Source organism: Cryptotermes secundus, unplaced genomic scaffold (genome assembly GCF_002891405.2).
Source record: "Cryptotermes secundus unplaced genomic scaffold, Csec_1.0 scaffold696, whole genome shotgun sequence".
Lineage (NCBI taxonomy): Eukaryota > Metazoa > Arthropoda > Insecta > Blattodea > Kalotermitidae > Cryptotermes > Cryptotermes secundus.
Window position 1 is genome coordinate 3321 of NW_019734322.1, and position 125235 is coordinate 128555.

Sequence of the window (125235 nt, forward strand, 5' to 3'; positions counted from 1 at the left end):
CCCTCCTCCTTTACCCTACCTCCTAACTTCTTTCCATTTCATTTTTCACAAAAATCCTACTGGTTTTGAACCAGGGACCTTCTGAACACTAAGCTGATGTCTTACCCCTAAGCCACCAGCGCCACTGAAAGTTATTTTCTTTTATCTTCCTCTTAAGCTACATCTTCGACTATAATTCCAGAAAAATCAATTAACTTACTTTCTAAATCACAAAACTATACTTGGTTTCGAACCTTCCAACTCTTGTTCACTACGCCGGTGTTTTACCAATATGCCACCGATGCCGCGGAAATTTTTGATCTTTAATCTTCCTCTTATGTTACATGTCGCTATATAATTCCATAAAAATCTCATTACAAAAATACTTCTGTATTCGAACCACTAACCTTGTATTTACGACGCCGGTGCCTTACCACTAGACCACCAGACCATGTATGGTGTACCTGTCTGCGATCGTCCTTATATTATACGACTTGGTTTATAGCTGCACGTAACTTCTGAAACACACATCAGTGCCCCAATGCCTTACCAAAGGCCCACTATGGTTATGGCAAATATTAGCCTTCGTCTTCCAGATATCCTACCGCCTCGTTTCTACAAAATTCCTCTATACTTCTTGCTTGGTTTCAAAGTCATTTTACGACTGACGGTTTGCCAGTCACTTTCTCTTAATTTAGAGCCTATTCAGACGCTCATGACCACATCTTAGTCTTCAAGCAAGCTTCACTGTTTGGCCTTTAATCTTTAACGTCCGAAGTGACCCGTTCGGGCCGGTGATGAGTAAGGGAATCGCGCGCACACGCCGCTAGTAGAAGAGCATGCAGTCCTAAATATTTATTTTTAAATCTAGTAATTACCAGACCGACTTTGGTAAAACCCTAATCGATAAATTAAAATGATACCTAAGTGAACAAAAAGAGTATACGTATGAGTTATGCCCAAACTCATCCACGAGCCAGTACTTTTATTGCAGATTCTGCAGATTAATTTGTTAAAAATATATAGTAAAATTCGATGTACATAACAAAGTTGTTATCTGCTGGTGTATATATAGGCTGAAATGAAACTACGGTATTCGATTTCACTATGAACGCACAGAAAACAAATCGCTCTCTGTATCTCAGCCACGATGCAGCTGTCTGTTCACGCCCATAGAAAAGGCAATAATCTCTTGCAGCTATAACGGAAGGTCTTAGCACTGAAGAAGGGACCCCTCTAGCCATTTCTTGAATAGCCATGCTGTCATTCCTCAGTCATTTAGTCAAAAGATTTGAAAATCTGAAGAGTGCAACAAAGATGTTAGGTTTTCCAGCAGAGAACCAAATGATTTTATTGCTTCCATCTGTTTTATGGCACCAGGGACTAGTAAAATTTGTCAAGTGTTACAAACGGAAACGAATTTATAATGCAGAATAACTCTGTGAAGAACTAGCAAAATTAAAAGAAAAAAAATTGAAAATAGGGTATAACTTTTTGTATAAAATTTTTCAAATCTTCCATTGTAATATGCGACACTATGGTCTTTGCTGATACAAAGTTAATTCCATCCATTTATCATAAAAATTGTGTTAGACGCAGCATTTTTAAACAGAATGCTCAAAATTGTTTAAGCGCCCTAACAGGAACGGACACTTAAACGGGCTTCAGCAGCAGTCATTTAAATAAACTCCGGCCAGCTCAAGCTTACCACCATTTCAAAAGCCTGGCGTTTAAAGGTTAATATGCCTGAAATTATGTTATTTAAATTTCTGACAGTTTTATTTTTGTGTGCAGTATGAACTCTGAGTCATATTGTAAACTAAATTAGACCTTGTACTGCCATTGTCATATCACTAAGCAATCTAATGTTTTATATTAAGTGGTAACTTGTCATGTTTAAATATATGAATAATCTCGACATTTTAATGTACTTTGTTGATGAATACATATCTAACATGTGAATCATTCATTTAAAATTTATGTAAATACCATAAATTGACAGCATTGTATTAATGTGGATGTATTTTTGAATAGCCTCATGTGTAACCAGTTTTCTCTTGTGTGAAAACTTCAGACATACTGTACACATGTTTTTGTATTTATATGACATACTCCACGTCCTAGTCATTCTGACTAACTTTAGATCCAGGGAATGCAATGTAATGTAACATAATTTTGCCTGTTTCTATATGGGTGTGAAACTTGGTCTCTGACATTAAGGGAGGAACAAAGATTGAGGGTGTTTCAGAACAGGGTGCTAAGGAAAATAATTGGACTGAGGATGGATGGGGTGACTGGAGGTTGGAGAAAACTGAACAATGAGGGGCTTCATAACTTTTACATTTTGCCAAGTATAATTAGTGACCAAGTCAAGGAGGATGAGATGGACAGGGCTTGTAGCACATATGGGGGAGAAGAGGAATATATATAGGATATTGATGGGAAAGCCTGAAGGAAAGAGACCACTAGGAAGATCAAGATGTAGGTGGATGGATGATGTTAAATGAATAATTGCGTGAGGTGGTATGGGTTGAACTGATCTGGGTCAGGATAGGGACTAGTGAAGGGCTCTTGTAAACACAGTAATGAACTTTCGGGTTCCATAAAATGTGGTGAAGTTCTTGTGTAGCTGTACAATTGGCTGCTACTCAAGCTGGGCCTAACTCCACAAACTTATTTAATTATTCTCTCTTCATTACACTTAGCAGGATGTACTTGAAACAAATTAAGGTGCTGATTGCCATCTATCCTTAGTTTAATAGTTGTATGTACTTTTCTTTGTTTAAAAAAATGCACATTGGTCATATTTTCAATAAAGGCAAATGATAGTACACTATCATGGCATGTGATCTATGCTATGTAGATCAGTACCGCATCGGGTTACACAGCAGGGTTACTGAAATAACATGAAATGAAAATTAAGCTTTCAAACTATAAAAAATTGATGGCATGAGTGAGGTCACATTATGCCAAACTTGAGCCTTATGCATGCCAGTTTTATTATATAGGCAGTTTTATCAACATTAGGTGTGTAGAATACGCAGCTGTCACAATATACTGAACTCTAAGTATTGCTTAATCATTCAGAAATAAATACAATTATTGAAATGTACAAAATAATGCCCATTATTTTTATATGCATACACATTTATTATGAGCAGACAGATTAGGATTAACAATCTCTAACATTCACAGAAACAAATATAATAAAAATAACAATAAAATGAAAGCATTTCCAATGTGACTGGTTTTTCAGTCTACAAGTTGCACTGGACTAGGGCCAGTCCTCTTATTTTTCAGAGCATGCTAATGCACAGCAAGGCAAGGTTAAGGTCAACCTCTTACAGTAAGGATACAAATCAAAACACACCATACTGTAATTAATTACTTTACTATCATAATACTGTATTACATACAAGAAATGCACTTATATGGAAACCTACAGAAGAGTTGGCTACTTCCTCAACTCCCAGGAAGGTTAATCTATCACGTGCACAAGGGTCGCACTATAATATGTATACATTACTCTGTCATGGTCAAAAAACCAACAGCAGCAACTGCTGATTTTACATGCTTCCCATACAACATGGTATCCAAAAGTACAGTGAGTATAGACAAATGTAAACACTTGCACAATCTAACAGACTGCACTCTCTCAAACATTTTGCTCGTCTTCCAATGAGAAAGGTTGGCGGAGAAAGACTTCCCCAGTTCACTGTGAACCATTCACTCTCTCTCATACTTCACTAACGCTGTTACCTAGTTTAGGTCCACCTTGTGTAACAGAAATCATAACATGAGCAAGGTAAAACAAATCACAAGGCATCAATGTAATTTGGTACAAAAAAAAGTCCATACAAAACACTTTGTTGAAGATCTAGGGCTTCAACTAATTAGTTTTGTAAAATCTTAAGATAGAAGTGATTTAAAATATATCCCTTTCTGAATTATCAGTCTTTGAGGAAAATATCACATACTATATGAACTACACTTAAAAAAGATTATGTTCCCTTATCAAAATACTGCTGTGCATCGTTGTTGTGTGTGGTTCAACCGACCTTTCTCTTGGACTTGCAGCTTAAGTTTAAAATTATCTGCTACATCTTACATATCACAGTACAAAGTGTAATTGAGTTATAAACCACAATCAGTGGCTTAACTTACATATAATTTATACAATATTTGAACTCTTCAGACTACTATGTACACGACCCTTGAGGGTGGACAGATCTTGAGGGGGTTAAGGAACATTTACATCTGACAACCAACCTTTCACTGAAAAGTCAGAACACAAAAATCAACAAAGACAAAGCATCAACACACACGTTTTACGGCATCTTACCGCAAATAAATATCGTTACTCATCCATATCATTTCAGATGCTTTGACAGGAAGTTATAATAAATAATGATATTGGCACCGGAAAGAACGCAGAGCACTTGATCTGATACGCATACAAGAGAACTTTACTACGAAGGACTGCATAGATCCATCGCACTATCTGACAACGTAGATAAATATCTGCCATATTTAGACTCTTATATACAATGTTTATACACTATCTGTGCTCTTTGCCAGAACCATGACATGGCCTATTATTACATAAAATGAAATACTTTCCCCTAACCCACCCCCCTTCTGAATGTTTCGTGCATCTCCACAGCATACAGAAATATTATGGAACGCTACAGTTACAGTGACAGAAAACAAAATGAAGTGGAATGTGACCATTCAATTTTCTCAAAACAGCAAATACTGAAATAAAAAGGAAATTTATTTCCCACACACCAATAATATTAAGATTAAATATTTAAGATAACTGGAATCCTTGCTACAGTGAAAGATATTAAACAAAACAAAAAAGTTATTTATGCACCTCAAACAGCGAATAATGAATATAAACCAAGCAAGATCACCCTAGGTAGATGGGTTAGGGGCTTATTGTTGTACAGCAGCTGGTTGCCCATAGCTGTATGCATACGGCATGGGTTGATACTGACTGAATGCATTTGCAGCCATGCTCTGGTAGGCACAGGCATTAGCCTGGGGAGGTGGGCGTGTTGACTGGAAGAACTTGTTGCTCAGAATGCTCTGCATATTGGCATCAGTGCTACTGGGCAGCATGAAAGGGGGAGGCACTGTGTACATCCCTTGGTGAGGTGAGGAGGCTGATGCCTGGGCTCCATTATAATTTTGAGTACGATTACTGAACCTTTGGCCCTGATATCCTCCTCGTGGACCCTGGCCACCATATGAGCGTGCACCTGAACATCCATTCTGTTGACTGTAACCATTCTGTTGACTGTAACCATTCTGTTGTCCATATCCATTCTGCTGGTTAAATCCATTCTGCTGTGAGTAACTGTTCTGCTGGCCATATCCATTCTGTTGCGGGCTGTACCCATTACTCCTGTAGCTATCAGATCCATTCCTTGTACTGCTGCTATTGCCACTCAAAAACCTGGATGATCCTGACTGACGGTATTCCTGAGTGCTGGAATTCTGAGAACGTTCATGGCTCCAAATAGATCCAGTGTTGCGTACAGCATTCTGGTTTGACACAGAGTTACCATTCTCCTTGTTACGGTTGTTCCAGCGGTTCCGACCTGGTAACAATGCAATATTATCATACTATGCACAACAGAGAAGTTGCACAAAAGCCTTCACACTAAGGACACCTACATCCTTCATTCACACTGTGAACTCCCTTAACAAGAGGACAGAATAGTCCCAAATGAACATCACTGAGACTGATTCATGAAGGTTGACTATATGGTTTGTCAATTAACTATAATGTAGACTAAGCTAAATATACACTGTACCAAACACAGTAATAAAATTGCGTGCAACTACCTTTACCTCCAAAAGTGGACCTCGCAATGTTAGCTAATTCAGCCAACTTTGGGTTGATGGTTTGGTTCGCCTCTTCCAAGACAGCTATTAGTTCCTTTGCTTGGCGTGCATTGTTCGGAGTGAAAAATGCATATGCAGTACCACTCAAGTTGCAGCGCCCTGTGCGCCCAATGCGATGTATGTAATCTTCTGATGTGTTGGGATAATCAAAATTTATGACATACTTCACATCTTCGACATCTGTAACAATAAATGATCTTCAGCACGCAGCAGCCTGATGCACAATGAAACATTACCTCCTATCTAAAACATAACCTCAGAAGTGATGACAGACTGAGTTTTACTGGATGGTATAATAGACAAAGACCAGAATTTTTTCAATTTCCAGCAGGGGCTCATGCAAACAATATGGTTCCAGCTACAGTTCAATGCATCTTGTACTTACCCAGCCCACGAGCAGCCACATCTGTTGCAACCAAAATTGGTGACTTTCCATTGCGGAACTCAGTTAAGACATAATCTCTCTCTGGCTGCGACTTGTCACCATGAATACTGATAGCAGGCCAGCTGAAAAACAAAAACCCTCACTTCAGATAGCAATATTACACACTGTTTTCAACAATATTTTAAATCTTTACTGTACAATAGTACTTAATACTATAGATCCTAGACGCTGTCATGTGACTACAGGGGTTTGGATTTGTAACTGGATTTACAGTGCCATCCCTAAACTGCACACCTTACAAATCACTAGAGCACACGTTAAGTCTTCTCAGTCTGCTTTCACTAGTCATTTCCTAGTAATGAATGGAGATTCTTCAGCTTCTGTGCTCAAATTGTTGGCCACTGGCTAATACTCCACAACTGACTACTTGCTCCAGTTGTCCTGCTTATAACATCTTGGCAATGACCACACAGAGAACACAATTCCTAACAGTTCCTCCACTGTTGCACGTGGATTCATTGCCATGGGAACATGTTTGTTTGTGAAGGTGTTACTCATAAACGGCTGTGTATATTTGCCTATTAAGAATCTACTGCCTAGCAGCTGGCGTTATTTCAAGTCATTACCTAGCAACAGGTCTCTACATTATACAATATAAAATAGGTAATAGTGCATACATCACTGTTGTAGTGATTATTATTCTCCAGACAGCTCGAGTCTTTGAGATGATTGACTGAAAAATTCTGGAATGATCGTTGCCTGTCGATATGTGGAGTGGCTGATAGTTACAACCATAATCTGTATATAGCAAATTGTCAATGAAAATCCATCGAGTGTAACAATGTTTTTAGGTCACTTATTTATCTCACTTGCCTTACATGTTTCGGTTCAAGAGAAACCATCATTAGAGGCACGTATTACAAACACTTGAAAACACTGTCGTTGTCTGATGTCCACAGTATGTAAGCTGCGTGTACGCTGTTACAGGTGTCGAAGTGTAAAAGCACAACACTTTCTAGTAGCATTGAATGCACGTACTACTCTTGCATTCCATCTGAAAATTGCCCTCAAATTGAGCCGTCAATGTTAGTAGTACGTGCATTCAATGCTACTAGAAAGTGTTGTGCTTTTACACTTCGACACCTGTAACAGCGTACACGCAGCTTACATACTGTGTACATCAAACAACGCCAGTGTTTTCAAGTGTTTGTAATACGTGCCTCTGATGATGGTTTCTCTTGAACCGAAACATGTAAGGGAAGTGAGATAAATAAGTGACCTAAAAACATTGTTACACTCGACGGATTTTCATTGACAATTTGTGATTGATAGTGTAACGGACCAAAAATGAAACAATTTAAAATACTGTATATAGCAGTTCATTCAAACAGCTCAGGTGACATTTTGAAGTATTATTACCATTTGCATAATTATGTGGTTTTGGTTTTGACAAATTATGGTGTGGCTTCTGTAAAGAAGCAAAGAACTTGTGTGAAAACTTGTGGCAGACTGAGTAAAACAACTGCTGACACCCACAGAATGTTTTGTGAAGCACTGGTGAGGGTGTGAGTGAAACAGATTGTGAACGACTCAGATGTTTCCAGAACAGAAGAATTTCAGCAGATTACAGTGAGGTTGGGCCAGCATTCAGCTTCCAGAAACGATTCTTTGATTTCAAATGAAAGGTATTATCCATACAAATCATCTACTGAATGTAAAGCAGCAGGAGACAGGAATATCCATTGGCTCATATCGCTCAATGTTAACAAGATTCAGGGATACATTATATCAGGAAAAAGCATGATGAACTTGACATTGACAATGCTTATATCTTTCTTCTCTCTTTTTACCCTCCAAAATATATCACGGCTTATCAAAAATTATATAAATGTCAAATTCACTTTTAACACAAGTACTGAGGTCCCCTATCATATTTATAGTGATAGTGAGTTGACATCAGACATTTACTGTACATACATTCAAATGCTGTTCTTTCAGTGTCAAAATTGCTTTGTTAAGCCTGTGCTTAAAATGGACTAAAACACATTCTGAGAATGATATGCATTTAATTCTTGGCAAAGCCTGTGGCAATGGTGTAGCAGCTTTAATCTGTATGCAGAGAGGTATCCTTAACACAGCCTTCCACACCCTTCACACCACTGTTCATCAGTGAGACTGGTATTGTTCACTGTATTGTAATGAAGATGGAAGTTCACAAACAGCTGATACGGAAGAGAGCATTCTCAGATGCAAAGAGGAGAATCCCGTACCAGCAATCATACATATAAACTGCTGAGACATACAGTACACACGACTATGTGGCAGATTTTCCATGACCAGCTGCTGTATCTGTACCATCTGAAACTGGTACAAGGTCTAGTCTGCTTGATTTTCATCCACACCAAGATTCTGCCAGTGGTTCCTTCAACAGTGTGGTAAATAACCCTACCTACAAAGCAGACTGCACAAGGAACAGCACACTAAATTTAAATTACAGGCACATTTCAAGTGATGTAAAAAAACATACACAAGTCAGACATCAACAGCATTTCTCAACATCTGGACTGGTACCACTGAGGATGGTTCCGCAGCCTCAACAGCACTGACTACAGACTTTTGGAACATACTTTGCCAAAGTTACTGGACACTGTTCCACTGGATATATGATGAAGCACATGGTTTACACAGTATGGTGCCCCAGCCCATTTCAATTATGCTCCCAGAAATCAACTTGAGACTGCCTACACTGGACATCAGAGAGGAAGGCCGTGAGGGACTAACATCCTGTCCAAGTCATCCTCCAGACCTGAATCCTCTTGCTTTTTCTTTTGAGGACATCAAAAGAATTTGGTGTACATTTCAGCAGTGGACATTGCAGTGCGTTCAAAATGGTCTTACCTTGGTCCACAACATTCCTGGAATTTTTCAGGTCATCCATCAATCTACACATTGGGCCAAAGCTTGTGTGGCAGTGTAAGGTCAACATTTTGAGCACCCACTGCAACCCTAACTGTTACCTGAACCCTAAGTTACTGATAACATAGTAGCCTCTGTAGTCTAGGGGTAACATTCCCACCTCATGACTCAAGGTACGCGGGTTCAAACCTGGCGGAGATCGTGGAATTTTTAAGGGCAGAAAAATTCAGGGAACAAGTCCTCCGGGAGGGACTTTAAGCCGTGGGTCCCGTGTCGTAGCTTTATGGCACGTAAAAGAACCTCATGTCTCAAGGAGACCTATGAGCCAAATTCAGGACATTTCCCGCCCAACTGCAGTCTCTAACGCCTCTGGTAGATGGGGGAAGCATCTAGGTACCGCTGAGCCAGTAGAGGCCGAACTTGCTGGCTGAGTCGGGACTGATGGCATGCACCAGTACCGGTAGGGTATACATACTGGTAGAATATCAAAGGGGGACGCACAATGGACCAATGCCTGGTCTAAGTGCATGGGGAAACCCACCCCCTCCACATAACTCACTAACTAACTACTGATAACATTTATCACTCTCATACTCACCCACTCACGGAGCTGAGCCATTCAAGCTGAAAATTGTGCAGCTACTCAAGAACTTCCCAGCATTTTATTGAACACGAAGGTTCATTACTGTGTTCACAAGAGCCCTTCAGCAGTCCTTATATGGGGCCAGATCAATCCAATCCATAGTATCCCATCTCCACGAGATCCATTTTAATATTGTCCACCCACCTATACCTTGGTCTTCCCAGTGGTCTCTTTCCTTCTGGCTTTCCCACCAATATCCTACATGCATTTCTCCTCTCCCCCATTCGCGGTACAGGCCCTGCCCATCTCATCCACTTTGACTTGATTATTCTAATTATACTCGGAGAAGCGTACAAGTTATGAAAGGTCCTCATTATGCAGCTTTCTCCAACCTCCTGTCACTTCAGCTGTCTTCGGTCCAAATATTCTCCTCAACACCCTGTTCTCAAACACCCTCAGTCTGTGTTCCTCCCTTAATGTCAGAGACCAAGGTTCACACCCATACAGAACCACAGGTAAAATTATAGTTTTGTTTATTCTAATTTTATGATTTTAGACAGCAGACAAGTAGACAAAAAACTCTGGACTGAATGGTAGCAAGCATTACCAAAGTTCAATCTCCTCTTAATTTCTTCCTGAATCAGGTTTTGATTTGTTATAGTCGTTCCCAAATATCTGGACTGTGCCACGTTTTCAAAACATCTGTTACCTATCTTTATGTCCTGATATGGTCATGCATTTTGGTGACGAGATAGCAATATATAGTATTCTCTGTGTTTACTTCTAGACCAACCACCTTACTAGGATCAATTAAACTTGGTGTGTTTCTCTTTATGGTATCTAGATTATCACCCAGGCCACACCATAGCTCAAGTGGTTAGTCGCTGGCTTCCCACCACGGCGGCCCAGGTTTGATCCTGGGTCTGGTCAAGTGGGATTTGTGGTGGATAAAGTGGCGCTGGGGCAGGTTTTGTTGAAGTACTTCGGGTCCCCCTGCCAATTTCCATTCCACCAATTGCTCCACAATCACCCTCACCTATCATCTGGGGCTGGTACAATAGGCCAGAAGTGGCCGCAGTACAAGGGACTTTGTCCCATTAATAGAAGAAAAAAATATTATCACTCAGTAGATTCACATTGTCAGCACAGACCAACAGCTGATGTGTCCCATTTAATTTTTGTCCCACCTGGTTTTCTTTGACCTTTCTAATGGCATATTCTAATCAAAGTTGAAAAGTAGTGGCCATAGAGCATCTCCTTGTTTTAGACCAGTCTTAATAGAAAAATTATGACAAATATTTACCCAAATGGACTTTACTATATGTTTTGTTTAAACACATTTTAATCAACCTACCTAGTTTCATGGATATCCCAAACTCTATCAGAATATTGTACAATACTTCCCTCCTAACTGAAGCACAGGCTTTCTTGAAGTCTATGAATAGCTGATGTACTGTCTCATTGTACTCCCATTTCTTCTCCAATATCTGACGAATGCAAAAGATCTGATTCATAGTTGATCTGTTATGTCGAAACCCACACTGATAATCCACAATAATTTCATCTATGTATGGAGAGAAGAATACTGAATAAAATTTTGAATGAAGTTGACAGCAGTGATATCCCACAATAATGACTAGTCAGTTTTATCACCCTTCTTGTGAACTGGTACAACAGACTCCTTCCACTGATCACGCAATTTTTCCTTATGCCAGATATAAGTAATTAGCTTATGGATCTTAGAATGTAATATTTGCCTCCTGCTTGAACAAGTTCTGCTCAAATCTGATCACTATCTGGAGATTTATACCTTATCAATTTTGCAATTGCAGTTTCAACCTCAAAGGGGCTGGGATCAGGTACTAACGGCTCAGTTGTATGTATTTCTAACTGCCTAACATCCCTGACCCTACGTACATTCAATAGCTGAGAGTAGTGGTTCTTCCACCGATTCAAAATAGTTCTTGTTCTTACTGTTCACTGCAATCTCATCAATCTTCTCTTTCAGACATTCCCTCTTTTTGTTCCCAAAATGCCTGCTGGTTTCATGTCTAATATGGTTCAGATTATCCCCATTCATTTCACTTGGATCCTGTAACCACTGCAATTTGGCCTGTTTCCTTTGGTCTAATATTTTTGAGCATCCTTCATCGAACCATGGCTTATGCTTCTTCAGTTCATAATAACCTAGATTCTCCTTGGCAGAAATTTTTATATTCTCCCTAATAGTTTCTCAAGTTGTATTAACAGCCACCTCAGAGTCTAAATTTTCCAAAACCACGAACATACTTGCCATTTCAACATGATACTGCTCTTTACCCTCTACCTCATTTAATTTCTTAAGATTGAACCTCTTCGTATGAACTCTGTGCATTGTTTGTTTGCTCACTGCCACACTTTCCCCAACCTTTGCTACCACCAGGTAGTGTTCAGTATCACAATCTGCTGCCCTGAATGACTGGACATCAAGTATACTTGAATGACATCTCCTATCAATCAAAATATGGTCAATTTGATTGTGTGTCTTCCCATCAGGAGATGTCCAAGTAAATTTATGGATGTTACGATGTGGGAACATTGTACTTTTGACAGTAAGATTTCCTGATGTGGCCAAGTTTACTACTCCAACTCCATTATCATTACCAATTCATGCAAACTCTCATTCCCAATTGTTTGTCTGAAAATGTCTTCCCTACCTACTTTGGCACTGAAGTCTCCTAAGAAAATTTTCACATGATACTTCGGGAACTTATAAAATACAAGTTCTAGTTCTTCATGGAAAATGTCCTTTATATCTTCAATTTTATCTTCCGTTGGGGCATGAATATTCAGAATATCATACCATCTTAGTATTATATATGACAACCTATCACTAACAAACTCTACCCTCTTAACTGCTGACACGATTCTCTTATGCACAATAAAACCTGTATCTAATTCATGATTTTCATTCATTTTTCCATAGAAAAATGTATAGTCGCCTGCTGGTGCGATGCCACCTCCATCCCATCTGACCTCCTGTACTCCCACTAAATCTAACTTATATTTTGAGATTTCTTCCGCCTCTGCCATGAGGGAACCTGCTCCGCACATAAGGGACCCGCCTAACATGGGATAACATTTATCTGACAAATATATAACCAAAGGTGTACTGCCCTACTTGCCTTTAAGCTCCTTTGCAACTGAAGTTTTCCTATTTTACTGTTCCAGACAACACTATGATAACTGTTTCATTGTTGAATGGGGTAGATGGAAGTGATAATACACAAGTGGTCATTCACAATGTCCACCCTTAATTCCAATTGCCTTCAAAAGATCGCAGCATACTGAGGTACCACTACTGAATAGCTCATTACCAAACCATTTCCACACCCATGTCTATATAAACGACGTTCATCGTTTTGGGCCATAGCATTCTCCATTTTTTGTATTTATTTCTGGGACACCTGTATACATCACTGATGCCAATTATTCAAGAATAATCAATGATGTATAAAGGACAATGGAAAGAATTAAGCATAAATCCACCTCAGCACATTCGATCTGCTTGCTGCTTAACGTGGCACGATGGACCAGTGTCCCATATGCTGCTGTCATGTCTACATGCTGTGACACTCTTACTGTTATCTGAAGCAGCCTTGCCCTTCCAGTTCTTGTGATGTTTGTACACTGCTTAATCTAGCTGCAGGCCTATCCAATCCTGCCTGTATCTGGATCTTCTAATTTGTCTTGCAGGCTTAATATGACTTTCTAGAACACTGTGGTGGACATGCACCATACTGTCAGGTGTTTACAGCAAATATACCTACACAATAATGTGATGTAGGTTAAATCTTGCAGGATGAGGTTCTCATAGTGGTGGTTTTGAACTGTTATCTTTTGGCATATGATACCATGCAGCCTGTTGACAGTTAACTGACACAAGGTACATGTTGTCTCCATCTTCAGGACTGAAGAATAAGCCAAAATGAAACCACCATGAAGCAGGTAGCAAGCATAAGCCAAAATGAAACCAGCATGAAGCAGGTAGCAAGCAGAGCTTGCACTTATGAAGCGCTCGAGTTTATATGGGAAACTGGAGGGAACTGCAGAACTCATCAGTTCCCATTGGCTCTCTCAGAGAACATAGTGAACCAACAGGAAATAAGGAAGTAACTAGTCAGCTATGAAAAGAGCCTGTTGTGCAGACCTGGGAACACAGGAAGAGAGTCATGAGGGTGTGGTGGGCAGAGGTTCACACACACCACCTCCTTAACAGGGCTCCAACTCTGCCCTCTCCAGGCATACATTAGCCCTATGCCTTTCCTTTCTTTCCCGGACTCCCTCACATGTTTTTGCTCTCTTTATACTCCACATGTCCGTGACCCATACATATAACTTCTCTCCCATCCTCCTCCATTCTGTCTACCACACCCTTATGGTTCATTTTCCCCATGTTCCCAGATCTACATAACTGGCCCTATTCAGCGCTGCTGTTACTTATCTACTGCTAACTGTTCTCTGAGAGAGCCAATAGGAACTGATCAGCTGTCTAGCAGTTCCTTCCTGTTTCCCTTACAAACCCAAGATTTCCACAAATGGGCCACTTCATCATGCTGGTTTCTTGCTTGGCTTATTCTCTGAAGATGAAGGTGATAAGACCCTGTAAATGTTGGCTGATTTTTGAGGACAACACAGCATTAAATCCCAGAAGATGTAACTCTTCAGCCTGTCCTGACTAAAATAAACATCTTAAGTTACAAGTGCCTGAAAAAAATTCTCTGGAAACTTACTCTAAGAGAACACTTACCCTTCTCGTCGAATGGCTTTCGTAATGTCATCGACCTTCTTCTTAGTTTCAACAAAGATTATCATTTTATTTCCCCTTTCCACTCCAATTTCTCGCAGCAGTTTTGATAACCTAAGTATAAAAACATAACACAATCTAAGAATTTCACAATCTTATGACAACCAGTTTCGGTCAACCATCAATATTTTTATGGGGGATAGAGAGGACTTCAACCCTTAAAAGAGTGCAGAAGTAAAACCTATCTGCCTTCCACTTAAAAACAGAGGATAACGAATCACAAATGAACATTATTATTGTCCATAATTTCCACTGCCTAACAGTTATTTGATACAATCTCAAAGTTCTACACTCCCACAATAGTAATGTAAAAGAACAAACAAAGGTTCCGAAGCTGATTCATAAATCCACTTCCTTGTAGTCCCCACAGAGCTACAGTGAAACCCTGGCAGAATGAGTAAGGCTTATATCAAGGGCTTCATTATAGTAACAAAAACAATTGAACTGTCAATTATACATATGGAAAACAAATCCAGGAGTTTTACCAGGCATGTTCACCATTAACAAGTGATTTCACAACTAGCTGCCACTGTTTCCTTTAATGTTTTATACAACTCTGTTTGCAGTTTTGCTTCTTACATACACTCTACATGCAACTACAACACACACTTTACAGTTAAGTATAATTGCTGATCCAAAACCATCACTCATGTCAAAAGGTCATATCCTCATCATGGCATTTATAACAAAATGTAATGCAGTGTACATATCAGCAAACCTTAAACTGCTCTGTGAGATGTCTATTACTCAAGCTCAATACAAGTTGATTTATTCTCACATGTATACATGTGCAGCAAATTATAGGCAGAATGTGGCTGGGAAATGTCAACAGAATATGACTGAGCTATACTTGAGGGCACACAGAAAACAGTGGGCAGACTGGCTCCAAATTAACTGTCAGTTGTGAGATATGACAGTTGCACGAGATTTCAGCTCATCTCTGGTACAATGTATTGCCTCTGTATTGTGCATTTCACAATTGTAGTAACAACAGTGAAAAGATTTTAGAAGCACAAACAGAAGAGAAAACTGAAGAAGCTGTGAATGCCCAAAATTCTGGTATCACGTTTACATCAAATTCAAGCCCATCAGGATCATCAGAAAAAATGAACATTTCAGAATCATCCGATGATTCAGGTCAGATAAGATTTTCTAAAAGCAATAATCATTCTTCCACTTAACTTCTTATGCTAAACCTACAGTGCAATTTGCAATAAGACAGCCACAGCCTGACAGAGCCTGAAAATTTTATAACATTGATCACATGATACAGAAAATCATCAATCAAATCAACCTATATGCGCAACAGCAAACTGCAGCTGCCAAAACCAGGCACAAAACATGGAACAGTGGCAGTCCATAACATGCTAATCATACGAAGTGTGTTCAGGAAATAACGGGAATTTTAAAATTTCGCGGGTTTGGAGAGTCCAATTGTCAAAATTTTTTTTTTATTATGTTGGTATACATGCCCCTGAAGTACAATAAAATTTTCAGCTGTATTCATTGCTTACTTTGTCTGTGGCAGCCGCTAAGGTTAGACGTGTTTTTATGAGCTTGGCGATTTTCGTTTGTTAAAAGAAATGGATCAAAGAATTTGTATCAAATTTTGCGTAAAAAATGAAATAAAGTGTTACAAAGTGTGTGAAATGTTAACAAAGGCCTATGGTGAGTCTGTTATGAGTAAAACAAGAGTTTACGAGTGGTATAAGCGTTTCCAAGATGGCCGTGAAGACGTTGCAGATGACGAGCGCCCCGGACGCCCCAGCACATCAACAACCGATGAAAACGTGGAAAAAGTGAAAGCAATGATTATGAATGATCGCCGAATCACAATCAGAGAAGTCGCTGATGATGTTGGCATATCGATTGGCTCATGCCATGAAATTTTTTCGAATGTTTTGGGTATGAAACGCGTGGCAGCAAAATTTGTTCCAAAATTGCTGAATTTTGAACAAAAACAGCGGCGAATGGAAGTTGCTCAGGAATCACTAAAGGAAGTCAACGATGATGCAGAATTACTGAAACGTGTTATAACAGGTGACGAAACATGGGTTTACGGATATGACGTTGAAACTAAGGCTCAATCGTCTCAGTGGAAGCATCCTGGATCGCCAAGACCGAAAAAGGCTCGACAAGTGCGTTCGAACGTGAAGGTTATGCTTACTGTGTTCTTCAATTTTAATGGCATAGTGCATCATGAATTCTTGCCTCAAGGTCAAACGGTCAATAAGGAGTACTACCTGAAAGTTCAACGCCGTTTGCGTGAGGCAATCCGAAAAAAACGCCCGGATTTGTGGAAAAACAATTCATGGCTTTTGCACCACGATAATGCACCTGCTCACACTTCGTTGCTTGTTCGTGAATTCTTGGCCAAAAACAATACTGTAACGATGCCCCAGCCTCCATATTCGCCAGACATGGCTCCGTGTGACTTTTTCCTATTTCCAAAAATAAAGAGAACCTTAAAGGGCCGTCGTTTTACAAGCATAGATGACATTAAAAGCGCATCGCTGAAAGAGCTAAAGGCTATCCCAAAAATCGAGTTTGAGAAGTGTTTCGATGATTGGAAGAAGCGCTGGCGTAAGTGCATAATATCGAATGGGGACTATTTTGAAGGCGACAACATTAATGTAGACGAATGAATAAATATTTTTTCCAAAATACGGAAATTCCCGTCATTTTTTGAACACACCTCGTATTTACCACATCAATGACTAGAACAGTATGCAACACACAAGGTCAAGAGGCGAGAGTACATTTCCCAACCACGAACATGGGAGGACCAAATTGACTCTGATGAGACAATAATCCATTTTGATTTTGAGGCAATTTCACATCCTTCAGGAATACTCTGAATTAACCACAAAGGGATTTTAAGCTCACCCAGAAGACTGCCTCAACAGGATAATAGAGAAACCACAAATTCACCACTTTCTCTCTAGCAAAGGTGATAAGTACCTGACAAGACATTCTAATGTATCAGAAAAAGCAAGAACAGAGAAACAAGATTTGTGTGCGCTCTGCATGCTGTTCCCCTGCACCCTGAAGGCTGATAAATACAGTACCCTCCCATCAAAGACTACTAACAAAAATGTATGATTGTGAAATGGGTCACTGCATGGAAAACCAACACAGCTGAAAGTAAAATTTATACCCTGCCATCTCTGATAGTGATGAAATTTTATACACATATCACTCCCATTGCCAAACACCTCAGATTTTCTTTTTTATAATTTCTGTCAAAAGGTTTTCGAAATACTGAATGTTAAAAAATAACCTTCACTGGGGTAAAAAAGACATGAGGTTTTTCTTTATTAAAACCTAAAGAAATTTTCTTTCCAACAATGTATAAATATACCTCAACTTTTAAACCTTCAGAGCTGTAGGTGGTCCAATGTTATGAACTATGGAAATTAACGGCAAAAAAGCATCTGCGATTTGTCTGAAATTTGTTATAAGTATCAGCCAGATACACGTCTAAAAATGTGTAAAAGAATAAATCTGGGACCACAACAACTTTGGAAGCTGTAATGAGTTTTGTAATAAACTGCATTATTTTTTCAGGTTCTATATTACACAGTACTGCACAAAGTTTAGCAGTGAACGCGTCAAATACAGATCCTAAGTTATGGATATCCACCTTTGTAAATGCAGGCTTAAAACTTTTCATGTATAATGTGTAAGTAGGATTACGATCTATCTCCATACCAAATTTTAAATGTCTAGTTGTTCATTAATTACTGCAGTCATAATGAATGCTAACGACAATTCTTGAATGGCCACCATATTATTTTACATTCTACAGATATATATAATAAAAGTTAGCAAACTTTTTGAAAGTTCATTAAGGACTATACCAGGACTCCATATATGTGGCACTAGTGTCGATCCCACATAACAAGTTCACAAGTTTGCCACGTTATTATTGAATAAAAAATTGAAAAGAACAGCACTGAGGTAGCCTCCAATTGCATAATGTTTATACCAAGTTTTATGACAATTTGTCAAGTGTTCAGAAATGTATGTCTACATCTGACACCTTTCAACTTCTGAACATTTGTCCAATTTTTGCAAAACTTGGTTATGAACATTGTGCCATAGGAGACTACCTCAGTGCCAAGTTCGACAAAGAATTTATAGGCATTTTTATTAACAAGTTCCATCTATTCTCCCATGCACAGCTGCAATAATTCATTACCTGCTGTTATTAAAGTCATATATAAGTGCATACCTCACCCAGATGTCATATTTTACATTTCACCATGATAAAAGATGCCTATACTTCGACTATTACATGGAATTTCGGGATCCTATGTCAAGTGGCTCTAATGTCACACCTACTGGACAAGACTACATAGCAGACTTAGTATTGCAGATAAGGCATTAAATGTAGCCAAGAGTCTCTGGTCTTTAAATGAATCAAGTTTCATGAAAACCTGTCACCTGGTCCTGAAGTTTAGGAGGGGTAGCAAACATACATTGACACAATATCATAAGCACAGAACAGCAAACCCTAATACCAGTACTGGAACGTACAGTAAACAGTTACAGTGTTTAACTTTGTATTGTCTTTCTGCTTTGTTTGTTTGTTTGGGTTATGCTTCTGACCAGTTTCATGTCCATTGTATTTTGAACTTGTGAAATATATATATAAACCTTGCCAATGAATGCCATCTCCTTTCCAATCTTCTGTGTATCCATTTCCAATAAACTCCCCTTCATCAATATTTTGTACTAATTCTCTATTTCTCCCATTCCAGCTATATGCCTATGCCTAACCCATCACAGGCTTAAGACTTTAACACACAAACAATTACAGGTGGTATTTAAATCAGAAAATTCATCCACATGCAATATCCTAAAGTATCCACTGACTTCACCCATTCTAGGTTAAAATATTTTCTCATTAATGCAAGAGTAACTGACCAACAAAATGCTCAGAGCTTGGTTGGTAAGCTTACTTCATCTCCTTCTCCTGCTCTTGACACACCTCCACAATCTGCATTATGTTGTGATTGGCAGCAAGTTGCAGTGACCCAATATTCACCTGGATATAGTCATTCAAGAAATCCTCAGCTAAAGTCTGAACTTCCTTGGGCCATGTTGCAGACCACATCAAAACTTGTCGATCAGGCTGAAAACAGTTTAACCCAAAATTCAAATGCACACTAAATATATAATGGGAATCTGACCTTGTAACATACAGAATTTACGCCTAACTTAAATGAGAAACATCACACAGATGAATGAAAGCTTAACTTACCTCATTAGAACAATTTTCCTTATGGACTGGGGTAACTGTTATCAAATTTTAAGATGATCAAGTTTTTAAATATCTTTCAACTAAGTGCCATGCATCAATGACCATTCAGATTGATTCTCAGACAATTTAATGACATTTTTCAAACAGAGCCTAATGAGATGGAAAGATTATGAATGTTAAGTATGCAAAGGCTGGAAGGTGGTGGTGAAAGTCTATTAAAGGTGCTATCATCATATTCAGTGGCAAGGACTGGGGAAAATAACAAAATATCTCAGATGTAGCTGTAACCAAGCCAAGATTCAAGTCAGACATCCAGATATCTTCCAATAATAATACATTTTAGCATCCCGTTGCATTGAGGTATTATCTTTATTAAAGTACACATCAATAATGTAACAATATAAAAGACATCAAGCATATGTCACTCACTAAAAATGTATTTTAATACTTTATGGTGTTAAAAGTCATTAAGATGTCAATAGTACACTAAAAGTATATTTTATACATTGAAAGTGATTATCAAAATTTTTTAATGTCTCTAGTTTTACAACATGCTTTGGCCTCACATGGTCCATCATCAGGTGATTTTTCTTTTTGGGGAGACCACTGCACTGCACTGCACTTGTTCACCGTGCTCCTTTCATGCACATCAATGTTTAGTTCAATCTCACGACTGGTCGCTGCACTCATTTGTGGCTATGTGTACTAGTATGACTAGTATAAACATTTTTCATATATGAAATATCAATTTTAACATCATAAAGTATTAAAATACATTTTTAGTCAGTGACATATTCTTGATGTCTTTTATACTGTTATTATTAACGTGTATTTTAATAATAAAGATAATGATCTCCCAATAAGTCTACAGTACTACCACTATACCAACCTATTTGGTCCTACCAGTTGAGGTAACCTTGTCTGTTGATCATTTAAAAAGACTGTCAGTATCACGACTAGTACCAATGATACCATTAACGAATGTGACGCAGTTGATGGAATGAGAACTGGTAGGAGAAACTGAAGCACTCAAAAGAAAATCCACGACAGTGCTGCTCTGTAAACCAAAATTCTCATAAAACCTGACCTAGAACTGAACCCATGACAGTGCAAAGCCAGTAATTAACCTCCTCAGCCACAGCATGGGCTCAAGTAACTTAAGCTACTGTAACAGCTATGTAAGTCATAAATGCTTATTTATCAGATGACAGAAAACCTAGACAATGTCCACTGAATCATGGTTTAGGTAAGGAAGCTCAATTATTACACAGTGTCAAATGGTAAAAGATTATGGATAATGAATCAGGAAGGATATTGGTGCTCATCTGTTTTAAAGTACACCACCGCCGTTAGCCTGGGACTAAGAAAACTGCAAATATACTGTCAGTATGCCCAGTACTAAGCTTAATCAATGCCAGGGAGTTTTAGAAGACATTCTCACATTATTTTCACTAACTCACCCGAATCTGTTCAATGATCTTGCGTATCTGTGGTTCAAATCCCATGTCAAGCATCCTGTCTGCCTCATCCAGGACAAGGTAAGTACAGCGTTTCAGGTTAGTAGTTCCTCTCTCCAGGAAGTCAATCAGGCGACCCGGAGTAGCAATAACAATTTCTACACCACGCTCCAAATCCCGAGCCTTGGAATTTGTAAAAAGAATTGTCTGGTAAATTTATTACACAATTAGCACAAATATTTCTATTTTATTACACTAGTTTCAAACAGCATAATGATGATCTTCGTAACTTGTATTCTTCTCCAAGCATAATCAGAATGATCAAGTCAAGGAGGATGAGGTGAGCAAGGCATGTAACATGAATGGGGAAGACGAGGAATATATAGGATATCGGTGGGAAAGCCAGAAGGAAGAGACCACTGGGCAGACCAAGGCGTACGTGAGTGGACAATATTAAAATGGATCTTAGAGAGACAGGATGGGATGGTATGGATTGCACTGATCTGGCTCAGGATAGGGACCAGTGCAGAGCTCTTGTGAACATGGTAATGAACCTTCAAGTTCCATAAAATGTTGGGAAATGCTTGAGTAGCTGCAGAATTGGCGGGTCCTCCAGAAGGGCTCAGCTCCATGAGTAAGTAAGTATGTTTCAAACAGCAGCAGTAACTTTAAAGATGGAGCCACTGCATCTTAACAGTTTCCATATTAAATTACATACATGTGTATATCAGGTTTCCCATGCTGAGGGAATGTTGCTACTATTTTTACAAACCTTACATCCTGTACCACTGGCTTTCTATAAGAACTCTCTTTTGCAGTCAAGAGGTCCTAGCTTTAAGTCACTGCTCATCAGCTACATTTTCTACTGGATCACATGAGGAAGCGGGACTGGGCAGAACTAGCAGGCAGATGGTTAACTCCTGTGTTCATATTTATGATAGAATTTGAATTAAACATGGGCAGACCAAGTACTAGAACAAAATGGTATGAGGGTTGACATAATTACTCTGTGGTCACAAAACCAATGATCCAACATCATAATTACCAGAGCCCACTATTCAAAACAATCTTGAGGAAATTATATTCACTAATCATCCTGCCAATTTATTTCCAAATTATATTCATCATAGTGAAACAGCAAAACAAGCACAGCAGTGAGCTGTATGTTCACAGTGAGGCATTTACATAAATGTCATAATGTCAGTCCCTCAAAATGTTGTGCACATCTGCATCAAGAATCTCATTATACAGCATAAAGTTTCAAGAACTGTCTTGCATGTGTATAAAATAGGCCAAGTGAAGAAAAACATACTAGATTTCATTTATCTGATATTTCTGTTTTATCACTGTCCAACAATTGTCTTGTATACGTAAGAAAAAACATCGAAGTGGACTGAAATTATTTAAGCACCATATTGCAAGAAAACAAAAATTCATGTGAAAAAAAAATGATTTTGATACTTGTCAGAACTGAGTAATTTTTCTGTTGGTACAATATTTTTCCAACATTAATTCTACTACTATGCACCTCTACTGCTCTAGTATGCATACTATACAACAACCATCAAATACCATCAATCTCCTCTACCTCATAAATGACCACTTTACAAGAGTTATTCACAATCTCCTCTACCTCATAAATGACCACTTTACAAGAGTTATTCAGAACAAAATTCTGGGTATTTTACCATACTGTTTTTCTTTCTTTGCTTAGTGGGGGGTGGAGTCCAACTGGGTCCACTTGGCACGACAGACAATGATTGGCCTATTGTAGCTTGCCCAGGTGATGATGGAGAATTTGGTAGAATGAAGATTGGCAGGGGAACTGAAGTACTCAGAGAAAACCTGCCCCAGCGCCACTTTGTCCACTACAAAACCCACCTGACCACACCCGGGCCGCCGCGGTGGAAAGCCAGCAACTGACCAGTTGAGCTATGGTGGAGGCTTTATTGTGGAAACATTGGGGAGGGGGGGATTAACTAAATTAACTGAAGGAACAAAGGAAATGTATGTGGATACTAAAATGAGAGTGAAGTGGAGAGGTAATTACATATTAGAGGGGTCTGACTCAAATATTGGCTTGAGACAGAGCTGCTCACTATCTCTGGCCTTATTCAACATAGCGACTGCAAATGTATTCAGAAAGTATTCTAGTAATGCTAAAGAAGCAGGCATCAGAATTACTGCTCTTTGCAGATGATCTGGCACTATAGCTAATACATACTTGCGAAGAACAATTACCTGTATAGAGAGATTTTTCAAAGAATGGAAGTGGAAGATAAATGTAGAAAATATAAAAATAACAGTAAAATTAAGAATGAATGAAAAATGGCGATTGGACTCGGAGACTACAAATAAAATGAAATATTTAGATGCAATTTTGAAGAGTAGAGGAAGATTAGAAAATGAGAGGAAATGTAACAATTAAGGGACAATTAGCACTGAATGGTATGGATTATAGCAAGGGCACCAAATACCGGGTGTTCCTAAAAGACTGGTGGGGTTTCATTGCCGTACATCTCCGTCAGTTTTTGGCGATGAAAAGGAAAACGTATACAGACTCATAACGCGGCTCTCAAATTTTCATTTTGTATATCACGCTCTTTCCTAGTTCCATTTCCGACAGTTAGGAGGCGTGAAATGTAAGATGGCGACCCAGCAGGAGAATGCCTATTGTGTGCTGAGATTTGAGGTGTCTAAAACCATCGTTACAGTGCGCCGTGAATTTCGTGTACGTATTCAGAAGCAGGCGCCACATGAAAATAACATTCACAGATGGTACCAGCAGTTTGTGGACAGTGGATGTCTCTGTAAAGGCAAGAGTTCTGGGCAGCCACGTGTGCCACATGCAGACGTGGAAAGAGTGTGGGAGATGTATCAGAGAAGCCCAAGAAAATCATTACAAGTGGCCAATGATTCCAATGACTACATTTTCCAACAGGACGGTGCTCCCCCACATTTCCATAGCATTGTGAGAGGTTTGCTTAATTGGGTCCTTCCGCAACGATGGATTGGACGTGTTGTAGGTGAAGATGCCCCCTTCTCCGGTGGCCACCCCAATCCCCGGACATAACTCCATGTGATTTCTTCTTGTGGGGGTACGTGAAGGACATGGTTTATGTACCCCCATTGCCCCAATCGCTCCGGGATCTCCCAAACAGAATCAATCGTGCTGTGGAGACCATCACACCTGAAATGCTGCAGTGGGCGTGGCAGGAATTCGACTATCGCATTGATGTGAGCCGGGGAACGAAAGGTGTGCACATAGAGGCACTTTGATGGATGTACATAAAATTTGGACAGTTAAGCTTCCGATTGACACATGTTATGATTGTACACGGTAAGAAATACAAAATATATACATATCTAAAACCCCACCATTCTTTTAGGAACACCCTGTACAGAACTCAAAATATTAGTATTATACACTTCATTACAGCCAAGGATGAAGACTGATGAAATATGGAGAATGAACGGATGTAGGGAAAGTGCACAAGTTATATTATAAGAGTGTAACAGGGAATTCAGTGAATAATGCTTGTGTGAAGGAAATGGGGCAAATAAACAGAAGTATGGAGTTATGACACATCACTTAAGACTGTTCAAAAAACAGATGAGATAAATCTGCTTCAGGATACACCGAAATAGTAACGAGGGTGAGACATTGGAGGACTAGATTAAACAAGAATAGGGATGGCCAGGCATAGGGGATATTTGACAGAATGGAAGAAATAGTGATAAGAAAATCTGGATAAGGGTAAGTAAAAAATATGTTGATATAGAGTAGCATTATATTAAAATTAAAATAATAGAAGTTTACTAACATTGTATAATAGTTCAAGGAACATCTGAGATCACAGGCTGTACATAGAGAATTATGTACAGGAGAAGCCAGGAGAATACCAGCATCATCAAAAATATGAGTCTGGACAGTATAAGGGATTTGCAGAAATAATAAGCAAGAGAATTAACCCACACATAACAAAAAAGTAGACTGAGCCACAAAATGAAGGACGAAGGAACAAAGATTTGGATGGATGTGATTTTGGACAGGTGGTTTAGGAATATCAATGCAGAAGCAGGAACTAAGCGGATAATATGATGCAAAAATAAAAAGCAACTTGTGTAAAATAGGAATATATATAATTAAACATAAAGAGGAATGGGGAAGGATGGTAAGAGAGCATAAGAGGTAGAAATTAGAAATAATTTCAGACTAAGAGCAATTAGTAAATGTAGTAAAGGATAAGTATAAATAAAACGACAATATATAATGAGTGAGATCCGCACTACAGCAATGATAATTTAAGCTAAAGTGTGGGACCCATGAGTCTAACTACAGCAAGGTAAAGTGTAAATAATAACACACCTAATACAGCATGCACACATGCATTCATTTATTCAGTATTTAACTTCTCTTGTAATTTTCCTTCAAGTCTTTAGCGATTTAATTCCTACTGTGAATAAGAAACCAAATTCATATATGCTGTACACCTGCCAGCAAGAGCATTAAGACACTAGTATTCCTCTACAAAGCTGACTATTAATTTGCACTAGGTAAGTTAGACCAGGCCAGTAACGGTAGCTGAGGGGTCTAAGGCATGTAGTCTTTGCTCACTCGGAAGCCAAGATCATGGGTTAGAATCTCACACAAGGCATGGATGTTTGGTATACACGTGTGTTTATTCTGTGTTTAGGTAGTGGTCTTGCGACTTGTCCAAAAAGTCCTCAAATGTGTGTAAAATGATCATGAAACTGAAAATCAGAAGCCAAGGCCCAAGGGGGTTGTAGAGCCAGTGAAGAAAAAAAAAAAAGAGTTAAGACCTGTTCATATTTAATAACTAAATAGAACGCAAAAACAAAGGACAGTCTGATAACCATACTCTACAGCTGCTTCACATTTATTTTTGATAAAAATGAAGCAATGCCTCAAATGTAATGGTACGGGGGCTATAATGCCAGCTGCCAACACTGAATCATACCTGAGGCCCCTTTGGTGCACCTCCAAATATGCAGGTATTACGAATAAGGGAAGATGTTCCGAAGTCTCTAGCAACAGTCTGGATCTGCTGTGCCAGCTCTCGTGTTGGTGCAAGAATCAGGACTATAGGACCATCGCCTCGACTGAGACGCTGTTGGTGGTTAATATGGACTGCTGCAGGCAACATATACTGTAAAGGGGCAAGTCAACATTGTTAATATTCAAACAAAGCCTATGGTATCAATAGCAAAAATATTCAAAAACAGAATAACACTCACAGCAAGAGTCTTTCCCGATCCAGTCTGTGCAATTCCAACCATGTCCCTTCCACTCAAAGCAATAGGCCATCCTTGGGCCTGTATTGCTGTAGGTTCTGCGAAACCTTGCTTCCTGCAATATATATCATACAATCATTAGGCTTGGTATGGGAGATGGAAGGGAAAGACAGTAAAATACACTGATGAAGACCTCACATACAGAATTTCCCTCATGACATAATCTGGAAAATTTCCTTCTTCAAAATACTGGCTTGGAGGTGGGACATTATTTCCTTTGACAGTGATAGCTTTGCTGTCCCTGTACTTTTTCACATCATCAAGAGACCTACAATGAAAAGATAGCAAAATATTACAAACAGAAGAAAAACCATGTTTTAACACTTACACAATCAAATATACCTAACAATTATCCCTACTCACTGACCTGTTTGCAACATCTGAATGAGGAACATAAAAATCCTTCAGAAATGGTTGCAGATTATGTAAGTCCCACTGAGGTTTCTTCAGGTTCTCACCAGGCTGCTTTCCCTTTACATTTGTCTTCTCATTTTGTCCATTTTGATTATTCTGCTGGTTTGCCCAATATCGACTCTTCAACTGCTCCCGATCTCCTCTGTACCTAGGGCACAAATTGCTAAGTGATGGCATAGGTATGAGGGAAGTGTAATTAATTAATGTTCCAAATTATAGCAACTAAGAATAACCTTAGACGATCTGGCGCCTAAAAACCAACTCACTTCAATAACCCTATCTAGAAACAGCTTCCTACTTTAAATGCGACCGTTAAAAACATATTGGGCTTTCTTTCGGTAGAACATAAAATGACGGATTTTTAAAATGGCAGAAATAAGGTCACCAAACAGAAACTGTAAAATGAATGTGCTAAAACAATCGCTATCTTAAAATAATATGCAATTCAAAGTGTTTAGTTACATACATGTTGTGATTCGAGAACCCGTTGCTGTACATGATACAGCATCAACCAACTTTCAGAACGGTCAAATGTCACTTGCCACCAATCACACCTGAAAGAAAAAACCAAATCTGTTATGTGTAGCTCAATGCGCAGAACTCAAAATCTTTAATTCACAAAGTAGTAAAACAGTTCTGTAACAATATGTTATACAACACAGCACAAGTTCCCTTCTTTACATTCTTTCAATAAACAAAGACATTTTGTCATAACACCTCACCTACCAAGCCGGCAAACAAAACGATAATGGCAGATACAAGAAAGACACAACGGACCACGGTACTTGCGCTTTCGACCAAACAGTCTATTGGATACAAAGTAACCAATAACTTGGCTCGCTTCCTAGTTGCATTGCAGCCGCCAGATGGCATTTGACGATCTTCACCACAGAATCAGCTGAGTCCATTTTTCAAAAGGGTTGAACGTCGGGATAATAATAATAATCATAATAATAATGTATTTGAATATGAGGAAGTAACATTGGGTCTTGGTGGGAACACCAGCAAAATCTAGACGTAGGTAGGAACGATATTAAGATGGATCTTAAAGAGTTATTGGATAAAGTGACACGGGCTGGATTCACCTGGCTGATAAGGGGCTAGCCCAGGGCTTTCGTCAGCACTGTAATGAACCTCGGGGGTTCCATAAAATATTTGGTAAATTCTTGGGTAGCCGAATGACTGCAACTTATCAAAGACTCAGCTCAATGTTGTTAAAGGGTAGTTTACCACAAGCTTAATAAGCGCATCCATACAGAAGTATGGGAGACTAGAGGAATGACTACATCATTCTTTACGCCGGCACTATATTGGGGTGAGTGGTCTGCTTCACACCTTGGCCACTTTACTTGTTAAAAATGTGACCACAATACCTATTGAACAGGAGGCTGGGTGGGCCCCAGAGTCCGTCTAGACTGGTCTACACACTGTGGAGGAAAGAAAAATCTCTTCATGTCAGTAATTGAACCCCAGCCATCCAGCCCATCACTATACCAACTGAGCTACCCCAGTTCTGCATCGACTTTATAACAATAATGAAAATCACTATCTTCTGGACTGTCACACCACCTAGCTTGGTTGTTTACATTTCAGAGGAATGTACCCCCAGTACTTTCGTGGTTGAAGAATAACCCCAGGAAAGAAACCCACTGTCAATTAAAGAGAGGGAAGAATTTGGATGACCAGATTTGTATCAGGGGAGACCACCTGCTTATTGCTGATTTGACTTACTCCTTGACCTAGTTGTTGGTGGACACCCAGTATAGCCACTGGCTATGGCCTGGAAGGCCATGGGGTTGGAGTCTGGTAGTGGCAAGCAGTTGAGAATACATGGATCTACACATCCACTACCCCATACACGTTCATGGTGCAGTACTTAATTACTTTAGCACAGCAAAACTTTGTCTTTACCTTTTTACCCAGATGATGTTCCACAGAAATGTCAGCAGACATCACCGAACTACATCACATTAAGCCCTGAAGAGTGCTTCACATCCACTGCCATGCAAGTGTGTGCAAGATTTAGATTATAATCATATCCACCAAGTAACAGTGAAATGGAGTGTATCGCGTGATAAACGTTACAGTCTGTACGCTTCACTTAATATTGCTGTCATTAGCTCAAGGACGTTGAGATATAATATTTGCACGGTTTGTTGAAAGAACAATAACTGCATACAAGTTTGGCAGTGGAAAATTTCAGGATATATATGGCACACACTAAAATGTGTTAAAACTCTTCCTGGTGAATCAGGCTGGAAGGTAGATAGAATTGTTAACAAGCTTCTATAATGCACAGGATGCACCTTTTAAATTTCTTGGAAGGAAAATGAACTTAGTGATGACCACCTCTATGGTCTAGTGGTCAGTGTTCCCAATTACAGATCCAGAAGTCCGGGTTTGGGTTCAATTCCCGGCATTACCAGATTTCTTCAGAGAAGTAGTGGGTCTGCAACGGGGTCCACTCAGCCTCGTGATAACAGAGAGCTATTTCAGGGAAACAGCGGCTCTGGTCTAGAACACCAAAATTAACGGCCGTGGGAATTCGTTGCGCTGACCACACAACACCCCTCTATCTGCAAAATTTGGCACTAAACTTAGCCAACAAGCGGTAGTCACTCAGTCGGTATGGTTCGCTTGCAGACTGAAATCAGATTTTTTTTTTTTTGTATGATGTTCGTCTCATCACCCAGAAGCTTGGTTACTGCACACAGGGATGTTACACAAATAAATTTTTAAGCATATATGTTACATATATATATTTTTCCATAAATGGTTTATAATACTAGTACAATACATAAGAGAATACTCGTAGATACCAGCTGTCAACATGTAATGATGGATAAATGAATGGATCTGTGTAAAATACTGATATTTGATTCTAATAAAATTAGTTCTGGAATGGCTATTCAATTATGTATAAAAAGACAAAAAACAGAAACATCCTTCTTCTTCCATCGTTTAGTACGTGGGGGGACAATGGCAGAGTCTGGCCACTGGGTTGCCTCATACTAAAACAAAACCGAACAGCGAGGAAATGAGTGAGTCAAGGTAATAATACACAACTGAAGAAACAAACATTTATTTTCAACTACAATACTGTACATCATTTTATACGGCCACCTCCTCCTGGTCAAGGAATGGTAAGGCTGGGAGAAATATGGGGGAACTTCTCTGTTATGCAAATTTTCACGTAGCAGATTCTTCACCTCTCCCCCGTGGCCGAGCTCCAGTAGCTATTGCCGATCACATATTCATCTAAAACAAGAAGCAACATGACCAAAAGTTGAAAAGTACAGATGTACACCAAAAATGCATCTACATATCACAAATTAGTGTTACACCATGCTGTGTCCCTTAGCAAGACAGAAACCTTTTCAAGTGACAACCATACCATTAGGCAGTGCTGTTAGTTGGTGGCATGACATGCTGTTCCCCCAAGGAAGACGGACATCATGGAAATTTGTAACAGGAGGAGGTGGCAGGAAAATGGCTGTGTGGATGCCTAGCAATGCCATCTGCTGAGGCAACAGTGGTTGATCATCCAACTTGCCTGATCGATCATCTCGTCGGTCTCTGGGACTTCGACTTCTTGTTCTGTCTCTGCGCCGGTCTCTGCTACGGCTTCTGCTGCGACTCCTGTCACGGCCCCCACGACTACGACTGCGTGATCGGCTCCTGCTGCGGCTATGGGAACGACTGCGACCTCCATATCCTCGCCCTCCTCGATCTCTGTCTCTGTCTCTGTCTCGATCCCTATCACGGCAACTCTCCCTGTCTCGATCTCTGCCTCTCCATCTGTTCCTCCCTGCAATCAACCATGTAGATTTTGCTTTTAAAATAATGTTACAACTGCCTAGCAATAATAGGGGATACAAATACAGACACACACACTCAAGAGAAGGATTTATGAAGTATACTGCTGAGATCAGCTGTGGTGCCATGATACACATATGAAGTTTTATGAAGACTGGTTCAAACATTCAAAAGTTTATGGGGGGGACACTCTGACACAGACAGCATGGTGATTTTGTAAGCCTAACTTTTTCTGAAAATGATATTACCAAAAAATTCTTGCAACAAATCAGCATTAAGAACAAATATATTTACGTCACCAAGAACAGTTGTTTATGGACTCTCTTGTCCAAGTTCGTCTTAATGTTAATAAAAATGTTAGACCTCAAGCCTACAAAACTTACTTAAAACTGTGATTTCGCAATTGCAAACAAATTACTAATGAACCGAAGTATTTTTTTTTTCAATGAACTGCATGCTTATAATTTAATGTGGTATTTTAGAATCTCCAACAAGTCTGTTATCAGGCCACTTTTTCGAAACCTGTGAGAAAAACTTCATGGCTGGCTGGAGGCTCTAGGTTCCACTCTGGGAAATACCAATTCCGAGGAGAGAACAAAGGACCAATACACACACATTAATACTTGCAGACACACACTAATCTGGGAGAAACAATATAATGGTTTTGTAGAAAAGACTACTTCCAAATGCATAAGGGTTGAAAATGAGAAAGGACAAGATTTCAAGAAATCTAGACACAAACATCAGAATAGATATATCCAACACTACGTTTAAAGAGGTGGACAGATTTTTTTGGAAAGGAAAAACTGATGGAAACATCAAAAGAATACCAAAGAGTCCTAAACTGCATGAAATTATGAAAGGAATATTACAGAACATACAGATCTCAAAGCAATGCAGAACAATAAGTTGTAAAGTATATTTAAACCAAGTACACCCTGCAATGCTGAAATACTGACCTTTACTATCAGAAACAAAAGGAAAATCCAAAAAATGAACACAACATTTGGAGAAAAATTATGGAAAGGAAAGAAAGGAGAGAATCGAGACTGAAGTTATAAGAGAAACATTTGAAACTGAAAGTTTGTTAATGGTCAGAAAAGTAACTACTACAATTGTATGACCATATAAAAAGGAACAGATAAATGATGATACCAACAAAATTAAAATATATTGGAAAGAGATTTAGGAGATAACACATATGATGCTTCAGCAGACTTTCAGAAGAGACTGAAGACTTCTTGTGCACTGGCCCAGTTTAAAAATGGAAACAGTGCCGAAACAATTTGTGTTAACCATACAGAGTAACACCACAATGTTCAGTTTGTGAATAAGTCTTTCCTACTAAAACTTATGTCCATAAAAATCTCTGAGATATTGATGCAATTCATTACCTCTCCCACCAAGCCCTTTAGATGTTTCTGCCATCTCATACAGCTTTGGGTTGATGACTTGGTTTGCCTCTCTAAGAACAGCCACTAGGTCTGAGGCTTGCCTGGCATTGCCAGGTGTGAAGAATGTATAAGCTGTACCAGTGCGTTGAGAGCGACCTGTACGTCCAATACGGTGCACATAATCCTCTGAACTTGATGGATAATCAAAGTTGATGACAAATTTGACATCTTCCACATCTGCAACAGTTCACCACTCAGATCAATGGAAAAATAAATGGGACCAACGTAATATTTAATTAGATAAGGCTATTGATAAAATAATCATTTTAAGGACTACCTACAAAACTAAAATTTTAATTGTCTGTATTAATGGAAAACTCAAATTTATTTCACTAAATAAAAGCATCAGCAAGAAACTTAAAAAGCCCTGTAATAGAAAATGTCAAGTTAAGTACAATCCTGACAACAGTTGGCATTACCTGACTAACACATCTAGGAACAGTCAGTGAGGCAGGTCTCAGGTGCACACTCCACGCAAACCCTGCAAATTTCCCTGCTAATGAATGAGGAATTTCCCTCCAACCCATCATCTAACTTCCAAATCGATGCCACACTCACGTTCAGAGCATGCACCTGGCCATCCCCAACACGTTCCACAGCCTTCATATGCGTGCCAATCGCCCGGCACACAGGCGGAGCACGCTACTGACCCGGTGGGCCCAAGACACGGCGGAGAACAGCCGACAGACGGGCCCCCGGGTGGGCAAGCGGTTAGGTCCAGTCGGGCCCCCACCGTCACCGCACCCGAAATCCCGACACATGTGGCTAACTCTCACCGGCCTAGCGGAGAGTAACCAACCATTCGCAGAGAGGCACAGCCTGAACGACAATGCAAACCACCTTTTGCATTATCTCGCATGTGCCTCTGTAAGAAAAAGAAAAGACCGAGCTTGTTAATGAACTTCTGCTCCAGCCACCTCCTTTCTGCCTTGACAGATTTTCTTCCTGAAACACATTTCATGCGAATCCAAGGCTAAAAGTGGTTTCCAAATTCCAAATATATGTAATAAATAAGCTGAAATTCTTATCAGCAGCAACTGAAAATGCTGGCGAGTTGGTGTTTGGTCCAGTGCGTACATAATTCAGCCATTTTGTCTCAACAGAGATTTACTTTACTGGCATGTTTTGTTACTTTCTCAAACACATGGACATAATTTATTAGAACAGAGAATCAACATTACATTGTTTTTTTTTTAATTGAAGGAAACTGTAATTGTCACAAAATGTTACAGTCAATTTAAAAGGAGGGAACAATAACAAGACTGTATGTTTCTGTATTGTTTAAGCGGTTTCAGGATGGAGAGGTTATTACAGACAATTTGGCTGCATGACAAATCCTAGAACTGCTACAAATGTGGACAAGGACTGAAATGGCAAGAAATGGTTAACTATTCAGAAGGCAGTAGAACCAAACATGAAGAAAAACTGAGAGTTTTGAAAAAGATATGAACAAGAAAAGTACGTCAAAATGGCAGTTAAGTATATCAGCAAAAAGGTAAAAAGAAATTTGCCCAGAATCTTGGCAAGACAAAAGAATGAGACCATATGAAACAATATTAGACTCATAAGGAGACATGGGGCTTCCAGCATGACCCAAAACAAAACACCATCATCAATTGAAAAATCCAGCCTTCAAGAACAAATATTCTCTTCTTTGTACCAAACTTGAGGTTAAACATTCTGATGGTGTTGACTATGAAGTAGAATCTTCTGGGATGTGACACAATGTAGTCTGCTAGAAGTTTCATCTGCTTCATACTGCCTCTATCTTCAGGGTCAAAGGGTAAGCAAAGCACACAATAAGCAATCTGCTTTCATGTTGCTTGCTCAGCTTACCCTTTGACCCTGAAAATGGAGGTGTATGTTCCTCCAAAACTTTGGGTAATATTATATAAGATTTGAGGTTTTCACGGCGGTGACTATGAACAAAGCAGTCTTCTGGGATGTGGCACCATGTAGATATGGTGTTAACCGACGTTTCGGAGGAATGTCTGCTTGTACCGGTTCTTATGGTCTCCTCGCTTGTGGATTTCTTGTTTTTCCTTCTACCCTGAAGATGGAGGCCATACATTCCTCCAAAACGTCGGTTAACACCACATCTACGCGGTGCCACATCCCAGAAGACTGCTTTCTTCATGGTAATATTAGTTTACAGAATCAGTCCAGTTATGCAGCTGTGAGAACTCATACAGTCTACTCTGAGAACAAAGGACTTCAGTTTTAATGTTATATTAAAGTACTGTTAATACTAGTAATTTGGTCAAGAACAGATTAATTTGAATCCTGCTGATGTATTACATAAAGCTTAACAGGACGGAAAAGTTCTAATTTGAAACACTGAATCTTATGTGTATTATATTTACAAGTGTAAAGCTTCAATATTTTAAGGACGGGTACTGTGTAATGATCTATTATAGGAAACTGACAGAAAATGATAGGGCTAAAAGAAAAAGACATTCAAAGAATTTGAAAAAGTAATCAATACAATGCAAGGCTACCTTCGAATGATGAATTACAAGGTTATGCTTTACATAACCACATTTTGTACACATTCTAGAAAAGCTGTCAGTCTTGGTTGGAAACACAAAGGAAGCAGTCATGACGTAATTACAGGCATTTTCCTGGAGAGACTGAGTAAAACCATTATGATTTGGGGTTATAAGCTATTATTTGTCCAAATGGTTAACAGAGTGATCAAATAGGGAGGGAGGAATGACAATTCTGTGGATGAAACCATCAAATGTTTGCAAACCACTGTTGTTAACTACTGAACAATTTACTGAACAAGGTATGAATACAAGGCTGCCTGATTCTGTCAAGATTTAAACAGCATATCAGAAAATTTTGTATTTTTCATCAAGGATAATATTACATGTCTCATCAACATTTAAGAGATTCTTCATTAATACATAACACATGGCAGAAATGATTAAGAAAAATATGGTGATATCATCAATACAACATGCTGATGTTATACCTTGGATTCACATGAACACATCAAATCACATTTGCTCAACTAAAAAGACATAAAAACACTTCTCACTCATTGAACAAATCAAATAACTTTCTTAAAAGGTCAATAAAACTGTGTGTCACAACAGAAACAGGTAATAAGCAATCTACTATCATATTTCTCATATAATGAATGCATTACAACTTCTTGTAGACATCTCAAACAGTTCCTCACTTTAAGATATTTTAAAAAAAGGGGCCACTATAGAAAAATTTGATTTCCCTTATAAACATTACAGAAAAGAAAAAATAAAGACATGTTGACTATTTTGGAATAAAAGAACTTACACTTTAACAATCTACATATCTGCATGACGTGTGAATTATTTTTCTGGACTTAACTTTCAAAAGGATCAGAAAATGAAACTGAAAAGATAACCACTTTCCCATCTCTCTATATGCCAGATTCAAACTGCAGAGCCCATGAGACCTGCTGTTACAAACATTCTTATTTTATGATATTTTCAGTTGTTATTACCCTTGTATACTTATGGGTCAAAAACTTTTTGACAAGAACACAAAGCACTGAAAAATAAATAAATACCTTTGATGAACTGTGACAACTTACATTTTCAAAAGGAATAGGAGAATGACCCACCTATGAGGCACAGATGTTTTGTATAGTTGCAAAATTGTATTCTCCAGTGGTTCATTTACAGTACAAAATTGTTCATACCAAATTCAGCTATAAAATTCTATAATTTTCATGAGCGTAGAATACAAAGAGAAAACAGCAACCCTAGCCCAGAGAAATTTCACTTCTCAGAGAATGAACTATTCAAGATTCTTGTGGCAAATTACATGGAAGAAACCTTTACTGACAAAATTATAAACATGAAGTTTATGGAAAATTAACCATAAAACCTGAAGTAATGCCTATACTATTAAGCTACATGTAACAGCTGTAACTTTTCAGTCATACTACAAAAACACTCTTAAGGCACAACATAAATCTCCTATTTTATATATATATATAAAGAAAATGTATGTAAATATCACCCATAATAAGGCAATAAGCTGAACAGAAGATGAACTCTATACTTTACTGTAAATGTACTACTTAACAGTCAAAATGCTGAATAAACCTCCCTATATCTCATCACTGTGAAATCTGAACACTGGTACCTCCTTCCCACCCCAAAAAGGCACACCTGTAAGAAACAACTCAAATTTACATGATACCTGTATCCTATTTGTTCAGTATAAGCACACATTCAACAATCTCAAATTATATGCCCCCCATTTACGGTTCTCATGTCAGTCTGGCGGTGACATGCACTGTCCCCTTCAGATGTTCACACAACTCATTATAGTTCACATATCACAAGAGTAAATACAATGTGTTAAACTGAATGACAGGTCCACAAACCTACCTAGACCACGAGCAGCAACATCTGTCGCCACAAGAATTGGTGACTTGCCAGATCGAAATTCTGCAACAACACATCGCAAATTTTTATAGCTGATGAAGCAAAACAAAGGAAGTAAAAATTGTTCCTGCTTACTCAATTCCACTGCCCATAAATATGTAACAAAATTGGAATCAGTAATTTATCATACTCTGGTTTCACCATTAGAAAAATTTAAGGGTGCAAAAGAACAATTAAACCATTTTACAACAAGGACATCAGAGTTGTGGAGTGATTACTCATAACATTCAAAGGACTACTTTCATGTAGTGAAACATCACGAGTTCTCATTCATTTGAAGTGAAGCACACGACTATATTTACACAAAATGGTAAATCTATCCCTGTAACAGACCGTGAAGGCCCATAGGGTTGTGAGACATCAAGGCTCCCACATTTTCTCTAAACTACTGGATAACAGATGGTAAGGTGCCTCAACCAACTACACTTCCGCATGCCCCATAAAGGAACCAATATTCAAGAATTATATGTACTTTTTTTTCCAATGACACTGCCCATAACTAAGACTATACAGTGTCAAATGTTTGGAGCACAGTGAATAATGAACTGCAAAGGACACATAAGGAATAGTCATGGCGTAAGTGAAGGTACTAGTCTAGTATGTCTGGCAAAATTTAGGGAAAACCATGAAAAATTTCAGTCAGTGTCCTGGCTGAAGTTTTCCTAGAGTATATAACGTCAAGTGGTGGAATGACTAGCAATGACAAACTTGAAAGGATCTGGAAGGAAGCGGTCATGGCCTAATTGAGGTACTATTCCATCATTTGCTGAAGAGGCTCAGGAAAACTATAAAATACCGTCCAGGGTAGCTACTGATTTGGCTGAGATTTGAACAGTGCACCTCCTGAATACAGGTCCCAAGTGTTACCATTATACACAGTCCACTCAGCAAGAAACAGCTAAGTCTGAATGTCAGAACTAGATATTTATATATCCTCTCCATACTGATTTTATTTAACTGATTATGGACTGGGTTGTTTTGGCTTAAATGAATGAAATTCCTGTAACTTTTCATTTACTAATCAAAGACAATGACATCTTTTGCACATATAAATAAATCATGACAAATGTATTAAACTGAAATTGGAAACTATAAATTTTATGGAAAATTCTGAAGCACAGTGGACCTTGGTCCTCAAATAAATAAGTAGCCTGACCTGCACACACAAGCTGCAAGCAAATGGGTACAGAAAACAATGCCTTAGTATTCAAATTTTCAAAGCACATGTCTCTGCAAATTGTATATGCCACACCAGATTTTGGTCCTTAATCGGTTAAAGAAACCTTATTCTGTAACCACATTTCCATCATACCCAATTAATAATTTCTATTATCAACTTTTACTGACAATGTGTTGCATTACCGAATGTGAGTGCACTGCATTTTTTCAATACAATTACTCCTAAGTCAAAATCTGTAGAAATGGGAGACTTGAAATTCCCAATCTCAGACAAACTGTCATCTTCAAAGTTTAAATTTGGCCACCTGGCCCCTAGTACTGGGTTATTTAAAATCTTCCATTCCAAAACAATAAATGTTATCAAACAAAACCATGTTCAATGTTGAGAAGGCAAATCTTTCACAAATCTTCTGAATAAATAGATCCAGCCAACAAGTGACACTGCTTCTAATGAGGACATGAAAAGTTAAACAAATTCTGTGCACAGTCTACTTCATGTATTTTTGTCCACAATATATGTAGTATTTAAATGTGAAGATTTAAAGATTAATAACTTTGGACTCACATATGATAGAAGCTAAACTGCAAATATTATATGGAAGAACAGCTCATAACATCCTTAATGGTATATGGGAAGAATAATTCATAATGCCTTAAATTCTAATGCTGTTACTGTTTCTGATGAGTATCATAATATGTCAGTGTTAAAGTCAAATGCCACAACTGCCACATTTTCCTAAGACAAAAACTTAAGATGTTTGACAACATGAAAGAGATTCTACAAAACTAGATGTCTGGTACACTCCCAAAAATAATGCAATATTGGTATTTCATTTCTTTTTTGAGAAGCAATAGTCAGTGGGGACTTCCATCTTGCAATGAAGCAGACTTTCTTTATCCCTGAACTGTAACAAACTGTTCAAAGACCTTGTTCCAGCATAGATTATGCTCCCTGCTAGAGCTAAGAATGTGCGACAATACTTGACTGGCATATCCCCACACAGACAAATCTGTAGGAGTATAAGAATTCACTAATGCATTGTCTATCAAACAATTTTTACCAGAATACTTCAGCAGGGATAGTTCTAAGGATAACCTTTTTTTCAACATTAAGACCATTACAAGGTAAAATGTGGCTACCAGTCCTATATTACAGCAACTTAAATAGCCTCTTCTCATATAATAAAGGTTAAAATATATTTTAAGAACTTGATAGAAGGGTATGAACGGAATTTATCTGAGTCTGATTAGGAAAGAGTGATGGGCCTCATAAGCATGGTAATGAACCTTTAGGTTCCACAAAAGGCAGGGAATTTTTTGACTTCTGAAGTACTAGCTTCTCAAGGACTCTACTACATGGATACAGTGATCACCATCCTCCCAAAGCATGTGGCTGCACGAAGGAATACTGTGACATACTTGGAACAATGTGTGAGACTGTTTCCAATTTCTAGTCAGCTCTGCATTTGCATATTGTTGAGACAATACTAATTATAGGTGAATACATATTGTGGCGTGCTGCCTAAAAGCCAGAATATCTGAGTCACAGCAGGCATCTATTGTTAGGCAACAGCTCAGTATCCACGGTTCTGTGTAGTCGGGGTGACAATGACACAGGTTCAAGTGACAACTCATATAAGTACATAACAGGCATTATTATGCAAGTGAAAAACCGGAACTAGTGAAGTTCCCATAGAAACGAAAAGAGCTACTGATGAACAGAACACGTGAAACGGAACCCTTGAAAAAGGTGTCTTCTAGGCTGTCCGAATGTCAGTTATAACAGACCACGAGAGGTCAGAATTGACACAGAGAACAGAGGCGAATGAAGCAGAGATGAGAGCAGAAGAAACCAGCTCAGCTAACAACCAGAAGACAGCATACTAGCCAGGATGCATCATCTGGAAGACATTATTTCAGAGTGACTGTAATTGTATTTGTAAATGACTTATCCAATAAACAGCTTTGTCTAATCCGAAACCCATCAATTTCTTATTGCGTTACCAGGATATGTGACAATATGATGTGTTAATCATTAGTACTAAAACAAATGGAAATGAAATGAACTCGGCCATCATATCATCATCACTACATTCAGAGCTGAAGGACTCTGCTGTACTGTTGTTGTTGATGATGATTATGATGGTTCCATGACTTTATCTCTCATGAAGTATTAATAAAAATCATCATCTTGTAGATTTTTTGTATGCCTGATAAAATCCTCTCACACTGAAATGATTATGTGATCCACTCACTCGTGTGTCAACATCTTAGCACCATTCATTTTAAATGTATATTTCTCTGTCATTTAGTCATTCATTTGTGGTCATATCACATTCTCACTGGTGTAATATGATGTGACGGTCAGTGTCTGTTGCTGCCTTCCCTACCCTCATCCTCTGGTCACTGGCACCACAGCTTCGAAACATTATAGTGGAAGGGTGGTGTTGAGACAAAAGTGCTCCAATTTAATGAAATCAATTATCTTGGCTACCATAATTCTGCACATTTTAAAAGAATGATAGGAATCATTATGATACCTTCACGAATTCTTATAAGTGAAGCATGCGACTGTACGAGGGACCTGTTCAATTCCACTGATCCCCTCAAAACTTCTATACCTCCCAAAACCACAGTGGCTCAACATAAAATTACTGAGTCACGCCAAGAGATGGGGGATGTATAATGCCTGGCAGCATCTTGCAGGGTAACCCTATTTCCATTAAATCTGTATCCAAATTATTACATTACGTCTGACGTAAAGCTTCTAATATAGATGAATATAACAATTTGAATATTTACCCTGCAACACCCAATCTCTTTCAGGCTGAGATTTGTCTCCATGAATGCATGCAGCTGGCCACCTGTGGAAGAAGTACATCACCCTTGAACTGGACTTTCCAGAAAGTTACACTGTAAATAATTATTTTATGTGCAATAATTTATCAAAAACACAGTCCTCAGGGTTACAATAGTACCATCCTACTCAATAGAAGAAAGAAAAATAACAAATGAGGAGGAAAGAGAACAAAGGAAAATGAAAAACAAACGATTATCATCTGCAAGTCAAGATGCAGACTCTTACCCATCTCTGCGCATCTTTCGAGTGATTTCATCAACCCTCCTTTTTGTTTCAATGAATACAATGCTCTTATTTTCTTTCTCTGCCATTATTTCTTTCAACAGTGTGCTAAGCCTGCAATCAAATGCAAACAAGGATATACTCCCAGAATTGTACAGCTAAATCCAAAAATCAAACTCTCATTAAAGGAAACTTTGTCGAGAATGATGAGGATGGGATCCACACACTGATTGAGTGAACACCGAAGGCATTATATCCACATTTTTATGTACCTCCTATAAGCATTCATGCTCCACGGATGAACACGGTAGAGGCATGCCAAGATAGGAGGAAAGAAGGAACCTTAAAACACTTGTTCCCAAAGCACAATATGCATTCACATATTAATTCATTCAAATTTTAACTAGCAGTATTTTAGCCAGTCTACCACTTCATTTTTCAACAGAAATATAATTCAAATTTACAGAAATGAGTGTTTTCTTTGATAATGGTTTTCCACCCCACTCAAATTCTATGGATGCTAATGCTATCAGACCCAACAATCAAACTCCCTGGCCTTTAGTCTGCAAGTGAACTATACCAACCAAGTAACTGCCACTTGCCTGCGAAGTTAGTGCAAACGTCTGTGGACAGAGGGTGTCGTGTGGTCAGTGCAATGGATTCTCACGGCCGTTAATCTCGGTTTTCTAGCCTGGAGCCACTACTTTTAAATTCAAGTAGCTCCTCATTTATCCTCATGAGGCTGAGTGGACCCCATTCCAGACCCACTACCTCACCGAAAATCTGGTAGAGCTGGGAGTCGAACCTGGGACCTCTGGATATGTAGCCAGGAATTCTGACCACTAGACCACAGAGGTGGTCATGCTATCAGACCCAAGTACTTTAAATTCTTTATTTAAGATGATCTGGTGTGTTATGTACTGTAGCATTTGCTTAATTTTAAACACATTCTATGTATTATTTAAGATGTAGCATTTTCCTCGATCTGTACCCCCTACAAGAATACATGGCAAAGGTAACTGCATCATTACCACAATTCTTACTACTGCATCAAAATTGTGGTTAGTGACAATTTTAATTCCCTCAGAAAATCATTACAAACTGTAATATGAATATTACTGAAAATTATTCAAGTCCTTTAGATCAAAATTTAAATAAATATTACGCTTCAGTAACAATGTTAATCGATTATCATTTCATTCATCAGTATCATGTACCTAATAATAATAAGATTCATAGCGAAGAAGTTTACATCATACACAGTGTGTCCAGGATCTGTTAGGACTGATTTATTTAAATTTTGCCCTACAATGCCGTCTGTTGGCGAGTTGTGGCATTAAGATTCTTGAAGTTTCGGCTGTGGCTGTCTATAACTTCAAAGCGCAAGCACTGCTTCATCATGTTCTGGTATTGAATGTAACAGTACTGTTCTGACGCTCATCGGAAAATGGCAGTTGGAACAGGGAGCCAACGTCAAATTTTGTTTGAAGTTAGGCAAAACAGCCGGAGAAGCGTATAAAATGATGAAAAGGGTTCACGGTAGTGACTGTTTGAGTCACTCAAACATTTTTCGATGGTATGCTGTATTTTGTGACAGCAGGGAGGACACTGAAGACGATCCACATGCATCAAAGCCGAGAATGCACAGAAGAATATGTGAAAAAAGTGACCACAATCCTTGCATCAGACAGATGTGTTTCTGCAAGACTCATTGAGGAGCTTTTGGGAATACCAGAAAATACTGTGCCTCAAATTTTGACCAAGGTCTACTGGTCAGAGCTCCTGGTACAGATCCAGAGGTCCCAGGTTCGATTTCCAGCGCTACCAGATTTTCTGAGAAGCACTGGGTCTGGAATGGGATCCACTCTGCCTCATAGGGATAACTGAGAAGCTACTTGAATGGAAAAGTAGTGGCTCCAGTATAGAAAACCGAGATTATTGACAGTGGGAATCCATTCCGCTAACCATGCGACACCCTCTATTCACAAAAATTGGCACTAATTTCACCAAAAAGCGGCGGTATAGTTCGCTTGCGGACTAAAAGCCGTGGAGTTATATACATATACACATATATATATATATATATATATTAGTGTCTGCCTGTTTCTGCTGCTGGCAAGCACTCTAACAAAGGAACTGAATTATTACAAATCCCATCCAAAACCTGAAACATGACCTCAAACATTCTGTTATCATCCATAAATGTACAAATATATTATACATTAAACATTCAGAATATACAGCACAACTGCACATAAAATTACACTCATAAACAAGCAACTTACTTCTGTTCCTTCTCGTACTCCTGACACACATCAATGATCTGAAGAATGTTGTGATTTGCAGACAGCTGTAGTGACCCCACATTGATCTGGATGTAATCCTTCAGGAATTCTTCCGCCAGGTTGCGTACCTCTTTTGGCCATGTGGCAGACCACATCAGTGTCTGTCGGTCTGGCTAAAAAGCCAAATACAACAGTACTGTATTTCTAATCCTCATAAAATATTGCACCTGCCTTCTGCCACACAGCTTTGATTTAATATAAGTATCAACACATAATTCTCATCTTTTCAAAAATTCTGCAAACACTTCTTTGTGCATTCATGTCAATAATCCAAGACAGAAAACAGTACTGTATACCTGAATCATTCATAAATGTAAAATATCTTCTCTGAAAAACTGGACATACCCTCATGTTTGTTCAAAGGCTTGTGACAATGGGACATAATTGACAGCATTATCTTGTTGCACACTGTTCAATGTCCACCATGTTTTAGAAACTGCAACCTTTCCATAAAAAGCTGTAATGCTGGCAAGGATCCCATTCAACTGAAAGCCTTACAAATCATGGAGTCAAGTGACTGAAGCACAAGAAATAATAGTTTGATGCATATTACAAAGTTCGGGACTAGTGTGGTGTGCACCAATACAATACATTTACTTTGTTTGACTGTTGTACTCAACTGGTGTGGTGGTTGCTGTGCAAGAGTTAGTCAAATGCATTCAAACATGTAACCTTTACTGTCTGAAAGGAAATATCATTTCATACTAAATGCAATTTTTAGCTGGCCTAATAGGCATACACTGCCCCATCAGGTCAAAATATTTTTTAAAAATTATTTAAATTTCCAAGAATATAACCTTTATTAAATGTGTGCCTAAAATTTGTCTTTACACCCCAGTGATTACCACTTACTTTTTTTTTTTAATTTGAATCACCCACCTTTAAGCAATTATTCTGCTTACTTCCACCTATAAATGTTGCAAATGTCTTGAAATGTTTGTAGTTCTCTCCATGCAGCTGCACTTTTTTTTTATCTTATAAAGCATCAAAATGAGACACAAACATCTAGACACTTCAGAAAATGCCTCAACTCATTCACCATATCATAAAATATACACCCCTTTTGTCGCTAATTTTCTTACTGCAAAAATATTATGAAAGTACAATGATACTGGTATTATTATTATTATTATTATTTGTATGTCTGCCAATTTCAGCATATGTCAGACAAGTCCTCAGAATTGCAATCTTGTTTAGAGCTTGAAACAAGGTCTAGCACACAACCCCACTTTGCACTGTAGATATCTGAATTTTGTCCTTGTCTCTTTATTTTTCATAGAACACAAAACATCGAATATATCCACCTTCCAAGGGCCAATGTTCACTACGCCATATATCAAATTGGGTCAGCTGACTGGTGGAAGGGGTTTCTCCACCCCATGTGATTGTCTGTGGGTCAGGCACCCTTCTCCTTTCTTGTATTTAGGCCCCTGACCAATGCAAGTCTGAAATGTCAGTGAACCACTAAAGGTGAGAATGATAAACTGAAAGGTCCAGGAAATGTAAAAATAGTTTTGGCCACTTCCACGACCATGGTCATGTGGTCAGATCTGTCTATATACAATTCATGTGCATAAAACCTTGAATTATGACTGGTTTCAGAGCATTTCTATGTTCACCACTTAAATTACCCTCTCCTGGAGAACAATGCATATTTGTCAACATACTTATGTTTTGTTTCTTTCCCTACTATAATAGCCAAGTCACCCCTAACCCTAGTCTTTATAAGACCTTGTTACATTTTTCATTTCTTTCAAAAATACCTAGACATTCACTTTCACTTTCATTTGACAGTACCACGATGCTTACCAACTTAGCAAGTAAATGTCATGTAAGTCACGGATGAGCAGAAATTTCCCTTGAAGAGCTTATGCACCACATTTTTTATCCTTGCAGTCCCTTCTATCATAATTCAATGTGTGGCTGTCACTGCAGCAGTGGCATGTTTCCTGTCTTTGCTTAACACACTCATATTTTATGTACATCCCTTAGAAGTATAGAGCTTGTAAACTTCCATCTTGAACTGTTTGTTTCTTTGGTATATATCGTGGCATGTAGACCTGCTGCTAGGCAACTACCAAGAAACAAGCAACTATACAACAGTCATTTCTAAGTAACAGCTCATCAAACAAGCATGCTTCCACAAAAACAAGACAATACAGCAATAATGGAAGATAAGTTTTCTACACAGTCCGTGCTGAGATATTACTCATATAAGTATGACCACTTAGTGGTTAAAGTTAATTACAGAACTGCTAGGTTTCACTTGTTCCGAGCTGTTGCTGTTAGAAGTTGGCAGCTGACGCCAGGGACAGTTCAGGAACCCAGAGGAAGTAGAATGTACACCATCGTAAGCCGTTACAAAGCAATGGCAGTGAAGATGTCACTGTGGACACTAGTATGTAATAGTGAACTGTAAAGTGTAGGAGTTCAATAAATCCGACTACGAAACCAAAGCCTGTCCGTAGTAACATTTATCACATTACAACTAGTGTCGGAAGTAGTATTGGATTGAAGATGCCATCGCGAAGATACAGTGTCATACCATGGATATGGAACAAATGATGAAATGCCTGTTGGCTGAAATAAGAACCAACAAAGCCAAGATAGAGGCCAATAACAAGAAGGCTGAGGTCCTCCAAGGTATTCCCGGCACCTGAATGGATATCCACCAAGCCAGGCCAGAGTCCAATCAAGAAGAAACAAAAGGTAAGGTGAACATACATGAAGAGAAGATGGAGGCCACAATACACTCCATCCGGTATGAGTGAGATGCTACCATCAAACATCACGTGGAAGATGTCCTGTTGTGTATCAACCTAAAGACGCAGGCCTCCAGAAGAAACTAAGCAAGAAGACTGATGAAAAACAGATGTACTTCCAGGACATAAATACTTCCGTCAGTATGCAAAAAAAAAAAAAGAGTCTCCTGGAAACCATAACACACACAAGGTTGCACCTTCACAAAGAGCTCAGAACCATCATTGAGGTTGAGACACATCTGACAATGACTCTAGTTGATATCATGCAGCAAGGACTTGAGGCCAAGATAGCAGAAGTTGAAGCCCGAACAAAGCAGAAGTCTTGCCAAAGAATTGGAACAGGCCCAAGCATGGCACAAACCCCCAAATTCAATGGCTCAACCTCATGTGATGTTTTGCTGTTTACTGCTCAATACTCATCATCTTATGATGAAAGCGTGAAGTCTTGCAAACCCTACAAGAGAAAACTACACTTAAAAGGGAAATTACTTGAGAACATATTGTCTTTACAATGACCCTGCATATAATGATAATATTTTTATAATTTAAAATTCTTAGAAAAGATACCTGTATTAGAAATGGCAAGGTTAACATTTCAAAAGGTTCTGCATTCAGGAGTCAAACATAACAGTGTTGAAATGAGCCATGTTTACATTCAGATAGCTCAGGAGTTGTCTGTTTCAGTTTGGTATCCCCTACCTCCTTCATGCCCCATTCCCAAGACATCCGTGTCATCGCTTGTTTACTGTTATCCGATAATTATTCCATGTACCACGTGATTTCCCTTTCCTCCCTTGTTTGAAAAGAAAGACCTTCATAGATATGGGTATTCATATGACAGCAGCCTTTGCGGTCCAGTAGTAGGGCAAATTTGGTCACTATATTCTGTTTCGGTTGGGATTCCCATGTTGTGTTCAGACTTTTCATTCCAGCTGTTGAGGGCAAGGGGCCTCATTACAAACAGCATATGTTTCTTTTTTTCATATTTGGGGATGTTATAACAAGTTTTTTTTTTGGTATTATATTATTATTTGTTTGGGCATGTTGCTGCCCCATTTAGTGCTGCTGCATTACTAGATAGTACTGTAACATTCTGTCATTATTGTTATTAACTGTTATTAAATACTTATTTTGGAGATTCAGTCTTTTCTTAATGAAGCTAAGTCTGGACACCCCATTCCATCTCGTGAGCACTGAGAACATGATCAAAGCAGGGACAAATGCAGCTGACATCCACCAAACTGTAAAGAGTGGAGGAGCTGTTAACTGGTAGCAGTGCATGATCGGTTATTTTATGACTCTTGTGTTGCCATTTAAGTTCAATGTAAATTAAAGTGGTGACTGGATTGATTTAGAACGTTTCATGGGAAAGAGAAGGCCGCTCTTACATGATGAACTTCTTCCATCATTGGACATAGCCTTCAACTCAGCTTGGCACGTTATCTGCAGTGACTCCTGCCTCCCGGTTTCTGGTTAGGAAACTGAAATATCCCCTGAGCCTTTAATGGCAACTGTATGAGCTACAGCTGCTGAAAGATTCAAATACGATTAATAAGTTTTGGGAGACTACCTTGTCTTAATTTTCCTGGGGAGTAAAGCGTGGCCTGCGCGTAAGGCTGACAACCTTACCGCCATCTTCGAGCCGACTGTCCAGATGATGTGAGACCCTCAACATCTCACAACCCTATGGGCCTCCACAGCCTCTTACTGGGATAGCTTTACTTTTTTACTTTACTTACCTTGTCTAATCTGAGAAGGCTTCTGCCAGAGTGGCAGACAGATACAACTTTCTGAGAAGGGAGGTGGAGTGTCAAGTGGGTGATTTGGTTTTGGTGAAGTTACACCCAGTGAGTTCCAAGTCATGCCAACATTCCACCAAGTTAACATTATAAATGGTCTGTACCATTCATAATACAAGGGTAAAGTCAATAAGTAAGTTACAAATGGATATAGAACTTAAACAAATAAGAGTACTGATTTGAAAAATGCTTTTATTTCTCAACATAATCTCCCTGTACATTGAGGCACTTGTCCCATCATTTCACAAGCCCCTGAAAACAAGCAGCATAAAATTCTTTGGGCTGCTGTCGGAACCAGGCATGTCCACACGCCATGGCCTACCTCATAATGCATGACAGGTTGGGTTTTCACAAAGTCTGTCCATGTTGGGTGCCGCGCATGCTGACCCCACAACACAAAATGCAAAGAAGGGGTCTGGCATTATAGCATCTCAATCGCCACCACGATGAAGGACACGATATGCTAGCCCAAATTGTCACAGGTGATGAGTCTTGGGTTCACTATTACCAGCACAAGACAAAGTGTGCATCAATGCAGTGGAAACATCCTGCGTCGCCTGCCAAAAAAAAGTTTAAGGTGACACCATCCTCCAGGAAAGTGATGCTCACAGTCTTCTGGGATCACGAAGGCATACACTCGCCGCATTCCAGCCTCAAGGACAAACCGTAAATGCCGACTCCTACTGTAACATCCTCAGGAAACTTCGTAAGGCCATTCAATGTAAGCATGCAACCTGTCATGCATTATGAGGTAGCCTATGACGTGTGAACACGCCTGGTTCCGACAACAGCCCAAAGAATTTTTATGTGCTGGTTTTCAGGGGCTTGTGAAACAATGGGACAAATGCCTCAATGTACAGGGAGATTATGTTGAGAAATGAAAGCATTTTTCAAATCAGTACTCCTATTTGTTGAAGTTCTGTATCCATTTGTAACTTACTTATTGACTTACCTATGTAGCTAAGTTTGTATCTCCTGTTATTTCCTTGTTAGCCAATCCTCATACAGGAGTGATTATAAAAAAGGTGCACGTATCTAAATTTAAGCTACACTTTCTGGCTGAATAATTATATTTCCTGGTAGGTATGTTGATGTTTAGTAACACTTGGAACCTAACTGGTTACTGAGTTGGGTTTATTTTGCTGTCCTTCCTTCTAGATATGGAGGTTTATTCTTGTCCCTCCTAGCCCATATTTTTCACTGAGTCACGTCTTGGGAAGATGTACTAGAGCCGTTAGCACTGATCTCCGAACGTCTTGTCACAACAATGCAACAGTCAACAAACCTTCTGGCTCCAGGCCAGCTGTCTGTATGGCCCCTACAAAAGACTGCATCCGAGGCTGGGAAAAATGAATTGCTGCCCAGTGCCAGGATGGACCAGTGGATTGTGTCAGTGCATGGGTGACCGTCAACTTAGTGACTAAGGAGCCACATGGATTAGTGTTACCTTGGACTCCTGCGCGGTGGTCAGAGCTCCTCATGGACTGTTATGGACAGCCTGGGAGAGATTTGCACCCAGTAGTGGTTGCAAATGTGCAGCAATGGCGGCTAGCTGCGATGCACCTTCGTGGGTGGCAAGACATGTGGAACGTCCCGTGTGGTCTGGACAATGAATGTGTAAATTACTGCATGTTGCGATGGACTTTCGCAAGTGCTCAACATTTTGTTCTTTGGCAAAAGGGGAGATACTGAGCTGTTTACATTTGGATGGCTCAGGAGTTGCTCGTTTTGGTCCAGTATCCTCCCCTCCATCATGCCCCCTCCCCGGAATCCATGTTGCCACTTGCTTACAGTTATCCCACAATTCCATATACCACATGATTTCCACTTCCTCCCATACTTAAAAAAGAAAGACCTCTGTTGGTGTGGGTAGTGATAAGACAGCAGTCTGCTTTCCAGTGGTTGGGCAAAGTTGGTCACTAAATTCTGTTTCAGTTGTGATTTCCATATTGTGTTTGGACTCTTCGCTTCAGCTGTTGAGGGCAAGGGGCCTCCTCATTGCAATAGTAAGTTGTTTTTTTGGGGGGGCATGCTGTAATGAGTTTTGTTTTGTATTATATTATTATTTGTTTGGGCTTGCTCCTGACCCATTTAGTGTTGTTTTATGACTAGACAATGGAGCAACGTTGCAATTTGGGTTGTCTCACAATGTGTAAACAGATGGCTCCATGTGGCTGCTTTATGTATACTTCTTATGAGTTTCAGTCTGGACCAACCAAGATGGTCAAGCACATAAATGTGTTTCATATGCATATCTGATGTACCAACATAATGATTCACGTTTTATTTACTATTTTGTTGTTAAGTTTGGACACCCCATTCCATCTTGGGAGCAGTGAGAACACAGTGACGGAACCAGGGACAATGAAGTGACCATCCCCTGAACTGTAGTGTGTGAATACTATTATGCTATCAAATAACACATCTCATTCATACTAAGATACAAAATACCGAATGCTGAATAAGTTGCATTAATTACAAGTTCTTGGAACAACCAATCACCTACTTTCCTTTCACTGTAATTTTTGCATCTGATACAACGAGCAGAAAGAAAACATTAGTATGTATGGGTAATGAAGTCAATATAACAACATTTGAGAGGGTTCAATGTTGGTACTGCTAATGAGAAGGATTTATGATGTACGATGTCTAGATGACCTCGGCATGACATACGTATACCAAGTATGATTTGAGGTTTTCACATGGTGAATATGAAGAATGCCGTATTCTGGGATGTGGCACTGTGTAGATAATTTGTTAAGTGACATTTTGGAGGAACCTATCGCCTCCATCTTCAGGGTATAAGAAATTCACGAGCAATAAACCAGTGTGAGCAGGTGTCTGCGGATTGAGTGCCTGTGGTGTCTCTCCTCACCAAGATGTGAATAAAGGATACTATGGATCTGCTAGGATGACATTTTGAAGAAGATATCTTGAGACTCTTCTTCCATGTCCTGACCACCTCATATTTCAGCTTCAATGGCCAGATCTATGAACAAATCAATGGTGTGGCCATGGACTTGCCACTGTCTTCGGTCATCACCAACTTCTATATGGAGAACTTCAAGGAGAGAGAGCTTGCTTGACTTGGCCCCCCACAAGTCCCTCTGCTGGTTTCGCTATGTGGACAACACCTTCAACACGGGCCCGAGAGCTTAAGGACTTCCTGAACCACCTGAACAGTATCCACCAGTACATTCAGTTCACCATGGAGACCGAAATTGAGGGCCACCTCCCCTTCCTTGACACAGATATTTACAGGAGACCCGGTAAACCTACAAATACCAACCTCTACCATAATGGTGGGTATGAGTGGTATTCCAGGGATCAAGTCAGCAGCTCAGACACTCCTGAGCTAACCTGAAGTAAAACATCCTTTGCACTGGCTGAACAAATAAAGAGAACGACGTTGGCCATGTCAAAGGAAGTGCCAAACCAAAAAACAGTGTACTATGGCAAGAAGTTTGATTGTGGTCTATGTGCTGTACCTTGCTTTGAGCTGTGGCATACCAACATGTGTGTAACATGATCTACAGCAACAAAGCAACTCAACTCTTCCAGCTGAGCGGAGTCTGTAGTTCACTTGGTCCACACGGCAATACACAAACCATAATTAGAGAGAGCTGCTGTGGAATATGAGGTGAAACTGCAAGTGTAGCTTGGATACATATTAATTGGAGGGCACACTGACATTTTTACATAAGTATTTGGTAGGAAGCTTTTTAATATCAGAATATTAACTTGGGGCAAATAAACAAGTTGGAATGCAGCTGAGAAACGATGAAAAGTTTTCAAAGTATGAAGCATTCATTCCTCTATTACACTGTTCTTGTCTAAGATACAGATGTAAACGGCAGTGATATATATTTTCTTTTCTAGTCACGTGCAATTTGAATTTAAAACTACAACTTTCAAATCCATCTAGATGTCATATGTGGGCTTAAAATGTAGGAGTTCCTGCTATACTTGCAATGTGCACCTTCTGAAAGAACCTGTCTTTTCAACATACTCACCAATGATCCATACCTCAGTATTATGCCAGTACTCTGAGCTGCTGCTTGTAGTGTACAATGCAGCACTGATTTCATGGATTAGAATGGTAAGTACACTTTGACTCTGAACTGGACAACACAGAACCCTATGAAACAGTGGCATCGCAAACCCTAAAACATTATCTGCAAAGTACTACTGGATCATAAAAGCATCCACTCCATTCACACCATGTGAATGCAAAATGACCACTGTATCTTCTGGTACCCAAGAATAAAGAAATCGTCTCACTTTCGGGTAAATACAGTATGTACCAAGTATTATAAATTACAGACAAAAAAAAAACTCACCCGAATCTGCTCAATAATTTTCCGGATCTGGGGTTCAAACCCCATGTCCAACATCCTGTCTGCCTCATCCAAAACCAAGTATGTGCATCTCTTGAGATTTGTCTTGCCACTCTCCAGGAAGTCAATCAGTCGTCCTGGTGTTGCTATGACTATTTCCACTCCCCGTTCCAGGTCCCGTGCCTGTGGAGCCTTAGGTGCTCCTCCGAACACACACGTATTCTTGATCTGAGACGAAGCACCGAAGTCATTTGCAACCTGTTGTATCTGCTGTGCCAACTCACGTGTGGGAGCAAGGATCAGAGCAATTGGACCATCTCCTCGAGCCAGGTGAGACTGGTTGTTGATATGCACAATGGCCGGAAGCGTGTACTGGAAACACACAAAATTACCAATCACAATGCACAAAACAGCCACGTGTGATATAGCTTGGGCCACAAGCTCAGTATAGCGTATAACACATACACAATGCATTTCATTATAATACTGTCATCACTGCTTGTGTAACTGCAAATTCATATAAAACATTCAATCCAAACACAAAATAATTATGCTCCCAAATGTGAAAGTACTCTATTTATTTCTTTAACAAAAAATTCCATGTCAAAGAGGTCACATGTAATTATGTGAATACTACTTTTCAGAGCACTGCAAGACTTAAAAACAGACATGGGCGTTTTCAAAGAGACACCTGAAACTTCACACGAGGTTCTACATTCCAAACTATGATATCAGACTGACCATAACAAAGGTGGAACTGCCACCGCATTTAAGAAACGCATCTCTCACATGAGTCGATGTACAGCCTCTCCTATCAGTAGAAGCAACAGGGGTCTGCATACTGATTGGAAACACTAAATCCATCCTGGTAGGTGACCTCAATGCAAAGCACCATGTTTGGAACAGTAAAGTTTCAAATCCCTCAGGCAGAAAACACTTGGAATTATATGTTAGTCCTAACTTCAATATTTCATCTCTACAATGCCCTACAGATTACACGTATGAAGGTAGAGGTGATGATATCTGTCAGGTCAATGTCACTGACATTCACAACTTAGATCACCTACCAAGGTTTAGCATTCTGGACCCTGTTAGAACGAGGGAAGCTTTAGATTCAGTGGAAAAACTGACAGACTGGGAGCTGTTTCAAAGCCTCACCTCTAAACTTACTCCAAATATCCAAACTCACCCTTCTAATGAAGCTGATAAAGCAGCACGCAACTTTGCAGCCTCTATAGGTTCAGCATACACTCTATTTACAAGAAAAACTACAACTTTAGACCGGAAGTATGGAATACCTGGCCTAGATCATTCATTAAAGCACAAAAAAAAAACTTGGAAGATCATGGCAAGAAACCAGGGATCCAGCATGCAAAACATCAGTAAACTGGATCAGTTGAAATATCAGGAGAACGGTCCAGAAAAGAGCACTTGAAAGATGGGAAACAAAGTTAATAATTTGTGACATTCCATCTCAAGCAATATGGCATATTACAAAACCCCTCACAAAAAGGGGTGATCAAAGGTACCATCTGCAATTCATTGCCCCTTAGGCCTCACATTTCATCCAATTGATAAAGCCAACATAATCACGGACTGCACAGAAAACCAGTCCAGAGCACATGACCTGTGCGACTGACCAAGGACAACACATGGAGGTTCAAGTTTAAGCCCACCTGGTTACCACTGATGAAGACATCTCTGTTAATTTCCGACCCTGTGATGTCTCAAAAGAACTACAATGCCCAACATCAGGAAAGGCCTATGGTTTTGATGGCATTCCAAACAAATGTCTCTGGCATCTTTCAAGCACAACTCTAGCACATTTAATAAATTTATTCAATCACTACCTTCAGCTTGATCACTTCCCTGCACCACAAGAGGAACTCATAACTGCGAAAACCCGGCAAAGACCCAAAATGTACGTCCAATCAGTGTCTTGTCTGCTAAAGGCAAAATATTTGAGAAGCAGATTTTAAGAACAATCCAAAAACACAACCATGAAAGAAAGAAACTACATGTAAGTCAGTTTGGCTTTCGAACAGATCACAGTACACACTTTAATGTATGAGGATGGTGGATCACATCCCCCTAATTTCTACAGTAATATGTCAACAGCTGTTGTGTTCTTGGTTATCGAGGAAACTTTTGTCACAACATGGCACTCAGACCTACTATATAAATTGTCAGAATTAGAATTTTTTACAAGTCTGATTAAGCTAATTGCATTTTTTCTGACAGAAAATTTGAAGTCTTCATAGCAGACGAATTTTCTACACCAAAAAAACAGTGGCGGAGGTTCCTCAATATTCTGTCCTTGCTCCAGTGTTATACAGTCTATATATAAATGATGTGCCCCCCTTAACAACTGCAACTCATCTTGCTGTTTGTGGATGATACCTGTATTACGTGACACAGAAATCTGAACATCATGTTCTCTGCAAACTGTAACAGGGCTTCACTGCAGTAAATTTGTGTAAGGAATGGAACACAAAGATTTATGAACATAAAACTCGGGTGATCTATTTCTCCAGAAGACTTGGAGACCATTATGACGTACTATAATTAAACAAATGAGACATCCCCTTTGTGAACAATGTAACATATTCTGCTGTCACTTTAGATATGAGGATAACATGGAGACACCACACTGAAAGGACCGCAGCCAAGGCCTTGAACAATACATAAGTACTCATTCCCTGTTCAAAAGTGAGCATTTAAGTATAAATATCAAACTTACACTTTACAAAGCTCTGATTAGGTCAGTAATGACATATGCCTGTCCTACCTGGACATATGTGATGGATGCCCACCCCTTAAAACTGCAGTGTCTGGGGAACAGAGTTCTCTGCACCACTGAACACTTTGACAGGCACAAACCAGTCCACTAATTGCACATAGCTTTCAAAATGCCTTACGTGTATGATTACACAACTAAACTTTGCAGGGTACAGGCATAAGCAATCCTAACCATGAAAAGCCAAATGTAAGTGGTATTGGACAATTAGAATCCAAGCATGGTAAGTATAAGAGGCTTAATCTTGGTGACAGTCAGGCCTATGACTGTTCAGCTAACTAATCTTAGTTTCAGAGTAGTTAAATATGTTAAGACATAACCTATTTCACAAGCCCGCATTGACAGAAATCCTCTGTACATCTTGCATAAATGTGACAGCATAGTGAAGTGACAAGGGGTGCACAGTGGCCATGGTGACCTAGACGTTTAGACAGGGCGGATATGCTCATGCTGAAACTACAGGGCACAAACGTAGTGCCTACACAGAAAGACTGATCCCTACCCTTGTTGAAGAGGAGGCCCCAGTTCTATAACATGTATATGTTTAGAAGATAATAAAGATCTTGGTCAAGGATGCCAACGAGACTGATGCCTGAAATGACCATGCTGGTGAAGGCCAGCAGCAATTTAACCGACTGCCAGAGGACACTGAAGCCCAGCATGACTGTGCTGACAAAGGACAGCAGCAATTTAAATGCCTGACCAAATGAAGCCAGTCACTTGACCATCAGTCAACGTCAGAGTTAGCAGTTTTTAGCCTCATTGTTACAAGTCTCAATCTACCAACATCTAGTGAACAAACAGAAGACTTTATATGAGCTGTAACTGTAATGTAAATCAGTGAGACCATTATACCATGAATCCTTGATTCACTGTTTTCGTCAGGGGTCCTGAAAAAAAAATAATGGATACAGAAAAACAATAAAAACGTGGGGTTACAAAAAATGAATGAAAACGGTCACACTTGCCAATATGTATTTAATAAATCAAAAAACGTACACCGATGATATTATTTTTACTGTCAAGACCAATTTTCTTAAAAAACTCATTAATCCTCATTTGTTCCTTAACACCTTTCCTTTCCAAACTGAATAATAACCTTTCAAAATTAACGATGTTCGCTCGTCTCTCTTGATGATGTCATATACCAGCCCATTGTCTGGTTGGTAAGCCGCACTCAAGGTCACATAGTGCACAGCTAAAGTTGGGAGCCAAAACTGCAACTTGCTGCACTATGTTCCAAAAACATCAACCGCTGTTACTACTACCGATGTGTACTAACATTTGTGTGCGTAGTGCTGCTCTTCTTAAAAACAATCAACCCAGGATTAACATTCTTCAGGACTAAAAATTCTGACAGATGCAGGAAATCGATAAATCAAAGAATGATTGATATGGGTTTTATGTCCATAGTTTAAATAGGAATTGTTCAGGGGCCAAAGAAACTGAATGACAGATCCTGGAAAGCAATACATGGATATTTCACTGTAGTTATTTGTAGTTACAGGTTATAAGCATTATTAAATCCAATTATCAAGCCAAACCCCATGTATAGTCACAAACACATACAAATACATACCCTAAATCTGTAATTCCAGTTCATTAATCATTTGTTAGGAGTAACCAAAAAATAACTGGATGTTTCTGCTTGTGCATGAGATTAAGCCATGTATTCACTCACCTTAACATTCCACAATCTTGCAATCGAAATGCTTGAGATCAGACAGTGCTATGCCATATTTTTTAAAGTGGGATACATCAGTGTATGGATTCCTAAGCAATAACTGGCCATTTATTCAAAACTTTAAACAAAAAACTTACAAATGTGGTGGCACTGTCGCAACAGAAAAAGTATACCTAACATTCACTGAATTGTATGCTTCAGAAGGGAGAAGCAAAAATCAGACTATGTCATAACATGGTTATAAACAACAAGTTCTGAGAAAAACTGAATGCCTACTATCCCTTCACTACATACTAAGTATTTTATGACACATACTGCACAGAGTACATTGCTTCCAACGGTTCTTCTATTGTTGCATGTGTATCTGTTGCTGCAAGAACATATTTTCTGACCCACTGCCTAGCAATGTTAGGGTGAGCAGGACAAACAGCAAGATGATCTCATTAGCCACTTTTTATTTTTTAAAATAAGGAAAGTAGGCTAAAAATAGAGAAATAAGAAGAATGTTATTATGATGAGCATACCATGCACTCACCACGTTTCTTAGGNGGGGGAGGGGAGAGGAAGATTAAGTACTGGAGAATTGAGATTAAAACCTCACCCAGCAATCAATTATAATAAATGAATGGGTTAGGCTTATCTGATCTTGGAGATCAAACCATGAGCATTCAATGCATGCACACATGAAAGCATACAAAGTGTTCTGTTATAGTGACATCTGATTTAAGATTTTGTACTTTAAAAGGGGATTTTTGGAGATCAGATCCTAAAATGAGTCAAACAAGTTTAATCAATAATATACACCAAACCTTGTTCATTTAATAAAATAAGTTTTTTTTTCATTTCTCAGAATTTGCCCCACACCAATTTTCCTTCTCCAAAAGTGAATCTATCTGTACAGATATGTTCCTTCATGACAACAGAGGTAGCACAAAACACTTTGTAATTTTGTGACACAACTGGATTCTCTTCCATCTCCTGAATAACTTTCCTTTTCTGAAACTTCTTTTCAGTGCCATGGTAATTCATTATTACAAAATCACTTCCAAAAAACAATACTCAAATGCAACACAAGAAGGAAAGTAACCACTTCAAACTGACACAGAGGATGAACGAAGAACTGATAGCCATGCTGCCTACCAAATTTACCTTACAAATCTGTGCTTGTTGCACTGCATGCCATATAAATGAGGACCTCAAACTATGCAAAGATGACCATATGAATAGGAACATGACACCCTCCCTCCAAAACATCTTTCAATGCTGAAGTGAGATCCAAAACATGAATGGGAATCAGTTTCCCGCCCCATTTGCCTTAAAGTATTGGTGTGCAAATTATGGAACAGAAATACTTCATTCAGCATCCAGCCTGTTCTATTCTAAGAAGTCTCCTGACATAAATCTCTTACTGAAATATGCCCACCAAGTTGTCTGCCTACCTTTATTAAAATGAATTTAATTTAGTTCTGACTGTACATTTTTATTTCCATACAGTTATCCAAAAATATATGTTTGAGCAATTACAGCAGGTCCCACAAAAATAATAAAAAATTAAGATGGTGATCAAGAACTGGCAGGGAGATCAAGTGAGGGAAGATACATAAAAGAAAGCATGAAAAGGTAGGCAAAGACAGAAAGGCTAATCATGAGATCTTTGCAAAACAACCATTACATTGGAAACTTCAATGGAAAAATACAGAAGACTGCTAAGCATGTCAAATATCCCCATATTCAGAGGGTAAGCAAAGGTGTAACACTCACAGATAATGTCTTTCCGGAACCAGTCTGCGCAATCCCAACCATATCCCTGCCACTGAGAGCAATTGGCCAGCCCTGTGCTTGGATTGCTGTAGGTTCCTTGAATCCCAGTTTTCTATAAACATAAACACAGTTGTGATACTATGTGACCCTTCTTCTTCTTCTTCTTCTTCTTCTATGGCGCAACAGCCCGATGTCGGGCCTTGGCCTCCCTTATAAAGCCCCTCCATTCCTCTCTATCCTGCGCTGCTCTCTTCCAGATCCTTACGCCTATTAACTTCTTTGCATCTTCTTCCACCACATCAATCCATCTAGTTCTTGGTTTCCCAGCACGTCTCCTACCACCTATTGTACTGCATAATATTTTCGTTGGGATATGCTGCTTATCCATTCTCTGTACATGCCCAGCCCATTGCAATCTTTTAAGCTTTATCATCACTTAGATCTCTGGCTCCTTATATAATTTGTATAACTCTTTATTATATCTTATTCTCCATATCCCATTCTCCTTTATTGGTCCATAAATTCGTCTTAGGATTTTCTTCTCAAAAGAATTGATGACTGATTCCTCTTACTTGTTTAGCGTCCAACCCTCACATCCATAATAAAGCACCGGTCTTATCACTGTTTTATATATTTTTGTTTTGATCACTCAGTGTATATCCTTCGATCTAAAAACTGATATTAACAAGAAATATGCATTATTCGCTAGTTTTATTCTTCTTGTTATTTCATGATTTTCCTCTCCATCTTTATGGAATTTCAATCCTAAATATATGAAGTCTTCAACTATTTCTATCCCGTCCCCTTCCATGTTAATTTCTCCAGTTTGCCTTGGATTCCTTCTAGATTGTATCAGCATTTTAGTTTTATTTACATTCATCTCTAAACCAGTTGTTTTTGCTATGGTTTTTATTTCTTTATATCTCCCCTTCATTGCTCTTAGTGATCTCAATACTATAGTAATATCATCTGCATACACCATTATTTGCGTTTGTTTATACGCTATTGTATTCCTTGTGTCTACATTACATTTCCTCACTATATATTCCAATACCAAATTAAATATATGACCCTTAACACAACAAATTCCAAATAAACAAACCAACATAACTGTATTAACATTCATTTATTATTCTGTATCTACTACACGTTTCTCTCCAGCTGGATGATTATCAGACAGTTTTCAAGACATATAACCTGTTACTGTGGTCTAATGTGGATCCATATTAGTAATTATATTAATATAAATTTTGTTACTAATTTCTGTCTCATTATAATACCGCATAGTGATACACAACAGGATGTACACAATAAAGACACATACAGTTCATCAGTATTATCCAGTGCTGTAATATGAAAGCAAGTTTTGTGGTAAAGAAATGAATATAGATTTACAATTAGCTTCTCAAGGAGGACTCCATTCCATGGAATTACAAGAGGCATGAAAAAGCAGTCTGCAAATCTGCAACTATATTAACTAACATGCATTTTATAATACTGGAATATATATATATACTTACACTAGAGTTAAGCCTTTCCCAACATCCCAACATTTCAATTCTATGTCAATGCAATGCTCCAGTTACACTATTCTATAGTACTGTCACAATTTAGGTAGGTCACTATTACAGGGTATGGACTGGTGAACTGATTTATTGAGTAGTTTATACACGCCACTTGGAATGACAAGTAATTACAGTATTATCACTAATCTGCACGCTTCACAAATCACCACAGCAATCACTAAGCCTTTTTCCAGCCTGCTGTCTTCATCAGCCATTCCTCTGCAACATCGTCTAACAGTGATTATTCTTCAGCTTTCCACACTCAGACACTATCTTAATAGCTTCTCACGCAGAATACAACTGGCTGGTTCCCCCAATTCTCATCTTTTTATAACTCCTTGGCGCAAACCACAGAGACAACACCCTGGTCCCCTCTTGCATGTGTAACAGTTCCCACAGGAACATGTTTACTGAGCTGTTACCCAGAAAGAGGTCTGATGTAACCACCCATATCAGAATCATTGCACAGTAATGGCTATACATGCTACAGAATATTCAGATTTTAATTGGCGATAAAAATCTGAACTCCATGATACAGGGTTATTTTTAACAAAATGCAAATGTCAGAAATATTAATATGGTCATGTATTATTGTACTAGGTCCACTTTGGTGAACTGTTGTGTGCAGTATGGTGATATTTTTAATAAGAACTTTATTCAAAGTAAGGTGTTCACAGTACACCTTGTTCCAAAAGCTTTGGATGCATGCGCTGGCATGTTGCAAACATAACTGAGCACAACGAAGCATGTTCACAGACATTGTCTTTAGCATCATGGATGAAATGTCAGTAATAGTGTTTGATATGGTGGTTTTCAGTTCATCCAGATTGCATGTGTTACTGCATTAGGTGGAGCAGTCCTTTCAAAGTGATGTGATCTCTGAAAAACTGGAACAGCTCACACAGTCAGTTGTGCTGGATGACATGTTGGGCTGTCCTGATGGAACCATACTCTCGCAATTTTCTCTTCAGTTAAGATGTCCAAGGAATTCACGTATCATGCCAACAGCGCTTAGATTTAATGGTGTTTTCAAGGAGAATGGGCCCAAAAACACCACGGTGACAGTGCACACCACATTCCAATCCTGACAGAGTGAAAGGGAGTTTCATGAACTGCAAAGATATCTTCTGTCGACAATATGCAAGTATTCTGTGACTTCACACAGCAATGATGATGTTTTCAATAGTCTAGTGGTAACAAGTGCTAAATAACATGCACACTGTATGGAAACAATTTCAGTGACTTTGCTGCTATGTGACTGTATGATATTCCAGTTTTTTGTATAGCTTTTCACAGTGACTTGTACAGACTTGCACTCCGTCTCTCAATATCTCTGTAACAACAGCTGATTTGTGAACATGTCTCAATATGTTCACATTTCCTGTATGCCAGAATTGTTTCACAAACTTAAATATCACTGATTTCACTCATTCTGGACATAATAAATCTGTGGCTATAGTAACTGTTTTAAAGTAATGCTTCACTAAGAACACACACTTCTCTACACTGAATGCCATGTTGTTTACTACTTGCTGTGCAATGCACATACAAGTCCTGCCAAAATGGCCCTAACCCTCTAACAAATAATGTTGTTAACATTTCTGACATTCAGTTCTCACTCAGAAAAATCACCAGGTATTTTATCTTTTGTTAGAGGAGTATCGATCTATTACAACAGCAGACAGCTTCAAATTATTTTAGTCAGATAGGTTAACAAGGCACGATAACACTGACAACACTTTGGAGAGTAAAATTAAAAGAAGTTGAGGCAAATACAGAGACTAATAAAAATACCTGATTTCCTTCATAACATAATCTGGGAAGCCAGCTTCATCAAATGTCCACACAGGATTAGGAATACTGCGTCCTTTCAGAGTAATTTCTTTTGAACTCCTGTATTCCTCAACCTCATGCTGTGGTTTGTTGGCAACATCTGGATGTGGAACATAGAAATCTTTTCTAAATGGCTGTAAGCGACTCAAATCCCAGTGTGGTTTCCTAAGACTACCACCAGGTTGCCGCCCCTTCAGACCTCGACCACTGCTACCTCCTCCCCCTCCTCTACGATCATCACGGTAATGCTCCCTGCTGCGGCTTCGGTCTCTCCTCCTGTCTCGGTCCCTGTAATTGTCTCTATCTCTGTCCCTGTCACGATCACTGAAACACATCAGAATAACAAAAACTGGTATTTGTATTACAGCTTTTATCTGTAAACACCAGCAAATTATGGAGATGATGCACCATTTCAGAATATAACCCTTTGAGTCATGACTTCAATAGGACAATATGGAACAGCATAAGTCACCAAAGAGAAACAAATACAAAACATATCTGGAATATAAGATTTGTCCATATTTTAGAGCAAAAACTTCTGGGAGGAAAACCATTGATATAACTTTCAACAGTACCACACATGCATGTTTTAGCCATTTTCAAGATGTCTTATGCTCTGGAAAATGAAGGAAATGAGAACTGGGTAGGCAAACATCATACTGCGACAACGATATACTTAGACTTAGCACTGAAATGGTTAAAGACTACACTCTCAACACCAAGCATCGCTTTATAATAGTCAGTTCTGTGGCCAGGATATTTTGTACAACACAATAACAGCAACAAGCCATGTCATGATACATGTAAATCAGTGTTTGCATAAGTCAGCAGGAGTTTCCAAATATAATGAAGTACTTATTTAAAACAGTTGAGAGGAACAAGACTGTCCATGATGCCACTGAGAGTCACACATCTTCCTACTGTCATTATGGGATACTGACAGGGTAGTTCTCACCAAGAGATTATAAAATTTGTTCTTTAATACTCTGGTTTGTACAGTCTAACACAAAACATTTCTCTACCATTGTTTCCAACACTAAAATATATACATAAACTACATGCAGGCATGTGAGAACATGCAATGTGTGTGCACCCATGTGTAGCTGTGTGAAGACTATGAAATTAGGACAAAATAATGTTTTAATAATTGGTTCATTTCATGTCAAATCAATCACAACCTGACAGCCTGAGAACCGAATGATTTTTATGAGACTGTAGTCAAGATGGAAATACGTATTTGTGCCACATATTAGTGTTTTATGACCACTGGAATTCTAAGAACAATCAAAATTATTAAAAAAAGCTACAACATTTTTTGGATCCAAGCTGTCTCAGATAAACTTGTTCTGTGACAGAGATCCCATTTCATGTCCATATTAAAGCCGTTAACTGTACTTTCCAACCACCACACCAAATATATCGTGTACAATTATATTTTCAAGGCTTTGCAAATTTGACCTTTGACCCTCTACTGCTCAAATTGTGGCACCTTATTTTTTTAATACATTATTGTGTGCATGTAACTATTACTTAAAACATCTGCAAATATAAACTTGGGACTGCTATGGGATTGGGTTTTGTGAAACACTTTACTGTGAAGACTCACTTCACCTTCACATGTATAAAAGCTATTAAAAAATTGTCAGCACAAACTTATAAATATAAACACTTGAGGCGATAAGGCATTAGGCCAAAACATTTTCTTATATATGTTTGAGGGGTAGGCCTCCTCAGCCCATGTGCCGCGACCTACAGCGGTCTATTGTGCTTACATGCATTAAAGTGTACGACTCTTTCATCCTGGTTAGTGGAAGTTACAGATTACTTTTTACTTCTCTCTGTTGTTAAGTTGGTCTCTTCACTTCCAGCTTAAGTGTTACAACTAACATCTGTAGAACTGCAAACAGAGGAAGCCACAGGACATCTGGTGTAGCTGGATATACATATGATACAGATATCGACAAGGATGAAGAAAACTCATTTTAATGTCATTTGATTGAATGACAAATAGTACACATCCAAACCACAAAAAAAAAATAGGAAGGTGAATTTCTGCTATCCTGATAACAATTCACTTTATACTAAAATGTTCATTTTTCAATTCCTTTACAAATCTGTCAGTGGTGGCAGATATTGTAGAAATTCTGCTCCATCCAGTTAACTCTTAAACAACTGTGTGGCTTACAGAATATCACAAACTGATGTACCACCAAGTTTCATCTGTAGGAGAGGTGACTGACTTTATTCACCACATGAATGAAGTTAATTAAACCTCCCAATTGTTCTAGCACACTACAACCATCAGAACTTGTTACACAGCAAAGTCCTACTTGGTTACATGTGCAAACTGCTCACAAGTCTGGTAGTAAGCATGAAACTGCCCTCGAATTCATTTAATGCAAGAGAAATGGGATTGGGGGATGGGATGAATTTGGTTCAGGGCACAGACCAGTGGCATGCTCTTATGATCATGGTAATGATTCACAAACAAGTTCCCTAAAATGCTAGGAATTTTGGTGGTTGAGCAACTGCTGGCTTATCAAGATGGATTCAACTATATGGAATTGGTTAACTCAGCTCACTTACCACAAACACATAAGAGTACATGTTGTATAAAGTAAAGAGACATAGTGACAATACAAACTTCATCTGATCTAAAACCTCACATTTTGTACTGAGATCTGCTGAGTTTTCAATTACGATGTTAAACAAAATCTTGGAATAGGTAAGCCTCAATGCTGGTAGATTTTTTTCAATTTACCTAATCATTCCTGCTGCATTATGGCCTTGTGGTCGACTCAGCCTCTTAACAGAAATGAGTACCAGAAATCTTCCTGGAGGGTAAAGGGTGGCTGGCACATAAGGCTAACAACCTTACCGCCACCTGTGAGCCAACTGTCTAGAACAACGGAGTTGGATAAAGATTGAATGTGCCAGAGGCCATACAGCACGACAGTATCATCAAGGTCTTCAAGAGGCTTGCGGGGAATCTGCATTGTCTTACAGAACAGTGGCAAGGTGGGTAAAAGCCTTCAACGAGGGACGCCAAAATGTGGCAGACATGCGTCGGCCAGGTCGTCCTAGTGTCAGTGAAGAAGTGTATGCTCTTTCCGCGTAACTGGAGAGTGATCGATGCCATACAATTCGTGAGCTGGCCTGAGAGACAGGATTGGCACATACGACTGTGCTTCACATTCTGAAGGAATGCCTGGGCATCAGAAAAATTGCATCACGATGGGTTCCACATGATCTAACGGAAATGCAGAAATGGCCACGATACGGCGCTGCTCGTAACCACTTGGAGCGCTATGAGCGCAAAGGAGAGGCTTTCTTATGCTGTATCATTACGCTGGATGAGACATGGGCCAAATCGTACGAGCCACAAATGAAACGCCAATCGAATGAATGTCGTCATTACGGGTCACCACGAAAATCAAAAGTTCGTCAGAACCCCAGCAATGTGAAAGTTATGGTGATTCTCGTTTACGACTGTGATGGTGTTATCCTAAGGGCTGGAACACACACAGCGACATCGGTCATATGGAAAAATGTTGTACGACCTCCTTTTCACACTAGAGCAACCAAATACATTTCTTTGCTCTCCTACTGTCGTATGGTAGATGTCGCATGTCGTCACGTATGAAAGCTAAGACTACACTTTATATTCTACTACTTGATGTGACATGAACCATACAGACATCATACGACCGATGTCGCTGTGTGTTTTTCAGCCCTAATGCATACCGTTCCCCGACAGCAGACCGTCAATGCACAGTATTACTGTTCATTTTTGGAACACAACCTGCGACCAGCTTTCAGAGAGAAGCGGCAACACTTTCTGCAGAACCCACCCATCATTTTGCAGGACAATGCTCGGCCGCATGCAGCGCAAGCTGTGGCTGATTGTTCAATTGATGGGGCTGGGAACTGCTGTATCATCCACCATACTCGCTGGAGTTAAGCCCTCGTGACTTCGACTTGATTCCTAAGTTGAAGGAACCACTTCATGGCATTCGCTTCAGAACTGTTCCAGAGATTCTTCAGGCAGTAGACCGCTCCATTCGAACTATCAACACAACAGGTGCTACTAAAGGTATCCTACGACTTCCACATTGCTGGCAACGGGTTGTACACAACGCTGGTGACTACAATGAAGTACAGTGAAACTTCAAAATATGCATCTATTTTGTATCAGTTGTAAATAAATAGTTGCCACTATTAAAGTTCCAACCCTCGTATGTTTCACCTGAGTCTTGTATCCTCTCCATGGTGCCACCAGTGTCGTTAGCGTCATCAGTTTGCTTTAAATATTATCTTCCACCATGGTTTTAGGTAAAAGGATATTTTGGGGAACCACTCCTAGTAGCTAGATACCAAATGTGGGACAATTTCGGGGAACCACTCTTAGTAGCTAGACACCAAATGTGGGAAAAGCTCCCAGCATTAGAATCCAACTGTTACCCTTCCTTAATGTTGACCACTTGGGGCTGTGACACCGGGTTACCTGAGGTTATAATAGGGCAGTCAGAGACAAAGGTTTTTTTTTGGTTGGTCAGTGATTAGGAGAGTGGATACTGTGAGTCAATTGAATATAGTTGAGCAGTTAGGATATTATTTTTGAAGTTTAAAAGTGATGTTCCAGCGTGAGGTATCTACATGAAGAAAGTGAGAAGGTTATGAAGACACTTAGTTATGATGGAAATGTGATCTAATAAAGTACAAGTCTCAGGGAGAACTAGTTTAACTTTGCAGATATAAATATCGACATAGCAAAATATACTGAAGTCATTACATTCAAGCAGTGTAGAGGTTCATCTTTCCAGAAGCGTGTCCCTTCATCCTGGTCACCGAAAGCTACCTGTATCTCTGAGAGAAACATCTAACTCTACTGATCTGATGGGGCAAATATATTATCAACGGTGCTGGCAGCTGCGTGTCGCCCGTAGGCTGGTATCTTTTGGAAGGCAGCTAAGGGTGAGTAAACCACAGATATTGTTACATGACTGACGAAGATTGCCACTGCCTGGTAAATACAGACAGTAAAATATGGTCATGAGTCCCACAGGACTTGGAATCAAGAATCACTGTTGTGGCGAAGACCAGCAGCAATTAAGCAGTCAGGAAGGAAGGAAGGAAGGAAGGCAGCAGAGTTGACAGCTAAAGACCACTTGTGACATGGTAAACAGTCAGCAACAATGTAAGCAGAAGACACTGTTGAGCGTCATTACAAGCAACAACCAGAGAAGACATAACATACTGAGACTTATGCACATGCAGTACTGGTTTGTTAAGTCTGTAGATTAACAGTAGTGTCATATTTTTGTAGTTACGAGTTATAAGAGTCCAATAAATCCAATCAGCAATCCAAACTCTGGATATGACCTTGCCTTAGAGCAGGAACCAACATAACTAGATGGCATAGGAGCCTGCAGGTTGAGTGCACTGAGCAAGACAAGAAAGTAAGTAGGTAAGTAAAGCTATCCCTGTAACAGGCCATGAAGGCCCATGGGGTTGTGAGACATTAACAGTCCCACATTATCTAGACAATTGGCTCAAAGATGGCGGTAAGGTTGTCAGCCTTACGCAACGGCCATGCTTTACTCCCAAGGAAAATTATTTATTTAATTCCTGGTACTCATTTCTGTTACAGGCTGAGTGAACCCCAGGGCCATAGTGCAGCCGGAAGGATTGGGTTCAACTGAAAAAAATTCAAAGACCTCATTGGTATTTGAACCCGTGACCTTCCGACTTGTAGCATAGTGCCTTAACCACTACGCTACCACGGGCCCCCTTGCAAGACAAAGCTACCAATTTCAAATGTTTCCATGTATTAATTTACTGACATCACATGTCGTTAAGAATTTAATCACAATATCACCATTATTTGCTCAACATAATTAATGACACTTATTGCCTTGTATTTAGAACGGGTCAACCAGTGTGTCTGCCAAATCCATCTGAATCTGATTCCATCAGACAATGAGCAGCTCCATGAGCTAGTCTTGCACTATTTCACATAATCCTCCTCCTGTAGGACCTCCAAATGTCAGACACAATTTTTCCAAACTAAAACATCAGTACTGTATATGGCTTCATGAGATATACTTATGAGAAGTGCATTTCAAGTGTATTATTTCTTTCTGCAATGTGCAATATCATTTGTGCCCATGAGTTCAATACAATTACATCAGCAAAGATAGGAGGTAAACACATTACACAATGACTTTCTACAATGTCATCTAGTTTGTACTTCTTAACCACAAGGTTTGCTCATTCTAAAAAACTGCAACAGTTCTGCATTTGTAATTTGAAGTTCTCACAGCAGTGGTTATGAAGTGCTCTATCTTCTGGGATATAATGCTGCAGAGTCTGGTGAAAATCAACCAACACTTAAAAGGTCATCCAAATTTCCTAGACAATTTCAGTTGCCTTTCACTGAACTAAATGGCATTACATTCCAGAAGACAAAACTTTTTAGTTCTGCTTGTGTCTCGGTAGCAGAATATGGAATGTTTCTGCTGGACAGCCATGCAGTAGCTTTTATGACAGCTTGTAACTGAAGTCTTCTGAAACACATCAGAATGATAGCCAGCATCATCCATAACAATGCCAGACTCCAAGGCAAGGTACAGGAACAAGTGGGATGGCCAACAACAAAGGGGCAACACCAACATACACACTTAGCCCCCCCCCCTCGTCATAACAGAAAGGACCGACCCTAGCCTAGTCACACAAGGCTGGGTCGATGACAAACCATGTCCCCTGGTAGCTGACAATAGGATGTACGTGCCTGTCACCAGGCCCAACATTGCTGCTGGATGACTCAAAAAACATCCAAACAAACACTATACACTGCAGATGGTATCTGCGGAAGATCTCTCCCATCTTAAAACACTCTGCGGACCGGTGACATATTTTAATGCCCAGCGCTTTTAAAAGTGGCGGACCAGTGGCATATTATTATGATTTTAGGACATGTTATGTTGAAACACACTATACCTTGCACTGGCGCCAGGCAGACGCATGACTGGTGCGTGACAGACCTCTTGAATGTTTGCTTCGTAGTCAGTAACATGACCCCGCTGTTTATGACCCAACTTTTTACCTTTCCCACTCCAAAAGAAAATGCCTTTGTTCATCTTCCAGGTGCATGCACCAGGCAGGAAGTTACTAGTGCAAAATGGATCAAGGTCGGAGAGGTTGAGGTCCAAGCATTTTCTCAGAGAACAAGAAATATCTGACGTCCCTTGTAACTCTGCTAGTGATAGCGACTCACAATCTGATAGTGAGTGTGGCAGGGGCGAACAAAAAATTGTGGCCACAGACAGTGAGAGTGAAAGTGACAGTAGCTCTGACAAAAGTGCGGGTAGCAACATTGCGGGGACAGCCACATGGGGAAAAGTAGACAAAACGCCTGCTTTGGGACAGTTTACTGAAAATCCAGGGGTGAAGCAAATTCCATCGGACCCAACACAAGTGTCTGAAGTAGAAGAACTGTTTTTTGGAGATAGGGATACTCATGTTGTGAATATGATTTCCACAATTTACAATTCAAGCATGGTTGATGTTCAAAGAAGACACGGACAAGTAAAGAAGCCTACTGGTATTTCTGAGTATAATATGTTCATGAAGGGAGTTGACAGAGCCAATCAGTACTTGGCCTATTAACCTCTTCCTAGGAAAATAATAAAGTGGACAAAGAAAGTTGCCTTGTAGCTTATAAATTGTGCCATTTTCAATTCATTTTTGGTTTACAAAAATCTAGACCCTGATTCGAAATTGAAATACAAAGCATTTCTGATGAATGTGGCAAAGGCCTGGGCTACAGACTAGATGGTGGCGGCAGAACCAGAGTCAGGCACAGACTTAGTACGACTGGGCCCATCAACTCCCACCGCACGCAATCCTCATGTGGACACCCCTGGGCAACTCTCGGGTGATATGGTGAAACATACCCTCATAAAAACTGTGAAGAGTGAACATTCCAAGGAGAAGCATCCTTCTAGGCAGTGCCGTATTTGCACAGTTCACAAAAAGAAAATGGAGTATGACTGTCTACATTGCAAGTTCTGTGCAATGCCACTTCACAAAAGGGAATGTTTCCAGAAATCTCACACTCTCAAGCACTTCTAGAAGAATTGGTAAGTGTTCTCCAAAAATTTTAGTTCATAAAATTAATTAGGAGATTTTATATTAATTTTTAAAGTGAACGGTGCATAAGCTAGGGTAGTAGGTTTAAAAATGCCGGTCCCCAGGGTGATTTAAATATTTAAATCGCCGGTCCGCGAAGTGTTAAAGGAAGTTTTCCTAAGACTGAAACTGGGGCAGCACCCACTCAAAATTTGGCTATTCATCACCAATATCATGAACGAGTTCATCCTGGAGCTGGACATCCTGCGCCCATATGATGCATCATCACACCCAACAACAAGTTTACTGGCGGCAACAACCTATTGAATCTGATGATTTTATTTCACTCTTTTGTTCCCTATCTGTTAGGTAGGATCTGAACCAACTTAACATTGTTCCTTGAATGCCAAAAAAATGTATTTTAATTAATAAAATTTCATGATTTACAGAGTCAAAAGCCCTTGCCAAGTCACAGAATATACCACCAACATTCATTTTTGATTAATAGATTTCAACACACTGTCTGTTAACTTAAAGGCTGCATATTCAAGGGAAATTCCTTTCCCAAAGACAAACTGTTCTGGGACTAGTATATTGTTACTCTGAAAATAATGGCTTAACCTATTGTGCATAACTTTTTCAAGTACTTTAGATAAAGTAGATAGTGAAATTGACCTGTAGTTTGACATACTAGTCTTATCCCCTTTTTTATATAGTGGTCTTACTACTGAAATCTTAAGACGATCAGGAAAGATTCCTGTGGATGGTGAGTAATTACAGATGTGAGTTAATGGGCTACTGATTAGATGCACAAACTTTTAAAATCTTACTTGTTATTCCATCATAACCTGAAGAGTTTTTCGCTTTGAGGGAATGTATTATACTTTTTATTTCAGTTTCAGTGGTTGGAATGGTTTTAATACCAGGGAATTTTCTAGGAAATGCCTCTCTTAAGAATGAAATGACATTATCTCCCACTTCCTGATGCAAGTTTAGAGTTTCTGTAATTGTCAGAAAAAAGGTATTGAAGGCATCTGCAATTTCTCCTGGGTCTTAAACTTTTTCACCATTTATAAGGGGATGGTATCTGTTCAGTCAGATGTGATTTGCCTGTTTCATGTTTTATTATATTCCAGGTTATCTAATTATTCGATGTTGCTATAGGCCTACAGTAATGTTATCTATGTTATACATTCAATGTGGATCAATAGACTCAACGGAGGTCTTTATACAAGAGTCAAACGGTGCACTTGACTTGTGAATATTACTTTTCAATTTGACTGCTTCGCTAGCTACAGCGAGACAATGAATGGAAATGGAAATCCTGCGGTGTTCTTACTAGATCTGGATATGGGATCTCTGGATCATAATTACCTACACACCATACTTTGAGCCGCTAACACAAATTTCTTAGGCTGACGAAAAAGCCACAAACTGTCCGCTAATACAAAAGAGTATTACGCTTACCTTCTTCGATCCGATCGCCCCATTTTAATATTCGTAGCTGTAATAACGCATTCAAATACAAATATTTAAACGTTATAAGAAATACATAGAAGTAAACTGCAATTCTGCATACACCACGAGCACGAACTACTACTTCGCCTTACGCTACGAATCAAAGCGACGGAAAGCGTCAAACGACATGCTTCACAGACTTCACAGATGAGTTTACTACGTTCTGTTCAATATTCCTACGCTCAGAACGCAAAAGAATGATAACGGCCGTATCTACTAAAAATGCTGATTACAGTGGTAGTTTGTACCGTTAATAACATGTGTTCGTACAGCATTCGTTACTAGAAACACCTATTTTATACGCACTACTTTTCTCCAACTTTGTGTTACGTCATCAATCGATAGATTTTAGCTTGCAATGGTTGAATTCTGAAATGGACTACTGAGCGCTGGTGAGCTGGTGAGAATATCCACTTGATGCTCTTGATCCTCTTGATCGCTCTTAGTAGACATGAGTGAAGTGGTGTGATTAAATAAACCCACATACTCATATTTAATGCAGGGCATGTAGCACGAATGGGGGAGTCGAGGAATGCGTATACGATATTGGTGGGAAGGCCAGAAGGAAAGAGACCACTGGGAAGACCAAGACGTAGGTGGGTTGACAATATTAAAATGGATATTAGAGAGATAAGATGGGATGGTATGGATTAGACTGATCTAGCTCACGATAGGGAGCAGTGGAGGGCTCTTGTGAACACGGTAATGAACCTTTGGTTCCATAAAATGCTGGGAAATTCTTGAGTAGTTGCAGAATTGGCGGCTCATCCAGAAGGGCTCAGCTCCATGAGTAAGTAAGTAAGTACTCATATTTAATACGGAGTAAGTTGCTCTGCGCTGCTAGGGAACCTGGGTTTACAACATTATTCTTAGCTGTGTTTAGCTACGCGGGGCGAAGGGGGAGTACAATTTCCCTGTTCCACAGATTGAGTGAATAGCGATGGCTGTTGGTAGTAGTTTCTCCAGAGATGGAGAGAGATGGCAGAGTTCCCCCCACCCCCCAGAAACTCTTCGTAATTGGCAGGCAACCGCTGTGATGTCACGTCACATTACTGCTGCCATCTCTACGCAGGTGCCTACTAACTAAATAAGCTATGGTCACCAGCACCGACAGAATGATCCATAAAATAGAATGCTACTATTCCACCCTATTAGTCCTACCTTCACCACATTCAGAACTAAGAGTTCACATGAATAGCAATAAAAATTTTGCAACCACATCTCTTGTGCTGCAGAGGTTCTTACTCAGTTGCGTTTTTTTTTTTTTACTTGAGACTGGGTTCAATATTACTTCACTCATAACCTTTGGAAGGTATTCAAGTGAAGTGAACACAATGGAGTATGATCCTCTGCAGTACAAGGCGTCAGAGTTGCAAAATTATTTTTCGGGAGAAAGTTTCTCACCAGTTCCCGTAAAGTCATAACATTTCATTTATATCAATTCAACACCTTAACCAAATGCACTGGACATTGTGAACTACGTATAACATTCTTAGAATACTAGTGTTTAGGAAAGCTGAAAGTGGGGAAACTTGAAAAAAAATCTGTTTCCATCAGACATACTTCTATTTAACCTCATACCTTTGGTCTAACTTACACTTGAAAGCCACACAGAACATAGTTTTTCGGTTACATTAATGTATCATAAATCATGTATAGCAAGTAATAATACTAAGGTTTCCATTTATTGTTCATTTTATTAGAATGATGGTCACCAGTACAGTACCGGACAGGATTATATGGCAAAATTACATGCCTTACAGAGTCATAATGAATACTTTTCATTTAATTTCATTTATTCACCTTCCATAAATCCTGTTGAGAGTACATTCTCATGCAGATGTTGAGATCGCCCTAGTTGCAATCACAACTAAGGATTATAGTTGTCATCCAGTAGCATACACATTTGTATAAAATACTGATAAACATATACAATATAATAAATAAGTTAATTTTAGTAGTAAAAGTAATGGCAAACCTTATACAATTTGTACAGTTTTATACAAGTCTATTAATTAAAAATGCAATAGTTAAAATACAATGTCATTAATGAGTTTTGTATAACATACATTAATTTTATAATAAATTGAAATAAACACTAGTATACAGTAATATAAAGATTGAGTATATCTAAAATAAGCATCTAAAACCAGAACACAGACTGACAATCTTGTCTTCTTTTAAATTGTAAAGCAAGACAACTACTCACATCTTAAAAGATATATAACAAAAGTATTCCTCTAAAGAATAAAAGAATGTAAATATAAAAATTGTTTTAATTGTACCTCAAAACTCTTAGTGACACTCAATATATCCTTAATATGTTGTGGTAGATTATTATAGACCTTGTTCCTAAACAGTAAACTCCCTTTTGGTATTTACTCAAATTTACAAGAGGCTGATGGAGATTATTTTGCTGTCTGGTATTTATTCTATGAATCTCTGAATTTACTATGAATTTGTTTCTGTTTTTTATCACAAAGAGCATAAGAGATGGTATGTACTGAGATGCCAGAGGTAAGATTTCTAATTCTCTTAATAAGTTCTTGCACGAATCCCTCCTTCTGTGTCCCAACATAATTCTAATTATATTCTTTTGCATTCTAAAAATTTTTATACTTTGGGGTGGGTTACCCCAAAAGGGTAAACCATAATTTATAATAGAATTAAAATACGAGTGATTAACCATTTTTAAGGTATTTATGGATGTATATGGTTTAAGCGATCTTATTAAGTAGCAGACTGCACTTAGTTTAGAATTAATATATTCAATATGATATTTCCAGCTCATTGTGTCATCAATGAATATTCCAAGAAATNTTAGCTTTACCCTTTATCCCATAGAACTCCAATTTCGACAACAGAATCTCATGATTACAAGTAACACAATCAAAGGCCTTTTCTAGGTCACAAAAAATGCCTCCTATTAAGTTTCTGCTGTTTAAGGTCTTACAGATTTCATTCACTAACTTGTATATAGCCTCATCTGTTGAAGATTTTGTTCTAAAAACAAACTGTTCTTCCACCAAAATGTTATTGTTATTCAAGTGCTCAATCAATTGAATGCTCATAGATTTTTCTAATACCTTAGAGAACGAAGTTAAAAGTGATATAGGTCTATATTTGGAAATCTTTATCACCTTTTTTAAACAGCGGCCTTATTTCTGAGTATTCCAAACGATCTGGGAAAATTCCTTGTGATAAGCGAGTCAAAGGAGAGCTAATGAAAAGGGAACTCATTCTTCATACTTTAGTGGATATTTCATCATATCCATAAGAGTTTTTTGCTTTGAGAGATTTAATTATATTTTCAATTTCCTTAGTTGATAAAGATTTAAGTTTAATATGTGGAAAGGGATTTATAAAAGTTTTCATTAAATACTGAATGGGAGTAGTGTCTGGAAGGTAACTAATATTAGTATTATTTTGTTTATTTATTGCATTTTTATTTCCAGCTACAGTTAAAAAGTAACTGTTAAAGGGTTCTTAAGTTACTTGCTTTTCTCTAATCCATTTTCCATCCACCTTTAATGTGCATATTTTTTTTTTTCATTTTTTGGCCCCTTATTAGTTTCTAATTTTATTATATCCCATACGGTTCAATTTTATTTTTGGAATTTAGAATTTCGTTATCATATTTTAGTTTTTAGCTTCCTTGATGACCTTAGATAAAATTTTACAGTATTTTTTATAATAGTTTCTTAATTCTGAATCATTACTGTTTATACATGCCATATGGAGTACTCCTTTATGTTTACAGGATGTTATTATTCCTATAGTAATCCAATCACTTATTTTATTTGAAATTTTATTTTTTTTTTTGGCAAACTGGCATACTAAATGTTCAAATAGGTGTCTAAAAGGAGTTAAACATTATATTAACATCATCACTAGAAAATGGTGAGTTCCATGTTTCATAACTTAGTTTAATTAAAAAGTCATTTATTGTGTGTTTGTTTATTTTCCTTATTATTTTAAATTGTTTAGCATGTGTTCTCATGTTTATTGTTTTAAATGTTATGGATTGTGCATCATGATCAGACAATCCATTTATTATAGGCCTTATAGAATAATTTTCCCTTCTAGTAATATCAATGAAAATATTATCAGTGGCTGTAGCAGAATTTCCTTGAAATGTGGTGGGAAACTTTATTGTACTTATTAAATTATAAGTTCTCAATAAGGTATCTAATTTGTTTTTCTTTTCACTATCAAGAAGGTAATTTATATTAATATCCCTACAAATAATATATTAATTTGATTTGTCTCATTTTGGTCCATCACACTACTAATTACAGAGTGGATAATTTTCAGTCCAGTGTGACATACAAGTTTACAACACTTCAGTCTTTTTCACCTTACATGTTTCGATTCAAAAGAATCATCCTCAGAGGCACACCATTATGAGCAGGAAACACTGTCACATAAGATGTTTTAACTATATGCACTTAAGCTATGAATAATGCTCACTATATAAATTTTTTTATTATCCCGGTTGGTTTTGGTGTTTGTCCCAGGCATTCACAATGGCGCTTCTTGAAGAGTAGACTTATGTATTATGCTGTTTCTTTTAGGCATATTTGCTGGGTATTCTGACTGGGATTTTCCACTGCACGCAATATGATATTCACTTTTCATACATTAGCCTCCCAATGTATTTAAAATTGTATTAAAATTTTCTTTTGCATGTAAAAAATTAGTTATTATGTTAAAATATCGTGAGCCGACATTGGGTCTCGTTGTTTTCCTCCTGATGATGGGAGATGTCTTTTATTTCTCTTGACTTTATGTTCTTATTATTAGTCGTGTAGTTTACATGTGTGCTGTTGTCATTTGTACTGTACTGCATTGGACCAGTGATTGAGGCTAGCTCTTCCTAAGGGACCAAACAGAATAGGTGTTTTCCCTCACCTGAGGACGGAAACAGATCCAGTTTCCGAAACATCGTGTTTTTCTTAGTTATCTTAAAAACCAGGACAATGGATAAAGTCCAAAAACCCAATATCTCCATAGTGTGGTTTCCTTTGTTCTTTGAAGCACTTGTTGCTGAATCAGTAACTTTCTCCTTGGGAGCTTCTTTCTCATTCCTTGCATTAGCCTCAACGGTTTCATCACTGTCATATGAATGTAAGATGTCACTGTTTAGAACTTTATTGTTATTAGAGGTTACTAGACCATTTATTATCACTGAAATGTTATTAATCATTACACTGAAATCTATATGGGAAAAGGTAACATATCTTACAGACTACTGGAAATCTGATATTCTTCTTTCATTTCAGTAATGCACAAGATTATACGGCAAGATTAATAACATATCTTACAGAATACTGGAAGACAAGAATTAATGGCAAATATAATAATAACAATAATAATAATAATAATAATATCTTATGGAATACTGGAAATCTGATATTCATCTTCCACTACAGTGCTGGACAGGATTATGTGGCAAAAATTAATAACTTATCTTACAGGATACTAGAAATCTGATATTCATCTTCCATTAGATTACTGGGGGGCACGCGGTAGCATAGTTGGCTGAGGCACTATGCACCAAGCTGGAGGGTTGCGGAATCGAATACCAATGAGGTGGATTTTTTTTTAATTTATCTAATCCTTCCAGCCACACTATGGCCCTAGAGTCAACTCAGCCTCTGACAGAAATGAGTACCAGGAATATTCTTGGAATATTCTTGGGGGTAAAGGGTGGTCAGCGCATAAGGCTAACAACCTTACCACCATCTACGGGCTGATTGTCTAGAAAATGTGGGAACCTCAACATCTCACAACCCTATGTGCTTCCACGCCCTGTTACTTACTTTACTTCTTGTCATTCCTAAATATGTGAACTGTGTCACATTTTCAGATCATCTATTTCCTATGGTTATCTCATGATTTTGTCCAGCATTTTGGTGACAAGACAGCAACATATTGTAACGTGTTTACGTTACTGAAGACGCCGTAGAGATGGTTAATTGGTTTATTTAACAATCTACAAATAACGGCTGCAATTAATTATCACACTATTACGGGTTTCCACACTTTACAAACCCTACAACAAAATCTCTTAACACAATCTTCACTTGTCTTCACGTACTAATAACGCGGGAGCTATACAAGTCTCCCTGAATTACACACTCCGAGTATAACTGTACTACAGCACTCACTATGTCTGGAAAGCACACGAAAAGTCTTCCGCTCGCTGACTTCTTAAGTATCGCACCCTCGCAGGCTGTTATGTTTCAACTTGTAGTCGGCTGACGGTTACTTTACAACTCGGCGGAAGTCACAGTACAACTGTGTTAGGCGGCTGCTACAGTAGAACTCACTGGTAGCCACATTAGAACTGACTCGTACCAGCTGTGCAACTCACTTATATAGCTGCAGTGCTTGCCGGTTGCGTAATGAGTGCCACGTCATCCTGTTACGTCACCGCTGTTGATTCGCCTTGCATAGTTACCCGGTTACGGGGCTCGGCTATCTTCGGCTCCGCTCGGCTCTCTTCGGCTCCGCTCGTGACGTCACCGCGCATAGCTGCCAGGATGCGGGGTGATTACTCGCCTATTACGCGAGCGTTACGTTACCGCTGAGGGGTGGGAGGGGAGCGCTGACTCACCCGCCGCGCCACTGCTGGTGTGGGGGGGGCTCGGCTTTTCGCAACATGTCACAATATACTTAGTTTTCTCTGTGTTTACTTCTAGACCAACCACCTTACTAGCATCAATTAAAGTTGGTGTGCTTCTCTTTATGGTATCTATATTATCACCCAGTAGATTCACATCATCAGCATAGACCAACAGCTGATACGTCCCATTTAATTTCAGTTCCACCTGGTTTTCTTGGACCTTCCTAATGGCATATTCTAAAGCAAAGTTGAATAGCAGTGGTGATAAAGCATCTCCTTGTTTTAAACCATTCTGGATATGAAAATTATCAGACAAATGTTTATCTATGTGGACTTCACCATATGTTTCGTTTAAACACATTTTAATCAGCCTAACTAGTTTCAGGGGTACCCCAAACTCTATCAGAATTATTGTACAATACTTCCCTCCTAACTGAATCATAGGCTTTCTTGAAGTCTATGAATAGCTGATGTACTATCTCATTGTACTCCCATTCTTTCTCCAGTATCTGAGGAATGCAAAAGATCTCATCTCTTATGTCAAAATCCACACTGATGATCCCCAATAGTTTCATCTATAGACTTAATCTTGCGAGAAGAATATTGGATACATTTTTGTGTGAAGTTGATAGCAGTGATATCCCCCAATAATTACTACAGTCCGTTTTATTACCCTTCTTGTGAACTGGTACAATAATAGACTCCTTCCACTGATCAGGCAATGTTTCCTTATGCCAAATAGAAGTAATTAGCTTATGGATCTTAGAATGTAATATTTCACCTCCTGTTTGAATAAGTTCTGCCAGAATTTGATCACTACCTGGCGATTTATACCTTTTAAATTTTGCAATAGCACTTTCAACCTCAAAAGGGCTAGGATCAGGTACTAACAGCTCAGCTGTGTGGATTTCTATCTGACTAATATCACTGAACCTATGTACATTCAATAACTGAGAGAACTAGTTCTTCCACCAATTCAAAATGTTGTGGGAATCTGCAAGCAGATTACTGTTCTCATCCTTCACTAAGTTACTTCTAGGTTGGTAAGCAATCTTAAAGTCATTTATTCCTCTATACAGATCTCTAATGTTCTTGTTCTTACTGTTCATTGTAAGCTCATCAATTTTGTCTTTCAGATATTCCATGATATGCCTGATGGTTTCACATTTTATATTTTTCAGATTATCTCCATTCATTTCACTTGGATACTGTAACCACTGCAATTTGACTTGTTTTCTTTGGTCTAATAATTTTGAGCATCCTTCGTCAAAACATGGCTTAGGCTTCTTCAGTTCGTAATAACATAGACTCTCCTTGGCAGAAATTTTTATATTCTTTCTAATAGTTTCTCAAGCTTCATTTACATCCACCTCAGTGTCTAAATTTTCCAAAGCCAGAAACCTATCTGAGATTTCAACATGATACTGCTCTTTACCCTATACCTCATTTAATATTTTGAGATTGAACCTATCCATATGAACTCTGTGCGTTGTTTGTTTGCTCACTGCCAGTCTTTCCCTAACCTTTGCCATCACCAGGTAGTGGTCAGTAACACAATCTGCTGCCCTGAATGATTGGATATCAAGTATACTTGAATACTGTCTCATATCTATTAAACTATGGTCGATTTGATTGTGTGTCTTTCCATCAGGAGATGTCCAAACTTATGGATGTTACAATTGTACAATTGTACATTGTACTTTTGACACTGAGATCTTTCGATGTGGCAAAATTTACTACTCTAACTCCATTATCATTACTAATTTGATGCAATCTCTCATTCCCAATTGTTTGTTTGAAAATGTTTTCCCTGCCTATTTTGGCATTGAAGTTTCCTAATAAAATTTTCATAGGGTACTTCGGGAATTTATCAAATACATGTTCTAGTTCTTCCTAGAGCCTGTCCTATTGTCATCAATTTCATCTTCTGTTGGGACGTGAACATTCATAACGATGATATCACACCAGTGACCTCTTAGTATTATGTATGACAACTTATAACTAACAAACTCTGCCCTCTTAACTGGTATACAGTTCTCTTATGTACAAAAAAACCTGTACCTAATTCATGATTTTCATTTCCCTTTCCACAGAAAAATATATTTTCGCCTTCTGGTTCAATGCCACCTCCATCCCATCTGACCTCCTGTACTCCCACTAAATCAAACTTATAATCTGTGATTTCTTCCTCCACTGCCCTGAGTGAACGTACCCTATACATACTTCTAACATTCCAAGTACCAAATCTCATATCCATTTTCTTTCGCCTAGGTCATTTAGCCACAAGATCTGTCCAGGTCCAAGACTTTTTGGACATTTTCATAACAAGCTTATTTTTACAGTGAGGAGTTGTAAGCCCCACACCAAACCCCTTAGCTAGAGAACCACCCCTTGTCAGCTGTCTGCAACTGCTTATTCAATATATTCACAACTTCCCTCCATACCTGGAGGGCATCTCTTCCATCCGCAACCTGAGAATGTGCCATGTCGTGGTGACAAGGGACCCATCTAAAATAGAATCTTTGGTATTGTTCAGATGAATTTACTGCTCAGAACACTATATATCTTGAAGGCCACAGGATTGGCAAACTGAAAAAATGCTGGCATTTTTGTTTTTTTGCCATAATAGAAACTGTTTTATTACTGATCATTATTTTTCTGGGTCTGGGTCTTCAAATACTGTAATCTTGCTTAAATATTTGTGCAGATTTATGTTCATGTCTGTGGAGAAAATCAGTCTCACAGTCTCCTATGTTTCTTCATGTTCAGTTCTGCTGTCTTCTGAACAGTTGTCAGAAGACCAATGGTTGTCTTTTAACACCTTCACTTATGTTCTGAAGTAATTTAACCTACACAAAACCCCGTGCTGTACTCACTGTTCTGTCTGCATAACATGCAGTAAATTTGTCATACTAGTACACTTTCTGAAAGTTTATATCTCTTCTAACAATTTATCACCCATATTTTCACCAAATGGGGCACTGTGCCAATAGAAAACTTGCTCCAACTACAAAATAAACTAAATTCAAACTACTGCTTGTTAAATTATTGAATTATGTATAATTATTCTTTCTCTTATGAATGTAGTTGTAAGGTGACTAGTTCTGTCTTTAGAACTAATGTATGCATATGTGACATGTTCTATATCTGATAGCTTTGGTAGCCAGTAAGGGTCTATAGAATTTAAATAAAGATACAGATACATATGCAGGTATTGTTTGGCACTAGAGTGTTGAAATTTCTAGTCACATAATCCACCACATGCTAGATCAGCAGTGATGCTAAATGCTGAATAAAAACATTAACCATTACACTAGAACAGAAAATACATTCAAAATTCGGTTGAAAAACCTCAAATCAGGCCATTTAGGGGACCATGGAATAACTAGAGGCTAATGTTAAAATGAATCTTCACAAAATAGATTGTGAACACTGAATACAGTTGAATTGGCAGATGTTTGTGGGTACAGCAATGAGCCTTTGGGATTAATAACACCAGAGCATATCTCAGTCACATGAAGAAATATAAACTACTGGAAAAAAGTCCTGTATGAATAATTAGTTACTTGCTTACTCACTCAATCAAGTTGTTAACTTGTTAGTTTAGATACAGGAGGAAAGAATAAATCCACATTTACTGCAATACAAACTTTTATTGGACAAATTCAAAAAACCCTAGATAATAAACAATTTGCTTTTGGTATATTTTTGGATCTGTCGAAAGCTTTTGACGTTATAAATCATAACTTGCTGCTTGCAAAGCTGGAGTTGTATGGACTGAGAGGAATAGCTCACGCGTGGATGAGATCGTATCTCACCGACAGAACCCAGTTTGTTGAAATTCACCATATGGATCAAAAGACCTTTAAGATAAAGACACTTACCTCATCTCTTAAGGCTATTAAACATGGTGTACCTCAGGGTTCTGTTTTAGGACCCCTTTTATTTTTATTATTCATAAATGATCTGCCCCGAATCATACAAAATGCAGAGGTAGTATTATTTGCGGATGATACTAATATATTAATTACTGGAAATGACATGTTATCATTAAATGAAAAAATTCAAAATGTAAAGAATCAATTAGAAAAATGGTTTTATGAAAATCATTTAATAATAAACACTGAAAAGTCTAAGGTAATTTTTTTTCGGGGAAGTAGATCTACTCCAATTATTAGATCCATTTTTTCTTTAAATAATAAGGAGGTAGTTTGTTCATCAGATGTAAAATTTCTGGGTATTTGTATTACTGAGGATTTAAGTTGGGCAACCCACACCCAATATGTTTGTAAAAAACTTAGCAAGACTCTTTATTTGATTAAATCTTTACGGGACTCTGTGAGCCAATCTGTATTAAGAAATGTGTATCTTGCAAAATTTGAGTCCGTGTTGAAATATGGTATTATTTTTTGGGGTGGGGTGAAAAAGGACTCTGAAACTCTATTCAAACTACAGAAAAAATGTTTAAGGGTGGTTAAAGGTGTAAGAAATAGAGTCTCCTGTAGAAATTTGTTTCGAGAATTTAAGATTCTAACAGTTACTTCCTTATATATATTTGAGATTTTATGTTTTATAATAAAAAATAGGATATATACTACCCAGTATTCTGACGTACATGGCTATAATACTATTCATAAACACAATCTGTATGTTCAATTTTGCAATACTGAGCGCTGCAAAAGAGGGGTGATTGGTATGGGAACCAAAATATTTAATGGCCTACCGACTGAACTAAAAAGTGTAAATAATTTTAATGTTTTTAAAAAGAAGCTAAAAAATTATTTGTTGTGTAACGTCTTTTATTCTCTTCAGGAATTTTTTAACAACTGTTGATATGGACTGCTTGCTGACAAATAAATCTGTTTTAGATAAATTATTTATATGTACAGGAATATGTTTTAAATAGTCTGTTTGTATGTTGTAAACAATCTGTATATATGTTTCAAATATTTTCTCTAGTCTTAGGTATTTATTATTTATTATTCTATATTCATGTACTTTGAATGTTATGCTTGATGTAATGTTGTTGTTATCTGACATGTCCAATTGTAATTTCTACAGCTATGGATGAAATAAATGAATTGAATTGAATTGAGTTGTTATTTATGTAGCTCATTATTTAATGTTATTAAAGTCGGTATAAACATACAGTGGGATAAGACAAAGTCCTTTTTCACTCTAGTCTCAGATTTTCCATCTGTACCAGATCCTGGTGACAAGGGTACTGGTAAATAAGGTGTGGTGCATTAGTGGAAGTATTGAAGAAGAAAACCTCAACTGCTTCCACTTTATCCAAGACAAATCCCTCAAGGGGTTTGTAGGTACAAACAGTCCAAGCTATGGCATGGCCTCAAGTACTTACTTCTTCATGAGCTAAGTAATTACATATGAATTACTTACTTGCTTTTGGAGGTGCTTACTAATATGACAGTTGTATAGCATGTAGAAGCACTTCTGGCCAAGCAAGTTCGCTCAAGTGGTAGTAATGCTTTAGATGTGTGTTCAAGATGTGCCCAGTTGTAGTCTCAATTGGGACACTGACTATCCTGAGTGAGGTTCATTTGTATTTTCCTTAGCCCCTCTGTGCAAAAAATTCAAGGATAATACGTCACATGTATGTGATTATAGACAGGTTTTGGACTGTTGATTGGATTTACTGGAGCCTTTCATACAGCATGTAACTACACTTCAAAATTCACTATCACACACACACTAGTGCCCAGTCACGTCTTCACTAGCCCTTGTTTGGTAGCAGCTTCCAATGGCAGACATTCCCCTTCCTCTGGGTTCCTGAAACTACCCACACCCTCAGCTACCAGCTTCTCACAGCAACAGCTCATGACTGAACCTCAGCAGTTCTCTAACTCAGTCACTCACGAACCAACCAACTCACACTAACTGTCCTGCTTATGACATCTCAGCATGGACTGCACAGAAAACACAATTCCTCTGTTCCTGTTTATGGTCTGCTACCTAGTAATAGTTGTTTGTTTCATGGTCGTTGCCTTGCAACAGATCTACATGCCACAATACTTTAAATTAGGCCATGACTATTTCCTTCTGCAGTCTTTCCAATTTATTATTCAGTATCCTCCACCAGTCACTTGATGTTATAATCTGAGTAACTGACAACATTGTTAAATAAAGCACAGATAAATAAATAAATAAATAAACCAGAACAAGTAAGCTAGCATGTATTCACTTTTACACTATTTTTTAACAAAAACCTGGTATGTATATTTATGTTAACTCCTGGCATTCTATACTAATGGCAGTACAGTATTGATACTGACAGCATTACCAAATAACCAACTTAAAAAATAAATACTAGTGGATTCTGGGCAATGGAGTAACAATTTCAGAAGATTCTGCATAACACAATAATTTATTTAACTTTTAGTTTTACTATAGCACCTACAGTTTGTAATCTCAAAAATATATAGAAAGAGAGATTATCACAACATACACAGTGTAGCTTAAAGGGCCCATATCACAGGTAGTTCACTTGGAAGAGTTTTCTAGCTATTGTGATTTGTACTGAAGGTAGCTGTTCTGTGTTCAAGAAGAGTTGTCCGCACAGGTACCCTTTAAGCATACGCCACAGCACAAAGCGCTCTCATCAGTCACTGCCAACAGGGCAGTGAATTCAAGTCGCTTCATGCAACCAGACTTCAAGAATATGGCTCCACTATACACTCTGACACTCAACTGTGTAGTCATGAACCTGTAGCCCATAGATTAATATAAATGTGACCTTAGTGTTAGTACAGTGACTACCAAACCATCGAGATCCGTAAAAGGTTTCCAACATTTGAACCAATTTAACCAGCTACATGGAACAAAAACTTTTTGAGAAGTTAACTTCCCAAGGATCTTATGGGCTCAGTACAGTAACATCAGGTTCTTTGTTCAAATTACTTACTTAAACAAGAAGTTCTGTGGCAGAATTGCCTACTTTCCTTTGATATGACATGGACTGAATAGCAAATGAAAAAATTAGGGGACACATGAAACATACAGACAAGAAGGTGATCTCATAAGCCTAACAAAAATCAGGGGTGGATGAACACAGTCAGACAATAAGGTGATCTCATAAGCCTCACAAGTATAAAAAAATTATAATACATAGACAAATGGACAGCACAGGAGGATACACAGAAAGATGGACAGAGACAGAAGGATACACAGAAAGATGGACAGACACAGATAGGCAGCCAAACAGGTGATCTCATAAGCCTCCTTTTATTTTTTCAAAAGATGGAAAGTAGGCTAATAGATATATTCCAAATGGGGTATTTCCCATGAGAATTCAGATCTATAACATTACTCCAAGTATTTTGTGAATATGAACTAAGAAAAAAATAGTTTTCCTCTTTGTCAATGTCATGAATGCATAGAAAAATTCTTTAGCTTGAATTTCTTTTCCTCTTGCCTTTAGTATTGCAACCAAACTGTCTTCTTTTTTTATTGGGTTAAGAGTTTCTCGGCCACAAAAGTTGGGGATGACCATGTCAGTGTTATGGCTCCTTTGTTATCTAACACTACCTGCAGATACACACTGGAATAGCAGTGACAGTCTTTGGCAAATATTCTGAATACCATAATTTCAAAATAGAAAACCAATAAGAACTAGCTTCATTTAGTGGGCACAGAAAGTAGATAACGTTTCCTTGTACCAGAATTGGTATTTCTTTATGACTGAAAGGCATCCTGGCTTTAGTGCTAGGTCAGGTCATGTGAGACTTGCGGCATACAGCAAATGAAGTAGGTTTTCTCCAAGTACTTCAGTTTTCCCTGTTAATTCTCATTCCATAAACTGCTCTACACTCATCACTTATCCTATAATCAACAATACAAATAGCTGGGGGAGGGGAAAGCTTGAAGTTGGAGACAAAGTTAGGCTCCAAAACTTTGCTTTCTTTTTATAAAAGTGAAAAAATAATCAAAGAAAATTCTTCTATTGCAGAAAAGAACTGCAGTTTAGGCAATCAGAGCTGTGAGTCCTACAATATATAAAGATGATATCAACTAGCTAAGTATGCTATTACATTTGTTACCGACTGTGACATTCTTGAATATCAAGATTCTGTAGCCCCATAAATGATCTAAATAAAAGGAAACATTCAATTTAAAAACATATGGTAATTTGAAAGAAATTGGGAGATTAAAAAATTAATATTAATATTAATGGACATTTCTTTCTTGGAGCAAACTGAAGATAAANTAAGAAAAAATTAATATTAATGGACATTTCTTTCTTGGAGCAAACTGAAGATAAAAACGGTAAAAATGTTTATTGACTAAATGTCTATGTATCCACAGTCCGTTAATAACGTAACAATTGTTTATTCACCATTTAACACTTAACACAACATGTTTCAGCCATAGATGGCCATCTTCAGGTGCCTTAATGCATCCATTTGACTCCTTTAAGGCCAGAGTTCTCAAATTATTTCATACAAAGCAACTTATTCAGTTTCATACTGTCACGATTTAGTGGTGTGGCTATATATGGGATTTGGATTGGTGAATGGATTTGTTGACCACTTATACAAACAACTCAGAACTACAAGCAATTACAGCACCACCACTAATCTCCACAATTCACAAATCACCACAGCACCCGCTAAGCCTTTTCCTTCCTGCTGTGTTTTCACCAGCCAGTCCTTGGTGAAGGCTTCTAACAGTGGAGATTCTTCAGCTTCATGTGCTCAGGTTCTATCTTCACAGCTTCCAGTGTGGAATTCAACTACACTCATTGCTCCAACTGTCCTGGTTATAACTTCTTGGCACAGACCACACAGAAAACACAGTTCTTCCATTGTTGTGTTTGTGTCCGTTGCTGCGGGAACATTCTTACCTACATGTTATCCAGAAACCGATTCTGTAATCCCGTTTATTAAGAATCTGCTGCCCTACCAATAGGCATTACTTCGCGACCATTACCCACCAAAGGGTCTACACACTACATTGCTCCCTCCTTGTACCACCATTTCTTCTTTTCCAAAGTTTGTGATTGTGACATTTGTGATTGGTCTCACTTTCCTTTCTGCGGCTGTTTTCAAAGTAATTTCTCTCCAACTGCTCCCACTGTCCCCGATAAAGTGCGAACCGGTCCAGGTGTACCACCATCATCCTGCTTTTCTGATTGGTGGGGGCAAAAGCTCCAAGAATGGTCAATCCTCCTATATCTGTAGCACTTAATCTGCCATTAGTGGTTTCTTCTTTCATTTCAGAGGGGGCCAAACCCTCAAAAATGTCCTGACACTCATTTTCCGAAGTCTAATGGAAGTTTTGACTGTTTGCTTTGCAAACTCCAACCCATGAGTATGTCTACGGGCCTCACACAATGTCTCCTTGCTTCCCAGACATGGCTCGTCTCCTGCACCATCCCCTGATACCATTGCCAGTTGTCCCTTCCTTTCTCTGACATAGCTGCCGTCTTGAGCCTCGGCACTTTATTCCGTTGCTCCATTATGGTTTCACCTGGTGTTTCTTCCCAAGCGTCTGTCCTTCAGGGGCTTCTCTTGCAGCACTGTCTTGGCCTTGTTTCTGACAACTGTGTCCCTTATGCCATGCAGAAATGACAAGGCAGACCATCCCTATGCAGGTGGAGGCCAACTTCTTCTGGGACCCACCATCACCCTGGGCCTGTTTCTTCTGCAGTCAGCAGCGCCCTACAGCTAGATTCCGGTCCCCATGTCACTTCTTCAGTGCTCTGACAGCTTTCACTGAAGCCTCTTCCTTAGGGACTTCCTTATGCACCGCTACAGACTATATTTTATTCTGGGTTTGCCTCCAAATCCATGGCCTCCATCTTTCCTAGACAGGCGTCCATTTTCTCTAGCTGAAGTCCATCTTGGCCGGCATTTCTTCATGGCCAGATTTCATTACCACCATCAACTCCTCATGGCCAGCTGGCATTTCTTCCCACATCTCCACTTGGTTGGTTCTTATTTCAGCCAGCAGGCATGCAATCATTTGTTCAGCTTCCATAGTGTGGCAGTATAACGATCAAAATCCAATGCAGTGTCCAATCTAACCACTTCTAACACCAGATGTCACGATTTTGTGGTGTCACTATAGACATGGTTTGGATTGGTGGAAGGATTTGTTGACCACTTATACCTACAACTCAGAATTAGAAGCAATTACAGTGCCACAACTAATCACCACAGAGCCCGCCAAGCCTTTTCCTACCTGCTGTGTCTTCACCAGCTATTTCCTGGAAATGGCTTCTAACATTGGAGATTCTTTAGCTTCACACAATCAGGTTCTATCTTCACAGCCTCCAGTGCTGAACTCAACTGCACTGATTGTCAAAGTCAAAGTCACATTGCGACTGACAGTCGGTCAGTCTGTCTGCCTTGCTGTCAAGCTCCATCATGACCAGATGTTTCTTCTTATATGAAAGTTACTGCCCTGTCCATTTGGGGCACCCTCTCTGACGAGAGGTCCAGTCTGTCATGGCACTGATTGCTCCAACTGTCCTAGTTATAACTTCTCAGCACAGATCACACAGAAAACACTGTTTTTCTATTGTTGCGTTCATGTCTGTTGTTGCGGGAACGTGTTTACTGAGCTGTTGAGTAACCCTATTTATTAAGAATCTGCTGCCCTAGCAATGGGTATTATTTCGTGACCATGACCCAGCAATCGATCTACATGCTATAGTATATAATGAAGAAAGAAGCCTAAGAATCCAGTGGATAGAAGAATGATTAGGCCAAAGGAGTGAGTAATGAGAAAAATTCTGTCCCTGCCAGAAACTGCAACCCAGTCCAGCCCGTATCCAGTCACATTACTAATTTATTCAAGATCATACACTCATTTATATTTGTATGATAATATGCAATATTACTCTAAGTAAAGAGAGATAGAAGGGTTAGCGTATTTCTGTTTGTTGTTCTTGTATCAACTATATATGTGCCAGCTGACAGTTATTTCAACAAATAAGACTATTCAGAAGTGCAAATGTAAGTATTTTGTTAGTTTAGTATTAGTTGTATTTCATGGAAAAGCAATATATCAAGCTTATAAAACAGCAGATAAATTAAAAAAGCAAATCTCAGATGATAAAAGTGTAGTAATGGCTTCTCAGGGAAGGATTCCAATAAGGACTAAATTAATTTGACAAGATTAAGCGGGTAAATTAAATTTTTGGGATGCACTATATCAAGTGAGGAAGACTTAAATTTGAAACAAAAACGAGAAAAAGTTTAACTGCATCAGTGATACTGTAAAGAGCATACTGGGGGAGGAAGCAAGGAATGGTACAACGTTAAAATTAATATTATCTTGTCAGTACCAAGTTTATTGTTTGGGAATGAAACTTGAATACTGTAAAAAGACAGCTAAAAGGAGCCCTCAAGCAAATGAAAAGAGATGTCTTATTAAGCCACACCCCGACCCCAAAACAAAGGAATTAAAATTAATATTAATGATAAGGATATATTTACTGCAGGGAAGGGATAGAATAAGCACAAATGGTGGAAGTTGTAACAACATGTGAACTGATGTGGAATGTAAATCTATTTGAATATGGGATACCCGAGAAAGGATGGGAAGATTAATTAATTATAGATGCAACAAGCATTAGTGCCTATAGCATGAAATAAGATGACCTCATGAAAAGAATGTACTTCTATCAGCCATTTCAAAAATTAATATAGCAGCACTACATTTACTCACAAAGCATTTTTCCCCTATTATTAGTGCTTGCACTATAAATTCTTAACAAAAAAGCCAAGAATTCCAATGTAAGTCTGTGGTCACAGCAGTCATACGTGTAGATAAGAAAGCAAAAATATGTGTGTAAAAATACAGATATCTGTTTTTTAGACATAATTTTGTTGTTATAAACATCAAAGTATTCCACCTTTTTGTGCATGGTAACTCAGTTAGGTGTAAAAAGGCTGTGAACTCACAAAAGTATAAACAATTGTGTTCTAAAGTTTCATTCAACAAATCATTGGAACAAAAATAATGTGAATACATTTCTGCATGTGGTCTTACCACAAATTTGTGTCAACTACTTAGGTTTATAAAAATAAGTGATATTTTTTCATCAAACTCTTCCACTATGATCCATTTAATTACAGGTAATTTATGTAAAGTAAAGTGTTGGTGTTATCTTAATAAAGGTAACACATTTTTATTTAAATTAGACTAACAAAGCATTTTGAAATGTTCAGAATGGGCACAAACTAAATATATTTGTTTCCAAATCCCTGACTATGAACTTATTATTTTTGCTGGAGCCATTTTATTTTAAGAACACTAAAAACTGCCATGATGCTGGGCTGCATGAGCATGTTCAACAGTTTAGTTTTTACACCAATTAATATATATTTAAATATATGTAGAATATCTGATAACTACTGTGTGAAAATGTCACAGCTAGATAACAATATACATGAAAATTTGTATGGACAAAAAAAAAACATAAAATATACCTCACTAACAACTTCATTTATACAATATCTGCAAAAAAGGTAAACAGTAAATACTTTTTGGCACACAAGCACATTGTACATATACAAACACCTCGAAGACATCAGAGTAAAGAATAAAAATATGTAAAAATATTTACTGGTATGTGAAAAATCTTTTGGTTTCTAATGACTATTACAGTCAGTGAGTACCATATTATTTGAAGTGTTGATTCTAACATGAGATAATTGTCAGCAAAGAAGAGTCACAAACAGCTACCCATTATTAATTTAGTCTGAACCAAATGTTACCTGGTAAACAGTTTTGCTGCAACATAACTATGAATATTAAATGTACAATTTAGACTCATGTGTTGAGTTTGCAGTATCTTACAGTCATGAAGCAACAATTTGTGGTCAGCCTTATGTGCACTCCCAGGCTACAATGCAATAATCTGCAGGTTAAGATTAAACAAGAATGTAAACTGAACTCAAGTCTGCAGTATTTTGCACTCATGGGACACAATTTGTTGGCAGCCTTATGTTTGCTCATAGACAATTCTGCACCAATTTGCAGATTTAGTGGGAAGGTGCATTCCAATTTTCTGTATCTTGCAACAACTGGACAATTGTGGTCAGGCTTATACCCACTCTTAGGCTAAAACAAACTGCAGATTAAAATATATATAAAAAAAAGGAAAGGTATACTCCAGTTTGAAATACACATCAATCAAAATGCATTCTTGTTATTCGTACCTCACTGACCTTGTTGTTTATTCATTGTTGATTTATATCAGACCAATTGAAATGTACTTTTCCATTAAATAAACGAGTAATAATGTTAATTTAAATACATCACACTGAGAAAGGGAGCTCAAGAGATTATGCTTCTGGCTACCACTTCCGAGGAGCCCAGTCAGAATTTTGGGTTGGACACCAACTATACTCTCCAAAGTTCTTGTGGTTTTCCTTAGATTTCTGAAGCAATTCTGGGTTAGTACCCCTAATCAGATCATTACTGCTTCCTTTAACATACTTTTCAATTCAATATTCACTTATTACTCTATTATTCAACACTGAACAGTCTCAGTTACAGACAGTATCATTAAATAAACTACAAATAAATGAAAAGATTATTTCCCCTGCTTCAGCAATCTTCTTCCTTTGCATTTTGGTTGTTGCATCCTACTGCAATTCATATAATGTAATATTTAAATTTTGAACAAATATTACAGATGTACGGAATCACATTAATTTCATTATGTTTTTAATGCTATTAAATTAAACTGAAGTTACAAATGTACTGTCATACAGCTATTCACAACATTTTGAAAAATGAACTCCTTTATTGTATACTGTTCATCACGCTGAAAACTGTAGATCCAAGTACTACTTATATTTGATGTCATCTACAAATTTTTACCACTATGAGCCATTTCTGATAGAACTGATACTGCTCAATTTGAGTTTCATCTACAGCCTTTATTATTCACCTGAATTTATGAAATTTTTAGTTTGGTTCACAACTACTAGTGTAGACACCAAACACCAGGCATATTTCTTTCAAATTTAGTCATTAGTTTCAGAAATTAAACTAATAATCAAACATATCTTCCAAATTTTCCACTTTTCATTTCATTTCATTTATTTCGTGTCCATGGATCATTGTACATGATATAAGACATGTCATTCTTGTGTAGTTATAGTATAATAAGTTTCATGATGTTACTATTGGGGGGGGGGGGCTGCATGGGAAGCATGCAATACAACGTGGAATTTGGGTACCAACTCAGCATTTGCTCTGGGACCAAGGAAAACCACGGAAAACCTTGATCGAATTGGCCGGTCACAAGACCTCCCAGATACACTGGTTTCTAGCAGCACCACTCCCACCGCCTCTTCTATTAAAGACAGAAAAATGCATACTGCAATCTTTTGCTTACACATCTGACTACATGATCTTAAAACTTTTTCAATAGACAGCATCAAATTTCATAAAAGAATAACACCACATAAAGCTTGAGTTCTGCTTCACTACATAAAATGCAATGTTGTACGCTTATGAGAATAAAACTAAATACATGTTGTTTACAAGGAACTCACCCAACCTTAAACAGGATTTGAATGTTGATGAACATGCTTGTGGAAGGTTAGAATGTTTAATCATTTAGGTCCTGTGATGAGGAAAAATTATAACAGTGAAAAAACAAAGATGAGAGATGCTCTAGGCAATCACTCTTGTTATTTTTGATCTATGGTTCTCATGGCAGTGGCTACAAAGAGTACAGCAGTTTGGGCTGAATGGCCAAATACTTTGAAGGAACATTTTGCTTCCATCTTTAGGGTTGAAGAGTAAGCCAAGCAAGACACCAGTAGTAAGCTGTCAACTCTACATAAGGCAGACAGGCAATGTGATTGACATCAGGGTTAAAAAGCACCATCAGTACATACATCCTGAATACCCAGAAAAATCAGGCATGGAAGAGCACAGCATCAATTCAGGACACCAGTACCATCACAACCAATAAACCCAGGTACGAAGACCATACAATCAGGGAAGTGACTCAGACTGAGCTCCATCTCAACATGAATAGGGGGGGGGGACTTCTGTTTAAGTAATGAATACCTCTCATCTTCTCCCTAAAATACAGTGGGACTTCCCCACAGGTTTCTTCCAGTGTGTTCTCCAGGCAGGTTTGACCATGCACACTGTGCTTCTCAGTACATGGACTCCACCCTTTCAGCTTTTCTAATCTTCCCTGTCTGTTTTGCCAGCCACCTTCCTTGGTCTCTCCGCGGTTTTTTGTTCCTTGCATTCCTGCCCAGCCTCTTCCCCAGACAACATATATATTGTAGCATGCATAGCTATTGCTATACACCAATCATGAGGACAATGAATTGCTTGGTAAGCCAGTAAACACATCAATAATACCTGGGCTATTGCTAGGCAACTGCCCGGTAAACAGGTTCCCATGGCAACAGATATGCATGCAACAGTCAAAGTACTGTTGGACTATAACAATGGAAATGATGTTTTATATGTGGTTTGTGTCGAAATGTTATAAGCAGGGTCAGTCAAGTTCTGGAATTGAAGTTGACAGCAGTTCAGTTAAGCAAAGTGACATGAAGTAGGTTGTTACTGAGAGTTCAGTTGTCAGTTCAGTTGAAAGTGAGCCTGTGAAGAGAAAACCAGGAGGCTGGTGTGAAATGGCTGACAGCCTGAGACCCAGTTAGCTGAGTTGTCAGTAGACAAGAATTCTGCACAGATGGCTATGACACGAGGATCTGAGAGCAGGAATCTGAACAGTCTCCCTCGGTGGAAGCAGCTGGCCACAAACAGCTAGGGAAGACTGTAACACGCTGAGGACACTCGCCTGTGTGTGTCAGTGATCTGTAAAGTGTAGTTCCAAGTGGTGTGTGTAAGTGGTCATTAAATCCATTCACCAATCCATACCACATCTATAGTCACACACCCCATAAACTGTGACAATATGACTACTTTCCCACCCCAACTTCACTTGGATCCTTCAAAAACGGCTCTCTTCAGGTCCCAACCGAGCAAGAGACTCCTTTGCTCCCAGGTTGGCTACCTACTGCTTCTGATTTCTTGCTTGGCTTACTCTTCTACCTTGAAGATGGAAGCTACAGTTTCTCTGAAAAGTCAGGCTCTCTCTAAACTTCATAGCATTGCAACTCTTGAATGTTATTGTAATTTACAGCTTATTTTTAAGTCCAGAACTTATAAAAACTGACTATATATAAAACATTATTGAAGCCAGTTGTGACATATGGATGTGAAACAATCGATAACTGAAAGCACAGAGTTATGTAACATATGTGAGAGAAGATAATTTTGAGGCAAATGTATGGACCACTGTCTAAGAAAGTTCTTTGGTGAAGCAGAAGTAACCAAGGATTGAGAGAATTATAAATAACTCCTAATCAGGTAGTAGACATTAAAAGGAGAATTCTACAGAGTTTGGGACATGATTAGAATGGATTAAACAAAGGTGGCTAAAATATTTTTGAAAGACATACAAAAGGTTGGATGGCCCGATTGATATGGCTGGAAGATGCAGAGAATGGCTTATAATGACTGACAGTGAAGGGGTAGAGACAAAAGGCAAATAATGGGTATTACTGTAAAGGGCGGCTACTGTTCTTGGAGGAGTGTAGAGAAGTAAATAATGAATATGCAAAAGGAAGTAATTATTATTCTTTCTACACTAATTTTAAAATAAACTGAAACAATATCTTCATTATTTTCCTGAATTTCGAGAGTAAGCATGATTCTGTTCCTAACATTCCGAGAGTGGTGAATCATAAAAATAAACTTGCTTTATAAGGACAGAATTTGCTGTATTTTTTGCACTGAGCTAATTGTTTGCTTTATATTAAGAGCATAGCTGATTAATTTAATTCTGTTTTAAGCTATTTATTAATTTTCTGGCATAGAAGTTACTGAAAACATTTTATTCTCCAATTATTATGTAGGAGGGGTACGCGGTAGCATAGTTGGTTGAGGCACTATGCTACAAGCCCAAAGGTCGCGGGTTCAAGTCCCGATGATGTCATTTGATTTTTCAGTTGACCTAATCCTTCCAGCCACACTATGGCCCTGGAGTCAACTCAGCCTCTAACAGAAATGAGTACCAGGAATATTCTGGGAATATTCTTGGGAGTGAAGGGCGGCCGGCGCGTAGGGCTGACAATCTTGCCACCATCTATGAGCTGATTGTCTAGAAAATGTGGGAACCTCAACATCTCACAACCCTATGGGCCTCCACGGCCTGTTACAGGGATACTTTTACTTACTTTACTTTTATTATTATATAGGATTTCCTCTCAATCATACAAGCAGTGACTGTTAACTATTTTTAAGTGTTTTTTTGCACACAGTGAATGCACACAGAAGTCAAGCTCATCTGTCCATCTATGTTTCATATTTGAACTGAATGATCACGATGGAATTTGGTGTTTGAAGCTTACAGTAACAACTGGCTGACGAACTTAATTTTTATTCATGTCATATTAAACAAGTATAACCCCAACTTCAAATGATGCTCAAAATGAACTTATTACTTATGAAAAAATAATTCGCTAAAAAAGAAATTGAAACCCTACATAAAATACTGATCTTGTAATTGTCCATAACTTTCATTCTTAACATGTTTTAATATGCTACATATTTAATTAAATACAAGGGAAAATAATTTCTCACACCTATGCAGTCTGTAATCTGTGGAGTGACTAGGTTTGCCAACAGTAACAGATTTGTTTCTGCATTAAATGTACTGTATATAATGGCCAATGAGGTATGTAAGATGTTAACAAATATATTTTAAAAAATATGGGTATGCTTACTGCATCAGAGTTTATCTTTCCATTCATTTAGTATTACAATGAGCACTATGAGCAACCATAAGTACCAAGTGTCTAACATGTTTTAAAACCACTGATATATGAGGAAAGTAAAGCTAACACTCTCTCTGAGAAGACTAAATCAATATGTTAAATTACAGTATTTGGAATCATGTTGAACCAAAAATTAAAAAGAAGATGCAGGCTTAATTACAACAGCATAATTATTTGAAACAAAAGTAACTGGTAGTTTGAGGCTCTGCAACTGACACAGCAGCTCCTGAAATTGCAATAGACTTTAAATGTAAGGGATCCTCAAGTGAAGTTAATTTTTCCAGCCAAATCACACACCACCAATTTTGAATAAATTTTATACTTTAACAAATATATTCCTACAGTATCAAAATCTACACACTCTATACACAGATTTTAATCTGTTTTCCTGAATTAAGCCGCTACCTTGCAAAACAGTTTACAACATTTGAGATCCCTGATGCAACACTTGAAATGACACAATACCCACTTAAAGTCCTGGAACACTGAACAGTGCTGCAAAGGACTAGAAAGGAAACAGATATATAACCATTTCTAGGGTTTAGAAGAGGCAAAGCTCTTTCACTCCAATTCAATTTATAGGTCGTACCAAAAGTCGTGAGCAACTTCTTTTTGCATGCAACCTGGGAACAGAAGACGAAAGAGTATGGTGGTAGGTGGAACCAGCTGTTGTGTTAACCTTGAATGTCTTGTGACATCAATAGCTTGCATCGCGAAACCAGTATCACTCCTAACAAAATGGCTGACAATGATGTCGTTTCGCCAGCTTGCTGAATTTCTTGTGAAAAAGGAAATCCCTACTGCAGAAATTCGCCAGAGACTTCAGTGTGCTTATGGAAATGTGTGCATGGGTGCAAGCAGTGTTCGAAGATGGGTGATACATTTTAAAGATGGGAACACCAGCATCGAAGATGAGCCTCAGAGCGGTCGTCCTCGAACAGCCTCAACTGAACACAAGGAAAGAGTGGAGGAGATCATTCAAGATGACAGGCGTGACTGTGGACACAATAGCCCGAAAACTTGGAATAGGGCACAGTGCAGTACAGGAGATGATTGAAAGCTTGGGCTATATGAAAGTTTGTGCTCGTTGGGTCCTGCCGTTATCGACCGAAGACCACAAAGATCAGCAAAAAGCCATCACCTCAGAACTCCAGCAGAGATATCGACATGAAGGCGATGATTTTTTGCTCTGTATTGTGACAGGTGATGAAAGCTGGTTTCACCATTTTGAGCCTGAAACAAAATGGCAGAGTATGGAATGGTACCATTTGTATTCTCCATCAGAAAAGAAGGCAAAGACAGTGCCATCAGCTACAGAGGTGATGGGCACAGTCTTCTGGGATTCAGAGGGGTTTATTCTGGCCGAATTCCTGGAACCTGGGCAAACCATCAATGCTGCTCGTTATGTCCAGACACTGCACAAGCTCTGTCATGCATTGCGCAATAAACGTCCAGGACAAAACATCATCCTGCATGACAACGCTCACCCCAACGCCACTTGCCTCACATTGGAAGCAATTGCAAAGATGGGGTTGGAAGTTCTTCCACACCCCACCTATAGCCATGATCTGGCACCCTCCGACTACCATCTTTTCGGATTTGTGAAGGATCAGCTGCAGGGACGTTTTGGGACAAGAGAGGCAATGCAGAAAGCAGTGCGTCAGTGTCTTTGGATGGCTGGAATGGAATTTTACAGAAGGGGAATTTTCAAACTCCCAGAACGCCGGGAGAAATGTGTACAAGGAAGTGGCGATTATGTGGATAAATAAAGAAAGGTCTGTAGATTGAGGTGGTGTATTTGGTTTGTCAATAATAAAGCATGTTACTTTACAAAAAATTGTTGCTCATGACTTTCAGTACGACCCTCATAGATATGAAAGTTAAAGACTGACCAATTTTCAGGAAACTCTGTAATGACATCATCTTGGTACTTTTTGTCATTCTGCCATATACAATACCAAGACAGTCTACATAAGAATTTTTGATGTGAAGACAGTACTGTTACTGTTAAATGGGTAGTCAGAGTAAGGTCCACTTATTCTTAATACCTGTAGTGGAATGTGCGAAATTTGGTTCACATCTGTTCCTCAGACAGAAGGGCAACCTTGTGAAGATTACAATGTTCCAGGACAAATACTGATGTCACTACATTTCTTTGGCATTAAGTTGTATAGAAGGAATACTTATATGATGACATTAAAATGCTGCAAAAGTAGTAGAAGTAGTAGTAGTAGCAACAGCGGCAGCAATTGTGGCCGTGGTGGTGGTGGTGGTAGTAGTAGTAGTAGCAGCAGCATGGTGATGGTGTGGTAGTGGTAGTGGTAGTAGTAGTAGTAGTAGTAGTAGTAGTAGTTAGTAGTAGTAGTAGCAGTAGCAGCAGCAGCAGCAGTAATGATGATGGTAATGATTGTAATACTTAGAATTAAGAAATGGCAACAATCTGTCCAATGATGAACACATAACAGTCTGGAAGCATATCCAATAACACTAATAATGTATGCTCTCTGATAGACACATTTACGTTACACACCTAATCTAAACTTATCATCAGTCCTCCAGTAAAATGAGTTTAATTCCATATACAAGAAATTCTTAAGACATTTATTAGTGATCAATGTGAATGTGACTAGTCTCAGCTGTCTAGTAGTACCCTGAGTAATGGTGGTATGCAGAGGGAGAGGTAGAGGCAATGTGAGGCGTGCGATGGTATGAAGATGGTGATAAGGGGTAGGTCTGGTAGCTGGGGTGTGGAGGTGGAGACAAGATGCGACCTGTATCCACCAGTCCCTGGGTAGTGACTGTGGACATACGGTTCATTTCTGGGATGACATGGTTAGGAGTGCCAGGTGGGGCAGGGGAAGGGGTCATGGCACGGGGTGCAGGGAGCTGGTGGTGGGCATGATGAGAGTGATGACGTGATAGATCCAAGCTCACAACACGCAGAACCTCAGAATGTGAATAAGGGGGAGGAGGCGGAGGGGAAGTGTATCCATTACCAACCCGACCAGTCATGCTGAGATCAACACTCTGCCTGTCTGGACCCCCAGCTGCCATATCATACAGCACACTTGTGTGATGGTAGCGTGACACAGCCTGAGAGCCAAAGTTCCCATGATGGTAGCTACGTGAAGACATGTCAAGCCCCTGCAACTCTGTGGATCCCACCAGAAGTGGCTCAAAACCAGGGCGAAGTTCTTCTAGTACCTCATACTGTTTGTATGCCAGGTCAAGTGTTAACCCTGCCTTCTCCTTGAGGCCCAGGCTTAAGTTCTGTGCCCCTTCCCCTTCATCACTAGATAGATTGTCAGTGGACACTTGATGGTGCAGCTCATAACGGGGACTGTAGCCATCCATGTGACCACCTCGAGGATGGTCAGGTGACATCTCCTCAGAGTGATGCATGTAGCCTGTCGGATGTGGTGTCTCAGCTGGGGAGATAAGGTCCTCCTGATGATGTATGCTGTAATGCATGCGTGGTGGGGATGTGTAGCCCTCCAGCTGCTGCAGGTTTCCTGAGGGAGAGCCCTCTTGTGGGTCTGGGGTTGTTGCAGGAGACTGCAAAGTGTAGCTGTCCATATGGTCAGTGGGAGGGGAAGGTGAGGGTACCAAATGCCCATTCACTAAGTGATGTGGGTATAGGGACTCGCTGTTCTGTTTGTCATTTGCCGTAATCACTGTGGGAGAACTGACGACACCAGACATGTCTATGTCACGTTCTGCTGCATCTAGAGCTGCCTCCACTAATAAACTTGCATTCGACGATGATTCAGGCCGTCGGTAAATGGATGGAGGCGTCTTGTGGCATTCTGGTTCTGCTATACTCATAGCTATATCATTGCCTGGCTCCTTCTCATCGTCAAGTTCATAGAGGTGACCCTTCTCAGGCAATGTTCTAGAGGCTTCCAAGGGAGTCGGATCTCCCAACCATTTCTTGCTACCCTTGCTCATCACCACCTTGCTGGCAGTTGGTGTGATATAAGGTTCCAACATTGGGGGCTGCTGGCCTGTATGTTCATTGGATTGAGGGGGAGGAGGTGGTGTTAGTTGAGGGGGACCATCTCTCACACCTCTGTTGTCATCTTGACCTGTAATGATACAACATCAAGTGTCACACTGAGGAGCAATGCCATGCAGTTTTGAAAGTGTAAAACAGGTAAGTTACACTGACCGACTTCATGTGAAAAGGGGAAAAGAGAAACTTGAAAACATGAAGAAAAAAGACAAAAATATGGATATTCCCTCTACCTTCCAAAACAAACAATACATAAAACAATCAGTTGCTTTGTATGTAATGTGCCTTCTTACTCCTGGAGAAGAAAAAATTGCAAGTAAAATCTAGGGTTCTCTAACTTCTGGGATGTAGCACCATGTAGTCAGGTACATCCACATTGATATTTCAGAGAAATGTATTCCCTCCATCTTCAGGGCCAAAGAATATTCCAAACAAATAGTCTCCTTGCTGCTTGCATACCCTGTGACCCTAATGATGGAGGAAATATTCTCCCCCACAACATAACAGCTCTACCAGATGATATGGTGCCACATCCCAGTACTCTTCATAAATTACATGTGTTTGAAAACAAAGTGCTCAAGAAAAAGTATGGATTTAACAGGAATACAGTTGTTAAGTAATTTAAGGCATTACATAATGAAGAATATCATGACTCACACAAGCTACCAAGTATTGTTAGGGAAGTCAAATAAACAAGGTACAATAAGATGGACTCCCATTATGAAGGTCCAAAGAAAAGAACCAATAGGAATTCAAAATGAATGGGACACACAAGCTTCTGGTCTGTACTGATGACATCAATGTACTGGGCAAAAGCATAAAAAACCAAAAAGAAAAACACAGAAACTATATTACACAGCAGTTAGGAGATTGAACTGGAAGCAAATACAGAGAAATGTAAGTGTACCAGGGACTTGACTAACAGAAATCACAAAAACACTGGGAATCCACAACTGGACTCAAAGAGGCAAAAGAATTTATATCAGGACCCTCTGCCAAAAGAGCAAGGGACTTGTTAAAATTAAACAGAAATCAATTAAGATGGGTGGTAGGATTACTTACTGGACACTGCCACCTAAAAGGACACCTTTTCAAACTGGGACTGACAGACAACCCAACTTGAGAAAGGTGCCTACAAGATGCATCAGCCTCACACATCTTATGTGATTGTGAGGCTGTAGCTTACCTAAGATATCGCCACCAAGGTCAATTCTTCATGGAACCAAGTGACTTTCATGACGCCCCCATAAATAAAGTCCTACATTTCATTCGAAGTGTAGGATTAATAAAGGGCTAATCCAAAGGGGAAGCACAATAGATCATTGAAGGCCGTGGTACTAGTGCTGGTTTCTATGGCTCATACTCATACTCATACTCAATGTAAGTATATGTTGATATCTCTCACCAGAATGCAGGAAAAATGTAGCATAAAGTCGGCTGATAAATCCTTCAAAATATAACAAGTTCATATATTTGAAAATGACCTAACTAATCAAAATTGCAATCATGAAGAAATTCAGAGCAGATTAAATTTGTGTATTGCTTGCTACCATTTAGTTCAGAATCGTTTACCTCCTTGTCTATGTAAAAATGTACTTACTTCCTTATTTACTTACTTATGGAGCTGATCCCTACTTGAGGAGAAGCCAAATCTATAGCTACTCAAGAATTTCCCAGCATATATTGGAACCCAAAGGTTCATTACCATGTTCACAAGAGGCCTCCAATGGTCCCTAACCTGAGTCAGATCAATCCAATCCATACCATTCCATTCTATCTCTCCATTTTAATATTGTTCATCCACCTATGCCTTGGTCTTCCCAGTGGTCTTTTTCCTTCTGCCTTTCCCACCAATATCCTATTTACATTCCTCTTCTCCCATATTTGTGCTACATGCCCTGCGTCCCACATCGTCCTTGACGTGATCATTCTAATTATACTTGGAGAGGAGCACAAGCTCTGAAGCTCCTCATTATGTAGTTTTCTCCAGCCTCCTGTCACTTCATCCCTCTTCGTTCCAAATATTCTCAACACCCTATTCTCAAACACCCTCAGTCTATGTTCCTCCCTTACTGTCAGACACCAAGTTTCACACCCATACAGAACCACAGGCAAAATTATAGTTTTGTATATTCTAATTAATCTATAATTGTAAAAATTAAAATACACTATAATTTTGCCTGTAGTTTCATTTGGGTGTGATACTTGTTCTCCCATATAAAAGGAAGAACACAGACTAAGGGTGTTCTCAAACAGAGTGCTGAGGAGCATATCTGGATCTGAGATGGAGGAAGTAACAGGGGCCTGGAGAAATCTGTAAAATGAGGAGAATCATAATTTGTACTCATCATATATTAAAAATACAAAACAAATAAGGATGCTGAAAAACTAGTAGGAAAGAGATACTTGGAAGACCTAGACACAAATGGGAGGCCAGTATTAAAATTGATCTAAAGAAATAGGGTGGAAGGTGTGAACTGGATTCATATGTCTTAGGACAGGGAACAGTGGCAGAATTTGGTGAACACAGTAATGAACCTTCAGGTTCCAGGCTCAGAATTCTGTGACTAGCTGTACAGTCTCTTAAGACAGGCTCCTCCCAGCAGTTAGTTAGGACAGGATGGACATGTAGCCATGAAATGAGCCCAGAAAATGTATACAAAATTTAGGTGAGACAACTGCTTTTAAACTGACCCCGTGGAAGAAGATGGACGGATGACCTTAAAATGCATCTCAGAAAAGTATGCTGTGACGATGTGAACTGACCTGTCTCATGATAATGTCCAGTGATGGATGCGGTATTAGTAGTGTCAAATCGTACAAAGTCCTACCACTAGGATATCAGATGGCTGGGTTTTCTCTTAACATTTAATGAGATAACACATGCAACAGACTTTAAAGAGAGGACAACAGATACTTCCAATAACTGTATAAGCATTTTGTACACTCAAATGAAATACGTGTATTAAGCACACTACAAGCTGTAGGTTCATCTTTCCTTGTGCTGTGTGTTCATCGTCAAGAAGAGAATGACATTATGTTCCTCCTGTAAGCCATGACACCTTTACATAAGACAAACTGCACAAGTGCAAACAAATTCCAGAATGAACAGAGATGATAAAACTCTAAAATATTTTCAATGGTACTTTTAAATGAATTTTAATGTTGTATTTAATGCAAAAGAGTTTGAGTAGAAGAAACAGAGCAGAAAGGCTGGAATTTCTTTCAATCCAAGCCCCATTTCAATTCAACTGGTAGTTCATGAGGTCTACAGATTTAAGTAACAACATACAGGGAACAGACGACATAGTGTTACTGTTCATATATCCACGAAGGAAGAGAAAAGAGGATGAAAAGGGGAGAGAGGAGTAAGAAAGAAAACAGAGAATTAAAAGGAAGAAAAAAAGAAAAAATGAAGAAGCTATATAAATGTTGGACAATATTTCTACTAACCACTGTTGCACTCAGTGGTGGAGCTGGTAGCTGAGACATCAGCTTTAACACTTGATGCTGAACTGCTCTCATCCAGTGACAACAAACTACTGCTGTTGTTGTCTGTTGAGCTGCGTCTCTCCTTGTCAAACCGTGGGGTCTTCCCACGCCCAGGTTCTTCAACAGTACCACCAGAATAAGCATCAAAAGTGTACGCAACTGAACGTTCAATCGCAGGCATTGCATCTTCAGAGAAACTGTGCACCTTCTTGTAGTGAAATTGGAGGCACTGTTTTGTTGTGAATGCTGCCACACAGCCATTCTGCTTGCATCTGTAACAAGAGAACACACCTCTTTTCTGCTGTCATATTATAATAAAACTCTCCACGAAGAAAAAAAGTACTGATAAAATTTGGATCTGCATAGCCGTCATAAACAGATCACATTATCTGCACTTGTAGTAATAAAATTACATAGTCTAATGACTTGATAACTTCACAGAATTTTACCTGTCTCTCCAGGCAAATGTTGGGATAGTACCCTAAAACCGGCCTCAACTGCTTCCTTCCAGAACCATTCAGAATTTGGAAGTGGATAAGTAGCCCTGTCATCCATTTCCTGGCTCACCTGCATTATTTATTTCATATTCCACTGTATCCTACTAGACAAATAGGTACAATGGAGGCCAACATGCTTTCTAACTACATGAAAGAATATACTGTCACGTTTATTAGTGACTAAGATGCGGGAATGGATTGATGACTCAGTTTAATGGATGTTCACTAGTTGTAACTACAAATAATTGTAACACTTTCACATATCAGATCTTCTGTTCACTTCTCTTGTAAGCACTCTACACTAGTCTCTCAATTGTCTTGAGCTCTCCTGAACTTCCCACACATTCTCTATAACAATGCACTCTAGCACATATAATGTCTTCAAATCACATGCAAAGTCTTCACATGTCAAACTTCCCGTGGCTATCACTTGAACAGTTCTGTATGGAATCTCATTATATCGGGTGTCCAGATGAAAGTTATCCAAAATAAAAAATGTATTTCTCGGAAAGTTTTGTCATACACGTATCCGGGTTATGTCATCGGAAAGGAAAACCCTGTAAGTTTATTTTTTCCCCCATGCCCCGCTTACGTGCATGCGCCACCACAATTCTGCCACCATGTTAAGCATCACTTGGACAGAGTGATGGCTGGGAGATAGATTGACAGAAGTGGATCAATCGCTTGGTCTCCTAGGTCGCCAGATTTAACCCCACTGAATTTCTTCTTGTGGGGTTATGTGAAGAACATTGTCTATCAGGTTAAGATCAACGACCTGCAACACCTGAAAGCCCGCATAAGGGACGCTGTGGCTACGGTAATACCAAACACGCTTGATTGTCTGGATATCTGTCGTGCCACCAAGGGAGCCCACGTTGAAATTAATTGAGAACGTTATATACTCAGAAAGAAACTTTGATAGTTTCCCTTTGTAGTGGTATAACTCGTAAGTGTGTATAATAAAAGCTCTCTGAGATATAATTATTTTATTTTGGATACCTTTCATCTGGACACAGTGTATAGCCTCTGCATTGACCACATAGAGAACAGCCTATATTGTTGTAACATGTTTTCCGAACAATCACATAGCAACAGTCATGGCACAGACTCCATAGAAAGCCAGGTACGTGAGAGTTACCTCACTAGTTGATTTGTGAGCTGACTGTTACCTAGCAATGAACTATAAACATTCATCTTATTGCTGAGTGCGCTTACACACTAAAGGTTATTTACAGGTCGTTGCCCAGAAATGCTCTGGCCATCCACATTACAATTTTAAGGTGTGTTTGTGAACATGTTTGTCACACGACAGTGACTAAACTATGGGTTCTGTTGGGTGATTGGATTTACTGGACACCGATTCAGTGATTAAACCATGGGTTCTGTTTGGTAATTGGATTTATTGGACACTGATTCCTCTTATCTACAAATGATTACACAGTTTACAAGTATTCACAAGGTTCGTGGTCTGTTATATCACTCTTGCCTGGTCCCTTGCTGGTTCTGTGGGCTCTCTCATCACTGACTTTCTCTTTAGTGTTCCATCATACTGCCTCTGCTGGCTCCCTGGCTCTCTACATATCAGGGTGACCGACATCCCATTTACGAGGGAGGTGTGCCACTGTCCCAACAAGAATAAAATGGGACATCATTCCCATTTTTCAACATTGCTGTTTTGTTTATAACTGATACAGATTTTTCATTATGGCACACAAGCAACAGTTTGACCTCAGATGCTTGGAATGAAAATCACCTTCCTACTTTAATAAACCACCATATGCATTGTTTTCCACTTTATTTTGATCTGTGAAATTAAATTTGAGCAATAACAGAGCATTTTGGGTGTCAGCTGTGACAGACCGCCTGCAACTGCAACGTGTAATTTTATACAATGACATAATCTTAGCAGAAGCATTAAATTTAAAGTGTCCAAATGAAAATCGTATAAATAAAGCCAAATATAATCTAAACTTGTGTTCTGCACGTGTTGGGTGTATAACGCGCGACAAGTAACTTCATGCCTTATTCGATATAGCGAATTTATTGAACACTCACTCTTATAATCACACAATTTACCATCTCACAATTACTGCCATCAGCAGTATCACAAATTATCGCATCAAATCTTCTAACCACACATTCGGTTCTTCTTTCCGCGACTGCTGCTATATTTCAACTACTCGTAACTCGTAACTGGCTCAATACTCACTACTGAATAGTGTTTGCTGCTCCTTATTTAGCCTCGGCAAGGACAACACAGAAAACAGTTACATAGCTTTCACTGTTGTGTGACGTCGTGTTTACCGATTTCCTAGCAACAGTCGCTGCACGGGCTCCCCTGTTGCGTGACGCAGTGTTTACAAAGGCGTTGTTGGGCAACACTGTCAAGAGTTGTTTACTGCTGCATAGCAACCGCGGTTTCCCCTGTTACGTCACAGCGGTGGAGGGGGTGTTTAACGAGCGTTGCATCATCCACGTCACAATATTATTATGGCACATGGGATCTTTGTTTAAATTATGAAAATCCATGTATACAGTGTAACTGGCAATGGTTGGATTTATTTCTTGGGAAATCAGATGAACGTCTGCTCCATTTCCATGAAGAAAATACAAAGTGATGGCATTCAGACAGTGAAGTAGCCATACATCTAGATATTTTGTTAAACAAAATGAAAAGCAGGAAATATCACTATTATCATATGTTGAAAATGTTCACCATAATGGACAATTCACCAAAGTAGCCAACTCATTTTATGATATTTTTTGTTGTATTTTTAGAAATATGGAGTAAAATTATTCTCCCACTGGATATGTTTCATTGGACACTACTTAACCGTTCAGCGTGGTTTGACGTGTATGTTTCGTCAGGTATTTAAATCGTCTGCGGGGGTTCAACGTCTATGTTTCATCCAGCTGCACACCTATGTTATAACGCCCATAATAATTGATGGTTTTGCTGTAGATTGTTAGATTTTTCGCTGTCCTGTTGTCAGTAGAACAGAGTATAATAAGCCACGAGTTTAGCTGCGCTAAGTCATCGTTACATATGCCTGTCTTGCAGCAAAGTTCCTGTTGCTCTTGCGAGCGGTTTCCTCGTTCAAGCTGTTATGAATGGCGTGTTTTCTTTGCTNAGGTGTGCGTGTGTGGGGGGGGAAAAACTCATTCCTTCATGTACTATCGCTCCAGTTGACGCCATTTTATCGTACTGACCTTGGTGGTCGTTTCGAGGGATGACCATGAATATTTTTTTTGNCCATTCACTGCTCAAATACTAAACAACCTGCTTCCATTGCCGAGATACCGGGCGCTCATATTATAAGGTAAGGTTATAAAAACCATCTTTTAAGATCATTTTAGTGAAAGTTTCATCCTTCAAGGCGTACCATTCACTGCTCAAATACTAAACAACCTGCTTCCATTGCCGAGATACAGGGCGCTCATATTATAAGGTAAGGTTATAAAACCACCTTTTAAGATCATTTTAGTGAAAGTTTCATGTTCCTATCTCATATAATTTAAGAACAATGATGAATAAATCATTTTCGAGCAAAATTTAAATGGACGGCTGAATATATTACCGCCGGAGAGACGGCCGCGGAATTTAAATGACCGCGCGAAAGGGTTAAGAATCCTCCTGTTTGGACGAAAATCCTACACAGTACAAAGCACATTTTCGATGAATTTATTCATATTGCAAATATAAGTACAACCAAAAAGGAGTGTGGAATATAAAAACACTTAAAGATTTTTAAATATGGTCTGAAATATTTGAGTTTGTGCATAGTAAAATGCATTTTATTAGAAAACACAATTCATTTTGGAATTCTCTTTTCCCATACACTTTGCTGCTAAGCTCCTCAAGGAGGTTCTATTTCTATTGACTGACAGACACCAGGATGGTCACTTGAATTTCAGCATCAAGGTTCCCCACTCGTTTGCTGATGGTTTCTTTGAATTTTTTTCAGGCAGATCATACAGTGCTTATTACAGCCTCATTTCTTTCCTTGGCCAGCTCTTATTTTGGCCTCCATCTTCTCTTGGCCAGCCTTCATTGTTTTTTGGTTGGCACATAAGGTGGCCCTCCCCTCTCCTTGGCTGGACTCTCTCCATTCTCAGATTGTCTTAATTTTAGCTGTCAGACAGTCTATTATTTTGTTTAGCAGATGTTCTAAACTGCCCATGGGTGAGTTCAGGACCAGCTGCAGTACAGGATCCATTTCCACTATCCAACAATCCAACAATTCACCATTCCCACTTCTGACATCAGTGATAGTGACTAAGTTATAGTTTCTGGTTGGTAACAGGATTTACTGGACACTGATTTCTCTTGTCTACAAATGATCACAGTTTGCTAACATTCGCAATTGTTAACTGTCTGTTACATGACTTTTGCTTGGATCCTTGCTGGCTACCTCATCAGACACATTGCTTCCAGCAGTTACCTGGCTGTTGTGCATATATTTGTTGTGATGGATATGTCTTGACATGCCACTGCCTAGCACTGGATGTCTCTATAACACTTCTGTGGTTCCAAAATCCCAAGTTTCTGGCTTTTAGGTATCATGTCACAGTGTTTATTATGCTACCCCATACTTCCAGCACAAGAGTACCAAAATTCTAAATAAAATTAAAGAGACTCCATGATAAAATGTCCAATGTATCACTAATACATGTATATAAAACTAATACTGTTATTACATATAAGAAATATTAAATAGATGTACAGGATTCTGTTTGTTGTCCGATTTACAAAATTGCCCTACAAAGCATTACTCCATTTTCTGTGATGTCTGCCAAAAAGCAGAAGGGTCCATCAGGACTGGTGTGAGAGCTTATGTATATTTTCTTCTTGCTCTTCATACAGTGTAGTATTTTCTATTTGTTCTTCTGTCTCATTCTTCAAATGAATCTGAAAACATAAATGGTTATTTTATGGTATACCCTTGGTTAGTTCAAAACTTTAATCGGTACATATTTTCCATATTGCCACCCCAACATAAACACACTGTTCCCAACATAAGGTCGAAATGAACAGAAACAAGCTACACAGAACCAAACACCACCAATAATATATATATTGTGTGAGTGTAACAGGATACTTAAATATAATATTGTACCACCAATAATACAACTCTTATTTTAGAAACCAAAACTGGGTGACAATGTGGAAAAGTACTCTTTAATTTTATAATACATAATTTATAAGCAATACCACTTGGCTGTCAGGTCATGTAGGAAGACATTATTACTATCCAGCACAATGCTGACACATCAAATTGTTTTCAAGTACATTACACTGTATCATCCAGATGCATGTGCAAACTAACCTGGTACCCTTATTGCTCCAAGTTTAGCAGCTTGAAGACAGATATTTATGTCTCCAAGCACCATACATAAACCTTCCTGACTCAACACTTTGAAAACCATAAAAACTCAAACAAAAAGACAATGATTCTGATCTACTCCATATTGTTCTTCATAACTTCCATCAGTATCAAATGTGGCCTTAAGTAGGAGAGTTACAGAAGCCAATAAAACTTTGTCTGAGTTATAAGCATATACTCTTTCTGACATGTCTAATTATGAGAAACCAAGACTGGACAATGATGTCACCACAGTTAGCGTGGATAAATAAGCATAACCTCATCCTTTTAGATTTTACAAGTAGCACTGAAACAAGTACAGACAAGGAGGAAAGCAGAGAATTAGATAATGGTAACAGTTCTGATGATGGAAAAAGTGGCATGTGTTGTAAAACTGATAAGAAACCAAGTGATCAGTATTTCCTGGGATCTACAGGATTAAACATAATTATTGATAACCATAAGACTGCTGTTGAAGTGGTGAGTGCAATTATAGGTGATGATCTTATACAGTTATTCACTGAACAGTCAAACCAGTACCACACTCAAAATGACCAACAATAAACGGCATCATCTAAATCACTGAAGTAGTCTAACACTACACCTCAAGATATTGTGACATGTTGCGCAATGGAGGACAACCCCTCCCCCCCAGCAGTGACGTGGCAGATGAGTCAGCGCTCTGTCACCCCCCCCTCCGCGGTGACGTTATATGCAACGCAGCTGTGACACGGGTAACAGCCAACAGCGGTATCGATTGCATAACAGGCAAGCCCTGCGACTATATAAGTGAACCACACTGCCTACAAAGTGGAGTTGAAATGTGGCCGTTGGAGAGTTTGTTGTCGCAGTGAGTTCAAGCGTATCAGCCGCTGAAGTGATTTCTCAAGTCAGCAGCTTACGAGTTAAGTTGGAATCTAGCCAGCAGTGAGCAGTTAGGAGTGAATTGAATTGTAGTAGTCACTGATTTCAGTTGTAACGAGTGAATCGTGATAGTGTGAAGAGATTTGGTTGTAGGGTTTATAAAGTGTGGAAACCCGTAACATTGTTATAATTAATTGTAGCCGAGACTTGTAGGTTGTTAAATAAACCAGTTAACAATACAAACAGAATTTTCAGTAATGCAACACGTTACAATATAAAATAATTTTTATGAGACGAGACAGAAAGGCCAACATGAGAGACTACTGGTAAACTGGCCCCTCAATTGCCACATTCATTTTTCCCAACACTATGAGTAGAAACTGATGTGAAGCTGTTTGGTAAGCTTGGCATTTTAGCAACATCAATCAAACACAAGTTAAAGAGGAGCTTGATATATTATTGAGCATGGGCCTGAATAAGATACAGGGTCGAGTAAGTGAGAAGACAAATGTGATTGTGTGTAATTATACAGCTGTGTTCGTACACCTGAGGATGACCTCTTGAGGTCGAAACATGTAGTGTGATAGTAATAAAAATATGTTGTGTGGTCGGTAAAATTGACTCTAATATTGATTACATACACATCAAGATGCAAGAAACAATTAAAAGTTGGAACTATTGCACATTGTTCAGGAGCATATAGTTACACAAGCACTTAAAATTAGTGGATGTTATTGCAATTAAAAAGAACCAAAGAGGATTGTTCTTATAGCTGTTCTGAATCACTTTCTCTTCACCAAATTAAAGAAGGGGCACTTTACTTACCAAGTCTGAAGTAGTTTTTCTTACATCCAAAGACTGAACTGGAAAATTTTGGGTGCTGTTGAAGAGTCGCGTTGAAATGCATTTTTCATCTGTTCCACTGTCAATCTTTATTTCCTCATTACTGGTACCTCTTAGTTAGCCTATATGTACAAGAAAAAAAAGTAATACACTGCTGTGCAATGAGAGTTTCCTTTTTTTACAAGAGATATTTTATAATATTACTTGTACTCTCAGATCATTCATTTCCTGTAAACAATAAACAATGCCACTTTTTACATACCTGGGCTCATACCTCTGAACCTCAGCACTTTCTGTTCTAAATGCCTTTCCTTTTCCTGTCAGCATCGTGATTTATCTGTACTGCCCCTGGTGTTCTTCAGTTTCACATTCGATAATAACGGAGACTGATCATATTATTATTATAGCAGCTTAAATACTTCTTTCCATAATAACTCATGCTATTCAGACATGTTTGTAGGAACTTGAAGCTTGCACTAACCCGCAAGTCACTGAACTGTACAAAATGTCTGGTATAGCTGCTAGTGATTTGCTGGAGTGCTGGAAGGTTACATCCATGTGTAAGCACTGCTGACTTGCTGCCATGTGCCCACAAGCTGAAATCAAGTTGCAATGCTGAACTTCCCTCCCATATATAATTTGTACTCGCTGTTGCAATTATAGTACTTCTGACAGTACATTATTACATGGACAGACATCTCGGAGATTACGGGAAATTTCCTTGATGCAGCAACAAAAAAATAATGAAATGTATGAAACAGTCAAAGTAATTGCACAGGAACATGAACTAAGCTGCTTATATAATGACCGGCTCTTTAAAAACTTTATGTAGTTGTGAATTGACTTGGTCTTAAGAATCCATTTCTTATTTGAAGATTATAACTTAAAATGTGTTAAATACAATATGATTTACCCACACCAGAGCTGTGCATGCAGACAGAAAACTTCCTGAGTTGTGGGCAAATGCACGAAAATTAAGTAACCCATATGATAAAGTTTAAGTGCCAATGGCATTCCTAGTTTATTTTATCACTCAAGCGACCAAGTTGAGTTCAGTCAGTGTCAGTGGAGTGGAATGAGTTGGTTGGTAAGTGAGCTAGTTAGTAAGTCGAGAGTTGCTGTAGCTAGGCCAGGGACAGTTCAGGAATCCAGAGCAACAGAAACATCTGCCGTTGGAAGCCGCTATTTGGAAGCAATGGCTAGTGAAGAGTAAGAAGTGCTCTAGTGAACTAGTGGAATGGTCCTAATTACTCATAGTCACAGATATGTAAGAGTCCAATACATCTCATTACCAACCCAAACCCCATCTATAGTCTCTCAGATGTGTGACAATACTATGCCAGCATTTGTCTCAAGTAGAAGAGGAAACCCACAGAAAACCTCAATCAGGATAGTCAGTCTTCAGGATGAGACATGAATCCTGGATCTCTTAAACTTGAAGCAGGAGTGCCACTCACAAAACTGTAACATTCAGTACATTCAGAAGAATAATATTAAAATTATTCTAGAGGAAAGGATGTGAAGTGGGTTCAACTAGCACAGGTAGGGTTTATGTTGCAGGCTTGTAGTGGCATGAAGATGGTTCTCTAACAGGGAACACCGAGTATCTATCACCTCCCCTAAACAGTGACTTTATTAGCTCTTGCTCTCACTTGAAAGGCTTTACACCAGAGTGTGTCAACATGTGAATCTTCAGATTTGACTTATTCTGGAACATCTTGCCACAGCGATCACAGGTGCAAGCCCCCACAATATCCTTGTGATGCACCTCCTTCATGTGGCGTTGCAAGGCTGCTCGTGAGCCAAGAAGCTTGAGGCAGATCTTGCACTGGAACTCTCGAAGAACTTCTGCCATGTCTGCAAAACAAAAGAACAACTTTCTGTTATTTCAGACCAAACTAAACAGGAAATATCATTTTAAGAAATGGCAGTTTCATAAACAATGAATGGGTCCTGATGACAAAAGTAATAATATGAATTCTGTGATGCTCTTCTCTTTCTCTGGCTTGTCATTTATTCTTTTGACAGAAATGAATGGTACACAAGGAATTCTGAACAGAACCCATAAAGCCTACTTTCCCAAAGCATGGGCATTCAGTTGTACTAATTTTGTTGCTAATATTATATTCAATTAAGACAAGTTCATAATTCAGCAGCAAAATTGGTTAGCATCCTGGGCTCACGCACAGAGTGCCATAAGATCAAATCATACTAAAGTGAGTATTTTTTATTATTCGTGATAATAAATATGTTGAAATTTACAAATACAGTCAACTCTCGATTATCCGGGCTAATGGTGGGGATGGAAGTCACGGTTAATCGAAAACCCGGTTAAGCCAAATTTTATTATACGGGCTGGACGACTGTGAAGGGTCGGAGTTCGAGTCCCGGTAGGGTCAAGAATTTTAACTTCTCCAAATCGTCCAGACCGGCTCTGGGGTCCATCCAACCTCCTATCCAATGGGTACCGGGGGCTCTTTCCCCGGGGGTAAAGCGGCCGGGGCGTGAAGCTGACCACTCACCTCCAACNAATGGCAGTGGTGGCAGAAGCAGCAATAGCAACAACAATTTCGACTACTACCATAACCACAATCACCACCACCGCCATCATCTCCACTGCTGCTGCTACTGCTACTCTGTTGCTGTTGTTGATTTTTGGAAGAATTTATTACTTAGGTAATAATTTTATGTTAGATCTGTTGGATATAACCTCAAAGATTCACACCAGTGACATGTTGGTAATGGCTGACTCAATAGAAATATTTCATACATAATTTGTAGAAATGTTTATACCCTACCTTCATACAGAATGTCATATTCCTAGCTAACAGCCCATTAGTTATTTCGGTCAAACCAGAAGCAAAATGAAAATTTTGCACAGCTGCCATATTGTTGTTTCACATTCTTATGAACAATTTCCTTAACAAAGTTGTATATTTTCAGAATATTTATTACCATACATCATTTGATGACTTTACAGTAGCTGAGTTGTCACTCCCACCTGACAAGCTACTGCATCTGACATTTTGTTATTACTGATTACAGTAATGATAATAATAATAGTAATAATAATTAATTTCCTTTATTTAAGTGCCTGCCAACAGTCAATGGCCTATAAGAAGCAAGAACTGAATGCACATATAACTAAGGCTAGACTAAGACTAGAACTAGAACTAGAATAAGACTAAAAATCAAATACTAGATCAGTGGTTCCCAACTTTTTTTTGGACTCCTGCATCCTTGGTTCCTTAAACTCATCCCAAGTGTCCCCTGCCCTACCTTGTATAAAGCATTCTTCAGAACAGCAGTTTGCACAACCCACTAAGGAAGATACTTGTAATAACAATAAAATAAGATACATTTAGTACCTACTTCACTGTTAGTACATTCTTAATGCAATGGATGACTTGCTGAAGTGATACCAGTTTCCCAATGTCTGGTCTAAAGCCACATCAATTGAAATAGGCAAACAATGTGCTTTGAGAGGTCCACCTCTAGCACCCTCTAGGTTCCTAGGTAACCCCACCACCCCCCAGGGGGCAGTACAGCCCACTTTGGGAACCATGTAGTAATTTGCTTAGTGGAGTCCAGCTGGGTCCACTCGGCATGGCGGCCACTGATTGGCCTATAACCATGTACAGGTAGAACTTAATAAAACGATACAGGTAACTGTAACTGACATAACTGGAACAATCAACTCAGTATGATTAAGGAAAGGAAAAAGTAACATCAAGGGAGACGGTATGTTTATTGAAAATGTCCAGAGATATGATGATGATGATCAATGAATGTATGAATATATAAGGGGTAAGCCTAGACTGGCCTTTGCACTGCAAACTTCAATGATCTATTGTGAATATGATGATTATGATGATGATGATGATGATGATGATGATGAGACTGTTTTGGAATAATGTTCATACCAAATTTCCTGAAAGGTGGGACATAGAGGCATCACAGTAATTTCATAATAGAAATTAGACACAGTACTAGCTTGACACAATAAAAACAAGACACAGCAAGAGCTGACAGAAAACAATATTATATTCATATTGTGCACCTTCTCTGCACAAAGTGCAAAACATTGCCACCTATGATAAAGGCATTTGTGACTTTACCTTGTCATGTATTCTTTTTCTCTGCTATTCTGTATGTATACTATTAACTAAACAGGCTTTCTGAGATTGTACATAATTATTTTCAATGTAATGGTATGACTCACCATTATGCATGCGTTTGATGTGGACTTTGAGTTTCTGAGGTTGGCAGAACTTTCTCCCACAGAAATCACACAAAGGTCGTGTGCGTTGTGGGTTTGATGCACAGCCATATGTGCGATGCATCTCCAGGTAGTTAAGGCGCAGGAAGAACTACGCAAGCAAAGAGAGCATTACAGCTTACGGCATCATCTTCGGTACACAGATCAAGACCGATTATTCTGAATCATGCAAATTCTATTAGTGCACTTTCAAATTGTGTTAAAAGCAACCTAACTGTTCAAAAGACTGAGAAGTGAGGAAAAATTTAACAGTGGCAATTACATTTTAATTTCTTTGCTGCTGCTTCATAAATACAATGTAATTCTAATACAATACAATTAAAATACAATAATAGATTCCTTCCACTGATCAGGCAATTCTTCTTATTCCAATAGAATTAATTAGCTTATGGATTTAGAACGTAATATTTCACCTCCTGGATTAATACATTCTGCTGGAATCTGATCACTACTTGGCAATTTATACCTTTTCAGTTTTGCAATAGCAATTTCAACCTCAAGAGTTAGAATCAGGTACTAACGGCTCAGCTGCATGTATTGCTATCTGCCTAACAGCATTGACCCTATGTACACTCAATAACTGAGCGAAGTAGTTCTTCCACCTATTCAAAATGTTGTGGGAATCTGCTGCAGATCACTATTCTCATCCTTCACTAAGTTACTTCTAGGTTAGTAACCCTTCTTGAAGTCATTTATTCCTATATGCAGGTGTCTAATGTTCTTGTTGTTACTGTCCATTGCAAGCTCATCAGTTTTGTTGTTCAGATATTCCCTAATTTAAATCCTGAGAAGCCTGCTGGTTTCATGTCTTATATTGTTCATATTATCCCCATTTATTTTGCTTGGACCCTGTAACCTGAGTATCCTTCATCAAACCATGGCTTATGCTTCTTCAGTTAATAATGACCTAGACTCTCTTTGTCAGAAATTTTGATATTCTACTAGTTTCTCAAGCTCTATTACCACCATCTCAGCATCTAAGTTTTCCAAAGCTGTGAACCTATTTGAGATTTCAACACGATATTGCTCTTTATCCTCCACCTCATTTAATTTCTTGAGACTGAACCTTTCCATACGAACTCCGTGCACTGTTTGTTTACTCACTGCTAATCTCTCCCTAAATATTACAATCTGCTGCCCTGAATCATCAGACATCAAGTACACTTGAATGCCGTCTCCTATCTACAAAAATATGGAATTTGGTTGTGTCTTTCCATCAGGAGATGTCCAAGTAAATTTATTAATGTTACAATGTGGAAACATTGTACTTTTACCAATAAGATTTTAGATGTGGCAAATTTTACTACTCTAACTCCATTATCATTACTAATTTTGTACAAACTCTCATTCCCAATTGTCTGTTTGAAAACGTCTTCCTTACCTAATTTGTCATTGAAATTTTCTAACAAAATTTTCATATGGTATTTAGGGAATTTATCAAATACATGCTCTAGTTCTTCATAGAACCTGTCCTCATATGATAAATTTTAACCTCTGATGGGGCATGAACATTCAGGACAATAATATCATACCAGTGACCTCTTAGTATTATGTACGACATCCTATCACTCCACTCTCTTAACTGCTGATATGATTCTTTTATGTACGAAAAAATTAACTGGGGAACCTTGGTTCCCAGGTTTCATGTTGAAAACGTAATGAAGTTGTGATTTGTACCGGAATAAACCTACTTTGTACATTACAATTACAGCTTTACTGAAACATTATTAATGTTGACAAATATAAAATTACATTTAAATTAGTTCTCAATCACTGGACTAATGAAATCGAGCTTTTTTCTGAGCTTTGCGTTTTGTGTAATTACGCATGTTTTCAGCGAATATGTTTCTCTATATTCATGTTGTCGTTTGGCATTTAACTTTGTTCGTTTGGGTACATTATTACAATTATTTTCTTCTAACGGCTTCCTTTTCCTGTACTCTCATATACATGCAGCAAGACTACTACCAGCTTGTGGCGTTTTAATTTCTTGAGCTTCACATTTTCTGTAATTACACTTGTATTCAACATATAAGTTTTTATGTGTTTCTCTGTATCTATGCTTTTAACTTTGTTCATTTGGGTACATTATTACACTTATCTTCTTCTAACTGCTCCTTTCCCTGTAAACTCTCACAGCTATTACCAGCGGACATCTGAAGTGCACAACATCATACATTGCCAGCTTGCCTGTAGCATTGCGTCATATACTTAACAGTGGAATTGAATTAGCCATATACCTCGCATTTATTACCAAAGTCAAAGTCACAGTCACATTGCAACTGATGGTCGGTCAGTCAGTCAGTCTTGGTGTCGAGCCCCAATCATGACCAGATATTTATTGCTGTTTGACATTTACAGTCTTGTTATTGCGGGGAGCCCTCTCTGACGAGAGGACAAGTCTGTCTTTTGTCAGAGTCATTTATTATCGTATTTCACTTATATTTATAAGGTTCCAGCACTAACCACATAGAAAACATCATTTCCATGGTTTTTCCATTTCCTCTATTGTTCCATGTTGATTCACCGACATGGAAACATGTTAAACTGCTGATGCATTGGAATGTACCAATAATTACAAATTGTTACAGATTTTGTTATTTACATTACAAATTCTGTTACTAATGGTTTCATTCCATTTGTACCCTTGTAAATTAACGTTTTCAATGTTAAAACCTCTACCCAATTCATGATTCTCATTTCACTCGCCATAGAAAAATGTATACTCACCTGCTGGTTTGGTGCACCTCTGTCCCATCTGACCTCCTGTACTCCCACTACACCTAACTTATATTTTGATATTTCTTCTGTGAACCTGCCCTGTATATACTTCTAACATTCCATGTACCAATCTCATGTCCATTTTCTTTAGTTTATATTGTTCATCCAGATAATCTATCCAGGTCCAAGGTCCTTTGTTACATTTCATAACAAGATTGTTTTTTTTTGCGGTGAGATATTAGCCCCATGCCAAACTCCCAAGATGGAGGACCACCCCTTGTTGGCTAACTACAACTGCTTATTCAATATATTAGCAGCTACCCTCCATATCTGGAGGCTGTCTCCTCCATCCGCAACCTGAGGACACGCCATGCCGTGGTAACAAGGGACCCATCTAACATGGAGCAAGTACTGCTGTGATTTGTAAAGTGTTGAGACAAGCGATAGTGCTGTAATTATTTGTAGTTCTGAATGTTGTGTGTAAGTGGTCAACAAATCCAATTTCCAATCCATACCCCATCTATAGTGACACACCTCTAAATACGTGACAGTATCAAACAAAAGTTGAAGGTTTTACTGTGATTCATATTTCATGTTATCAGCTAACATTTTTTATAGTGGCCTTGAGAAAGTCTATAATTTTATTTAAACTACTGGGTTATATTTCACTGATACACATTAAAATTAAATCTACTTAACAATGTTTAATGTAGACACTCAATACCAAATTTCATCAAAAACAGTTTAGTAGTTTAGGAGATAAAAATGCAGACAGATTGATAAATACAATCTTACTTATCCTTCATTTTGTGCACTTTGAGGCACAGACACATAATACTAAGTGTATGTCTAATACATGTTCCTGTAGAACATAACAGTTCCCTCTAATAATGTTCCTAACTCTTCTGGGCAAAGAACTTTTTACTTATATTGGTAATGTTCAATTAACCACAGGAATTGCCTGTAACAGCAGGCAGGAGTAATATCATTCTCGTATAACAAAACTCAACATATTCTACTGCCACTTGTAGTTGCTAACAGAACGTGTACACATTAAACTAACCTTTTTGCAGTATTGGCACTGGTAGGCACCCTTGCCATCATGCATCTCAGCTGCATGTTTCATGATATTCTCCTTGCCCAGAACAGCTGTGCCACACACCTTACAGTGGTACTTGCGGATGGTCAAGCTGAAGTTAGGATCATGAAACACAGTGCAGTGCATGCGGTAATACAGTGGGTGTGAGAACCGTAAGTTGCAACCGCCACAGTCTGAAACAGGTGCAGCAGTAAAAGGCTAACTCGGGATATTTCAGTAACCAACTGAGGAACTGATCTACAAACCAACCAGGTGACTCACTGACTGGTTAACAATCTGATCTGCTGTCAACCAACTACCAGAATAACTGAGTTACTAATTAATCAACTGAAATTAATAAACTAGTTCATTAAGCAGCGAAATTAATTAACTGGTCTGCATCGGACTTAAAACAAAATTTAAAACATAAGAATATGCATTCTTTCACATGTCTACCATTAAAGATCGAGTTTCTACCCATTAACACTGATGTTTGACCTACTGGGTACCTTACTGCTCCTCATTATGGACGGGAAGAAAAAAAAACTGATCAGGTGTACTCTTCCAATACGCCTGTTAAAGTTATTACAGCAAGAGATCCCACTGTTGCTGCTTCATTTTCCACCAATGCAAAGACTATTCCTGCTGGTACCTTTAAGGCATATGGAGGAAGCGACTTGAATTCTTCATTCATTATGTCTGGCAATGGACTGCAAATCTGAATCATCCCAATATGTACAGTAAAAGTATTTTTGACCCTATTACTGTTTTCCATCAAAATGTTTGGGGTCTATATACCAATGCTACACTTCTTTTTACATTGTCTGTGACCAGTATCATAAAATTATTTGTATTACTGACACATAGCTGAATGATTCTTTTGCAATAAAATCTTGTTTTCCAGTGTGTGCTCTTTATTTCCTGCTCACAGGGACTATTCTGATTCAAATTATCTCACAGTAGAAGTGCCCTTATCACTGTTCATCAGTCAACTGCCAGACTCAAATGCAGATTTCATACTGAACTTACTATTGAATACATTTGGACTGAAATCCCTAATCCTGGTGATCTCAATTTACTTATTGGAAATAACTATTTTTTGTCTAAAACTGATATAAAAATCATGGAACACTATTTAAATTCTAACTCCCTTGAGGTGAGTCCTTCTTCAGAAGCCACCAGTCGCTCAGCTAATTGAGTACTGGCCAAAATTTTATAGAACCCACAGGTTCATTACTGTGTTCACAAGAACCCACCACTGATCCCTACCTTGAGTCAGATGAATCCATTCCATACCACCCCATCCTATTTATATAACATTAATTTCAATATCTTCCCACCTAAGTCTAGGTCTTCCTAGTGATCTCTTTCCTTCTGGTTTATGCAAACCCATAACTGTTTATTTATCTGTCAACTGACACATTAAATTACTACACTCATAATGAAAATAGTCCTCTATATAAGACACCTGGATAGGATCTGTACCATCTATAGTTCCTGCACCTATGACAGATATCATTTCACAATGTTCATGACATGGTCACAAACTGAGATCGCAAAACAAATTTCAACATTATGTAGTCATAAAAGAAAGCCACACTGCAAGACTTAAACTTAGGTTTAATATAAATCGCATTTTCTCTTTTTCTTCAATACCATAAGCAATATCAAAGAAGTTATGCACCATAACCATCCTACTTTTTCTTTATAAGCTTCTGGTTTCACAGATGCATTATTTCAAGTCCCACATTCGAGCCTGAACTTTTCCATTTCACTGTCATAATTATGGGTTTTCAAAATTTTGCATTTGGGGCCAACTACAACACACGTTTAATGCAAAAATATCTTAAACATGCACCCATGTAGGTGTATCATGATAGTGGATCAGCGATCAGTAGAGCTACGATTTTTAAGTAAATATGTATTTTATTGCTTACTATGTAGATGCTCAAAAAGTAATACTCTCCATGAACTACAGCATTAGCATCGCTACAGTTGTATACAGTTCTGTATATTTTGGAATTTCCTATATATTTCCTAGAAGTTAGATAAAACTACATACTTTGTGATTTTTTCTTTACTTGCATTTTAAACTGGAAAGTGCCTGCATTTTTTGTGTGTCTTTTGGTTAAATACCTTAATGATGGTGTCCACCACCCTTCCAAAAGACCTTTTCTGCCATGACAGAGAAATCCAGAAGGAAACATCTCTTTTGTAAAGCTGATTAAACTACATCCCCCAGGTAATTCCGCTCATTAGTGTGACCTGAACACTGGAGATTTTTCTGATTCAAATGCTGTTCTGTTGTATTGCAGTTAAAATCCCCTCCTCTCTCACCAAACATACTCGTCCACTCCTAACAACCCACATTCTTGTCCCGAAACTTTTGAAAGTAACATTAGTTTTGTATAAGCAGCTCAATGAGTTCAGTTCAAGTCTGCATAGTCAACATCATTATGACACCAGTTCAATCCTCTCTGGTGTCAAAGTTAAATTTGTAGGTAACAATTGGCTTGCAACAATATTATTGGATGTTCCATGAAATCAGATGGAGCAACATGTATGAAGCAAGCTACATAAAAAGAACAAGCAATTGAGTTCTTTGAAGGAGCAAGTCCTCTTGCAGCAATCATCAACCTCAAGAAACAAATTCTTCAAGGACTGTGCATTTGGATGGTGTCCATGAACATCCCCTGGTTTAAAATCCAAATGTCTGAATTTCGGTCCTTTTTGGAAAAGTACTGCAAGCAACATATACCAGACCACTCAACACTTCAGAAACATTATCTGCCTATCTGTTATGAAGAAACATTGGAAAACATAAGAGGTAACATAGGAGATGTCTTTATATGGGTTTATTTGGACAAAACAATGAATTACGTGGGTCACTTTAATGCGTACCTTGTTGCTGGCAAGTTAGACATTGAAGTTCCTTCTAATCTACATTTGATTTACTTCTCAGTTCTGCACCACACAAATCATTCCACTGTTCCAAGATTTGTGAATGATGGGCTTGAAGTGTTGTGGCCTACCACAGTTCATAAGAAGGTGCTAATTTTGTATTCAGATGCTGTGGCATATATGCTGAAAGCTGTAACTGTGTTGCCAGATGCAACCTTGCCCGCCCCCCAACCAATGCCAACAAGTTGAGGAAACCGAAGCAGTTAACTTCTACAGTGAACACTCTGAAGCTGTGAAATCAATTGCAGCCAAGTTCCCACAAAAGTCTGCCGTTTCAAGGCATGATTCCCAGAGTGCATTAAGCGATCGAAAAATGGCCTGTTCAACTGCCTACATACGAAGCAATTTCAGCTGGCTTCTGAGGGTATAAAACGTTTAGAAACCCAGAGACTTATTTTGCAAGAATCTATGGACACAATGAAAAATGCAAGTGAAAAGTTTAGTGTTGTGAAAGGGGAGGCTGGTGAAAGCGTGTCCACCAAGTTGCAGGCTGTGTTAAAAAGAAACCCGGGATTTTCTACATTTACCAATGTCTGTCAGGTACTTAATGGAAGTGACATAGATACCCCTAAAGACGCTACTCCTGAGAAAATTCCTTTGATAAAACATGCATCAGTGGCACCTTGTGATGCAGAAAGATCATTTTCAGCCTACAGCTCAGGAAATGGGCTATCTCCTATATAGAATGATATTTTGGAATTATGATTTTCTCATGGTCATAATTAAAACATTATGACTTCCCATCGTAGTGAAGACATAACAGACTGAGAAGATTCAGTATGTGCTGCAGTGGTCTGTAGTGTGTAGATTTGTGAGCATTATAAGTATATGTGGTTACTAATCATAAACCTTCAATAAATCCAATTACCAAACCAAACCCCATGTCTAGTCACTAACATGTGAGAATGTTTAGTGGTGCTTGTGTCAGTCCTACTTCACAAGTATGTGCATCTGTCACATTTGTAGTACCAGTTGTAGGAAATTAAGAGTATGAGTTTGTCATAGCCTCCAATGGCATAACAACCATACCAAATTTCATCAAAATCCGTCCGATGATTCTCAAGTTGGAACATGCAGATAGACAATCAGACACACATGCCCAACTCTCCATGTGTTCATTTCATGCACATAATGCATTGAATGCAAAACAACTGGAAGAACTTATGAAAAAGATCTCATGACCTACTTGTCTTCTCCATCTTCTTCTTGGACCAACTGGTAGCTGTATCATCTGACCAATACAACAACTCCTCCCCCTCCCCAATTTCTACCACCGTCACAAAATATAGTTCTCCATGACGCACAACAGGAGCCAGGTTACGCTGCTCCCTCACTGGTGCAGGCCGAATATACCGCAGCCAGTTCGAACCATCAGGATCAAATGTGCTGAGGTACTGCCGATCCTTGTCAGTGAACACCTGTAAAGACATAAAGATTCATGAAAATCTTTCCTGAAGGAAAGAACGAACCAGTAGCAGTGACATAACACTTACTATACAGAGAAGACCTATCAAATACATGGTGTATGGGCCTCAAGTGTCACTCTTAGACACTGGAAAATATTCCATAATAACAAACTTTTCTATCCATATCTGAATGAAATTTACTAGAGAATTCTAATAAAAAAGAAAAACTCTGTAATTTAAATGATATCAATTAATGTTACTTATATAATAAAGTAATAACATAAGTTAATAATATCACTAAAATTAATTATATATAATTAAATGTANTAAGAGAATCTAGAAGGATTATAAACCTCAACTGAAATTACGCAAGGATAGGATGGACAAATTATTAATGAGAACTAATTAACTAACTCCACAAAGCCGAGCCCTTCTTGAGAAGCCAATAGCTGCACAGCTACTCAAGAATTTCCCAACATTTTATGGGACCTGAAGGTTCATTACCATGAACATAAGAGCCCTCCACTGGTCCCTATCAATCCAGTCCATACCGAACCATCCTATTCATCTTAATATTATCCTCCCATGACTGTCTAAGCCTTCCTAGTGGTCGCTTTCTTTCTAGCTTTCCCACCAAAATCCTATATGCCTTCCTCTTCTCCCCATGCAAGCTACATGCCCTGCCCCTCTTATCCTCAACTTGATCATTTTAAATATATGAGGTTAAGTCAATAAGTAAGTTACAAATGGATATAGAACTTAAACAAATAAGCGTATTAATTTGAAAATGCTTTTATTTCTCGACATAATCACCCTGTACAGCCGGTTACGGCAGCCGAGCGGTCTAAGGCATGTGCTGTCTGTTATCATATATTTCATTTAAGAGAATTTCACCACATGCAGAAAAGTTATTGGAAGCTATCAATGTGGATTTCGAAAGGACAAGTCTGCTGCATAACATATATTTTCATTATGACCCTTCTTGAATTAGTGTGGAAAGCGGCATTGAGTTGAGTGGTTGGGTTTATTGTTGGTAAACATATTTCCATTGCTGTGTTTCCGTGAGTTTGCAGTTTTGCGATGGCTGACCTGAGAGAGCAGCGTGTCTGTATAAAGTTTTGTTTTAAACTTATATCGTAGACTGACCAACTAAGACCTCTGTAACACCTTGGGACTAAGTTATGGTACATGTCAACGAATTTTGTCAGAGGAACTGAACATGAGGAGGATTGTGGCGAAATTTGTGCCACAACTGCTGCAAAATGAACAGAAGCAGCATCGCTTGGAAGTCTGCAGGGAACTTCAACAACAGCTTCAAGAGGATCCATACTTCCTTTTGAAGGTTGTCACTGGTGACAAAAGTTGGTTTATCGCTAAGACCCTGAAAGTAAGCAGCAATCGTCGCAATGGAAGAGCCCTTCTTCACATCGGCCAAAAAAAGCTCGACAAGTCAAGAGCAACATTAAGCCCATGTTGATCTGTTTTTATTATTATTATTATTATTATTATTATTATTGACAGGATTGTTCATAAGGAGTTCGTCCCTCCTGGTCAGACAGTTAATAAAAGAGTTCTATTGCAATGTTCTAAGGCATTTGCGGGAGGACATGAGGAGAAAACGTCCATAGAAGTGGCGCATGAACGACTGGGTACTCCACCATGACAA

The 125235-nt window shown here is 38.7% G+C and overlaps 2 protein-coding genes across 3 annotated transcripts in view; both read right to left on the reverse strand.

The window, feature by feature from the left end:
• Window positions 1-3351: 3351 nt before the first annotated feature.
• On the reverse strand, window positions 3352-71893 carry LOC111868626 (DEAD-box ATP-dependent RNA helicase 24). Its single transcript, XM_023859450.2, has 21 exons — window positions 71529-71893; window positions 61893-62255; window positions 58534-58645; window positions 52295-52663; window positions 43334-43506; window positions 41052-41162; window positions 40769-40830; window positions 36731-36790; window positions 32286-32522; window positions 30470-30883; window positions 30285-30333; window positions 27029-27223; window positions 26804-26929; window positions 26605-26716; window positions 26328-26516; window positions 21349-21528; window positions 19587-19759; window positions 14566-14676; window positions 6278-6399; window positions 5833-6072; window positions 3352-5585 (listed from the first exon to the last, which is right to left on the reverse strand). The coding sequence occupies exons 1-21, from the start codon at window positions 71549-71551 to the stop codon at window positions 4918-4920; spliced, it is 4089 nt and encodes a 1362-aa protein (XP_023715218.1). The 5' UTR covers window positions 71552-71893; the 3' UTR covers window positions 3352-4917.
• Window positions 71894-98386: 26493 nt separating this feature from the next.
• The window catches only part of LOC111868644, a 55759-nt gene continuing 28910 nt past the window's right edge, over window positions 98387-125235 (reverse strand). For both annotated transcript variants that reach the window (XM_023859484.2, XM_023859485.2), the window contains 6 exons: window positions 123350-123581; window positions 119188-119396; window positions 115347-115494; window positions 112777-112981; window positions 103519-103829; window positions 98387-100138 (listed from right to left, as the gene is read on the reverse strand). In XM_023859484.2, the coding sequence (XP_023715252.1) occupies window positions 98694-100138; window positions 103519-103829; window positions 112777-112981; window positions 115347-115494; window positions 119188-119396; window positions 123350-123581 (2550 nt within the window). In that variant the 3' untranslated portion in view covers window positions 98387-98693. The remainder of the gene's footprint in view (window positions 100139-103518; window positions 103830-112776; window positions 112982-115346; window positions 115495-119187; window positions 119397-123349; window positions 123582-125235) is intronic.

Bases quoted from the DNA above. Each gene is read 5' to 3' on its own strand.
- LOC111868626 (XM_023859450.2), bottom strand. From the start codon at position 71,551: ATGGGGCGATCGGATCGAAGAAG. The intron at 52,664-58,533 runs GTGAGTGTTACA...GTGTGTTTCCAG, and splicing joins GTTCCGGAAAGACATTATCT to TACACGCTTCCGGCCATTGT. The intron at 41,163-43,333 runs GTAAGTTGCTTG...ATTTGATTGCAG, and splicing joins GAGTACGAGAAGGAACAGAA to GCTTAGCACACTGTTGAAAG.